Source organism: Microcebus murinus, chromosome 5, assembly GCF_040939455.1.
Source record: "Microcebus murinus isolate Inina chromosome 5, M.murinus_Inina_mat1.0, whole genome shotgun sequence".
NCBI lineage: Eukaryota > Metazoa > Chordata > Mammalia > Primates > Cheirogaleidae > Microcebus > Microcebus murinus.
The window spans coordinates 30,103,951-30,225,846 of record NC_134108.1 but is presented as its reverse complement, the minus strand read 5'-3'; the positions used below and the strand labels follow the sequence as shown (position 1 = coordinate 30,225,846).

At 37.3% G+C, this 121,896-nt stretch overlaps 2 protein-coding genes across 3 annotated transcripts; one reads left to right on the top strand and one right to left on the bottom strand.

Moving 5' to 3' along the window:
• Window positions 1-4,806: 4,806 nt before the first annotated feature.
• Window positions 4,807-67,551, top strand: ENPP1 (ectonucleotide pyrophosphatase/phosphodiesterase 1). Its single transcript, XM_012736624.2, has 25 exons — window positions 4,807-5,058; window positions 31,948-32,020; window positions 34,279-34,395; window positions 35,665-35,790; window positions 36,690-36,750; window positions 38,345-38,442; window positions 40,348-40,427; window positions 41,349-41,468; window positions 42,501-42,610; window positions 44,400-44,465; window positions 44,751-44,823; window positions 47,538-47,646; window positions 48,647-48,778; window positions 51,439-51,470; window positions 52,401-52,528; window positions 53,704-53,773; window positions 54,480-54,567; window positions 55,856-56,025; window positions 57,226-57,277; window positions 58,651-58,805; window positions 59,842-59,971; window positions 61,370-61,450; window positions 62,254-62,386; window positions 64,085-64,247; window positions 67,010-67,551. The coding sequence occupies exons 1-25, from the start codon at window positions 4,819-4,821 to the stop codon at window positions 67,178-67,180; spliced, it is 2,778 nt and encodes a 925-aa protein (XP_012592078.1). The 5' UTR covers window positions 4,807-4,818; the 3' UTR covers window positions 67,181-67,551.
• Window positions 67,552-111,050: 43,499 nt separating this feature from the next.
• On the bottom strand, window positions 111,051-114,271 carry CCN2 (cellular communication network factor 2). Of its 2 annotated transcripts, none has more exons than XM_012736625.3 (5): window positions 113,963-114,271; window positions 113,633-113,849; window positions 113,148-113,399; window positions 112,807-113,018; window positions 111,051-112,419 (listed from the first exon to the last, which is right to left on the bottom strand). In XM_012736625.3, the coding sequence occupies exons 1-5, from the start codon at window positions 114,026-114,028 to the stop codon at window positions 112,123-112,125; spliced, it is 1,044 nt and encodes a 347-aa protein (XP_012592079.1). In that variant the 5' UTR covers window positions 114,029-114,271; the 3' UTR covers window positions 111,051-112,122. The 2 variants fall into 2 exon arrangements, with proteins under 2 accessions (XP_012592079.1, XP_012592080.1); XM_012736626.3 differs by having other exon boundaries at window positions 113,633-113,846.
• Window positions 114,272-121,896: the final 7,625 nt, after the last annotated feature.

The following is a 121,896-nucleotide window of genomic DNA, read 5'->3' as shown; positions in this document are numbered from 1 at the left end:
TTCTCTATTCATTATGCTGATGTTTTCCTCTAACTTTCATAAAACTTGAAGAATACTTATAATATCTATTTTAAAACCTTATCTGCAGTTCCACCATCCCTGTCATTTCTGGGTCTGTTTCTTTGATTGTCAATTCTTTCACTATTCATGAGAGAATTTCTTTGGTTTTTTTTGTTTTGTTTTGTTTTGGGTTTTTTTGGTTATGTGCTTTTCTATTTCTGCTAAGAGGCAATTTAGAAAATTTATTGGGTTGTTTCATTTTTTAAAAAGTTTAAACTATTTTCCTTTTTTGTTTTTTTTTTTCTTTTTCTTTTTTTGAGATGAGCTCTCACTATGTCACTCAGGTGGGTCTTGAACTCCTGGGTTCATGTGATCCTCCTGAGCTTCCTAAAAAGCTGGGATTACAGGCATGCACTACCAGGTCCAATAAATGTTTAAGTTTTAAAAAATGTCATTAACCCTAAATGATTATAAATTTCTTTAGATATTAAGAAAGATAGTACTTTATGTCTTATATTCATTCATTTTGTCAACAAATATTAGTTTGAATGGATTAGGAGCTACAAGGTAATTTTTGATAATCACCCATATTTTCTTCATACACATTTTTAGTGTATGTGTTTACATTTTTATCTGTTAGAAGTTTATTTTGAAATAAAATGTGAGAGAGCTATCTTTTTTTTAAAATTCTATTTTGCCAGTATTTTTGTTTTTGGTGGCTTAAAGTATAGACATGTAGAGAGCTTCCCCTTCCCCGTGCTCCACTTAATGAGAAATAACAAATCTGTCCTATACTGGGCCAGATCTCAAGGCGTGATACCCTGGAGGATGTCACCAGCACAGTTAGGAGGAATACATGCCTTGGAGCCTTCAGCTAAAATGTTCTTCCCTAACTCCTAAGATTTCTGAGTATTCTACAATTATGGCATCTCTATAGGAAATGTTCTCTCAGACAGAGGAGAAGGAAGGCCCTGTACCTAACCATGCCTAAGCCCTCTGCTTCCCATGGTCATACCTAACCAGCTTTGATGACTACATCAGTAGAAAAATAATAGATGTCCCATACTGGCAGATTTAAAAATGTTAGAGTGATGCAAAAATGGAAAGGATAGATTTGAATTTTTATGTAAAGTTGGGGAAATAGAAAACCTTTTGTTGGCATTTAGAGATAGCAGTGTCATTTTATGATATTATTTGTAAGGTCATTCTATAAATGAGGAAACTAAGGCTCAGAGACGTCTTGTCATTTGTTCGAGGTCACATAGTTATCCAAGCTTCTTGCTCCAGAGGGCATATTTTTGTGCTTTCAAAAGAAAACAGAAAAATCAGGATGTCATACAAAATCTTCAAAATAAATTAATGCCATGGAAAAATGTTTTTTTCTAGGCCTCATAAAGATTAAAGAGGCTTGTGGCTTTTTTTCTTTTTAGACTTGGCTAGATGTCTTTCATGTTTTACTGGCAAATTGAATAGAGCTGGAGAAGCCCTGGAGCAGCTGCTAAAATAATTACCCTACAGCAGACTTCGCTTTTTTACAAGCTAAGAAGAGTTGTTTCTCAACTTCAAGAAGTCACAGTTTAAACATAGATAAATTGGTTTTGTTTGATGTTTTGGCCTTATCTACATCTAAAGTTTCAGTCATCAAGGGAGAAATGTTTAAATATTTATGTATTATAGTAAAACTCAAGGAATCTTATAAAATCTTAAACTATCATCTTTACTGCTGTACTAGAGTTCTCAATCACGAAAGCAGTGATTTAGAACTAAGGATGAAACATCCATTGTTCACCTTTGCACTAACTGGAGAAGTTGTGTTGTAATTTTAAGTCTCATGACCTTATTGTACTTTGGAGTGTGAAGCTGCCCCTCAGACATTTTAGAATAAGGAAGACTGAGGCAAGACTTCATGACAAGCATTGCAATGTCCATAGCTAAATCATACCAGTGGCATACTTGACCCATTTTTATTCCTCTGATTTTAGACTTCTAATTGGGTTTTTGTAATCACCCATAAAAGTCCCAGCTGGCACAGGTGAGGCCTGAACTTAAGGCAGAGGCCACATCCTGGTAGCCTGTGTGCCAGGCCCACCCTGCAGATGTGTTACATTTTGTTTGGCTTTTAAAGTGTTTAAAGAAATTGTTTTTCTGAATTTTGTAGACAACATTTTGCAATCTGGAGAATTCACACAAACATCTACATTTCCTGTTTCTCTTGAAAAATCTGATCATCTATCCACAGGAGGCACACAATCCTGTTGAGTAAATGCTGTACCCTTTAACAGGGCAGACACATGGTTTGCCTTTTGCCGTGTCTACAGGGGGCTGCCTCACTAATGTAGGGCTCCTGACAGTCCCTAGATGTTTGAGATGTTTGTGACCCTGAGAGACTACATTGACTTTTCCAAGTGGTGAAGTCTTAAATGCAGTTGGTTGCCTTGAGATGCAGGGAGTATACTTCTTCGGCTTGTTTTGTCAGGTTCAAAGCCACTTTGGAATGTCTCTGCTGAGTTGTTTTCAGAAGTTTTGACGCTCATTTGACCAGTCTCAGTGGAGCAAATCTTTGTCCTTGAATCTAATTTTTGGAAACAGTCAAAGGAAAATTTGGAGCCAAGTTTGGGGTTAAAAATATGTGACTATGAAATAGTCAAAACCTGTTTCTCTTGGGTGGCGTATAAGCTGACTCAAAGGTAACTTTAAAAACAAAAGTTCAATAATGCTTTCAGGGAAGGCTTTTACTTCTTCCAGATGTCAACTGCCCTTGCTATTATACCAAGTTCTCCTAATATCCTATTAGGACTCTATTATGCAGATATGACTTTGGTTTTAATTTTTTGTTTACAAGTTGGTCCTACCCCCCTACTTTTACCAGATTGAGTGTCACTTGAAAGAAAGATGCATTTTGATTCATTTTTTTATATAGTATGCACAGTGGGGACCAAAACATTGGATTCATTACTTAATGAAGGATTCATTACTTAATGAATAAATGAGTCAGTATAAATGGAGAGCATCCCAAGTAGATTATTTTAAGAGGAATAACATCCACTCTCATTTTCTTAATATTTGTATATATTCAACTGTGAACTAAAATACAATTTTAAGTGCCATCCCCACCCCAACTAAATGGATCCCCTCTAGGCCAAGGGGATACCCTAAAACTGAGTTACTGGCCATGAGAAGGGAGATCAGACATGCATCCTCATGCCCCCCTTCTTTCTTGGAGACATCCTTTGCAACCCACTAAGAGGCCCAAGGTTGTGCAAGACCCACCTGCAGGTCCTCAATTTACATAACAAATCACTTGAATCTGGGTATATAGCCTGGGGCTAGTCTCTGAAGACTAACAGGCTTTCTTATCTTAACTTAAAACATTATAAGCCTTAGACAAAGCTTCATTAGTGCAACCAACTACAAATCAGAGTCTTTAAACCCACTTATAACCTTTATGGTCCCCACTCTGAGATGTCCCACCTTTTCGGGTCAAACCTACATATACCTTCCATGTATTGATTTACTTTACCTGTAATTCCTGTTTCCCTAGGATGTATAAGACCAAACTGTAACCCAATCACGGTGTGGCGCTGGGCCATAGTCCTCAACTTCGCCTCAGAATAAACCTCTTTAAATTATGTTACCGAGTTTAGCTTCTTTTCCGTTGATACATGTAATCAAGATACATTGAAAATTAATCGTTTTTGGCTTGCAAAACTTTTCCTGGTTACTGAAGTCCGTCCTGAGAATTGTAAAGCTGTTCAAAGTCCCTAGTTTGCCCTTGACAAGTCAAGACTCACTTCACTAGCACTTGTGGTTTTGCTGATGAGCAAGGAAGTGTAGAAGTTCTAGAAGCAAAGGTGAAACGAAACCCGCCAGGAATTATAGGCTTCCGTTCCTGTCCTAGTTCAAAAATAAGGTTTATCGAAGTCTTTCGGACTGCGTTAACATTTTTTATACTGTTAACCAAGCCTCAGTGCCAATCTCAGGAAAGCGCAACACCAGCACTCTGAAACTTTTAGCTATAGAAAATCTAAAAGAACTAATAACTACATACATTAAAACAACAGCAGCGACAAAACTCAAGAAACCACATAAAACCGTGGGAAAGTAAATATGCCTTGTATGTGTGTGTGTGTACAGTATATGTAAACCTACATATTTTAAGATAGACTCTCAGAGTGGTGTAGGTAGTGGGTGCCCAGACTCTGAGGGAAGTTTTGCTAGTTCTTACGTGGGAGAAACAAAGTCGCCTTCCCCAGGAATCATTTGCATTTCCCCCAGGGGTCATTTGCATTTCCCCCCAGGGATCATTTGCATTTCCCCCCAAGGGGTCATTTGCATTTCTCCCCAGAAACACGCAGGTGGGTGCCGAGACTCCGCCGTCCCGCCCTTGCGACGCCGGAACAGCATCGGCGGCTGCATCCTTCCCCTCCCGCCGGCCCTATTTCGGGGCCCCATGATCTCATGCCCTCTGCAGACCACACGCTGCAATTCCAGCCCGGCCGCGCCGCGAGGCCACGCAGGGCGACTCCTGCGAGCGTTCGGCCGGTGGCGGGGCGCGGGCCGGGGGAGGATGGCGGGGGGCGGGGGGGTTCAAGACACGCCCACGTGAAGGACCCAAAATAACCAACACGCAGAGTGCCCGAAATCAGACAGGAAGCCAAATAATCCGGGGCGTAGAGTCGCTCTGCCCTCACTCGGAGCCCGGGCGCAGGGCCCCGCGCCAAGGGTCTGACCGCGAGGGCGGGCGGGCGGCCGGGGCGGGGCCGGCCGGAGCCTATTAAAGGCGCTGCGGGCGGCGGGGCCGGAGCGCCGGGGGCCACGATGGAGCGCGACGGCTGCGCGGGGGGCGGGAGCCGCGGCGGCGAGGGCGGGCGCGGCCACCGGGAGGGCCCGGCGGGGAACGGCCGGGACCCGGGCCGCGACCGCGGGGCCGAGGCGCCCGGGGACCCGCAGGCGGCCGCGTCCCTGCTGGCCCCCATGGACGTGGGGGAGGAGCCGCTGGACAAGGCGGCGCGCGCCCGCCCGGCCAAGGACCCCAACACCTATAAAGTGCTGTCGCTGGTAGGTCCCGGCCGGCCGCGCGCCGGGGAGGGCGGGAGGGCGGCGCGGGGCTCCCGCGCCCGCAGCCGGGCAGCCTCGGGGTGCTCCCCGCCTGCGCGCTCCCCGCGGGCCTCGCAGGTGCCCCGCGCCGCCGCGCCCGGTCCGGACCCCGGCGGGGTGTTCCCGCCCACGTGTGTCACAAATGCTTGAGCGAACAGGCTGTTAAAAATTGTCATCTTTAGACACACTGCTCCCTCTCCTCCTCCCCGAGAGAGTACCGGGTTCTTAGCGGGGAAAGGTAACCAACCAGAAAGATGTTGGCGTTAGCAACGTGCAGCAGTGTTTCCCCCTCTTTTGGGTGGCCCTGGGTGCAGTTTCGAGGACTACCTGGATTAACTGACTCCGATTGGAAAGATTTAGCGGAGCTCTTTTTATCCGGAACGTTAGAAGACACTTTTTCTGTTTGGCTCTGTTTCGGAATTTCCTTGCAGCTGTTCAGAAATTCCATCAATATTCACATTATGTGACTTGAAGAAACGTTTGTGATTCTTGCAGTACTTTGAGGAACCACATTCCTAGACAAGAGATGGTGTTGTATACTGAGCACTTAAAAAAAGGCTAAGGTTCAAAGAATAAGTGTCCCAACCCACATGATGTTTGCATCTCCAGATATATTTTGCACCATATATTACTGAGTCTATAATAATGCAGTATTGAAGACAATTTGTTTAGTTTTGGTCTGAGTCACCTTTTTTTGTTGTTGTTGTTAATGGAAGACTTTAGCTTTTACAACATGATCACCTAAATTATTTAGTATCAGTACCTTTGGGTGTTTCACACGCTATGACCTCATTCAATTCAATAATTGTACATTGACTCTGCATGTAACTCCGGTGTAAAAGCATTTCTATGTGTTTGGAGGTCTTGAAAGGTTTTCTGTTTGCTAAATTCAGTTTTTATATTTTTCCTACTAGTTTACTTACAGATCCACAATAGGTGTCAGCAAAGGTCTACATTTGGAACAAGCTTTTCAGTCTTTGACACTTGTCAGCTGATCAAACAGCATCCATTGTGCTCTGATGATGCAAATCTGGGTATTTGGCATGGAAGTGTCTTAGAATTTTCACAAGTAGGACTATCATAGATCTTTTCATCCCATTAGTTGGGGTCTTTTGTTGTAACATGAATTGGAAAGAATTCTTACCTTATATCTTTTGATGCAATACTGTGGGACTTTAATATATAAGTATCAACAAACTCATTGCCTTATTGTTGTAACTCTTATTTAATGACTACTGAGAGTGAAACCTCTTCCTCATTCTTTTCTTCCCTAGTTTGATACCTTTCTTCCCCCAGGCATTCTCCAAATGATGGGCTGCCAAAGAGAAAAAGTTCCCAAAAGGAGCTTGACAATTGTCAACAAAGAGCTCAGGAACATGTCTTCTAGAGAGAAGGCTGGAATTATAGAATTCCTTTTTTCAGATTAAACATCATACTTTTTTTTTTTTTTTTTTTTTGAGACAGAGTCTCACTTTGTTGCCCAGGCTAGAGTACCGTGGCGTCAGCCTAGCTCACAGCAACCTCAAACTCCTGGGCTCAAGCTATCCTCCTGCCTCAGCCTCCCAAGTAGCTGGGACTACAGGCACATGCCACCATGCCTGGATAATTTTTTCTATATATTTTTAGTTGGCCAATTTCTTTCTTTCTATTTTTAGTAGAGACAGGGTCTCATTCTTGCTCAGGCTAGTCTCGAACTCCTGAGCTCAAACGATCCGCCTGTCTCGGCCTCCCAGAGTGTTAGGATTACAGGCTTGAGCCTGGCCTAAACATCACATTTTTCATAAAGCTGAAGAAGTGGATTGGACTAATTTCATCCTGGGGGTTGGATTAGGAGAGGTTAACCACTGTGGTCCTCAGCTACATAGTTCTAATCTAGCAGGATAAACACAAGAGTTGCTTTGCAGGGTAATGATTAATCAGTGGACACATGATTGTTAGATTTTTCTGCAGTTTTCTCAGATAAAGTAAAATGCTATAGGTGTGTGAGAGTGGATGAAGAAGGGAAGATCCTGTCCTACCCTTGCTTCCTCATTGGTTTAGTGTTTGGTCTTGGGGCAGACCAGAAAGCTGTGCTATAGAGGCTTTTGGCCCTGAGCCCTGGGAATGCTTATGCCTAGGCACTGAGCCAGACTGAGGAAAACAGCAAAAGGGAAAATCAAGTATTATTCTCTATAGTCTTTGGTATGTATGTTAAATACTAGATGCCTTTCCTTCCAAATCAAGTTTTGAACCAAGTGCAGACTTCCACTGAGGTCAGATTTAGAGATGTGTTAGAAATATCCCTCTTGTTCTCTGGCATAGTTTTAAGGGGCAGGTAATTTTCAACCACATTGCAATACATTTCCCCACTTAGCTCTTCTAAAGCAGTATTTTTGTGCATTTATGACCTGCTATACTTTTTTTTTTTTTTTTTAAGACAGAGTCTTGCTTTGTTGCCCAGGCTAGAGTGAGTGCTGTGGCGTCAGCCTAGCTCACAGCAACCTTAAACTCCTGGGCTTAAGCAATTCCGCTGCCTCAGCCTCCAAAGTAGCTGGGACTACAGGCATGTGCCACCATGCCCGGCTAATTTTTTATATATATATTAGTTGGCCAATTAATTTCTTTCTATTTATAGTAGAGATGGGGTCTCGCTCTTGCTCAGGCTAGTCTTGAACTCCTGACCTTGAGTGATCCGCCTGCCTCGGCCTCCCAGAGTGCTAGGATTACAGGCATGAGCCACAGCGCCCAGCCACCTGCTATACTTATGAATACATATATCTCTCTGTGTATAAAGGGCTTTGTATCTGGGTGGTGGTTATTGAAAACTATATTCATGTTTTGGTAAAATAGTTCTTTATAACAGTCAGAAATTGGCCTTGCTTATCTGAGATTTGGGTGTGAAAATTATCGATTCAGTTAGCTTCCTTTCCCTTCCCTAGCAGCCCATTATCTTATCTCTGGAATACAGCATGAAGAATATTTCAGATAACTCCCTGCTCTTAATCAGACTTGGAATTGACATTGCTGTTTGGTTTATAAAATTTAGTATCTGTCCAGCCATAGTTTAGCATTTTATTTCAAATTAACCAGAGCATCATAGAGGCCAGAGAAGTATCCTGTGTCCCTTACGATATTTGCTTCACATGTTATAATAAAATGCACAAAGGATTTCTAGGAATCCAGCAAGACTGTTGTGTTTACTAGGGCTAAAATAGTACCTAACAATGTCAGCTTTTGGTTGGCTGAAAGAATGCACTGTACTTTTAGTTAGACTGAGTCATATTTTGACTGGGAAAAGGGTGAGATAGGAAGACTGAACACATAACCACAGACCCATAGGGCCTGTGAAGGTCGGGAATCCAGATAGGAAGACACTTGGGTAAGATCAATACTGGGCTATCATTTTATTTGGGCATAGGGAGATGGAAGAAGTACTGAATGAACAAAAGTTCCCAACTAAGGCCTGTGTGTCTAAGAAGAGGCCAGATAGGGCCTCTGACATAACTTGGATTCAGAATCAGAAATCTAGCTACTGGGCATTTTCTCAGGTACAACCCCCCCCCCCCCCAGTGTGGCTGTCTGACATATACAGGTAAGGTCATCCTGCAGGTACAAACGAGAGTCTCCCTCAGGTATACTAAGGCTTCTTTTATTTTGGTGACTTTGATATCATGCCCTGAATTCAGTCTTTTTGACACTTGTGGGCAACTCTCTTCTCCAGCATTGCTTTCTTTTCTTCTGCCTTTAGTCATGTTCTGGTATGTCTCGCACTGGCACTGTTTATGTCTCAGCTGTCTCCACTCCATGTAATCTCTTTCTCAGGGCTCCACCGCTACCCTGTCAGCAGTTTTTTTATTTCCCTTCTGTTCACTTGTTCATTAAATCTGTCATTCATTTTGCCACCTCCTGCTCCCATCATATCCTAATGACGACCCTGAAGAGAATCTCTAGTGGCCGTGTTGAGAGACCTTACATGTTCTGTACAATAAAGGACTGGGTCCATTAACCTTTCTAGAATACTTATAGAAATTTTTATATATCAGGTTTTTCTCTAGCTAACATTTTTCCCTCAGGTATTAATATTTAAGATAAATGAATATAGTTTCATATTCAGATTTTTCTAGTTTGACTAATACAATTGCAAAATATTTGTGTAATTTTTAAGAATTTCATTATGGGCTTTTTTGGACAAACCAGAGGGCTCAATCATTATTCATAGGTTTTTTTTTTTCTTTTTGCTAGAGGAAGAGGCATTTTGAGTTCCAGACAACCTAGGAACAAGTAAGCTTTTGGAATACAAGTTGTAATTAGAGATCTCTGCTTTTGGTTAAAATAAACATGCCTCTATCAACCATGAAATGTCCCCCAAACAAGAGAAAATAAACAAGAAACCTTTTAGCAAATGAGCCCAAGGCAGAACATAGATTACTCTTCTAAGCATAAGTCTTGTGCAACAAGAACTGGTCTTCAGAATGCTGACCCAACACAAAAATCCTTTGGCATCAAATAAAAACTGTTACGTATTTACCAAGGAAAGACAGTATAGTAACACATTTAAGAAGGGTTTTCAAAAGAGTGACCAGAATGTTCAGCTATTATATTAACTACAAGACTCCACTTCCTGAGTCTCTTAGTTATCTGAGGTTTAGTTATAACAATTAAGATAACTTCTATAATATTTTTCATTATGTTCTTGTTCTTTTAGTTTTTAAAAGGACCATTGGTGGAAATGTAGGTGTTATAAAAGTTTAGATGATTATAATCATTTACATGGCACTTCCCAGGTTTTAGAAAGCATTTTCCTGTACATTTTTAATTGCTCTTCAATATGTCAGCAATTCTGAAATAGGAAAGTATGGTGACAGTCACTTCTATTTTATAGATAAGGAAACTGAGGCTCAGAGGGGTTCAGTCAAGTTTCTCAAATATTAATGTGCATAAAAAGTACCTGGGCACTGTTGAAGACAGATTCCTGAGCTCTAATCTCAGAACAGATCCAAGGAATCTGCATTTTTTTCACAAGCACCTCATGTTATTCAGATGTAGGTAGTACACTTATTCCATTTCTAGAAACAATGGGTTCAATTTATAGGCAAAAGCCACACCTTTGGTAAGTAATAGACTATGATAACAAGAAGGACTTTTAATTACAGATTTTTATTATGGAGTAATGGCTAATGCCATCCCATTCATTTGCCTTCTCCATGATTACTAGATGTTATATCTTGTTGATCAAGCTTAGTCTGCCATTGGGTTTCCATCTCTCCTTTGTCCACTTCTATGTATACAATATGTAAGTAGAGCCTGAGAAATTTCTAGTGTGGTAATGTCAAAGATTATGGCTATAGTGAGATATATGTGTTTAGTGACTACATTTTCCTGGGTGGAAAGCAGTATTAGTACACTTTTTAATATTAGCGTTAAGCCAATAATCATGTGTTTTTGTAAGCTTCCAAGTATGCAAACTTTTGGCTTTCTTCTTTTGAGTTTCCTTCTTCATACATTTTTAGAGTAGGAAAATAGAGTCATGATAGAAAGTCATTGTGGAGAGAGTGAATTTTCATATGCTTATCTCATTTATTCATAGATCATTTTCTCATCATATGTTCGGACTTTACACAAATTTAGCTGGTAAACATTCATTCAGTCACAAGTGTGTTTGGGAGCCTTAAGATCACTCTATCTTGGTTTTCAGGAGAATATTCTTGAGAAAGTAGCTTGTTTCTAAAAGCTAGTTTCTTTGCCTTGGAAAGATTTTTGGTATTAGCAAGCATTTGTGGTCTTAATGAACCAACTGGAGCCTGTGGTCTCTCATGGAGAAAGAGAAATGAAGAGAAACTCAGTAGCTTTTTATGATGTTATTGTGACACAAAATAAATAAAACTTGTCATTGTGAGATTTTTTTTCCAAATACAGTCTCATATTACTCTAGATATCTTTATGTGATTTGGGGTAAATATGTTTATAAGTGAAAGACAACACAAGTAGAACAAAGTTTCAGCTAAAATATTTAAGGTTGCAGTTCTCAAGGTGTGGTCTGTTGATCTCTGGAGGCTCCCTAAGGACCTGTCAGGAATACCTCAAAGTCAAAATTCTTTTGACAATAGTAGACATTATTTGCACTTTCCTTGTATTGACTTTACACTGATGGTATTAAAGTAGCAGTGGGTAAAAACTGTTGGTGCCTTAGAAATTAAGGCAGTGCATGGTACCAATTGTGCAAGTAGTCATGCACTTGCAATAAAAAAAGCAATTTAACTAAAAAGAATGTCTTAGGTGAGTCATTAAAAATGTCCTTGATGAAGCAGATTTTGTTAAGTCTCAAACCTAGATCACCTTTTTAGTATTCTGTGTGACAAAACTGGAAGTACCCATATAATATATCTGTTGTATACTGAAGTTCTGTTGTTTTCTTGGGAAAATGCAGTTGTGTGGTTAAGTATGAAGCTGAACTAGCTGCCCCCCACATCCCAAGGAATAGCATTTTTATGAGAAGAAATTGACAAATTGTTGTTATTCAGACTTGGGTATTTGACACGTTTTCTCAAAAATGAATGACGTTAGCTTGTTACTTCAAGGAAAATCAGTGAAGATATCTGTTGTCTATGATAAAATCTAAGTTTCCAAGCAAAAATTAGAGTCTGGAAAAACTTGTATGTGCCATTGAGAACTTCAGAGCTTTCCAGTCCGTAAAGACTTTTCTGATGAACTTGATGATGATAGTAAGGCATGGGATTAAAAAAAAAAGTATTATTTAATGACATGTGTCAACATTTGGAAGAATGATATAACTCAGTGAACCAGTATTTTCCAAAGGATGATGTTACAAAATTATGCATTGGTATAAGTTCTGATCAAAGTACAAGATAGACTAATGGATTTTAATGTAACAGTATGAAAAGTTTGTTAGTATCATTTAAAATTTTATGTTGCAGTTTACTCTTAAGAAATTACCACTTGTAGAATTTGGGTGTAGTTTTAAAGAGGAATGTCCACCATCATCTGAAAAGGCTTCTTAGGGTCAGTAATTTTTAGGAGTATAATGGAATCCTGATACCAAAAGTTTTGTGAATATCTGCTTTTAGAAAAGGTGTACATTCAATAATATTTTAAGAACTAGGGAGAGGAGGAGTGGAGATTAAGCTGGTTAAAATGATTATATCTTTAAGTTCTTTTGTAGATTTTAAAATACTTCTACATTTACTACCTTGTTTGGTCCAAACCACAAGTCTATCATTATCCCAATGTTAGATATGAAAAAAATAATCATGGCTCAATTTGTTTGGGGGATTTTCCAAGATCACAAAATGAATAATTCTGTTAATCTCATCTTGATGAATAGTTTTGGAGTCAGACAGAATTGGGTTTAAATCCTGCTACTGTTATTATCTATTTGAATGTGGACAAATAAGTTTCCTAAATATTAGTTTCCACACTATAAAACAGAGACAAAACCATATTAAATTGTTGTTAGAAATAAATTTTGTAAGGTATATAAATTGGCACATAGTGTACTCTGAATAAATGATAGTTTTTTTTTTATATAATTGAAAAACTTCAGCGTGACTGTGAATTTTTTATTTTTCCTTTTTACATTCTTGTTACCCAAAGGGTGGTCTGCAGACGAGCATATCAGCATCATTTCCTTAGAATTTGTAAGAAATGCAGCATTTTGGGGCCTACCCAAGATCTACCCAACCAAGGTCTGCATTTTCACAAATCCTCAGAGATTTGTGTGCACACTAAAGTTTGAGGAACAGCATTCCAGAGGGCTAGGAGAAGGTATGGAAGGCATGCAACTGGGATTTCTGTAGCTGGAAATTCTTATTAACACTTGCTGTGCCATTGCCTGCATACATGGTGCTGTGATTGAAAAAATAAAACAAAAGAACTAAATGTTTCTCCATTATATCAGCTGTGGTTGCATTGGGTTGAACTGGTTGCATTGGGTTGAACTGGTCGCATGTGGCCCATTTTCCTTCCTTAGACCTTGGCGGGCCACTGATGCAAGTAGCCCCAATGCTCTTGTATGTACAGAACACTGCGTAGTCTCTTACTTCCCTTCACATGCACAGTTTTCATCTTTCATGAACCTACCTGTGCTCTTGTTTGCTGCCTTTGCTTTAATTGCCTTTTCCTTATTCTGCACTGGCTTGTCCTTTAATTGCTTTTTGTTGGTCTCAGCTGTGTCAGTCTTCTGCCTTTGCTGTTACGTGATAACATTCAGATGTTTTTCCAATTTAGCCTTTCATCTATCAGAACATCCTATAGATTTCTCTTTCCAACACATCATACATAGAACTCTCCTATTCAAAGTTTCCACTGCAATAACTTCTCAATAATCAACAACATACTTGACACAAAATCAAAACAAATACCAATACCAGGGCTTTTTCAGGTGATGTTGAATCAGGTTAAATGTCTTTGGCACAGATTTTATTCCATAATACTTAATCATCCAAACATGCTAGCTTCCTATAAAGTGCCACCCAGAATTATCTAGATTGAAATCTCCAGGAGACTAGGAAACAGGTGAATGAAATACCAGAAGAAGGGTGTGGGTTAGGAGTACCATGAATAGGCTCTGGTAGTCTTGTCTATTTTTGGATTAACCAGGGAAATAAGAATGAAACAACTCTACTTGTACATGTTTTTTTTAAAAATACCTTATTAATCAGCTCGAAGGAAATAAATGTGATGAATGTCGACATATGCAAGTATTTATACATTTGTCATCTCTTGGAAACTTTCAAAGAAAAATAACATTAATTTTTTTTAAGGAATGATTCAAGCAAAGGTCTTGAGAGATTGGGATCATGTAAAGAGTCTAAACTCCAGTCACAAGTATTATTTGCCATGTGACCTGTGAACAATTATAATACTTTGCTTCTCTAACTTTCAGTTTCCTTACCCAAAATATGAGGGGTTCGCATTAGGTGCGTTTCTTCTAGTTCTAAAATGCCTGTATAGAGAACTTACAATATTTTTACCTTTCTTATGAAACTAATATATATTGCAGAAAATTCAGAAAATACAAAAAAGTGTAAAGAAGAAAATAAAAATTGTTTTCATCTTGCTATTTGCTGTTTAATATTTTGGATTTCTCCTCCAGGATTTTTCTATATGTATGTAACAAAAATGGGATCATATTGTATTATATATACTGTTCTGTTGCCTTTTTTCACTTATGAGATTTTACCATTGATGGACAGCTTTTTAATGTGCTTTTCACAAGATTTTGAAACTTTTATTTTACTAACCTTAGTTTAATAGAAAGTCTTTGAAACTATCTCTGTTCGTACTTTAGACATAATCAGTCCCCAGGAATTTATTATTATTTTGTATGTGTTTTCTGTTTTATTCATTCCTCAGCTCCATCTCCATTGCCCATGTCTCTTTCTTATGGTTAGATTATTAGTTTTCCTGAAACAATGACTTGCCTACATTATGTTCCCACTCAGAATTTTCCAGGGACTGCCACAACATACATGGGAAGATGTGTACTCCTAAGCCCAACTTCCGTTTTAGGGTTATTTCTCATCACTTGGGTAACACTAGCCTTAATTGTTTGAGTGATTATGAACAGTTTTATCCATTCGTACCAGTCCTGAAGGTCTGTGACTTATACATGTAGTCATTTGAGTTAATATTTGTTAACCACTTAGAGTAGACCCTTGCTCGTAGTAAGTGCATATAAGTGTCTGTTTGTCCCGGCCCGCGGGACCTTCTGTTACTCGCGGAGGCGAGGGGGACCGTGCCTGAAAGAGATGGGCGAGAGAAAGGAATGAGACCAAGCAAAGGGTTGTCAGGGTCTACTTTACTTGGATTTTTAGTAGGTTTTATATACAGAAACAAGGAAGTAGAAACAGAAAAATAGAGTGGGGGGATGATGAGGCTTGGGTGTGGGCCAATCAGCCCCAATCAGCATCCCAATGGCACTGGAAGCTGTTTGTGATGGATCACTCAACCCCAACCTGGCAGGGGGTCGGGAACAATTGCAGGTAGCATGCCCTGGAGCAAGCACGTCATGGAATGCATTCTTCTCAGAACTATAGCTGGAGGGCTGGGTGCTATTTTAGTCTTAGGCTATTTTCCGGGCCGCCCTGTGCGTAGGACAAGTCGTTGGGATGTGGAGGGTCTTAGTCTCCAACATCTGTTACATGCCTTTATCGAGTTTACTGTTTGTCAGACCCTACACTAAGCAGTTTATCTCCTCTAACTGGCATAATTCTTGGAGGTAGGAAGGAGAAAACTTGTTGGCTGGGGAGTGCGTCTTGTCTGGTACCCACACTTCAGTGGGACCCAGTGTCCCATATATGGTATGGGACATGCATATGTTATATGCATAACTTGGAGTTAGGAGTTTGAAGGGCTCAAGTATTTTCAGTCAACTTCTGCTTCTGGTACTTTGCCAGTTTAGAGAGTCAAAAAGGGACTCATGTATATCTCTCTCAAATATTCCAACTCTGCTGAAACACATATGACAGTCAGCTCAGACTTGTTATCAGAACATACTTTATACAGATTATGTCGGTTTTCTATCCCAGGAGTGATTTTTTTTTTACCTCCTTTTTCTCACCTAACACCAGGTACTTCCTAAGATCTAACTCAGTGTATCCTCTTGTATGCAGTATTCCTTAGATGCTCTTTGGCCCCATCTTCCCTGTCTCAGAGCCACTCCATTGCCACTTAATCTCATAGAAGCCATCCAGCGCAGTGGTTAAGGGCCAGACTGCTGAAGTATAAATCCTGTCCCTGCCAGTAACTGCTGTGTGTCCTTGGGCAAGTCCCTTAACTTCTCTCTGTCTTAGTTTCCTTGCCTATAAAAAGGGGATAATAATAATTCCTTGGGTAGGTTTGTTTTTAGTGTTAAACAAATTAACTATAAACTAGAAGAGCGCTTGATAGATAGTAGTTGCTAGATTGGGGTTTGCTGTTGTTATTGTTATGGTTTGTAACTTACTCCGTGTGAGCAGTCCTGTCTAAGAGGCCAGGGGCCAAATGCTCAAAGGGAAGATGTACTCTTTGTTCTCATAGTCCATCTCCAGGGCACCAGATATTTATCAAAGAATTGCACAAGAATATCTCAAGTTGCAGCTGTGATAAGAGCAACCTAGAAGCTGTGCACAGGGCTGAGAGAGATAATAGTGAGAATTGCCCCAGTCGTGAGGTCTGAGAGGGTGTTTCTTAGGAAGTGACAGGCGAATCTTGGGAGATTCTGAGGGGAGACAGTGGCATGGGTAAAGGTCCTGGGGTAGGAGGAAACATGTTGCATCCCAGAACTGGAAGAAGGCCAGGATGGCTGGCATGCAGAGCTGAGTGGTGTGTAATGGGGCACGAGGAGGCAGTGTTGCCAGGGCCACCTCAGGCAGGGCCTTGCAGACCATCTTAGCGATTTTGGGTATTGTTTTAAGAATAATTGGAAATCATTGAAGTCTTTTTCTGTTTATTTTGTTTTTATTTTTGGTCTTAGAGACAAGATAAGATCTGATTTACATCATTTTATAATAGCTTTGGTGGCAGGAACAAAATAAAAGGAGCCCAAAGGGTGGGTGTAGAAGAAGCACAATATCTTATGTTTTTTATTTGACCATTTTATAACTCTGATTTTCTTTTCTACTACATTTTAACTTCTCAAACCTGTTCAGGCCAAGGTGATAACCACTAGCTACTTGTGGCTATTTAAGTTAAAATTTAAACTCATTAAAGTTTTTAATAAAGTTTAAAATTCAGTTTCTTAATCACACTGGCTCCAGTGCTGAGCGGAGCGGAGGCATGTGGCTCATTGCTCCCATATGGGTGGCACAGATACATGGAGCATTTTTATCATCTTAAAAACTTACTGAGGGTCGGGCGCAGTGGCTCATGCCTGTAATCCTAGCACTCTGGGAGGCCGAGGCGGGTGGATTGTTTGAGCTCAGGAGTTTGAGACCGGCCTGAGCAAGAGCGAGACCTTGACTCTACTAAAAAAATAGAAAGAAATTAGCTGGACAACTAAAAAAAAATATATATATATATATATGTATATATATATGTGTGTACACATATATACATATATGTAAAAAAAACAAAAAAAACAAAAAAATTATTGAATAGCACATAAAAATTGTGATATCAGAGTTTTAAAAAAACTTTTATACTTCTTTAGCTTGTAATAATGTAAATGTATAATACAGAGAGCACTTGTTCAAGAAACATTTACTAAAAGAACAAAACAAATTAAAATGGTTAAGTTGTGAATGTTATGACTATTTAAGAGTCCTTACAAATGATTATGCAATCTAATTGACTTAACCCTAAATATACACATGAAGAGGTGATACATTTATAAAATTATGTTCCCTCCCAAACTATAAACCCATGCATCCATTACCAAATTTTAAATTCTGTGTTTAAGTTGCCACTGTAATTGTGATTGATTAACCACTGCACCTTTACAGAAATTAAATGGTTGTTTAATCTCCCTATTATCCCATTTCCTGTGCTCAGTAAGAATTGCTAGAAGGCCTCTGTATAGTTGTCTTTTTGTTTCCACTGAGCCCATTTTTCAAGGATAAACACAAGGTGCTCTAGTGACTGTTCCAAAAATTATTTCAGAAAAAAAAAAATTACGTAAACTTAAACTGCACATGATGTTCTTTCCACCTTTTGTTTTTTTATCTCTGACCCACTTCCTGCATAGGTAAGATACTTGCCTAGCAAGAAACAAAACCATGTCTTTTGGACAAGATTCCTGAGGCTTTACCTGTCCACCGCCAGAGGGTTGGAAGGGCTGTTCTGCACCATGAACAAACAAACTGCTTTCCTCTCTTTTCTGTCTTTTGTGCTGAACTAAACTTTAAAAGTTCTTTTCAAAAATCATTCAGTACTATTTTTATTTAATGAGTCATATCTTTCTGATAGTAGCTTCAAAAGGGAAACCATTTTCAGGATATGGAGGCAATTTTTCTTTCTTGGAAATCCAACTGAAGCAAGGTCTAATTAATTTTTTGTACCTAGGAGATTTGAGAATTATAAAACACGTAAACCCCCCAAATGAAGAGTTCTTTGCCTGTATTAAATTAGATTGTGCCTTGGAATGTGTATCTATCTTTGATTATTTACTGTGTTAGAGTCTAATCAGAAACACAAAGGCCATACCTAATAACTTAATCAAGATAATTTAATATAGGAAACAAATTGCAAAAGTGTTGGATATGCTCACAGCCCAACAGGGGATGGCGGGTCCCTGAGGCAACACAGAGAAGAGTTACTGAAGGAAGCTGCTACCACCTGGAGGGCAGGAAGGGCAAAGGGAAAGGGGAGGAAGCCAGAGCTTGGGAGCTAGAGCTTCCCTGTAGGAGCTGGGACCCTGGGGAGATGCAGTCACTTTAGGGGGCCCTCATGGAGAATGGAGAACAGGGGAGCCAATTCTGATTTTCCCCTTGTTCCCACCCTCCAGTTTTTGTCATTGTTTTCCATTGGCTTATTTTGGCCTGATGCCTGGAGGTAGGGAGCCTGGAAGATGTAGTAGCCAAAGACATTTCACTGATCTAGCCCATCAGGGGAAAGGCAGTGTCACAGTTTGGGTTTCTTGGGAGACAGACTTGCAGATGGAGACAGCATGCCTGGGCTTTTACTGGAGTGTGTGATTGAGGGCAGCACCTGTGGAAGGGACGGCAAGGATGCAGGACTATGCAGAGGGAAAGGTGAGCTGTGGTGCTCACTGGATGCTCAATGCAAGGGATGCTCAGTGGAGGCCTCACCCACTCTATGGGCCATCCTGCTCTGGGAAGGAGTGTGACCTTGGGCAAGGGGGCTCTCTTCAGCTGAGACAGTCCCTGTAGGGGACCACTGCCAGCAGCTGGGGGAGCAACAGCTTCATCCCTGAAGGGGAGTGCAGGCAGCTGACCACAGTGTCTATCAAAGAAAAGAACAGATAAGAAAGCAGTGTTGATTTTAAAAAATTATACATTACTGAAATATATGAAGTGAAAGTTCAGTCTTCACTTATAGACAGATCAACCTAAATTAAAATATATTGAAAAAGATTTATTGATAATATAAGAAAATATTTACAGAATAGTATTACATGCAAAAAGATGAGTCAACATTATATATGGAATAATTTCTCAATTATGTACATATATGAGTTTGATTACACAGCTGCATTTAAAACAATGAAAATAAAATGGACCAAAATTTTAAACAATGGAAGTTTTGTGGTAGAATAATATGGAATCATGCCTATTTCTTTTTCAATAAATGTTCTATTTTAGAATAGTTTTAGATTTACAGAAAAGTTGTGAAGCTAGTACAGAGATTTCCCATGTACCCTACATCCAGTTTCTCTGTCACTAACATCTTACATTAGTATGATACATTTTGTACAACTAATGAAATGATAATGATACATTATGATTAAAAAAAAAGTCCATAGTTTATTCAGAATTACCTAGTTTTCCCCTGGTGTCCTTTTCGGTTTGTTATTTCAGTACCCCATCCAGAAATACCACATTACACTTAGGTGTGACGTCTCCTTAGTCTCCTCTTGGCTAAGTTTCTCAGACTTTCCTTGTTTTTCGATGACCTTAACAGTTTTGAGGAGTATGAGTCATGTATTTTGTGGAATGTCCTTGAATTGGAATTTTTCTGATGTTTTTCTCATGATTAGACTTGAATAATGTATTTTTGGGAGGGAGACCCCAGAGGTTCCATTCTCAGCACATCATATCAAAAGTGTATGCTATTAAAATGATGTATCATTGATGATGTTAACCTTAATTACCTGGCTGAGGTAGTCTTTTTCAGGTTTCTCCATTGTAAAGATACTTTTTTTTTTTGTCCCTTACCACATTGTAACTTTGGAACGAAGTCACTATGCCCAGCCCATACTTACGAGGTAGAGAGTTATGTTCCACCTCCTTGCTGACAGAAATTATTTGGAATTCTCCTGTAGTGGAGATTTGTCTGTTCTCCCCCATATGTCTATTCAGTGTTTTTTAAATCAGTGTGAACTCATTGATCTTTGTTTTATACTTTGGATTATAACCCAGTACTATGTTGCTTATTTTTTTGGGAGTTAGCTTCTGTGACTCTCTGTATATATATGTGTGTGTGTATGTGCTTAGCACTTACTAACTTTATGGCATTGTAAGATGTTTCAGGCTTTCAGGCTCATCTTGTCCTGTTCTTCTTCTTCTTCTTTTTTTTTTTTTCTTACAGGTTTACTAACATTCTTGATACTATAAAAATTAGTGTTCATAATCAAAAGTCCATTTCTCCACCTGCAAATTGGGAATGAACTCACATAAACTTTAGTGCCTGAACTCTATGCCTTTACCAAAGGAAGAAAAGTATACATCACATCGCCTACATCCCCATAGTGCTATGTGTGTGGAGTAGTTTTCAGGTATTTCTCTTCTTCCAATGAAGTGATGAAGAGCCAGGTCATCACCTCTGAATGAGGCTGGCTGGGTGTGTACTTTGGGCAGAGCCAACTCAGATTCCTTCATTGATCATCTTACCTTGGGAATGATTTTGGCATAAAATCTGGGAGAAGGAGAAAGACAAATGTGCTCCCTCAAGGGAGTCATCTTGGTTTGTACTACCACCTTGATAGATTTATGTCTGTTCAGCGTCTGACCATCAACTCTGTGGACTCAAAAATCTCTCATGGTTTTTGGTGGGTCATGAAGTCGGGAAAGGTGTGGCCAGGCAGGTGCAGTTCAGGGTCTCTCATGCAGCTGCAGTCAGAAGGTAACTAGAGTTGGAACATCAGGTGATTGAGTGTCTAGGGGCTGCCCAGGCAGCTCTCTCATTTAGCCTCAGGGTCTCTATGCATGGGATAATTTGGGCTACCTCACAGCGTGGTGGCTATTTACATGGTGGCCATTGACATGGAAGCTTAAGGCTTTTTAAGAGAAAGTATTCCGGAGATGGAGCTACATAATTTTGAAATTGGATAGTATTTTATGTTTGGATTCACCATAGTGTATTATATTTACTCCATTGTTTTAAACTGAAATTTGGGTTATTTCAAGATTTTGGTATAACAGACAATGCTGCAATAAACAAATATGTGTGTGCATATCTTTATGTGCTTAAGTGAATGTTTCTAGTGTATAAATTAATAGAGTTGGACTTGCTGGAGTGGAAAATATGGACAGGTTAATGACCTTTTAGAAAGGGAATTATACTTCTATATGACAGTGTAGAAGTGCCTATTTCTCCTCACATCCTTGCCAACACTTGCAATTATCAGTATTTTTAACATTTGTTAATTTCATTGGGTAGAAAAGGGACTCATTGATTTATAATTCTTTGATTTTTAATGAAGGTGAATGTTTTATTTTTATTTTATTTTAATTTCTTTAAATAGCTGGTTTATTACTTTTGGAATTTAAAAAATTTGGGTTGTTCATCTCTTTCTACTTGATTTTTATACCTTATTCTTTACCATGAATATTAGCTTTTTGTCCTTTATTGAAAATATTTCATGTAGTTCACTAGTTTATCCTACCCAATTTTGCTTGTGGTGGATGTTCTTTTTTTTTTTTTTTTTTGGCTTTACAGAAATTTCCAATTTTTGTGTACTGACTTTTCCAATGTAATTTTTGGATTTTTGTGCCATGCTTGTAAAGGTGTCCACCACTTATAATTATTTCCTCATCTTCTAGTGATTTTATTTTATGTTTAAATATTTACTCCATGTACCATTTTTATTTTTATTATATTATATTTTTTTGCTGTATGAAATACCATGACATTTTATTTTGCTAGAAGGCAAGAGATAGAAATCTCACTTACTAGACACTTTCCTTAAGATGTCTTTTTTCCTCAATAGATTGCTTTTAAGAAGTAAATCAGAAGAATGTATAAAGAAAGGCCACAAAAAAGCCTTTTGCTATAATGGCAGTTCTATTGTAGAGAGAAAACATTTAAATAAACCATCAAACCAAGAACAGAAGTGTTGATATTTAATAATTCAGCGATCCCTCCTAGGTGTTAACTAACTATTTGTGGTTATAAATAGAAGCTCTCGTGGCAGGAGGCTGTATCTGAAGAGAGACCCTCCAGCTTTTTAAAGAGTGATACTGCTTTGTTGTTGAGGTGTTTTCAGTCACTGACCTCCTTGATGAGGTGCTTGTGTCTCAAGGCTCAGTGAAGGTATACAAGTCCTGGAGTGTGGGTTGACATCAAAGCTGAGGAAAACCATTGCTTTACACTATCAAATGGATGTTTTGTTCTTTGACCTTTAACTTCAGAGTCAAATGGTCTGTGAAAGCACTTGGTGAGATCTTGGAGAAGTGATTTGGTCACCAAGGCAGAAATTATAAGCACTGATTGTTCTTTTCTTTGAAAATGCTTGGTATTTACTGAACAAAAAAATAAATGCGCATGATAGGAGAAGAGAATAGCTGCCTTAGATAAATCAGTTCTGTAGAGGACTTGCAGGTATCCAGAAAGGAGTTCAGATATGAAGGGTGTGTTGCAGGTGAGTTCCCGACCCCTTTTCTACTTTACCTGGGGAAGTAAAGCTTCAGAACTGCTGTTCCAGGTGCTTGTTACGTCAGGCTTGATAGTTTATTCCAATGGCCTATGTTCAACCAAGAATCTTAAACCTGTATATATTTAAGATAGTAGTCTTTAAGAGAGGACAGTATAGGATTTAGGGTCAGAAGTAATCCAAATAAAGGTAGAATCAGTTGCCAGGGAGAAGTAGATTTATAGATATTTTAGGGATCACAGAAAATATCCAGTCTAGCCCTATTGTTTTTACCAGCAAAGGGACTTAGATGATGTGACTTTCTTAAGTTCACAAAGCTCCAAAAGTAATGTATTTCTTAATTTAGATAGAAAGGCATGAGGGTTATTGATCCCATTGTGATTATAGCCACAATTTTGCCATACTTATATCTGTACTTGACAGTGGCTGGAATTTTAATATGTAATTGGTACAGTACTAACATTGTTTCTGCTTTCTTAAGCCAGCCTTTTAATATTTCATTTTAACCTGTCTTCTTAAAAAATTATTTTTCAATTGTCATTACCAACTCCCATGGGTTACTGATAGGAGTTTTCTTTGAGTCTTTTCTTCAAATACTTATTTACCAGGATAATTAATTGAAAAGCTGGGAAAAGATTTTTGACTATTTGCTTAAATATTAAAGGTACCAAAATATTTTTTATGGACCACCAATTTTAATATAGAGAAGAATCTGATATTTTTATCTATCCAACAGACGAGTTCAACCAAATCTGTACCGTGTTTATTCAAAATACTTGTTTTGAACTACCCAGGAGCCCCTAAGTGACTTGTGGGGAACAGTTAGGAACACTTGTATTTAAATTAACAATTTAAGGATTTCTATTCTGTGCCTTAATCACAAAACTTCCTCTGACTTCATTTTTCTTCTGTTCTTTTAGAAGAAAGATATGACAAAAAAAAAAACAAACCCAAAAAAGATCCCAAAGAAGAGTATGTGGTTTTTCGATGTTAATATGGTTCTCTTTACTCACAACTATAATCTACTTTGATAAGTCTATTGAACTCAACCTGTTTATTGATTTTCCCTACTCACTAAAAGAAGAGAAGAATTTGGCATTTTAAAAAATGCACCAGGTTCACAGCACTATTTCTGACATAAATTAGAAGCAAAGACTATTTGAAATGATGGCATATATCCAGCACTTCCATTAATCATTATTGTAGAAAATGTGTTATAGTGGATTCTTGGAAAGTCAAATATAATTGCTGTGGTATGTCTTTGAAGCAGGTTTTTGTAGACACCTGTCTTCTTAACATTACTCATTGTAAAGCCAATATTTTCTCTTTTATGTTTGTGAAAAGTGCTGAACTGGCATCCAAAGGGTAGAGATTCTTTTTACCAATAGAAGTAGGAGTCTCTTTTAGGGAAAGTGCTTGTGATTTTAGCTTGCTTGGATCTTGCACAGAGAGGTCCTAAAAGTGGTTTAGCGGCTGAGCCTGAGCAGGTAGTAACAAGTTCTACCTCTACAGATCTGTGCAGAGCCAAAGAAAACCAACAGTGATCTTCTCTGTTATGTTGCCACTAGCCTCTGACTGCTCCTTCTAATCAGTTTTACAAGCAGTGGTTTGGTAATAATGGCTTTGTTGGCCAAGAACAATAGTGAGTTTACTGGCTTATTTTGGGTTTCTATTGTCATTGTGTGTATGTAGTTTAATAAATTGCTTCAAACTTTATAGAATAACTCTTCCCTTACTCTTTTCTTTTACCACTTCCTCTTCTATCATTGTAGTCTTCCGCCTATGCTAACTATAAATTGGTAGATATTCCTATAATTTCTGTGCATACTGACACCTGTTAATGAGATAATAAATATTACTGTTCTCTTAATTGCCAAAGCTGTCATAATTATGAGGAAAAAGAGCATCTTGCTCTAAGACAGTTATTCTCTAGCACTGTAGAGGCAGGCATTAATGTTCTTTAGTATCTTCTGTGTCTCTTCTTCTGTTGAGTCTAAGCATTGAGTTTTGTTCATTTCATTTTTCATTTCTAGAAATTTTATTTGGCTCTTTAAAAAAACTTTCTGGGTCATATTTTCTAGTTTACTATTTTCTGTTAACCATTATCCATCTTGCTTTATTTTGTCTTGGACACTATTTGAAGAGTTGATAATTCTAGAACTGATGAAAGACACCAATCCTCAGATTCAAATAGTTTATTAAATCTTAAGCAGAATAAATAAATATATATTGACAAACAACAGAGTAACATTACAGAACACAAAGGTAAAAATAAAAAAAGTTTAAAGGTATTGGAGAAAATAGACATTTCCAATCTGATGGCTGTATTCTCAATAGCAATGATTAAAGCATAAGACAGTGTAATGATATCATCACTGTGCCAAAAGAAAATAATTGCCAAACTGGAATTATATACCCAGTAGAAATATCTTCCAAGGAGGAGAACAAAACAAAGACATGTACAGACTAACAAGTACAGAGTCTGCCATCAGGAAAACTCTAAAAGGTGTACTTTAGGCAGATGATTTCAGATGAAAGGTGAGAAGGGAAAATGCATAAAGAAAGTGGTAAATATTTGGGTAAATCTAAATGAACTAATAAAATAATAATGTCTTAAATGATTTAAAAGTTAGAATAAAATAATATTAAAAGAGAAGAAAATCTAAAATGTTATAACATAAGCATTCATATCAATAGCTTAGTAAAACAAACAAATAAACAAAACCCCAGAAAATGAAACCTTGGTATGGAAAGAAAGAAAAAATAAGGATAAGATCAGAAATTAACTTTTTTAAAAAAGCATACAAAAGAGTAGATTGACAAAGCAAAAAGTAGAATCTTTGAAAAGGTGATGTTACCCTTGGTGAGCACAATTAAACAAAACAAACAAGAAAAAGAAGGCACAGATAATATTAGGAATGAAAAAAGAACACAAATAGAGTTGATACAGACAAGAAATTATTATAAATAACTTTATACTAACAATTTGAAAATGTAGATGAAATGACAAATTCCAAGAAAAATACAACTTACCAAAACTGACTCAAGAAAAATTAGGAAATATAAGTAATTCTGTAACCCATGAACCAGATCATTCATTGAAGCAGAAATCAATAAACTTCTTACACAGATCTTTCTAGGCCCAGATGGCTTCACCACTGAATTCTACCAAACCTCCAAGGAAAGACTAATTCTTTATTCGTTCTAACAGCCTATTTTAAGAAGTCAGCATAGCCTTTCATTTGATGATTTGTTTTTAATGTTGGTATCTTGGAATTTCATAATGATGTACATAGTATAAGCCTTTGATTGATTATGGATACTTGATATTAGGACATTTTGATTTGAAGACTTGTATATATCTTCTTGAATCTCATTGGATATACTTAATTAGGTGTTTGTTTCTAATATATATTTTTTTCTCTTCTTTCCCCCTTTTTTCCCCTTCTGTGTTTATTTAGACCTTTTTTGTTTGCTGATCTCTGTTGTGGGCTTATCTCAAATGGCTGATGAATCATGGTTGTTCATTTATATTTAAAAATGATGGTGGATTAGGTAGATTAGGAGCTTTGAGTATTCAGTTTGTTGATTGGAGTTTGCTTAAGGTAAATAGGCAGGCAGGGAGTTTACTGTTATACTGAAAACCCCTAAAATGTTAGAGTGGGGAGTCACTCTGGATCACTAACACCTATTCTAGCCCCTGTAGTTGTCTCATTTACTGATTCTAAAAGTATATGGGTCCCTTGTGGAAACTTTGGAAAATAGTCTAAATACTGGAAGATAACAAGAATCACTTGTAAGTGCATTCATCAACCATGGATTATGTATTACTATAGCGATATTTTCTATTCTGTTTTATAATTTGCTATTTGTACTCAGCAATGTGTCATTTTCCCATGTCATTAAATATTATTCTAAGTTGTCACTGTTAATGGCTGTATAATAGTTATATAACTAGTCCATATTTTCTGTTTTTTTGAGACAGAGTCTTGCTTTATTGCCCAGGCTAGAGTGAGTGCCCTGGCATCAGCCTACCTAGCTCACAGCAACCTCAAACTCCTGGGCTCAAGCAATCCTCTTGCCTCAGCCTCTGAAGTGGCTGGGACTACAGGCATGCACCACCATGCCCAGCTAATTTTTTCTATATATATTAGTTGGCCAATTAATTTCTTTCTATTTATGGTAGAGATGGGGTCTTACTCTTGCTCAGGCTGGTTTTGAACTCCTGACCTCGAGCAATCCTCCCGCCTGGGCCTCCCAGAGTGCTAGGATTATAGGCGTGAGCCACCGCGCCCGGCCCATGTTTTCTTTAATCATTTTTCTATTGTTGGACATTGTGTGTCTTTTTTTATTATTACAAATAGTACTGCAACATATATAGTTGCATCTAAACATTTGTACATAATTTTTTAACCTTAGGATAAACTCCTGGAGGTAACATTTTTGAGCCAAAGCTATGGATATTTTAAGACATTTGTTTTAGAGTTTTTTAATAGCTTCTTGTACCCAAAATGCTTGGATCAGTGTAAGGCTATACACTTTATGAAACGTGAGGACCTGAATCTATAGAAATCTCTAATATACAAATTGGTGTTTAAGGGGATTCCCTTTTCAGTAGCATGGGTTGGGGAGTTGCTGATAGATGTAACTAAAATGTCCAGTAGCATCATTTCATGTAAAATAATATGTTACATTTCTTCCCATACTCTATTATATCTTTTGGACCAATTTCTTTACCACTGTATAGTCTTCAACTACTTTTGAATACAGATTACTGTAAAATTTTTAAAAAAGATAGAAAAATGTTAATGCATTGGTTTATGGCATTTCTTTTAATAGGAAATAGAAAGGGTATCCTGCAGTTTGATCAACAGTGGTAAAGTTGTATTGCCCCTTTGGCAGAATCTATAGTGGACTTGGTCCTCTTAGTGAGCTGAATATTCTTAGTAGAAACTGTCATTTACTTAGCAATTCTGTGCCCCCATCACCTATTATTGGAAAATAGAGCTAAGAGACATGGAAAGTTTCAGGAGTTTTTCAGGGCTTTGCCTTAAAGGAATCTGTGGGCGTGTTAGATCACAGACCAGAAGCTATTTAACAAAAAGGGGGGGCATTCCACCAATCAGGGGTGACTGCAAGGCAGTGGTGGATCACAAGGCCTGCAAGCTAGTGCCTGGAGCTTGTGCAAGACAGAGCTTGGCATAGGGCCCAAGGCTAAGAAACTGATTGAAAGATGCCAGCCCAGCAGAGAACTTGCAGGTGGAACTGTCTTAAGCTTCAAGGCTATCCTGCTTCACTCCTGACCACATGTCTCGGCATATAGAGATACAGATTAGATTAGTATGCAGACTCAGTGTTCCTACTTTATACATTTTTATCTTTAATTTGTATGCTCAGCCAGGTCTGTTCTTATCTTAGAGCTTAAAATGTTTATCTTAGAAAAATTTTGTAGCCATTTACTCTTGTAGACAATAATAGGTAAGGGTCCCTTGAAACCTTTGGGGAAGCTTGAAACCTTAACAGATAATCTGTACACATAATTCTATGACCAAGGACAACTCTTGCTGTCACAATAATTACTGATGTGGGACTTCACTCAGTGCCTCCTGGCTCACGAAAATAGTGGAAGACCCCTGACTCCCCCACCACTTTAAACTACACTTTGTCTCTATCTCTATTATTTCCAAATCTCTTATGACAATCCTGCTTGGGACCTGTTTTGCTGGGAGAGTAGCCAACTCCCAGTAACCTATCTAGGTGTTTTCTGTACATTCAGTCCAAGGATCCTGCCAACTTTGTGAGGTGAGTATTATCACTACTTTGTAGATTAAAAATGAGGCTTAGAGAGGGTATGAGACCTTCTTAGGTCTCGCAGTTGGTGGTTGTCTAGGAGTCACAACAATGTAAGCTCCATGAGAGCACTGCACTTGTTTTGTTCATGGGTATATATATGCAGCACTCGGTGAGTGCTTGAGGTGTAGTAGGGTCTCAAGAAATATTTGTTAAATGCTGAATAGACGAATTGCCAGAGATGAGATTTGAACCCAAGTCATTTTGAACCTGAAGCTCATTCTACCAGGCAGATGTGAACTTCTTCAGAGTTTTAGTGTTTCAATGAGAGACCGAGTGTGAGGTTTGCCCCTAAGTGATGTGCTTGTCAGTGCTTGAAGTCTCTTTTCTCCATTTTCATGTAATCAGTTATATAAATGGCTTCACATCAAATTTCACTTGAGGTTAGGAGGGTTGTCTTCAGATTAAGTCGAATGTCACTAAAATGATGTTGAATGCATTGGAAGCCAAGCATGCATGAACAACTGGTGAGTTGACTCAGAAACTTTTTTAAAGAAAAGATTCTGACCTTTGCTTTGAACTTTGTAATGCTTACGGGTTCTTCAAGAATGTGTTATCTTTGCATCTCCCTTTGAATCTCCTGTAGAAGGTTCTTGGATGTACTCATTAGGGATCTAATCCCCATCTTCCAAGAAACAAAATCCCATAAAGACTCACAGCATTGTGCTGGTCTGAGGTCTAACAGTGTTTTTTTCCCCCAGAAAGCATGCAGCTTTAGTCAAAGGTTAGAACTGATAGGCAATTTGGTCAGCTAATTCATTTCAGATGGCATTTTTGTTCCATCTGTCATGTTTGAATACCAAATCCAGCAATCTACCATTTCCTAAAAAAATATATATATATATAGTAGGTATCTTTTATATAAAGCAGACACAAAGTCACTTATTAACAAACTGACTGACTTTGTCAACCCAGATGGGAAAAATTGGAAGATTTATGGGTTTCCCAAAATTATGTTTAATTAAATCACCTCTTGCTGATTTTCAACTTAATGATTATTTGTTGAAGGTCTACTCCTGTGTCTGCTGTGCTAGATGTTGAAAATACAGAAATGAATAAGTAAATCCATGCTTCCTTGGAATTCACAGTCCAGTGAGAGACGGGCAAATAAGCAAATGTCATGGCATGTGGCCAGGGCTGCAGTAACTAAGGGTGAGGAAAGATCTGGAGGAGCATACCTGGCCTCTCCCATGAGAAGAGGCAGAGGGATACAAGCCTTCATCTACCCAAATCTAGAATTTGTAAATCCAGTTGTGTCACTTCCATATTTAAGTGTCTCAGCAGCTCCCCACTGACCCCTCCCAGGACTCAGTCACCTTTTATCCCCTCCCATTCCCCCTCCTGCCCCACTCCCTTTACACCCTAAGTTCAAATCTTGCCACTGATGCTTATCATCTGCACGGTCCTTGGTAAGTTTCTAACCTCTCTGCAGTTCAGCTTCCCTAAACTGGGCTAATCATATTCTATCTTATAACATTATTGTAAGCATTAAATGATCCTGCAAAAGTGCCTGGCATGGAAGTGACAGCCATTATTGACGTTATTGTTTACTCTTTCTTAGACCCACTGTTGTCTTCCATACTTCCGAGGCTTTGCATGAAGCACCATTGCATATATGGTCACTACTGTGTGGTTTAATTCTTAAGTTGCTTCCCTACGAATTAAGCTACCTATTATTTTAATTCATTTTTATCATAAACATATGGCATCATTCCAGAGTTGTTGTTGCCTTTATTAGATTGTATACACTGACATTAAGGTGTCATCACAAGTTCTTGTTTTGTTTTATTTTTATACTTCCCTACAGAATCTAAATACAGGGCATATTGCGGACACTCAAACATTTGTTTATTGATAGAGGGGGAAATCCCTTTTTTTCCATCTCTCTTGGTAAAGCCTTCTCTCCTTTTCTTTTCTTTTCTCCACTGTGTTAAATGTTAGCATGTTAACATTTTTGTTTACATATTTCTATTGTAGTTCTTGACTAGTTCCATTGCAGTCATTCATTTTAATGTCCACTCCCCCACCCTTTGTTTCTCTGTAAGGGTAGGAGTTGTTTTCATTGTATCTCTGGCCAATAGCACCATTTTAGCACAGGGACTATGCACAGTAGACACTCCTATTTGCTACACTTGATCTTAGCCAAAAGGCCGAGAAGCGATTGACACTCCTATTTGAATGAATCTTGATTTAAAAAGTATAATACACATTATATTAATGCCATTATATTTGAGAGAATCAGTCAGAAAACAAATTTTTTTTTAAGTATCTATGTCTTTTGGCTCACTAAAGTCTAAGAAAGACCTAAAGATTTGGGGACTCAAATTAAACAAGCAGGAAACTCCAAACAAGTATTCTTTTAACATAAGGACAAAACATTCCGAAAACTTTGTTTTGACTTTATGTCTCCCAACTTCATGTTTTCTAAGGTAAGATGTTTTTTCTATAGTTTCAAAGAAAATATCAAAAATATCTACATTGTTATGGAGATAAAAATGGATGATAGATTTTGATATTTCTGAATTAAACTACTTTGAGAAGAAAATTTAAACTCAATTTGATTTCACAGCTCTGAAAATTGTTGAAGAGAAATTTTCTACTGAAAACTATTCTGACTGGGTGTTTTGTAATAGAGTAGTAGATAGTCTAAATTTCATTTCTTACAGCTGTGACTTTAAATGAGCAATGATTCTATTGTCATACTTTTGTATCAGTCCCATGCTATACTGTCTTATTAAAGGTAAATCTAAGTAACTTCTTTTTAACAATGAAGAGGTGATTTTTAAAAATCAGCATGTGTCTTCAGCTACTTAACAAGAGGATAAAGAACTATATGAACCATTTGTATTTTAAATAGTGGTGTAGCCAGTTATTTTAAAACACCAAAGGCCAGAGGAGTGGAGAATGGAAGTGGCCTAGTGTGAGCACTGGAAAGATTTTTAGAGATCCACGTAGTCCAACTCTTAACATTTATAGATGAATAAACTGCTGTCTAGAAAGCGTAAGTGATCTGCTGCAAATCACACAACCAGTTTGAGGTAACATTTGGGCCTGGGATGTAGTGAACTCTCTTCTGTGCTTGTTTCCACAAGCTGCCATTGTGCACATGAGGATGTTAGATTATATTTAGCTTTGTGTAGTTGAACTGTTAAAAGAGGCTTATAATATTCTCATTGCCTTTAATGGATTAACGATAGGAGATTGAGTCTCTAAGTAGATTTTTCTCTCTCTTTCCCTTAATTATAATTTTTCTGACTAACTCATTTCTACTAACTGGATAGTTTCTGATTATATTAACTTTGGCTGGCATAGGCTCATTTGCTGACATTTAAGTAAACTTTTTATTAAAGTATAACATACCTGTAAAAATGTATATAAATCATGTGTATAGTTTGAATTTTCAAAAAGTGAAAACATCCAGATCAGGAAAAAGAGTAGCACCAGCAAGTTTAGGAACATTTAAACAAATAAAACATTTTAGAGAAATGAAGGGATTTTGAAACTATATAATTTTCTCTTTTTCCCCCCCACAGGTATTGTCAGTATGTGTGTTAACAACAATCCTTGGTTGTATATTTGGGTTGAAACCAAGCTGTGCCAAAGAAGGTAATTAGTGCTCTGTGTGTGTGTGTGTGTGTGTATTTGGGTTGAAACCAAGCTGTACCAAGAAGGTAATTAGTGCTGTATGTGTGTGTGCCCACATGCAGCCTTGTTCAGAATGTGATTGAGGTTAAATGTTATCTCCTAATCCAAGGGGTTCTTGATACATATTACAAATTTGATGCTTATTTGAGCCTTCTTCTTGAAGCTATTTTATTATTGTAGCCATATAAAATTTTACTTAACTTATTAACTTACAAAACTTATCACAGAACAGGGAAGAGGGCCTATGACTGAAACACAAACAAAAAACCCCCAAATAATAAAAAGTCAACTAAGAACAAAGATACAGACAGACAGGGTTGGGAGGTTCTGGTGCTATGGCCCCAGGAGTCCCCTCTGCTCCAGGGACTCCTAGGAGCTCTCTTTTCCCCTAAGGAGTTTTAGTTGCTGAAGCAGCCGTGGAGGTTACTAGGTTACTGATTAGCATCCCTGGGCAACCAGAAACTTATCAATACATGCTCTCAAGGTTTTTAGAATTATAGACATTGGTGGTTTCAAAGCAATAGTGATATTTTTAAACTTTTGGATACTTCTTTTCTTTATATTAATTGCAGAAATCTCCATAACATTGACAAGATGACTATAAATAAACCGAATCTCAGTAAATTATAGTGGTTATTATTTTGGCTCTGAGGTAGCTTTTTCTCTCCATAAAATTAAATTATTGATGGTCATCCTAGAGAATTCTGTTTTGAAATTGAACAAAATCTCTTGTTCAACCATTATGTAATTGTAAGTTTAGTCACTTAAAAACTTTTAGTGATTATTAAGCTGTCATGTATTGTTGAAATGAATGCAATGTAGTAATTTTATATATTTAGTCAGTAAACTGTTCAGAACAAATGTATTTAAGTTTTAAAAAAGTAAAAAGTTACAAATTTTAGTGTTCACTCATGTAGTCTTTTGACATGAAGTAATTTATCCCGAGTTCAGTATGACACATTAAAAATGAAGGATTGAAAATAGCAATTTTAATCCAAGCCCATTATAGTATGCATCATATTTTAAAAAATGAATAGGAACGTATTATTTTAATAGCCTCTTCTCCCATCCCTGGGGCCAGGAAAGTTAGTATTTCTGACCCTAGAAATTATTATTGTTACTTGATGTTCTTAAAATTGCCTAATTTCCCAGTGTCAAATGAGAGTTCAATTCCATGGCAGTGTCTTATTGGATCAGGAGACTGTAGTCAAGAACTAAGATTTTTTGTTGTTGTTGTTGGATGTCCATTATTTTACATATGTTTTGTTACTTTTTCTCACTATCTTAATTTTCTTATAATCCAATCAAAATCTACCTTATCCAAGGTAACTAGTGAAGAGTTCGAACAGTAAAATTGCTTTTCATGAAAAGTATTTCCCTTCCATATCCACCATTTATCCTTTTAGCAAAAAGTTATTAGTACCAACTACACATCAGACACCTTGCTGGATACTAGGGATGCAGTTTGGGCAAAATCCAGATGTGGTCTGTGTTCTTGGGAAGTTTGTTGTCTAGTATGATATCTAGATATTGACCAAATAACTTAGTTACAAGTGAAATTAAGTGACTGAGGGAAAGTACGAGGTTTTATAAGGGATTAAAAATGGCAATTGGGTCTAGCCTGGGGGAAGCCTCTCTGAGACAGAGCCAGGCTGAATCTGCAGGTGAAATGGGTGTCATGGCGGAAGAGGCTGTGCTGAGGAACGTGTTCTGCACAAACACGCTACTTCTTTATACCAAGCTTGAGGGTTAAGTAAATTAGGTATTCTTTCCCTTTCTACAATATTCCTAATCACTTAAAAACATCTCTCCCCACATTTAAAAATTTAGGGGAACCTAAATTTGGGTTGCTTAAGCCAACAGCCTATGGCTGCTTAAGCCAGAAAAAGTCCTTATTCCGCCTTTTCTTTAATGTATCATAGGTTTTTAAGTCTTATCAGACCCAGTAAGGCTTGTAATAAATAAAAGAAGAGAGTTCTTTTTTTTCTATGGCAAGAGATAAAATCACAAACTCTGTTCTTAAGGTTACCTTCTGTTGTGTATCACTTTTTGCGTATATTTATGAAAAGATCCTTGGGTCATTTTATTATCCCATCTGTATTTTCTAAAGCAGTATTTGAACCTTTTCTATACCTAACTAACTCAGCTATATTAGTTGATGTTTGCTTTGTAATTATGTAATGATTAGAAATATCTAACTCACTGTTCAATATTTTCAGTTAAAAGTTGCAAAGGTCGCTGTTTTGAGAGAACATTTGGGAACTGTCGCTGTGATGCTGCCTGTGTTGATTTTGGAAACTGCTGTCTAGATTACCAGGAGACATGTGTAGAGCCAGGTAAAGATGTGCAGGGAAAAAAGTGGAGTTTATGGGCAGTAGAAAAAGATCAAGGATGGCTGGTCCGAAGGTAGTGAGTTATCTCACGTGATTGTTCACAGTCAGTTACAGATTGAACTCCTTGTTCTACTACTTTCCCCCCTCCTCACTACTGCACTTGACTAGTCTTAAAAAAAAAAAAAAAAAAAAAGAAAAAGATCAAGGAAAGGTCTGCGTCTTTGATTATGTGACCTACCTAACTCATTTGAGTTTTTTAATTAATTTAGCATGCACACACATTTTAACATTAGTCTCATTTTCTTTCCAACACTTCCTTAGAGAAAAAATTTTGCATAATGTGCCTTTGTGAAACATTTTATGGATAGCAAAATTAGGGCTATTTTTAATGTGTGCTGAAAGCCTTTGTAGTCTAATTTGCATTTAAATTAAGTTCTAAAAGGCTGCTTGAAATATGTAAATATTTCCACTATAAATCTTTTACAGTAAGAATTCTTAGATGTCCACTTCCACTTTTTAAAAATAAAATTATCAGAATATGAACATTTTCTGTTTGATTTGGACTTGATCTACATATGAAATGGAATAATATTTAAATGGGAAAGAATCAGATTCAGATTAAATTTTTAGAACCCTGAAAGTAGATGGTGGAAGAAGCCAAGTCTACATGTGAGTTCTATAATCACTATGTGTGTCCAAGTTAGAAAATGACAAAATTCTGGAGTTTTAGTGAAATAATATAAATTGATGCCTGCATGTTTTATCCCTGTTCAGACTGGCCATAGCAGAGGCAGATTCTGTGAGTAACCAAGAGTTATGAAATATTAATAGTTCATTGTTGGCCGGGCGCGGTGGCTCACACCTGCAATCCTAGCACTTTGGGAGGCCGAGGCGGGCAGATTGCTCGAGGTCAGGAGTTCGAAACCAGCCTGAGCAAGAGCGAGACCCCGTCTCTACTATAAGTAGAAAGAAATTAATTGGCCAACTAAAAATATATAGAAAAAATTAGCCGGGCATGGTGGTGCATGCCTGTAGTCCCAGCTACTTGGGAGGCTGAGGCAGGAGGATCGCTTGAGCCCAGGAGTTTGAGCTAGGCTGACGCCATGACACTCACTCTAGCCTGGGCAACAAAGTGAGACTCTGTCTCAAAAAAAAAAAAAAAAAAGTTCATTGTCTCTCATGGATCATACTTCAGAGGACAACAATTCTGTGTTCACTTTGGATGTGTTGAATTTGAACCATAAAACATATTTTGTTGATATTTGTTTCCAGAACATATATGGACTTGCAACAAATTTAGGTGTGGCGAGAAAAGGATGGTTAGAAGCCTCTGTTCCTGTTCGGATGACTGCAAAGACCAGGGCAACTGCTGCATCAACTACAGCTTTGTGTGCCAAGGTCAGGCTTCCGTGATCTTACTGGGTGCTGCAGCAGCCTGGCATCTTCCAGGGGCTTAGCTGGGTTTCGTGCTCTTTGTTATCATTTATATTAATAGTGGGAGTCGTATTTATTGGCCAACTATATTAGCTGAAAAAATACTTTTAAAACTTTTTATTAAAGAAAAATTTCAAACATATACATGAAGAAAGAGTATGTAATCGCCTGGCTTAATAATAATTATCTACACATGACCAATCTTGTTTTATCTCTAGCCACTCACTCTCCCACTAACCCCTCATGTTATTTTGATGATAGCTGCATACTTCATGCTGATTTGTGGAAAGATCATTCTTCCAGTCCTGGCTGACTTTTATGTCCCCGATTCCCTCATAATAAATGAGGACAGTGTCTGCCATGCATTGAGAGTTGATGTGAAATTACCTGAAAAGATTGTAGGGCATTTTGTAAGCTGGTATGATTATAACGTCTTATTCAGGTATTACAGGTTTCCTTGAACTCTCTTGACAGAACCCAGCTCTATATGAGAAAGAACTGAGACATCAAAGTACCAAAGATTTTGATGGGATTTTGATGGGGGAGATAAAGGAGCGTTGTACATTTCGGCTGAAAATATTAAGAATTTGAAAATGGAAAGGATACTTTTAAGTTCTCACAAATACAGTAATATATTTTAGTCTTGCAGTTATACATCCATTTTTCCTTTTGATATAAACTAACTCTTATTTGAAACAGAATCTCTCCCTTTATCGTATTTCTCTAGTGTTATGTCCCATGTTATCTAGATAGCTCTTAACATGCTTTGTTTTTGGAATCTGTCTTAATGTGTCTCGCAAGCATCACAATTATTGTTACTTTTAAGTATGAACAACTCATTTTATTTCTTGAAAATATTTCAGGTGAGACAAGTTGGGTAGAAGAACCATGTGAAAACATTAGTGTGCCAGAGTGCCCAGCAGGGTAAGATTATATTCTGAGATACTCTTTTTTTTTTCTTTTTTGGAAGTATAGTACCCTTTTTTTCTTTTTCCAAATTAAGATAAATATAATAATCATTGGTTTATGAAATGTTTACTAAAGAGGTTGAATATCCTTTATCCGAAATGATTGGGACCAGAAGTCTTTTAGATTTTGGATTAAAAAAAAAAAAAGATTTTGGATTATTTTTGGATTTTGTAATATTTGCATTATACTGGTAGAACATTGCAAACCTGAACATCCACAATCTGAAATGCTCCAATGAGTATTTCCTCTGAGCATCATGTCAATATTCAAAAAGTTTCAGATTTTAAAACATTTCAGATTTTATCCATTCAGATTTGGGATGTTCAACCTGTTTTTTTTAGCCAGATCTTGTGTTTGGCACTAATCGTATAGAGATGATTGTAGAGTGACCTCTATTTTGGAAGCTAATGGAAAAAAGGCCATGAATTTAGTCTTTACTATTCATGAGTGCTAGACAGAAATATGTTTATCTTCTTAGGAAGAAAGGATCTTTACTTTCATTTGGAGTTTTGAGAGGTGAACATGTAGCAAATTATTTTATAGCTTTGTAAAATATTTTAGTATTTTGGTCCATTTATAAATTTTTGGGATAAGGAACATGTCCGTGAGAAGATGTTACATAATTTTTATGATTCATATTTCTTCTTTTTATACTTAAGATATTTTGTACAGGACTTTACATATAGTAGGCCATCAAAAAGCATTTGTGTGGAATTTAAGGGGTGGAGATTTTATAAAAGTGTTGACATATTTATTTTTGTTCCACTTGAGGTCTACTATCTCATATAATTTGAATTATTTGTCTTCAGAAATATATATTTTTACCTCTTTAAAATAATGGGTTTTCCAAACTATTAAAAAATTTAAAGCTGTATTTTAGCTCATTTTGTTCATGTTTTAGTTTTTGTTATGTCTTTTATTTTGCTTTTGGATGGGAGAGTACATTTTTTAGTTTAAAACAGCAGTAATAACAGCAGCAAAAACTAAACCTAAACTAAATAATTTCAACAGAAGAACCTTTTTTCAAGGGAAACATCTTGCATACTCTAAACGTCTTTTAAGGCCAAGGAATACTGGAAATTTTAGACTTAGTGAATTTTGAATCTTTCTTTGCCTTCTAAACATTGATCTTTGTTTTTCAATTGCAATGTTGAATCTTTTAGTGGGAAATGTAACTCTTCCTTTCTTTACAAAGGATCATAATTTAGAACTCTTCTTATTATGCTGGGAATTAGTACAGTATATTTTCCTGGTGGCCCGCTAAACTAATTGTATGTTTTCTGTTGATTAAATAAAAATGGTTTTATACAGATATGGACCATTGAGGCTATGGGCAACTGATTCTGTACTTTCCCAGTGGAGCTATGTCACAGATACTAATTAATTGAAATTGTATAAAAATTTCTTCCTTTTTATGGGCTTTTGTGTGTGTGTGTTTGTGTGTGAGGGTAAGATAGGAGGAGATAGGGTTGAAAAGACAAGGAGAATATCTTCATTGGCTGTGTCTTCTTTTTTGCATTTTTAAACATTTTTTTCCCTCATTACCTAGGTTTGAAAAGCCTCCTACCCTCTTATTTTCTTTGGATGGATTCAGGGCAGAATATTTACACACTTGGGGTGGACTTCTTCCTGTTATTAGCAAACTAAGTGAGTAACTTCAGAGTTTACTACTGGTGTGTCGTGATTTCAGTAAGATAGAGTAGGAGGGCAGACTTTTTGGGAAAAGTACTGGCAGAACCTAACTGTTTTATCAAAAACTTCTCTATGGCAAAGTAGTTGAACCTGGCAACAAGGCACTAGTCTTTAATATTGTGATTACTCTGAAGCTGACTTTTAAATACTTCTAAGTTAATGTAGTTACCTTAGGATTTTGACTTTTGTCCATTTTTATACATATTTATTCTTTCTTAGAATTTTGGATTCCTCTTGTAGAACAATCCCATATTTATAAACATTTCATTTTAAAAATAGAATTTCAAAAACTGAAGGTATTTCTGTTATGATAATAGTAGTACAGACTATAGATACTTGTCTGCTAGTTATCCCGTATTATCCTTTGAATTGAATTAAATCCTTCTATTTTTTAATCTCAGTCAAGGCCTTAATTGAATGATTATTGTATATGTTATTGACGAAATATTAGAATGGTCTTTTCTTAATATTGATGCCAAAGTTTTAAATCACATTAACAGCCAGAAATATGTGTCAGTTGTTTCATCATTGTTATTGAAAGAGGAAAAAAATCATATATGCGTATACAAACTGTAGAACATTGCCAGTCAACAGTCTTCAATATTTAAGTAGATTCAGTGTAATATTGGACTGAAAAGAAAGTAAGTAAATACAACTATTTTAGTGTTCTTCTAAAATTCTAAAATATCATTTACTACAATTGAATACATGAGGTTGCTTTAAACATTAAAATCACTCTCAGTTAATGCACATGGATGTCATTATGCTTGTCTTGTGAAGGGTGAAAATAGTTTTTGGAGAGCCTTGTAAAATTTCAGTTTTTAATTTTTACCTGGAAAATAATAGATTTTTTTTTTTTTTTTTTAATAACTCATCATTCCCCATAAAAAGTCTTTAGCTTTTTACGGACAAAGCTCTGTTCTTACCAGCAGGCCCATGGGCTTTGAAGTTTGAATCCAGCCCTTTGTTACTATTAGGAGGAGAGTTGGTCTCCCTGGTACCAAACATGGCATCCTGAGTTCAATACTAAGGAGCTACAGGTACCTGTATATGAAGTTTAAAAGAAATCAATACACACTGAACCCAAGCCCTAGCTCTGGAGAACTGAGGAATGTAGCCTATAATTCTGAATCATTGGGAAGGCAGTGAAGTATATAGACACATGCCAAATCCAAGGGACATTTTCAGGCATGGAGTATTGACGTGCTAGAATCATTAGTTATGTGTTCCTTCCTTAATAGTAGAGGAAGGCAACGAGGAGAGAGACATCAAGGCTAAATCTGCAGGGCATCAGGAACAATCTGACTTATGTGCTTTCTCTGACTTGAAACCAAAAGATGTCCATTGTCTTTAATGCCACTGAGTTTGTCCAGGGTTGGCTGGATCTGGATCCATAGCCTGGGACACTATCTCCCCTGCCACAGTTTCATTCTTATTTTAATTTGCACATTTAGCTACTAGTGCCCTTTTTTTTTGTTTTTTACTGCCTCTTGTAATTTAGGTATTTGAACACTACTAAGTAGTATCAAAGATCTAGCAAACATCACATTATTATAACTTGTCTATCTTGAACTTAATATATTGATAAGTATGAGATAATTATTTAATTGGCTTATTTTGTTTAATGATTTTCTGACTAAGAGAAAAAATAATTCTTATCTTTAGCACTGAATTTGTATCCCCAGTGTTGCTTTATAATTTATCCTGAATTTTTATCTGGTTATAAGTCTCTCCTGGGCTCTTTTTTTTTTTTTTTTTTTTTTTTTTTACATAATTTAGACTGCTGTGGTTCCAAAGCTAAGTAAGGTAAATGGATTGTCAGATGTGTTTAATAACGCTGTTTATTTTTTTTCTTTCTAGAAAACTGTGGAACGTATACTAAAAACTTGAGACCGGTATATCCGACAAAAACTTTTCCCAATCACTACAGCATTGTCACAGTAAGCTCTACATTTCAACTGTTATATATATGGTCACAGAAGTGAAATGGAATTGTAACATTTTTCGAGGGACTAATTGGGTTCAGATTAAAAAAGAATAACTTCTTTTTTAAGAGATAGTCAACCAAGGAAACCTAGGTACTGGTCTTTGCCACTAACTAGATCTTGGGAAGGTCTCTTTACCTTCTCCATTTTCTCATCTGTGAAAAGAGGTGTCTAAAGACTCAGAGAAATGATTTTTTTTAGTTTCCTTTCAGTTTTAAGAGTCTCTGATTCTTGTATCCTGTTTTTTCTCATTAGTTTTGTAGCTTGCTTTATTTAAGCCAAAAACACTGGCCCATACTCCTGTGTTCTCACCCTGTCTTTCCAATCATCTTGATGAGGAATGTAAGCAAGCCACTCTGCCTGACTGCAGATAGGATTACAGTCCCGTTTTTGTTTCTACCAAAGTTTCCGAATTAAATTTGAATCAAGAAAAGAAGTAGAATTCATTAACCTTTAGAATTGAACCCAGAAAATTAGTATGATAGCTTGTATTGATACAAGCTACTCTGGTACCTAGCCAAAAAGGAGTTTGTTCTGCAGAAATGATTTACTCAGGAAGCCAAAAAGACAACAGAGTGTTTTTTTTTTTTTTTTCAAAATTTGGGAGGTTGCCTATTTATTTAGGTTGTCATCTATGGCATTACTGACTTATTTTCTCTTGTTACATAACTTAAAACACAAATACTACATAAAATCTTAAGTGGTTGATTGTGTTTTGCCATTACTCAATTTTTGGTTCTTCCCTCCTTAAACTTTATTATAATTCTTTGTAGCTTTCGTCATCAGTTTCTCTTTGATAGTTTTATTATTCTGTGACTTTATTTAACATTAAATAAACTCATAACTTGCATAAAATGTGTATTTTATCTTTTTTAGGGACTTTATCCAGAATCCCATGGCATAATTGACAATAAAATGTATGATCCCCAAATGAATGCTTCCTTTTCACTTAAGAGTAAAGAAAAATTTAATCCTGAATGGTACAAAGGAGAACCAGTGAGTTCTTTGTTTATTTTAACCACTGAAATAGTTTGCAATGCTCATCAATCAGAGTAAAATAAGCAGATTCCCTGGAATATTTTAGAATTTATTTAATTTACTATGTCTATGCCAACCTTTCATAAATGAAAATGAATATTGATAATCCTAACTAATATAACTTATATGATTGCATAAAATGAAAGTAGTTTGCCCCAGAGATGGATTGGTCTGTGCTGGGCCATTTTTCTTTTTTGATTGATTCTTCCTTCTTGTAATAGTAGCATATAGCAGTAGTCTGGGGGTAATAGTTTTGATCTACACAAAGCTACTTTGTTTTTGAAAGAGGTAAGCATTGGCTTCATTTGCATGTGCTCATATAGGAGGTTCTTTCTGTGATTTAGATGTGTTCTTCTTTTTATTTTATTTTTTTAAATTGCCACAATAATTACATAGGATCTATTTGAATAATTTTGATATTCTTCTTAGAAGGAAAAAGATCATATGTTTAATTTGCAGGTTATGAATTAAAATTTTAGTTCTGACATTTAAAACTGTGTGACTGAGGGTAAATCATTCTTTCTGTGACTCAGTTTTCTCATATCTGTACTGTAGATAATATTGTTTACTACCTTGTAAAGTTATTGTGAGGATTATGTAAGTTAGTAATATAGGATGCTTATAGGAATACTATTTAGTACCATGATTGGCAGTAATAAGTGCTTAATAAATATTAGTTACAAAAGCAAAGGTGTCATCAAATTAAAGACATATATGTTTGTGAATTTTTCTTCTTTCAAGAGAAACCTATTATATTAATTAGGGATATAGCTCTAAAAGTTGCAGGAGTTAATCTCTGATTATTTAATATATTTTTGCTGTGCTTAAGAATCATATTATGTGATTATTATAGTCTAATTGCTGGAGCTTGTTGACCTTAGAGACATTCTAGCACTAGAGAGGAATGCATTGGTGCTGCATGAACATGTATTTTCCTGAGAGATGAATGGTTTGCATGATTTCCTAATTTTCCTTCATTATCTCCTCCAGATTTGGCTCACAGCTAAGCTTCAAGGCATCAAGTCTGGCACATATTTTTGGCCAGGATCAGATGTGGGAATTAATGGAATTTTCCCAGACATCTATAAAGTCTATAATGGGTATGTGTAGCTGAACTTTTTCTAGGATCTGTAATGCAAAACTGCTTATTTTTATGTCATCTTTTCCTTTCTACTGAGTCCTAAGCTTTAACATTTGAGTGGTATGTTGGTTAAAAAAGGAGAACTGGCATAAGAACTCTAAGAACTCTATCTCAAAGAATTTTAGATGGATGATAAATAGACAGTAAAACTAGACAAGTGTTTTCTAGAGCTTTTCTAGAAATACTGATAACATGTTGAGTTCAGACCTTTGGGTTAGGAATAAAAAATGAAGTCCTGGTAAAAGCAGAGATCTGAGATTGGAGGCACTGCATATTTTCTTAATAACTCTAGAAAGAAAAAGAACTAGGAGAAGGAAAAGATGAATGAATCAAAGAGGACAAAAAGGAGGACACAGGTAGGAGTTACCCTCTGGTGTCTGGAAATATTATATAAAAGGAAATATTAATGGCATTTCTGGATTTATAATTCCAAATTACTTTAATATATCAGCTTTCTAAGGTAAGAATCTAATTAGAATAACTTAACAGTGACATTCAAAATCCATGATGTATTGAGAAAAAAAAAAACACCTTTTTTTGTGGGGGAAAGAATCTCTTTTGCTAATTTTAGCAAGACTACCAAATAAATTTTATTTATTTTATAAGTATGAAATTTCTATCACAAAATCAACACAACAATGTATTTGGAAGGGCAAACAGAAAAGATCATAAATCCCAGACAAGAAATGCATAACAATTTTCCTTGGTAATAATATGCTGGTTTGTGTTCTTCATGGTCCATATGAGCACAGTGCGGTACCTCTTCTCCTCATTATTTGCAATGATTTTTATTTTATGGATAGTAATATGTGTCTTGGGGGATTCAAAAATTAGTAGTATATGGTCTGTGGCTTTTCAAGGTCTAATAGAGAACACAACTAACTGTACTTGGGGTTGGGCAAGCGCTCTGATGGAGGTGTAGAAACAAAACCTTGTGTTCAGGATGGCAGAGTTAATTCTGCTCAGGAAATGTTGCCTGGAGGACTGTTATCTGCTCCTCAGGTGCCTACTTCCCAAGTATAGTAACAGTTCTCAATGAGTGAGTTCTTCATGAGGTACCCTTTGTAGAATGTGTGAACACATGGGTTACCCATGTGGTAAGCGCGTGACTGTTCTCAGGTGCATGCATAACACCCTCAGGGAGAGGATAGGCAGCAAATTTTTAACCACCTTGGTACGAGCGTCGACTACAGTCGATAGCCACAGATGAACGCGCACAGCCGAGCGTCAACTTTAGCGTTAATAATAAAACTTGACTTTTCTAATTTTTCATTTATCAAAATAAAATTGCGAACATTTAAAAATAACGCAATGAAAACATATATGTATATGTTACCTATTCTGATTTACATTACAAGTAAAGCTGCCTGTAAAGTAAAACAAGCTTTCAGTGCTTTAAAGCTTTCCTCATCACACAAGAGCAAAACGGATTCGTTGTCATTGCACAGCACAAACTGTCGTGTGGACTATGAGTGCTGGCTGTGGGCAAGGGTTCGTGGCTGGTGAGCGCCTTACCGAAGTAGTTAAGCCCAATTACAACTTTTATTTGTGTAAAACTTAACTTTTGTTCCTTCATTGGGAAAACAAATTTAAGGTTTTAAATAAAACTCTTATATGAATTCAAGCACAATAGATGCATTGGATTGCTTTAGTGCCTCTTAATGCTATTTTTGATGAAATAAATTTATATTTTAAATCCATACAGTTGTCACAGATTTGTTTCATTTTGTTTTTTTTTTTAATTTTAGTTCAGTGCCATTTGAAGAAAGAATTTTAGCTGTTCTTCAGTGGCTACAGCTTCCTGCAGATGAAAGGTATGTGGACAACTGATTGCTATTGTAAATATGCCTTTGTCTAGTAGAGATGACATTATTTAAAAATAGACTACAGTAAAACTTTGCTATTGGCTATGATGCTTTTATCCAAATAAACTCTTGAGTGAACTACTACAGACACATTTTGAAGAATTTTAAACCTGTAAATTATTTGTTACCCCAGTGTTATGGAATTTTTAGTCACTATCAATTGCTGAATTATATTTTCCATTCTGTTTTTCAATGTGTTCGTAAAATATTACATTTTGATACTGTTTGATTTAGACCACACTTTTACACTCTGTATTTAGAAGAACCAGATTCTTCAGGTCATTCATATGGACCAGTCAGCAGTGAAGTAAGTACATATTTACCAGTGATTACTTCATTAAATCTAGTCCGCTAACTGACCCTGGCTTTGGAGCAGATTTGTAGGCCATTCTGTAAAATTCTGTGATTTCTAGAAAGAGTGAGTTTTGTGCACTAAACCAAAGGATGTACTTTAAACAAAATAAGAGTTGGGAGAATTGTTTTGCATGTATTTTCCACATTGCTAAATTGGAATTAATGATGAATTAAGTCCTTTGTTTTCAATTCCAAAGTTTTTATCCACTCTATAGCCCTCTCCAATGGCCTAAAAACTAAATGCTTTTTGAGAATTTCATAAACAGGTAAGACTCCAGATTGCTATGCAAATATAAGTCAAATAGCAGAAGAAACTTCATATGAACGGTCCTTAGAATGTCTTTGTCCACTAGATAACCATGCTTATAACAGAGCTTGGGCATCAAAGGATGAGAGATTTTTATCGAAAGTATAGAGATATTCAAATGATTATTCTTTATCGAGTAGTTCCTAGGAAACTAGCAATAGGAAGATAAGCTCATGGACTAACGGTCTCAGTGCAACATCTTGTCTGACCTGACAGCCTTTCAGGAACTTAGCCAGCCCCTGGCTATGTTGGTGATCTGCATAGTGCTTTAAAACAACAAGTATTGTTTTTACTTTTCCTGTGGCCATATTATTTTTGCATCTTGGAGCACAGGAAGTCTTAGAACAGAAAATGATTTGAGCATTTTTTTTCGTGCCTCTAAGTTGACTTTCCTTCTGATATGTATTTTGTCTGTGACCTAAGATGTAAAAAGAAACAGCAAGTGAGGATCTGTGAATATTGTTGGTCATGATAAAAGGGAGAAGAGATATTGCCAGGATCCCTCATGTCAGAATCCTTATCTGGTTATCTTTTGCCCCATGTGATTCCAGGGGTAATAGACTACAAACACACAGGATTCCTTAATAGCAAGGGCTTCACCCCCAAATTTCTATCAGTTCTCCTGCCCAGGTATCCCAAACTGGATAGTTTATGAGCCTCAAGGACTCCTCAGACCAATGCCTTGCCTGACATGTCTATAGTGAGCCCTGATTTTGGGATGCTACTTGGTCTAAATGCTTACTTCAGTAATATCAGAGGAAAGAAGAGAGAAAAAAAGCAGACTCATTTTTCTCTCTTGAATTTAAAACACCTGCCTAAACCATCTTCCCTTGGTTTTCCTTACCCTGGATCTGCCATAGATTTGCCCCTCTTAAAGAGTAGATACTGCCTGGATTGCAATCACCTCAGATAAAAGAGCGAAGGGAGAAGGAAGTTGATCTTCCCCTTTGTCTGTTATTTCCCTTTGCATTCTTTCCATCAAAATCCATCTCCACCAACCCCACTGAAGTTAGTAACCCATTGTTCCTTGCTTTCATTCTGTCCTTCCACTAAGCAGAGATGCTCCTTCTTAGAGGTGGGGTAAATAAGATGTGTGGCCAACAAAGTGGCCATGTCCTAATTGGTCAAAGAGAAAAGTTTCTTGTAGCTGTTGTCTTGGTTTGAACAATTGGCCAGATGCTAGTGTGATTTTTTTTTACTCTTTCACTAAAGTCACTGACACCTAAGACCTGTGTCGAGGTCAGTTTGACTACAAATAAGTCTTAAGATCATTTTGTAATTGATTATCAAGTTATATACATTTTAAAATTGGCACTGAGTTTTTTAATTCCTAACAGTTTGCCAAATCATCTGCTTTTCTGACTCATCTTCATTTAAGATTGAGACCATTACTTTTCAAATCATATTCATCCATTTTGAAACTTTGTTAAACTCTAACATTGCTGGCACATCAAGCCTACTTTATTTTATTTTATTTTTTTTAAGGCTGGTCAAGTGGAGCAGTGGAAGTAGAGTAGCCCACTTTATTTTAATACTTAAAAATTGCAATTCATGTTGCATAGATATCTTTGAGTGAATGGAAGACCTTTTCTCATATTACAGTGAAATATACTGACCAAGAATGAGGATTAAACTGATTTGATACATTGCAGAAAATACACAGAAAATGGAACAAGAATTTTCCTCACGTGGTTTTGTGAGGAAAGAAGAAAAGATAAATGCCAGAAAGTAATTTGCCAAAAGCACTTGTCATTGTTTATTCTTATGATATTCATATGCAAATGTATGCAGTTTTAAGGAAATGATGGTTTGTGTTCCTATGAGTTCTAGTTTAAAAAGTTAAGTACATAGATTTATAAGAAGCATTTTATAAATAATTTTAACATTTTTGAAAATTAGGAAACATTATATTTACATAGTGACCATTTAAATAATCAGAAAGTACAAGAAGAAATTGATTGTAGAAACTGAAGTGGTAATTAAGAATACATTGGTTTCTGGCTGAACACTGGAGTTGAGCTAATATTATAATATTTTGGTGTAAATTGGGTCTAGTCTAAATAGCAGCATGCTAACCTCAGGAAGGGAGAGCTAATCAGATTAGCTAATATCATTTTCAAAACTTAAGATTGAGCATGTTTAGAGTTTGGGCCCTTCCATTGTTAATGATCTGCAATTATTTACTGCTTTTTATGTTTTTGAACTTGACCTCTCCTAATCTAACCTGAATCAGCTCTTCATAGTTAAATCCGTTGAACTCTTTTTTTTTTTTTTTTTTTTTTTTTTTTAACAGAGATAGCTTTATATAGAGATAGCTGTTAGTATGGACTGTATCACATGAGATTGCTTCCCTTTCTCAGGTCATCAAAGCCTTGCAGAGGGTTGACAACATGGTTGGCATGCTGATGGATGGTCTGAAAGAGCTCAACTTGCATAAATGCCTGAACCTCATCCTTATTTCAGATCATGGTACTCTGAATTTGCATCATTTACTCTCCAGGTTAAATGGTGCCAAAAAAAAGCTTGCTTGCTTGATTTTTGTTTCCTGATTTCCTCTGAATGTTACAGTTAATTCTTTTTTTAAAATGTAGTTTCTTGTGAAAAGTCTTTAGGAAAAAATTATATTAAATATAAAATATTAGTGAAACATAGAATTCACAGAAACCTAAGAGTCCGCCAACCACAGTGCATCTATCTTCTGATTTGGAAAAGGCCTACAGCAGGAATTTGAATAGTCAAAAAAAATTTTTTTTCAATATTAAATTTTGATAACTTTACAGTTTTAGATTTAATTGGAATAGATTATTACATCTTCAACTCTCTTTAGCATGGTAAATCTGACTTTAGAGGCAGTATATATTAATTTTGATAATATTTTAATTTCGCTTTTACTTGTTATGATCTTTGTGACACATTTGTGTACAGTTTGGGGACTATAGCAGCAGTATGCATACAAAGAAGTAGAAAGTAGGTTCTTGTTTGTTTTTGTTCTTGTTGTTTGATTCAGAAATAATTATAGAAAGCTGTTTTTAGAAATAGTCTATGAAGTTACATGCTAAAGAAGTTCCAGTCCTAGAACGAGACTGAGTCAGTCATACACTCCCAGTTAATATCCTCAATGATTTTGGGCAAATAACTGGGCTTTTTATATTCAGTCTAAAACTGTGAAAAGACATTCCCCTTCACTCACATAATGATATTTTAATATCATAAATATTTTAATATTTTAATACATAAATAAGAATAAATATCAAACTAATTTTGGGTGAAAGAAAGGGAAAAGATTTTGAAAAAAGTGAAATGGTAGATATAGCTGAAATTCTGTTTCTTACCTACTAGGTGTTTAACTAATATGAATGCTAAGCTTGTGTTTAATAAATTAAATTCTGGAAGTGCAAGAAATTCTACTTCTACGTATTAAATTTTTCATTAAAGTTCTAACATATTTTGGGATTTTTTTTTCTCTTAGGCATGGAACAAGGCAGTTGTAAGAAATATATATATCTGAATAAGTATTTGGGGGATGTCAAAAATATTAAGGTTATTTATGGACCTGCAGCTCGATTGAGACCCTCCGATGTCCCAGATAAATACTATTCATGTAAGTATATCTCTATGATAACTTTGAATATGGTCATATTAAGAATATATTTCTCAGGCCGGGCGCTGTGGCTCACGCCTGTAATCCTAGCTCTTGGGAGGCCGAGGCGGGCGGATTGCTCAAGGTCAGGAGTTCAATACCAGCCTGAGCAAGAGTGAGACCCCGTCTCTACTATAAATAGAAAGAAATTAATTGGCCAACTGATATATATATAAAAAATTAGCCGGGCATGGTGGCGCATGCCTGTAGTCCCAGCTACTCGGGAGGCTGAGGCAGGAGGATCGCTTGAGCCCAGGAGTTTGAGGTTGCTGTGAGCTAGGCTGACGCCATGGCACTCACTCTAGCCTGGACAACAAAGTGAGACTCTGTCTAAAAAAAAAAAAAAAAAAAAAAGAATATATTTCTCTAATGTATTCTTATACATGATATAGATAGAGATGCATTATAGAGATACATTATATTTCTAAACTAAAAGCAATCAGTTAAAGTTAATTTCCTTTTCATGATCAAATTATCAGCGCAGACCTTTTGTGCCCAAAGGGATTTTATGGGACTGGATGTGAGGACACAAGACTAACCTTGTAACAAATAATCTATTTGTTATTCATGGGCTAAACGTATTATTTGATGAGCTTAGTGCTATCTTATGTTGTAGTGTTTGTTTTACTTGTATCAGCTTAAAGATTATACTAGAAAAAAGTTAAAGAGAAAAACTCAACTGCATTTATTCAAGTTTAATTCATGACACTCCATTAAAATAATTTAGTTTTAGAATAATATTCTATTATAAGGAGGAATGCTGGAAGTAGTGATTAATTCTATAAGCAATTGATTCCTGTTCCCAGAAATGCCTTCTTTAAACCATTCCAATAAATAAATAAATAATCTTTTTTTTTTTTTTTTTTTTTGAGACAGAGTCTCACTTTGTTGCTCAGGCTACAGTGAGTGCCGTGGCCTCAGCCTAGCTCACAGCAACCTCAAACTCCTGGGCTCAAGGAATCCTTCTGCCTCAGCCTCCCGAGTAGCTGGGACTACAGGCATGCACCACCATGCCCGGCTAATTTTTTGTGTATATATTAGTTGGCCAATTAATTTCATTCTATTTATAGTAGAGATGGGGTCTTGTTCTTGCTCCGGATGGTTTCCAACTCCTGACCTGGAGCAATCCGCCCACCTTGGCCTCCCAGAGTGCTAGGATTACAGACGTGAGCCATGGCGCCTGGCCAGAATAATAATCTTTTAAGGAAGAAGTCACACATTTTCTCGACCACATGTGGAACACAAACTGTTAAGAAATGTTTAAAAATATTCATTGTTTTGTTTCCATCTTAGTGTTTAAGAAAAAAAAATTATTCTTTTGCAAGTCAAGACTGTTTCATACCCATTTCTACCTCTGTTACCTATCTCTCTTTTTGATTACCATCTTTGATAGGTTTCAGATATGTAAGCAAATTTTGTTTATTTTTTTGTTACAGTTAACTTTATAAGAAAAATAAAAATAAGCTTTTCCAACAGACACCAAAATTGGGTTTGAAGACTGCCATAAGATATATTTCAATAGATACTAGTGAATATTAATGAGGAAAAATAGATTTCACTGTAGGAAAATAATTATGCAAATATATTAACATAGTGGCACAAAGTATAGGCTCTGTAAACATAATGATTAGTTTTAAGTAGTGTTTTTCTTTTAAATTTGGAAAAGCAGCACATGATTGTTGTAAAACCTGTTAGAAAACTGTACAGGCAATGGCAGTCCCCAGAGTTGTTTGATATAGGATAGCTAAGCTTTAGTCCCACTCTTATCTCATTTAAGGCCCCCAAATTTCCCAAATTATAGCAAAAACTATAAGAATATCAATTTATTTATATATGTACATAAAATATATATCATATATTCTTTTATCTGAATAACTTTCTCAAACTTACATGAAATATTACTAAAAGAAAATTTAGAAAGATAGACGGTTACTGATTTGTAGCCCAACGTGTACCCTAAGTAAATGCATGGGCTTACTTTGCAAATTCAGTTTTAAAACTAGTCTACTTGCCCTTTCTTCTAAGTTTCCCTATACCCTTCTTATTCAAAAATTTTGGAATTATCATTGAATATTGAAGTATACAAATTAAAAAGTAATAGTTTCCCACCCTAAGTCTTTCTACTTCCCAACTCAGTTCTCCTCTCTGGAAACAACCACTGTAAAGTTTGGAATGTGTCTTCTCAGATATTTACTATACAGATTAATACATAAAAACATTTTTATTTTTACACAGGAAATCATACTAGCTTTAGATGGATATATTTAAAGATGAATAGATATTTGGATGGATGGGTTGATAACAGATGGATGGACAGACAGATGAATAGATAGATGGATGAATGAACAGACATGGATGAACAGATGGGTAGATAGATGTTCTGTAACTTCTTTTCACTTAATAACATTACATTATATCATGGGTGTCATTATAGGGTGGTAACTATAAATCTGTCTTATCCCTTTCCATGACTAATATGTAATGACTTAAATGAACTATTTGAAACCTGCTTTGGCATTTAAACATAGAATTTGAGACTGATATTGTATATTTTTGTATTATTTTTATTTTGAATTATAGCATGCCATCAACGATTAATTCTTATGTTTGTACCTCTACAGTTAATTATGAAGGCATTGCCAGAAATCTTTCTGTGAGTATCTTTATTTTTCTATTATCTAGTTATTGTTAGTTTTGTATAATATATATTTAGAGAAAAGTTTAGTATCTGTTCTTGAAATTGAAGGATTAGAATTTTGGAGTATCTGGGTAAAGATGTACATTTTTTTTAAAGATCTTTAAGGCTATGTCCCAACAACCTACATTTGAAAGTTTTTAAGAATTTATTTATTAGCTTTGTTAAATTCATATGATAGTATAAGAGATAATTTTTAAAAATGGAAGGAAAAAAGCCTATAACTGTATCACCATAAATGCTGTTATTATGATGTATTTTTTTCCAGTCTTCTTTATGCAGATTTTTTTAAACATAGACTTTTGTTCTAGTGCTGAGTTATCCATACTACATTTTATACGTGATACATTTTAAGTCAGGTGTCCTCAAACTACAGCCCCCCGAGGACATTTATCCGGCACACTGAGTGTTTTTGCCACTGCTGCCTGTCCTGCTTAGCAGCCGACTGGTCCCGGGCCCACAGTGCGCATGTGTGGAATGTGCGCCACACTCTCCAACGGCCCTCCAACAGTCTGAGGGACAGTGAACTGGCCCCCTGTTTAAAAAGTTTGAGGACCCCTGTTTAAGTCATGAAGAAAATTCTTACAATTGTAATTATAAGGGTGTTTGAAAATAGGATCCTCAGTGGTAATGTGAATATAATCTAGTGACAGTCTGAGACTCCTGGGGCCTCTATGCAATAATAATTATGATTTCCTGTAAAAATCTGAACTGGCTTGGAACATTCACCTTGTACATTATACAAGTAAAGAACTCTTAGTTTTCCATCTGTGACTTATTAAGCAGGCTGGTAAAATGTTTGTGAAAAAAAAATTCATGTGTTAGAAAGCAATTTTAAGAAAGGTTTATACTCTCAATAATAGTTTTCATTGCCTTTTACAATTTCAGTGCCTGGAACCAAACCAGCATTTCAAACCTTACTTGAAACATTTCTTACCTAAGCGTTTCCACTTTGCCAAAAATGAGAGGATCGAGCCCTTGACATTCTATCTGGACCCTCAGTGGCAACTTGCATTGTAAGTTTTGACAGTCTCCCAGGTAAACTTAGCCTGATCTATTAGTAATTCAAGGTAACCATTGGGCCCTTTTAAATAACGTTGTTATGTGAAAACTGTGCAAATATGATTCTTTTCACCTTAACCCAGATTTTTCAACCTTGGCATAAAGATACTTGAGTTGAACAATTCTTTGTAATCCTGTACTTTGTGGGATATTGGACTTCTCTCTGATTAGATGAAAGTAGCACCCCTCTCTAATTGTGACAACAAAAAATGTCATAGCCATAGCCAGAAGTCCCAGGAGAAGGGAGGTTACCTAATGGCTAATAACCATTGCTCTGGCCTTTCATACCCATATTGATTACTTCTTATGATCTGTTCCTTCTTAAATGTTACCACTTGATGTCACCTCTCTTCTACACGTTACAGTTATGTCTAACCGTATTATCAAAGCTCAGCACGCTTTGGTAAAAAAGCACTTTACTTTATAATAATGAGCAACTATCTTAATTATACACAGTTGTTTTTTTCATTCTCCTCATACCAATACATTCAATAAGCCTTAATTAATTGGTGTGTTTGGCAAATTAGTTGGATGGTTAATGTTAATATCTCAAAACTTATTCATTAACTTTTTTGATGATTACCAAGAAGCTGGTCATGATAAATATTCCTGTCAAGCAAAACTTATGCAGTAAATCAGAATCTAGTCAACAGAATTCCACCGTCTCCATGCTTATTAGAACACTAGGTTTTTAGTGTTTAGGAAAAGAATATGAAAGGAAGAACGGTTCTTACTCTCATGGGAGAACTAATATTTAGTAAATATCTAAATACTGTGTTCCAAGTATATCATGGAATTTTTACAAATAAGTAATATGAGAAATTGAAACCAAGAGAAGATAATTAAATGTTCTAAAGTCACAGCTAGTTTATAGCATAGTCAGGATTTAAAACCACTTCTGTCTCAGCTAGTGGTTTTTCTCTCCTCTACAATGTTACTTATAGTTGATCTGTCCATGAAATAAAAGACAGAGGTGACCCCTTACTGCGTTTCAAAGCCAAGCAGTTTTAGTTACCTGTATGTTTAACATAATCATTATTTATTCTTTATTAATGAAAGTAATGTTATGATTATCAATTATGTGTTATGAATGGACTTTACATTATTAATTTGTATATGTCAAAATTAGGAATCCCTCAGAAAGGAAATCTTGTACAAGTGGATTTCATGGCTCTGATAATACATTTTCAAATATGCAAGTGAGTAAACCTATTATACTTTAAAAAAAAAACTGATACATAAAGTTTTAGGCTTACAAACAGACTATGATTATATGTCTTGAATGGGAATTTATGGAGCATATACTTTCACAGAGATGTTTTTCTTTGGACATGAAAGTAAAGAACTTTGTTAAAATTTTATATTCATGTTTCATGAACATGTGACTTATACCTCCTATAAATTTCTAATAATTATTTTGCATTTATTTGTGTTCCATTGAGAATATCGCTCTACAGTAAAAGAAAGCAGTGATTTAATAGACAAGAAGGTATCATGCTTATGTTCTGAAAGGAGATAATATCTTATATGTACCTAGTACTTTAAAATTTTCAAAATACAGTCAAAATAGTTACTTAATTTGATCCCTGCAGCACTGCGTGAGGTGGGCAGGGTGAGGTTTATATTCCATGTCATAAATGAAAAAGAATTTTATCAACCATTGTTTCCTGATTGTCAAGTCAAGAATTGTAGTAAAACTATGAGAAATATCCCAGATGTTCTTAGGTTATATGTGCACTGGGGGTTAAAACAATATCCCTAAAGAGGCATTGGGCATGGTAATTTTCTCTTTATCTTAACATAACCAGTTTATAGATGTACAATATGGATAATATAATTTTTTGACCAACTATATACATAACTGAAATGCACTGATATACTCTTTAACTTTTCTGGCCAACCTAGGCCCTTTTTATTGGCTACGGACCTGGATTCAAGCATGGCATTGAGGTTGACACCTTTGAAAATATTGAAGTCTATAACTTAATGTGTGGTAAGTGTGAACAGGTAGCTTCCTTCCCTTCTGAAAACAGAGCTGGAATAGGATTGTCAAAAGTAGGTCTTAAAGTGGGCACTTTTGTGGAGATGATGGTAAGGCAAGACATATTCTCACCTTTCTTCTTCCTGACCCAGAGTCACTGAAGAAATGTGGGCAACATACTGTCCTGTGACTTACCTGTGTTTTCCCCGAGGCTGCACACTGGTGAAACACAACATTCACAGCGGGGTGGTGTGTACAGCCCCAGTGTCTCACACTGCGTTAGGCCCTGGGCTTAATCATATGACTCCTGAGTCAGAGTAGTGATAGAAGCCAGGGAAAAGAGATGGGGGCAGTGAAAGGTGGACAGAACAGGTAGAACCTCTGGTAGCGATAGTGGAATGGATGTCAATGTCAAGGTTATAGAAATGAAGGCAGACCCATTAGGGATCTTCTTGGCTTACTCAGTACCTTCTGATTTAGTACTTTTATGGTGAGGTATTGAGTTTTAGATATTATTTCCTTTTTCAGATACTGATACTGAGCATTTACAAACCTTAAATATGTCTTAAGTGTAATTCTTTTAGTGAGAGCCTATATACTTTAAATAAGTTAATATTATCCTAAAATGCTTAAAACAGCACCTAGCATATAGTAAGTGCTTTACTGTATAAGTATTTGCTGTTATTATTATTAAGAGCAAAAATTAGCTGGGCATGGTGGTATGCACCTGTAGTTTCAGTTACTTGCGAGACTGAGGCAGAAAGATCACTCGGAGCCCAGGAGTTTGAAGTTGCTTTGAGCTATGATGACACCACTGCACTCTAGCTTGAGAGACAGAGCAAGACCCCATCAAAAAAAAAAAAAAAAAAAAAAAAAAAGCAAGAGTTGTAGACTCAGAGATGGTTTTGAATCCTAGGTCTACTACATTAATCATTTGAAACCTTGGGCAAAGTGCTTCCATTCCTTATCTGCCAAATGTTGATTATAACATATTAAATTATTTTGGGAATTAAATAAGAAAAATATTAACCCAGTTATTGGCATACAATACACGTTCAGCAGATAGTAACCGTACTTATTATATACTTTAAAATTCAGAAATTTCATAGTGAAGTAAAACATATCAGTATTTCTATTGAGAATAGCACAGTCATAAATGATTTTAAACCTGAGAGTTTTATAGTTTTATTTTATAAAGGAATCATATATATTTAAAAAAATAAAGATCATAGTACAAGTCTACTATTTATTTGGTTTTGAAACTTCTAAGTAACTCTTTATCATTCTTGAAATTATGCAGATTTACTGAATTTGACACCAGCTCCTAATAATGGAACTCATGGAAGTCTTAACCACCTTCTGAAGAATCCTGTTTATACCCCAAAACATCCCAAAGAAGCGTATCCCCTCACACACTGCCCCTATGCAACAAACCCTGGAGATAACCTTGGTTGTTCATGTAACCCATTGGTAAGTATCATGGAGAAGTTTAGTCCGGTATGTATGGTTTTATAGAACCTCCTGTATAGCATATGCTGTGGAAATACTTAATAATCAAATTAAAATTTATGAGTGGGGGGTAAACATACATTTTTAATTCTAGGGACGCATGTAGATCTTTTATAATTTATTTTTTTCTTCCTAGTTTTTGCATTTTTCAACTCTATTTTTGTCCCTTGGTGCCATGGCTTGACTTGGGTGCACATGGGAAGTCTAGTTGAGTCCTTAAGCATCCTGAATTATGGAATCTGTGCTGTTATCCTAGCAGTGAGGTCTTGAGTTCAAAGTAAAACAATCACAATGTTCCTTCTTTAAAGTACAGTTCAACGTATTTTAAATTTAGGGGGAAGGGTGGGTCTGGTGGCCCACACCTGTAATCCTAGCAATTTGGGAGGCTAAAGCATGAGAATCGCTTGAGGTGAGGAGTTTGAGACTAGCCTGAGCAATAGTGAGACCCCATCTCTACAAAAAATAAAAACAATTAACCTGGCTTGGTAGTGAGCACCTGTAGTCTCAGCTACTTGGGAGGCCGAAACAAGAGGGGAGGATCACTTGAGCCCAGTAGTTTGAGGTTGCAGTAAGCTATGGTGACACGACTGCACACCAGGCAACAAAGTGAGACCCTGTCTCAGTCAATCACTCCCTCCCTCATGCACTCAATCGATAAAATTGATTTAGGGAGAAAAACCCATTTAGGGTTGGTTTAACCAATTTAGGGTACAAAATAGATATGTACACTGTTTTTTTAAACTTCCATTTTAATATATAGTAGTTGTAAGAAGATAAAAATACCAGACAAGTTAGGGACAAAATTGATAGCATCCATAAAGCTAGCAATTTGGAGAGTAGTTTATTTTATGCTTTCCATTTTGTTTTAAACTTAACTTAGGCTTGATGAAAGACTGTTAGAGTATAAATAAAAATTACAAAGCAGCAATTGTATTTTTATATTTTAATTACTGGTGTCAGACTTGTGCTAACAATTCTGTCTTTTTGTAGCTGTCATTCCTCTCCTTTTATCCTCATCAAAAAAAAAAACTTTTAATAATACAAGACTATTGTAAATTTGATCTTGGTCCTATGTTCGCTTGATTAATCTATAGGAGTTGTATGTTACAATATTAAAACATGTCTCTTGATCTTTAAAAATATTTTTATAAACTTTTATAGATTTCGTCAACTGAGGATTTTCAGAAACAGTTTGAACTGACCAAGGAAGAAGGTAAGGCATGTTACTCTCAAGCTGGGAAAGTGAAAGCAGGCTTTTTCTGAACAGTGTGAGCCACAGAGAATTGGTTTGGGGCATCACTTGAGAGTAACCATAACATAAGGGGAGTAATAGATCTCCTGATGAAATGTAGAGATCTCTTTGCTTGATAGTCTAGGCTGTTAGTCATAAGGAAAGAAAAGGTATTTTACAATGTAAATAATATGTAATATATTTAGTGGAAGCTGAATCACACTTTATGAACATGATGGAGGTGTTTTGAAATTTTGAAGGCTTTTATAGGTTTGTAGTAGAGAATCATTTCCATTTAAAATTCCTATGTTCCTATCTCACCTGGTTCTTTTGTATGTTTAATTTTAAAATATTAAGGGGATACTAATGTTTTTGTGGTTCTTAATTATAAAAGATTATAAATTGATTTGTTTATCTAAAATAATTTCTTCCTAACTTTTGAATAATAATTAAGAATATTCAATTGATGAAATTTTTCAGTTGTGCGTTGAATGTTTAGAGCCACTTTGATACACTCTGGTCCTTAAGTTCCTTGGCTCACATTGTTTTCCTGCTGGAATAAAGAAGTAAATTTTGCATTAATCCTGACTTGTACTTGTCTATATAAAGTTCCTACTCTAAATATTGGAATTAGAAAAATCTTTGACAGCCCGGTGGTAGCAAAGTACTGTGGTAAAGGATAACAGAATTATTGTGTTTCAGAATTATGTAAATCTGAGTTTGAATATGAATTTAGAAACTATATCTTCATGGAAAAGGTATTTCCTATACCTGGAAAAGGTATAGGAAAAGGTATTTCCTGTTGTTTCCTCATCTGTAAAATTCCTATAACTTTAATTCATAGGGAGATATAAAAATTAATTAGATAATGTATACAAAGCACTCTACAAAGCACTTGACACTTGGAAAAAAGGCAATAAACAGTATCTATATTGTTATTGTTTCATTCAGTTTAATCTCATAATTTTGGTTCTGAACTTTTTTGCTTTCTAAGTACACATAGCATCCAGAAAATTTGCTTTCTGGAACATGTCCTTAAGAATTAGTAATTAAAATAATGCTAAAGAATGTAAGTTCTAATTAACTGTAATATCTAGCAATTTCATGTAGTGTTGTCCTGTGATATCTTGATATTACATTAACCTTTCAGTATCTTTATAGGTAAAACTTACAGTGAACCTCATTTGTTTTGTCGTTTATGATTCTGCTCCTTATAATTAGTTTTGTTACTAGTTAAAAATTTTCAGTATGGTTAAGTAGAGGAAAGGGTTAGATGAGTGTATCATTATATATTATCACTTAATGCACACTAACTGCATTTAAATGGTGGTTTCATTTTCTCCCTACGACCCAAGAGAAGACTATTGAGCATGAAGTTTTACCCTATGGAAGACCTAGAGTTCTCCAGAAGAGACACACCGTCTGCCTCCTTTACCAGCACCAGTTTGTGAGTGGCTACAGCCAGGACATCCATATGCCCCTTTGGACATCCTACACTGTCAACAGAAATGCAAGTATTTGTCACCTCTTTAGCTATGTGCAGCTATTTCAGATTATCATTAAGCAAAACACTGAAAGCATAGTTTCTCACTGTTAATCTTGACTCTGTAATCAGTTTCCAAATTGGAGAAATACCGAACCAGGGAGTTAAAAAATTCAGTTCTAGCTCTAGATTTTTTGTGGAATTGAAATTTTAAACTAGACTGACCAGACTTTCAGAAACTGAAAGTGAGTGGCAAGCTATTTTCTCTTAAGGAAGGGTAAAAGAGATTTGAGAGAGCATGGTTGAGGGTACCACTTGGATTTAAAAAAATTACTATGGTTAATACTCAGTGAGATTGCTAAATAAAAAAAGACAGAGACGTGTATATGTACATAATTTCTATGTTAAAAAACATATATACACATTCATATATTTCTATGAAGTTTCTTGAACTTTGATTTTAATTTTTGAAGACGGCCTTCAAACGCTTCAAATGATTTTTTTAAACTTTATAATATATAGCAATCTACATAATGTTTTATAAGCACCACATCCTATTTATTATTGTTTGATACCTGAATTATTGTGTTCTTTGATTTCGTTGGAATTTTCAGTTTTCTTATATCATTAAAGCTACATGAATTCACAGTCATCGCCATTCTTGAGGTTTTTACGTCACTGTTCAGTGGCTTTCCTTCCTTCCCCCAGCAACTTTTGGTTTTGTGTTTGGGGTTGGAAGATAGACTCAAATGTCTAAAAGTCAGCATTTTATAATATGAAAGTTTAAGATTGTACATATAAAAACATGATAAACAAAATTATCACAGCAGAATACAAAATTCTTTGCACACATATAACTAACAATTAATATTGTAAAGAATTTTTACAGTTCAGTTAGAAAAAAGATGAGTATACTAGTAAAAAAGTGGAAAATGGGTGAGAAAGACATGAACAGACAACTAGAGCTTCATAATGTGATGATTTAGCTCATCTTTATTTATAAAGCAATTTCCTTCTCTTCTCTATGCCTGACAACTGATGGTTTTTTAATTTTGTTCTTCAGGACAATTTCTCTACAGAAGACTTTTCCAATTGTGTCTACCAGGACTTCCGAATTTCTCTTAGTCCTGTCCATAAATGTTCATTTTATAAAAATAACGCCAAAGTGAGTTATGGATTCCTCTGTCCACCACGTAAGTGTTTCCTTCCCCCAACCTCCACTTTCCTTATCCTCTTCTTCTTTTTTGGTTTTCTCTCTTGTTTGTAAATCCATCATACTTTATGGGGCCATATACATAACCTTGTTTATGTATTGGTGACAATTGTGAAGTAGAAATAAAACTATCAGGGAGAAATTTTAATCATCTAAAAAGTGAATTTTATAGAACTTTTTACTTTTGTTTAGAGGGTAGTTGATACAGTATAGATACTGTAGGTAGAACACTCTTTACCTTTATTGCATTTCTTTTGAACAGAATTTGAGAAAACTGCGTAAAATTGGAAGGATATGTCAGGGTTCTTAGGAAGTAGATATAACTTTGTTGTTTAAAAAGACAATGTGGGCCCCGGCGAAGGTGGCTCACGCCTGTAATCCTAGCACTCTGGGAGGCCGAGGCGGGCGGATTGCTCGAGGTCAGGAGTTCGAAACCAGCCTGAGCAAGAGCGAGACCAGTCTCTACTATAAATAGAAAGAAATTAATTGGCCGACTAACATATACAGAAAAAATTAGCCAGGCATGGTGGCACATGCCTGTAGTCCCAGCTACTCGGGAGACTGAGGCAGCAGGATTGCTTGAGCCCAGGAGATTGAGGTTGCTGTGAGTTAGGCTGATGGGCAACAAAGTGAGACTCTGTCTCAGAAAAAAAAAAAAAAAAAAGACAATGTGATTTGTCAGAGAATTAGGTTAAGGTAGAGGCTAAAGTGTGCTGGCTTTCTCACTGTTACAGAGCATCTAGGGAATGACCTTTTTGAAGCTAATTGTTCTGTTTTTCTAAGTGGCAAATTTGTATGTTAATGAGAACACATTTTGGGGCCAGCCTTAAAAGGCAAAAATCAGAAGGCTCCAGGTGCTCAGATGCCCCCAGCATCCAGTTCAGTCCCCCAGTAAGAGTCTGAAGTCAGAACTTGGCTATCGCATTGTAAAAATAGACCAGGTCCAAGACTCAAATTCATACAAAGAAGCCTTGTGCGTCATTTTGAGGCAGACATCCCGTGATGTTTTTTCTGGGTAGTAGGTGTTGTTCTGAAGCCAGATACTCTCTTTTTTCTTTTCACTATGAAAAAGTTTAAGGGAAGGAGATTGTCAACATTATTCACTCTAGTTGAAATAAGGCACATAAGGTAAAATTTGAATATGCTTAATTTGGGGCTCTTCTTATTAAAGTTTTTGTTTCTTTGATGAATTCAGCTTGAAATAAAAAGATTTAATATTTTATTTTTTTAAGAACTTGACCAAACACGTTACATTTTCCCTTGACTCAGTACCTGGGGTAGTTTTGCAGGTTTAAGATGATACTCAGCTAATTTTTTAAAATTTCTTCCCCCCACACCATGAGAAACTATAAAGTTTTCCTTTTTGTGTTCTTTGTAGAACTAAGTAAAAATTCAAGTCAAATATATTCTGAAGCCTTGCTTTCTACTAATATAGTACCAATGTACCAGAGTTTTCAAGGTAAAAAATTTTAACTCTATATTTTATGATTTTAATGAGTTTCTATAAATGTAGGTATAATTTACATGGAATAGACTTAATGGTCTAAATTAAATGAATAAATACAAATACATTCTTAAAGATTTGTTTAACTTGGCCAATACTAGCACACAAAAAAATTCTACAAATATTAGAATTATTATATATTCTAATATTTACTCTGCTTTGTATTTAAATGTTTATAAATATTTTTGGTGAAAAAGTATATGATTTTCTTCCAAAAGTTATCTAGCTAATACAGTCTACTAACACTTACAGTAATTTTCAGTCTGTTTCCCTATTTAACTATTTGGAAGTTCTTGATAATTGTTTTTGTTTTTAAAATGAATAGATTTTACATCATCGTTAACTATTGTAGCATTTGACTCTTAGAAGAATAAATATACATTTATGTTTAAATTGATGTTTAGAATATCAAAATATGAGCATATAAGGAGATTTTTACTCTACATTTAGAATAGTTTTGAATATTTTAAAGGGACTATTCAGATATTAACAGTAAATCTGAATAACATATCTTGTTTGTGATGTTGTTATACTTAGTGATGATATGTGAACACATGTTCATCATGATGGATTTGTTCAGGGATGTCTGAAATAGAGTTAGATTCAACATTTGCCTATTAGTCTTTCCAAAGGCCAAAGTTGAACAATGGAATTTTGGCCTCACACAAAAACTAAAGCCAAACTTGACTCTATCTCTAGTACATGACAACATGGTACTTTGTTCTTTTGAGACTATGCTATTGTCCTTCTTGTTTCAGTTATATGGCGCTATTTTCATGACACCCTACTGCGAAGGTACGCGGAAGAAAGAAATGGTGTCAATGTCGTCAGCGGTCCTGTGTTTGACTCTGATTATGATGGACATTATGATTCTCTGGAGACACTGAGGCAGTAAGAACATATTTCATTACTCTTAAAAATAGCTATTGAACTAGGCATGGGAGTGTGCACCTGCAATCCCAGCTCAGGAGATCTGAGGTGAGAGGATTGCTTGAACCGAGGAGTTCGAGGACAGCCTGGGCAATATAGCAAGACCCCCATCTCAAAAAAAAAAAAAAAAAAAGCTACCAAAGGGAATCACCATCCAGTTGAGTCAGCAGAACTTTTTTTTATCTGGTACTATTCATATTTATGTATATGACATTTCTGACTACAATGGGAGCCTTTTGAGATATCTGATTAATTTTGATGTTTTGCTGAATGTTCAGTAAAATATTTTTTTAGGTAAAAGAAGTGGTGTTTCACCCCCATTCAGTTTAGTTGAGTAATGCTTGAGCTCAGTTTCAGTGCTGGAACTCAGTGTTTAAGATCTCTGTGTGGCTAATTGTTAAGATGCAGTCTTCTTCATATACTGTCAGTGAGATGAAGGACTATATGGTGTGGCTACAGGTAACCCTGAGCCTAGGAATGAATAGGGTTTAAACACTGTAGTGCTTCAAGTCTGGTAGACTGTGGGCGAATGTCATGGCTTTTACTCAACTCTGGCTGGAGGGGAATGACAGGGCGACCGTCTTGCAGAAACTGTCAGTGGTGCTGTTTTCATAAAAGGAGAAAGGGAGGAAGGGAAAACATTTTAGAAACCGGTTGATCTTTATGAAAACAATATTTACAAAATGTTTTTGAAGCAGTTTTGCTATTAAAGCTATAAGAAAAAGACCTTAGACTCTACTGAGATTCAGCCCTTCTCTTGAGAACCTTCCTACTCTCCCAAGCTGACATAGGTATTTGTGACTTACACGTATATATCTGGGAGCACATCAGTTTGTAAGTTGCAATTTTTTTATTATAGCCCTTGAGGCATAAAGGTGCCTCACAGGGTATAGCACTAGACTGGGTAAAAGAGATTTTCATATGCATCGTACTTACAGCTTCAACTAGTACTCTCTGTTTAAATCCATTTTATATATTATGATTCCACATAAGATCATAGTTGAAAACAATGATTCCACTACCTTAAATTTTGAAAGATGGTGAAAAAACAAACATGGCTTTAAAACCAAAGAAAATAGGAGAATGATAGTGAGGTAAAGATGCTTAGGAAGTCTTTGATAATATGCTACAATTAGAAAAAATTAAGTCATTACGATAGGAGAGAGTATGCAGTTATATAAAAGGGGAATTCACAACATGTCCTCTCTGAAGGAACAGGAATAAAACATTCCTAACCAGTTCACTCCCTGCGCATTATTTGTTCATAATGGCACAGAATTTAAAAGACTAATAATAATGGTTTAGACTCTTGGTTGTAAGTGTTCAAAAAATGATAGTTTCTTTAGTGTCTCGATTCCAATGTCTTTAGGTAAAACTAAAAAAAAAAATTCAAAATCCAGTATATTTCTACATAAAATAAAAATTGTTTGGATTCTGGTTTTCTGTCTTCTAATTATTACTGTCAATCTGGCAGAATATGTTGAAGCATTAATCAACTAAGCATTATGTTAGTTGATTACTAGCTTCTTATAATAAATTGAAGTATTTGTCTGAATTTGATTTTTAGATGTCTTGTATTAAAAACTTACTCTGCTGAAATAGTCATTAAAAGGGTGATAGTTATTCCTTTTTAAAAGCGAATATTGATGTATTTTTCAGAAATGTCAGACTTATCCGTAATCAAGAAATTCTGATTCCAACTCACTTCTTCATTGTGCTAACAAGTTGTAAAAGTAAATCCGAGATTCCCTTGCACTGTGGAAACTTAGATACCTTAGCTTTCATTTTGCCTCACAGGACTGATAACAGTGAGAACTGTGGGGTAAGTAGCCTTTGTATGTTCGTTTTATAAATTGAAAATATAAACATATGTATATTTGTGTATATGTCTTACATCTGACATTACTGTGGGAGAAAACACAACTTTTGAATACACATGGACTTTGGGATTACAAGATAGTTTTATACTGATCTTTTAAGATGACATCTTTGGAAAAGACTACCCTTGTCTATTAAAGACACTAAAAATCAGATCAGAATCAAACTTTGTACAGCCCAGCCACTGAATTCTAGACTTATGTGAAGGGTGAATTTTCTCCTGTTTCAAAACTGGATTTATAATTCCAAAAGTATCAGCATTGTTATAAATTAGTCTTAAAGTTATAGTTAGACAGCATTTAAAATAAATTTTCTATATCATTTTATTATAAAAATCTTATCTTTTCTTATTCTATTGTCATTCTATGATTGGAAACAATTGTTTTATATCATCTTATTTGCTCAGAATTTTAAAATTATAGATTTAAACATCAAAACTATATAAAACTTGAGCAATTTTTACATTTTTTCTTATTGTGAGCCAAAATGTTTTTCTTTCTGAGTCCTTCCCACATTTCCTATTTTTTTTTTTCCATTGAAGTTACACAAAGTAAGTCTAGACCTGAGTTGGCAAAAGATTTAGCTTTCATACCAGTCCCAGTGGATGGGTGGATGCCTGGAGTTCTGTGGTCAAAAGGATCTTGAGAGTCAGTCTGAGCCCAGCAGGAAAGAGTGTTGGCATTTATTCATTGATTCATCACTTCCTTGAGCCAGCCATTCATTCCTTTCTAAACATTTGTTCTCAGATCCTCTCTAGGTAGTGAGGACACAGCCGTGAACAAAACAGTAATCTCTGCTATGGGCTCAGGCGTGGAATACAACAACCCATTTGCCATCCTGGATGTAATATTGTTTCTGTGTAGTGGTCATTAAAATTCATGAAGCTATGTCTTTCCTTTATTGCTTCTGTGATAACCTTTCAGAATTATTTGACTGTGTACCTCATAGAACACATTTCTCATTAAGAAAGACATTTTCCTTATTCTTCAGACTCAAATACAGAATAGCAGGGGTTTAACTGGTTAGATGCCTGATGAGTATCTAACTCTGCTAAAAGGTCAATACTGGGGCAATGTTGGCCACATACCAACTACTCCTTTCTAATTGCCATTAGGTGTATTAGTTAATAGTTGGGTTCTGCAGCAAATAACAGAAACCCCATTGTAGTGACTTAAGCAAGTCAGGGGTTCCTCCTGGAACAGGAAGTCCAGCAGTATGGAGTCTTGGGTCAGTGGTACCATAAGGGACCCAGACCTTTCCTCTCTTTCTGCTCTACTGCTTTTGGCAGTGGCTTTCGCCTACATGGGCTAAAGATGATGCCTGTTTCTTTATGTATCATGTATTAATTCTATCCTCTCCCCCAAAATAAAAAAGGCAGCCATAGGCTTGTGCTTATGTCTCATTGACCAAAATGATGTTAAGTGTTATGAGTTAGGCACTGAGTTCCTTTTCCAACTCTACTATTCCCAAAACTATTATATTGTTACCTTAAATGAAAACATTATATCAAATTCTACAATGGCAATGTGCCTAGAAGATACTAAATACTGGACTTGAACCAGAGAGAGGATTATTTTAAGGTATATTGTACATATTTATTGATGCCTTCTGTTTCAGCTCTGAAGTAGTGAAGGGTTAGTTGGGTATTGGCCTGACAGAACAGATTGCTTGCATGTACTTTTTATATGCTCCTGTGAATGTTGGAAGAGATGGTCATTACCCACTGGTCAAGTAGTCCATTGAGTCAGGGCTGTCCCTCTTAGAGCCGAAGGATTGTCTCTAAGGGTTGCTGCAAAGAGGAAGACTGAGTATTGGATAGTGGGTGGTTGGAGGCAAAGAGGAAAATGGAGGTTGTCGGTCTGTGTTTTTATGTGACGTCTGTATTTATGAGTTTCAACTCATAATGTCCCAAGGGCACATGAACTTTTATTGAAGGGCGTCTTTAAAGTACAATCATAGCCCATCAACTGGTAGATACTTTCTTCATCTCGTCTTCTCCAATGGCCATTTTCAGAAAAACTTACACTGACACATGGGTGTATGATTTCCACCTTTATTACCTGCTTCGAGTACCATCTCTGCTTCCATTTGCCAAATATCTACCTTTCATTCTTTTCTTATATCATCTAAGACTTACCCTGTCACCTGAAATGAAATTCCCCCAACCCATTGTTCATGCAACTATGTAGATAATGTATTCTCATAAGAACTAGTGTTTGTGTAGTACATTTGCACTCATCATTACATTTGATCCTCAAAATAACCCCATAAAGAGAATACAAGTAAGGAAAGCAAGACTCATATGTTAAATGACTTGCCTTAGTTTACCTGATAGACTAGTCATAGAACCAGGACTGAGATCCAACTTTCTTTATGTTGATTCCCATATTCTTTCTACCATGCCATTTGGTTTCTGTTTTCCAATATTTATTTTAACCCTGCACTTTTGAAGTTTCTTGCACCTATGCAATGCATGAATGGGTATAATTTCTTTTTCCCCAATTTGTTTAATTTCCCACTTAAACAGTCATGCATGGTATATATTAGAGGGTGAACTTCTCAAGAGTGGGGATTATATCTAATAGGTCATGCAGCCTCTGCCACTTCAGAGCCAAAATGTCATAAATGATTGGGGAGATGGAGAGCTTATATATGTGAAGTGACTATTCTCTGGTGACTTTTCTTTTTTATTTCCCATCCTCATAGCACAAGAAGCATGAATCTTCATGGGTTGAAGAGTTGCTTATATTGCACAGAGCACGGATCACAGATGTTGAGCATATCACTGGACTCAGCTTCTATCAACAAAGAAAAGAGCCAGTTTCAGACATTTTAAAGTTGAAAACACATTTACCAACATTTAGCCAAGAAGACTAATTATTTTTATTCCCAAAACACCATGAATCTTTTTGAGAGAACCTTATATTTTATACAGTCCTCTATCTACACTATTGCATTGTTTGGGAAACTGTCTACCAGCGTTAGAATGGAATCCTCTGTGATACAGACATCTCAGGGAAACTTGTGGACTCGGCACAGCCGTAGGAGGGTGTTCCTATTGAGTCTTGCACATATGTGAATGTGTAAGAATTGTACATATTCAAGTTTTGAGGAATAAAGACAGACCGTACCCAAAACTGCTTTTCTGCTTCTCTTAAGGGAGAAGCGGCTGTGAAAAAATTGTCTGGACACCAGATTTTTGAATCTTCTTATTGGTAATAAACCTTGATGGCATTGGCAAACACTAACTAGACTATCCATGTTACGTTACTATCTTTATAAGATTTAAAAGTGGTTCTGTATTCCTTTTAACTGGGAGTTTCATTTCTTACAGTTTTAATCAAAAAGTAGACATTAATGGAAGCCAAAATATTTATGAGACCTTATTTCTACCTTTTCTGTATACCCCCTCAAAAGCCAAATTATTAATCTTGTGGGTTTTTAAAAATTGTGATTGGAGGCCGGGCGCGGTGGCTCACTTCTGTAATCCTAGCACTCTAGGAGGTCGAGGCGGGCGGATTGCTCGAGGTCAGGAGTTCAAAACCAGCCTGAGCAAGAGCGAGACCCCTCTCTACTATAAATAGAAAGAAATTAATTGGCCAACTAATATATATACAAAAAATTGTCTTGGTGAAACCTCAGAGAACTTGTCAGCACACAGGAGGCATTTTTCATTGGCATGATAGGAATGTTTCTCTCTGTGCACAAGAATGACCCTACCAGCAGCAGAGCTGTTTTGTATTGAGTAGTTTATTTGTATTTTGAAGTTTCATAGATTTGAAGAGAATATGTTACCAGTATCTTCATATCTTCAAGGTGGACATGATAAACGATGCAATGAACTTGATTTCACCACTGTGTTGACTATAGCTTTTTGTGCTTACCTGTGAACCTTTTAAGACTACATTAACTTTTAGGCTATCTGGGTCCTACTGAGGTATAATATTAGTTCACTAAAGGTGTTTACACGTCCTTCATATGATCACTCTTTGACAACCTAAGGGCCAGCCAACAAAGACCTTCAAATAATATAATTTGTAACTGAAAATTATTTAATAGCTAAAAAGTTTCATTGGTTTTTGGTTTAGTCCCACGGTTTCTTAGAGGCTCTGTATAAGTATTTTTTCAGTCTTTTTTTTCTCTTGTTCAGATTGGGTAATTTCTATTGTTCTGTCTTCACTGGTTTTTCTCTCTGTTAAATCTGTTCTGTTGTTAAGTTCATTCATTGATTTTTATATTTTAGTTATTGTCTTTTTTATTTCTAAAATTTCATTCACTTCTTTATATCTTCTATTAGCTGTGAATTTTTATCTCTTTTCTGAGAGTTTCTGTTTTTCATTTCTTTCAAGTATATTTGTAATTGCTTGCTGAAGCATTTTTATGATGGCTGCTGTAAAGTCAGATAATTCCAACATCTGTCATCTCAGTGTTTGCATCTATTGATGATATTTTTCTCATTCAAAAAAGATTTTCCTGCTTCTTAATATGATGAATGATTTTTAATTGAAAGCCGTATATTTTAGGTATTATGTTATGAGATTGTGAATCTTATTGAAACATTTGCTTTAGCTGACTTTCTCTGACACCACCCTAGCAGGGAAACTGGGGGAACTGCCTAATTATTTCCAGGTGTGGCTAGGAGTCCAGGTTCCCCACTCGGTCTCCATTGACACTTGGGGTGTGAGGGGCCCCTTGTTACTGCTGGGCAGGGTGGGAATTCACCTCCTTATTAGGCCTCCATTGCTGCCTCCATGGCTAGGATGTGGGGTCCCTTTTCATACTCCCTATGGTCTCCACTGATGCTATGGGACAGGGTTGACCCAAAAGGCATCATTATCACCAGCTGAGGATGAAATTCCCAGTTCCCTACTCAGCCTTCTCTGACACCACTCTGGCCGGGGAGTTGGGGTACCTCTTTATAGCCTGGTAAGAGTGGAGGGCTGGGCTCCCCACTGAGCCTTTGCTGGGGTAGGTGGAGCCATGTTTTTTTCCCATGGTGTTTTCTTAGGATAAAGGAGTGTTCTTGCTAGTCTACCCATTTTTTGGACCTTTGTCTAGTGAGAGACTAGGCCTCTCTTGGGGCTTTTTTGTTTTATCTGCACTTGTTGGCATTTCTAGGTTGCCGACTTTTTCAGTGCCAACTCTGAGATATATGAGCTGAAAAGAAAACTCAGGGAACTCATCACAGTGTTGTTCCTCAGTTTCCAAGGTTCCTAGCCTATCTACCTTCTCCACCATTCAGAGTCTTCTTATGTTTGTTCTATACATTATATCCAGGATCTTTATCTGTACATAGCAGAAGGATATATACACTCTCTTTGTTGAAGTGTCTCACAGATTTTTATGTATTCTCCAAAACATGTAGATACATCATTGACTCTACTTAAAGCATCTTAGCATAGGATAGATAGATGCCTGTTCCCTTTGCTAGACACCGAGAATACAAAAAAAAAAAAAAAAAAAAAAAAAAAAAACAAGTTACAATCCTGACAGTCTTGGAGAGGAGGCAATTGAAGTATAAATGACCCTTAAAGAATGGTTGATGTTATAATGAAGCCATGGGCAGGAGCACGGAGGAGACACTGGGTGCTTGTCTATATCAGCTGGGCTTACTCAGTTTTTGGGCTAAGACTTGAAGGATAAATCAAAGCTCTTTAGCAAGATAAAGAAGGGGCATTCTGACATTTCTTGTATGGATACATTTTTGGCATTTTCCCATTTACAGCAACTTCTGATATTTTCTATCAGTGTCACTGTGACCAACTTATGATGTACAACTGCTTTATTTTTCTTGCTATATTATGATAATCTGTTCTGAAAGGAAATGCCAGATTGTAAATGTTATGCTGACTTTTGAAAGAGCATCCACATCTCCTACTTAGCTTTCTTTCTGTTGTTCTCACACAGTATTCCTTTTTTCTTTTCTTGAAAGAGACTCCTCCTTTCACCATTTCAGCAGTTTAAAACATGTGACTGAACTCCACTCCCCCAATTTGAATGGTAAATTCACATGACCGTATATGGAAATGTCTTTATCCTACTTTTTCCAGTAAAGGCTATTCTTTGCTTTTCAAATGCAAAGTGAACCTTTATTTACTCTGAATTTTCCTGCCATACCTTACTTGAGGTATGTAACTGAGTATGTACTTCTTAAGTGAGGTAAGTAACTTCCATGGGAAATTTCGTAGCTAGTTAGTTCATTCATGGCAGAACAAAGAACCTGGCAGAATTTTAAAATATTTCTAAGAACCAGAGAAAAGAGGACAAACCTTAGGGGGGAGAAAGCAAATGTTCATTCTCCAGCAGACTAAGTAGTTCTGTAGAGTTCAATGACTGTTACCAGTTGGCCAGGTTCTGTTTAAAAACATAAGATGTGTATAAAGCAGGCCGGACGCAGTGGCTCATGCCTGTAATCCTAGCACTCTGGGAGGCCAAGGCAGGAGGATAGCTCAATGTCAGGAGTTCAAGACCAACCTGAGCAAGAGTGAGACCCCGTCTCTACTGAAAATAGAAAGAAATTAGCTGGACAACTAAAAATATATAGAAAAAAGTAGTCAGGCATGGTGGCGCATGCCTGTAGTCCCAGCTATCTTGAAGGCTGAGGCAGGAGGATCACTGGAGCCCAGGAGTTTGAGGTTGCTGTGAGCTAGGCTGACACCACAGCACTCTAGTCCTGGCAACAGAGTGAGACTCTGTCTCAAAAAAAAAAAAAAGGTGTATAAAGCAGACACGACCCTCTCCTCTGCACCGTGACTTTTTTCTTTCATGAGCCACAGTAACTGTCCTGCCCTATGCTGTGATATGTGCTTATCTATCATAGGAATGGGCATTTGAACTTTGAAACTTTGTGCTGAAGTTTATCACGGGAATTTGGTGAGTGAGTCCTTTCATAAGTGTTAAGGAAAATTTTACTATGGCTACAGCCCAAGGACATTTCCCCTGGTTTTTGGCCAGTCTAAATATTGTAAGAGAGAGAAACTTCTGCAGAATATACCTGACTGTCAGCTAAGAAATGTGGATTTACAAATGAAACTTACATATATATAGAATCTTGGTTGCTTTCCTATGTGGTTTGTTGGGGGTGGAGCAGAGGGGTGAGAGGTAGCTCTAAGGATATGGTAATGGGTTCAAGGGAGTCCAAGGGTTGTTGACAATTAACCACGGCTGTATTGCTGGAGGGACAAAAAAGATCCAAAGTTCACTTTAGGTTCACAGAGTAAACATTTCTGATCCATAACTCGAATCCTTGCTTTTGATGTTTTTAATTTAATCATACTTCCTGGTAACAACAAGTAACAGGTACATATATTCTTCTAGTGTTTAGAATGATCTGAAACCAGAACTTGTAACTTCCACAGAGATTCTTTCAATGTCAAATTTTTGTATTTATCCTTTCCATTATAGATAGTGATTGAAGAAAAAAAAAATGTTTACTGGAAATCATGTCCAAACCAGAACCCACAGATGCAGACACTATGTCTTAGCAAGGTAGAAATGGAAGCATCTCTGGAATAGGTATATAGAGAGCCAGAGATCACCTCTGACGTCTCCCACCATAAGCTGTGAGTGGGCTCTTTGTGCATTTGTAGAAACCAAATTGACAGCAGGCAGATTAACAAGTGAAGTGAAAAGCATACAGATTTTGTTAGTTTTACATGTATATGGGGATCTTCACAAGCACGAGAGACTGAAGTCCCAAGATGTGGCCAAAGCAAGATGACTTTATACTTTTTAGACAAAGAACTATAAATTTGAGAAGAAATGACAGGATAAAGATGATCTGGCTAGGGGCAGTACATTTCTACAGGAGTCACCAGGAGATTTATGGGGAGGTATGAAACTTGTGGAAGATGAGGGTTACTTTGCCAAATAGATTCGGGTCCATTGCAGTCACTGCTTCTCAGGCTTTGGTGATAGGCCTCTTTTCTCGTCCTGGTACAGGGAGAGTACCCCTTCCAGAAGGATCTTTATGGCTTACTGCATGCAGGAAGGGATAGGTCAGCAAGCCCTTTCTAAAACTAAAATTTCTTCAATGTTTTCAACTTGCAATAATATACCAATCTGGCATATTTTGAGGTAGCATGTCCTTCACTCCTTCGGGTATTATACCCATGGGATGCTAAAAGGAAGCAACATAAAAGAAACCCTTTTCATACCATCTCAATGCTGTTGTTTTATATTATTTATTTATTTCAAGATGGAGTCTCACTCTGTTGCCCCAGCTAGAGTGCAGTGACATTATCATAGTTCACTGTAACCTCAACTCCTGGGCTCAAGTGATCCTCCTATCTCAGCCTCCAAAATAGCTGAGACTACAGGCGTACACTACTGTGCCAAACTAATTTTTCTATTTTTTGTAGAAATAGGGTTTTGGAGGATCACTCAAGGTCAGGAGTTCAAGACCAGCCTGAGCAAGAGCGAGACCACCTGTCAAAAAAAAAAAAGAAAGAAAAGAAAAAAGAAATGGGATTTTACTCTTGCTCAGGCTGGTCTTGAACTCCTGAGCTCAAAAGTGATCCTCCCACCTCAACCTCCCAGAATGCTTGGATTACAGGTGTGAGCCACCATGCCCAGCCTAATGAATGCTGTTGTTTTAAATTTGATTTTACACTTGTCCATAACTTACCAATTCAAGGGACAATTGTATTTTAATAAAAACTAATGCTTTCATTTATAATGTATTTTTAATTTCATTATATATTTCATTATATATCAGAAATTTGGAATGTACCTCAGTTTTCACATAGTAGAGATACAAAGCAATTTAATAAATATACAGGAAATAAGATTTTTACATTCCTTGATAATTTTGTCCCACAATGTCCAGGTAATTTTTACTCTCAAAAAACTTTTATGCACATACTCGGGTGGCATTGTGCTGGGTATGACATAAAGGAAATAAAACAGAGATTTCAGAACTGAAAGTTTATAAGTTACTAAAAACTTGAAAGAATTGTGAGACTAAAATTTTCTCGGTCCAGTTATTGGATCTCGTTGTTCAAATTTTCAGTTTTTAAAATGTCAGAGGACATGTACATTTTTGAGTTCTCTATTATAAAGTATTCTATACCTTGAAACAATTTCACTGTTTTGAAAAATTACTTCCTGGTATTAAGGTCCAAACAGAAACAAGGGGGTAAATGTGTGTGGCTTTTTTTTTTCCCTGCAGTTGTTTTAAAGATACCACTGGAGTCTCACTCAGTAGCACACTTTAAAACACTGGCAATAGAATGGATTTGACCAGATCGGGGTTGAAAATAGGTTTCAAAGCTGTGCGGACTCTGTGTCAGGGTGCTAAGCATTAGGGGTAAAATGGGGAACAGGACAGGTGGGATGTGTGCCCCCTTGATGTTCACTTATCAACATTTTACCTTTATTTCAAGGTCTAGCCCAGGGCTAAGTCTTCATGAGCCCAGTCCCGTTCTTTACCACTGAGGCATTTGCCATGGGAGGAGGCCCTCTCCTACATTGTAGATAAGACTGCACATGCCCTCAGGCTAGTTCTTACGTAGTTGTGATACTAGTCCAGATATGTAACTCAATTTACTGCTCCATAACCTGTACACAATGTTCTTAGATGGCATTGTGACCTACTAAGAAATTGTACCCAGACCCCAGGCTCTAAATCCAAATACATGGCTTGCTAAAGGCAGTCTTTGCAATCGTACAATGAAATAAATTCAGGGTAGTGTGGTTATAGATAACAAGGGAATTGTTAGCTTCCACTCTGGGCATCCAGGGACCTGGCAGAATCTCATCCTAAAGAGAACACAGACCTCATAAGGAAATAAGAAAGTCCAAAGAAGCTGCGCTGTCTAAACATCTCCCAGCCTGTGGTCCTCTTGTGAGAAGGGAAAAATAGCTCTGAGCAGTCTGAGCTATGTGAGGTATGCAAAATGTATGTGGCCAGAGAAACGAGTGTGGGACATCCTCCTCCCCAAATGTCCAGGGGCAATCGTTTAAAGGCATTTTGTTCCTGATTTGCTGCCTCACCCATGATCTTCATGTTCCTGGAATTTGTGATAACAAAGGACAATGTATGACCAATCAGTAACTTCTGTTATTTTAATGTAACTTCTTGGTAAACAACTTATGAACTGCCTCTTCTTTTTTCCTTTAAAAACCCACTTGTAACTGCTGCTAATGGGAGCAACATATCCATGGCAACTTGAATCTATGCTCCCAGGTCACAGCCCTCAAACTTGGCCCAAATAAACTCTCTGCTTAAATTAATTTTGCCTCAGTTTCTTTTTTTAGATAGATACCTGTTGTATTTCCTAGACTATGTCATTTGAGCTTATTTCTGAAAACCACAACCATGATGAGATTTATGCATCCAGAGTGTGCTAGTTTACAAGCTCTACAGATCAGTACTGTGGGATTTTTTTTCAGTGGCTATAACTCACATTCAGCATTTAGCATATATTTCCTATATTGATAGATTTCCTTTCATATATTGATGGTCATGTCTCCAAAGTCATCTATTACTGAGGACAGAAAACATCTTTATAGCCACCATTTCTAGCATAGTGTTTGGCACAGAAGAATTGCTTAATAAAAAATGTCCAGATGAATGTAAACCAATGGGACAATTTAAGATAGCTAAGGAATTATAGATTATAGACATGAAGCCAGAGGACAATCACATAGCAATTAATAATTTTTACCTCCCTAGATTTTAAGTGCCAGGTGATATTTTCAATGGGATTTTTAAAAATGAGTTCATTTGTAGATACCTTCCCAATGCACACCGCAGAAATTTTAAAAATAAGAAAAAATCAAGAATGGTTTTCAAGAGTCATTCACAATTGTCTCAGTGACTCCATCCAGCTCTGCCTTGTGAGCTGAAGAGGAAAGAATGAACTTTTCAGAGTTTTGACATCTCAAATGAAAACCTCTCTAGAAATCACACAGTGTTTCTCCAGCAACGAGCTGCTGTCATAAATATTCACTGGCCAAGGTGGAGATGCATGGAAGTGTCTCTTGGTTCTCACATCCATCAAGTCCAGGTAATCCCTGGAGTTTTCAGGAAATTTCCATGTATTTTACCTAAGAGGAAAGACATTTTCCCACCCTTTCTTCTATTTTTGAGATTCAGAACAATGGATTGGCATTGACTAAGACAGTAGTGAAGTAAGAAGTGTTAGAGGTAACTAAAATCCTATCTACCAGGTGTCTAGAAGAAAGTTGATAGTGAAACTAAAATATGGAACATCAATTTTCATAGACCCAAGGAATCAGTAATATTGTCAGACATCTCTGAAAATAGATAAAATATGATAATTGTAGCTACTGTTCACGGGGTGCTTTGCTTATTTTGTTCCAGACATTGTGCTAAATGATTTACATATATTTTCTCAACAATTCTGTGGTGTGAAAATATTAATCCTAACCCAAGCAAGAATTTAACCCAGGTCTTGGCAAAGCTAATGCATTTAAACAGTATGTCATATGGCCTCCTTACAATTGCAAAGTTGTGGAAACAACCCAAGTGCCCATCAATACATGAGTGGATTAATAAAATGTGGTATATGTATACCATGGAGTACTACTCAGCTTTAAGAAACAACGGTGATATAGTACCTCTTGTATTTTCCTGGATAGAGCTGGAACCTATTCTAAGTGAAGTATCTCAAGAATGGAAAAACAAGCACCACATGTACTCACCAGCAAATTGGTATTAACGGATCAACACCTCAGTGGACATTATAGGAATAACATTTATCGGGTGTTGGGCAGGTGGGAGGGGGGAGGAAGAGATGGGTATCTACAAACACAATGAGTGAGATGTGCAGCGTTTGGGGGATGGTCATGCTTGAGGCTCTGACTTGAGGGGGGAGGGGGGCATGGGCAATATATATAACCTTAACACTTGTACCTCCATAATACACTAAAAAAAAAGCACATTGAAAATGTTCAAGTTCCTTCATGAATTCTTCTCCATCAAGAGTTGCATTCTAAACCAGTTATTTAGATAAATTGATTAATGGTATATTAATAACACAAAATACCACTAATGAAAGAGTGCACTTAAAAACAAAACCAAGAAAAGTTAAGTTTCAACTAAAAAATGAGCAAAAGTGTGGATTAAGACATTCATAGGAAACAAATACAAAGAGCTAATAAAATAATAAAATATAATGAAAGTAATAAATATGTTTTAGCTTATTAATAAATATATGATATGCAAATGACATATTTTGGGAGAATATTAAAAAGATTCAGATGCCCAGTGCTGCAAAGATGGAATTATAGGATGATGTATATAGAGGCAATTTTATACTTGTGTTCCAAAAGTCTAAAATTTGTTCATAAACTATGATTCATATATCAGTTCTTAAAATTTATTCTGAAAAAAACCATTGTACAATTTTATGAAAATGCAAAGTGATGTTTAATCTAAATTGTTGACTCTTAGAGAAATGGTAATAATATAGTATGTTTACATAACAAAATCCTTTAAAAAAATTTGATGTTTATCTAAATTTACTGAAGTGGAAAACTTCACAATATAGTAATTGGAAACAATAGCTTTTAAAGTAGTATAAGATAATATATGCATTTTGGTGAGTGAAAAAATAGAGTCCCTTTTCCTCCTCTCTTCCCTCCTCTCTCGTCTCTTTCTCTGCTTCCTTATCTGTCCTCGTTCTCTCTGTAAGTTCATGTTCTAAAATGTTAACAGTGGTTATATTTGAGTGGTGGGGTTTGGAGTGACTGTCACTTTCTTATTCTTCTATAATGCATTACTTTTATGTTCTGGAAAGAAAACATCAGTAAAATTCATTTAGGCAAAAAAAAAATCTTTAAATCACTTAAAGTATTTGAAGTGTCTTTACCCATATCTATATATGTAATAATAAATGTTCAAACAGCAGAAAATAGCCAGTACCTAAGAATATTGCTTAGGTGCAGTTTAAGAATGCATAAGTGATATTCCCTTATTATATTGCTGTTTGCCTTAGCGATGTTAACACACTTCCAAAAGGCTTCTTTTGGCTTGAATTCTGCTAGACTGCACAAGACAGTTGTTTTTTATCATCTTCCTTTCCACTTTCAAGTGTTTCTGTGTTCACACCTGCCCACCTTCCTTCCAGTTCCTCACAGAGGAAGTGTGTCTCTTTCTCTCAGACGTGACTTCTCACTTCCTGAAGGGCTTTGTTTTCCTAATTATTAACTCTCTCTCACACATTCATCTGTGATTTCTACCTCTGTACTGTTTCCATCTCTCTGCTTGAATATACACTTGCCCCTCCATATTTTTAAGTCTTTGCCCTGTTCCCTCTGCCTCTCTCTCAGCTTCTCCCTTCACTGTGGGACTGGACACATAAGTGGTTTACATTTCCTGACTTTATTTCCTAATCCTTTTGGGGTGAAAACTTTAACAAGTTGGCTTCTTTTTTGTTTTTTGTTTTTGTTTTTGTTTTCTGAGCAGGGTCTCTCTCTGTTGCTCAGGCCAGAGTGCAGTGGTATCATCATATCTCACTGCAACCCAAATTCCTGGGCTCAAGTGAAACTGCTTTCTCAACCTCCCAAGTAGCTGAGACTACAGTATCACACCACCATGCCTGGCTAATTTTTTTAGCTTTTGTAGAGATGGGATCTCGCTGTTTTGTCCAGGTTGGTGTCCAACTCCTGGCCTCAGGTGATCTTTCTGCCTCAGCCTCCTGAAATGCTGGGATTACAGACATGAGCCACCATGCACCCCGCCTAATAAGTTGGTTTCTGACCACCTCCCATAACCTCCCTTTCAAAAAATAACAATGACTTCCTAATTGACAGATTTTATTTTTATTTGGGAAATTAAGATAAATACTATAAACTATAAGGAGGAAAATTACAGTCATCCCCACAGCCTACCACTGTTAACGTTCTTTCTTCTTCATTAGCTTCTTGATTATTGCATTCATCTTTTTTCTTTTATATTTTCAATCACTGGGATTATCTCAAAAGTTCTTCTATGTCCCTGATTCCATATTTCGGCAATGCTTATTCTATTTTCTGCTATTTGTAATTTACTATTTCTACATTATTATTTCTTAGAGCTTGCCATACCTACTCTCTTTTTAAATCTCCTTCTATTGTTTTATCATATCTTTTTTTTTTTTTTTTGAGACAGAGTCTCGCTTTGTTGCCCAGGCTAGAGTGAGTGCCGTGGCGTCAGCCTAGCTCACAGCAACCTCAAACTCCTGGGCTCGAGTGATCCTTCTGCCTCAGCCTCCCGGGTAGCTGGGACTACAGGCATGCGCCACCATGCCCGGCTAATTTTTTATATATATATCAGTTGGCCAATTAATTTCTTTCTATTTATAGTAGAGACGGGGTCTCGCTCTTGCTCAGGCTGGTTTCGAACTCCTGACCTTGAGCAATCCGCCCGCCTCGGCCTCCCAAGAGCTAGGATTACAGGCGTGAGCCACAGCGCCCGGCCTATTGTTTTATCATATCTTAATTGAAATTATTTGACTCATGTTCCTATTAACCTATCCTATAATGTGAAACATTTCTTTGGAGTTTCTTCTCATTCTTTGACCATTCTTTGATATTTTCTTCTAGGTAGAGTAGATGGAATGAGCCTTTCCTCCTTCTCTTCTTCTTCCCTTTTCCCTTCCTCTCCTCTTCCCTTCATTGCTGTTGGAGACTAAGACCCTCCACATTCCAGCGACTTGTCCTGACTTGTCCTGACTGGTCCTACACACGGAAAATAGCCTAAAAACCGAAAATAGCACCCAGCCCTCCAGCTATAGTGCAGAGAAGAATGCATTCCATGACGTGCTTGCTCCAGGGCATGCTACCTGCAATTGTTCCTGACCCCCTGCCAGGTTGGGGTTGAGTGATCCATCACAAACAGCTTTCGGTGCCATTGAGATGTTGATTGGGGCTGATTAGCCTACACCCAAGCTTCATCATCCCCCCACTCTATTTTTCTGTTTCTACTTCCTTGTTTTCTGTATATAAAACCTACTAAAAATCCAAGTAAAGTAGACCTTGACAACCCTTTGCTTGGTCTCGTTCCTTTCTCTCGCCCATCTCTTTCAGGCACGGTCCCCCTTGCCCCCGCGAGTAACAGAAGGTCCTGCGGGGCCGGGACACATTGCTTTCTCCCATCCTTTCCTATATCCTCTCTCCCTTTCTTCTTTGTTTCTTCCTTTCTTTTTAATCTTGTAATATATTTGCTGAGTTTAATAGCATTCCTTTTTATCTCATTAATGACTGACATTCTATTTTATTCTAGGTACACAGATGACCATCTTCCAACTGTGTCTTTGTTTGTTTCTTCCTTTAAATCACCATGTCAGGGAGGAACATTTTGTGCCCTGCCCACTTTTCTGAAGCCCCAAGGAAGGGTAGGGGTAGGAGAAAAGATGGATTGAGGTTGTCTTCAGACTTTCCATGATATTTGTTCCCTTTATCTTTTCTGAGATGGTCTCATATAAAGTTTCTTTTCATCTGAGGTATAAGTAATTCCTGTGGTGGATACTCTTGGACTTTGGTTCATTTCCCCAATTCGTTGCAGACCCAGAAGATGTACCATCTCTGTCAATCCTATTTTCTGGTTCCCTCTTTCCCTAGTTTTTTTCCCAAAGTGGTTTCCATTATGTTCCCCATTGCACCATTGTAGTGGATTTTTTGCTTTTTCCATCCTGCATGTCCCCTTGCAATGTGACTTTGCTGTTTCCCCCATCAACAGGTGAAATCTATTTCCCCATTCCTTGAATGTGGGCTAGACTTGTGGCTTGCTTTGGCCAATAGAACTGTTAGAAGTGACGTTTTGCAACTTACGAGGCTATCCATAAGAGGCCTTGCAGCTTCTGCGTTAGGCTCCGAAAATGCTGCTACCACCGTGTAAGGGAGCCCAGGTTAAACTACTGAATGATGAGAGACTATGTAGTAGAGAGGCTCAAGCTCACATTCAGCACCATGGCCCCATATGAAGAGGTAAGGTCATCTTATGTCCTCCATGCCCAACAGAGCTGCCAGATGACCACAACTGAATGCATGGTCCCAGCTGAGACCACCAGAAGAACCTTCCAGCTGAGTGAGCACAGTCATGGAATCATGAGAAATAATAAATCATTCCCTTGAGTGACTCAGTGTGGTTTTTATGCAACACTATTTAATGGGACAAATATGGGCATCTATCTGAAAGCAGGTGGTACTATAAGCACAACTGAAAACGTGTATCATTGGCTTTGGTACCAAGCCATTGGCAGAGGCTGAAAAATGGTAAAGAGACTTTTGAAGACTGAAGAAAGCACATGTGTTGTGTAGTGTTGGAATTATTCATAATCCAACTCCATTAGTAACTTGGAAAATAGATACCTAATGAGCCAGGGGCTCTCACTAAGGAGATTTTCAGGTAGAAGTTGTAGGTGCCAGTTGGCTTTTGTTATTTGTATATAATAAAGTATTGAAAGAGAGTGATGAGCTAAAGAGAGAACCAGAATTGAAAAAATATAGACACCTTAGTACTTTATACATCCTAAGTGAGATATTGGCATCTAAAAGACTTATGGGTGGATATGGCTTTCAAGGCTTAGAGTGAACCCCAATAAGATTCATAGAAAACCCAAAGTTTTAGAGAGAATTGTATCAGATTGGACGGAAAGATATAGAGACAGTTAAAAAGAGGCCTCTGGAACCTCAAATTTCTATGAGTAGTAAGCTCAGAAAGCTTTTCAGCTGCAAAGATGGGTCATGTTTTATTAAAAGGAAAAAAACAGGCAAGTGTGTCTGAGAGGGCAGGGCCAAGAGCTGAGGATAAAATGCATCAGGACCTCACTCCCAGGAAGCCCATCAGAGTCTCATCAAGGAACTATTCCTGCCCCTGAATGAGCAGGAAAGAGCAACTAGTCCCAGCCAGATTTTATAATCACTATGAACCAGTGACTGCTCTGACATGCCCATTCTTCCTCTGCAAGCAGAAGCATCTATGGCAGTGATCTCGTCCTAATCTCACCATTGTATGTGGGGAGCATGGAAGGAAGAGGACTTGTTTTTTAGTTAACGGATCTTTATATTGAGAGATGCCACACCTGAGGACCTGCACCTACAGAGCCTTATTTGCATTCAGACCTTATGCAGGTTGTCGGCCTCCAGGCTGATGCAAGATGGGGTAAGACTTTGGGGATTTGGTGAAGGGAGTGAATGTATTTTGCCTGTGAGAGGAATGTAAAGTATTGTGGCCGGAGAGCAGATTGTGGAAGATTGTTTGCAAAGATTCCCATATGAGCCCCTGTGCAATGTGATTTTGCCACTTAATCCATTAAGAGATGGAGTCTATGTCTCCACCCTTTGAATTTGGACTCATCTTATGCCTCAGTTTTGTTTTGTTTTTAGTATATGGTACTAGTGTAATAAATGCTAATGGTCAAAATATCTGTCACACTATATATAGTTCCTTGCAAGTTTTTTTTTATGACAAGAGCACTTAATATGAGATCCACCCTCTTAACAAATATTTATGGGTATAATAGAAAATTGTTAATTGTAAGTGCAATGCTGTACAGCAGGTCTCCAGGACTTAATCATCTTGCATGATAGAACATGGTGGAAGGGACATTGTGTACTCCCATGGAACTTCCCTACAGTCATGTAAGGAAGTACAGGCTAGACTACTGGATAATGAGAGACCATGTGGAGAGACTGGCCCTGCTGACACCTGGCACCAATAAGGCCAACTTAGGCCCTCTAGCACTAGTGGAGCTGCCAGATGACTGCTGTTATACTATTTACCTCACAGAAGCCCATAAGAACCACCCAGCTGAGCTCAGACAACCTACAGAATTGTAAAAAAAAAATAGAAAATTGTGTGAAACCAATTGGGGTATAATTTGTTATGTAGCACTAGCTAAATAAGCTAACTGGCTTCTATCCCAAAGTAGTCACAAAAAGAAAAAGGTAAAGATACACAGTCAATTTGTTCTTCTTTGTATTTAAGAGAATTAGTGAGAACAATCAGGATTCTGAAGGGTTAAGTGGCAGAGTTAGAGCCAATTCTGGCTTTGTTTCTCTCATTCAGAAGAATCTTCTGTATATTTCAGAAGCATTAGCTCTGTTTCTCCAGTTAAGTGGGGCATAAACCAGTCTTCTTCTATGCTCATTCTTATAATACAATTTGTCATTTTTAACCAGCTTTGGCATCCGTCCCTGGATTGTGTGGATGAACCTGATTGTGGTTCATAGCAGTGCTATTCACAAAAGCCAAAGGGTGAAAACAACCTAAATATCCATCGATGTATGAATGGATAAATGAAATGTTGTGTATACATAGTGCTGCTATGAACACGGGATTGCATCAGCATGTACAAATGGGAGGAAGGGCAGGGAGGAGGAAAAAGACATGTTGACAAGATAAATGCTAAATCCTGCTGGGATGGGCAATTGGCAAGTTTGTTATGAGTCTGTTCCACAGCAATAATAAATATAACAGCAGTAAATACAATTGTCACTTTAGAAACATCATTAGCACCACAAATGAAGACATCACAAGCCGGAAGTAGTTAGAATCCAACTCTAAACTGTTTTATTTCTCCCCCTGCTGGCCAGTCCCGGAATTGTTCAATTTTGTGACGTAACCAGGACAGCTAGACTGAAAATATTCTGTTAAAATTGCTCTTTTCCTTAAAATGTAGGTGCTTTTGTTCACCAAAATATTTCCTTTAAAAATACCAAACTTCCATAACTGTTCTCTTAAATTATTCTCTCATGAATTCTTTCATTTCTTTTTTAAATTTTTAATTGACAAATGACAAATTGTATGTTACAGTGTATGATGTAATGTTTTGAAATATGTATACATTGTGGAATGATTAAATAACATTCCTCCATTTCTTAAAATGAATGTAAAATTTATCTGGATATAGCTCACTCATTCACCAACCTTTATTTAACCTGTAATATACACTGATGTGCTAGACACTGGGGTTTCACAGATGACATTGGGTGTGGTCCCAGGTTTGATATCTAATAAACACAGACATGTAAATAATTACATAAAATTCAGTAAAGACTTGTAAGTGTGACAGAAACCATTTATATACTAGATCACAAGAACTGAGGCATGAAGGAAGCAGTAAAGAGATTCAGCAGGAGTATAATTAATAAATCAGATCCCTGCCTTTAGAAATCCCCAAGAAGAGGTAATTTGATCATAAGTAGGCACGCAAATACATTAATTGTCAAAGAGCATTGTCTCTCTATTTTTGCTAGTTGGATTTTTTAAAAACATCTTTTTATTTGGAAATAATTATGGATTCACAGGAAGTTGCAGAGATAGACAGTACAGAGAGGTCCCATGTATGCTTCACCCAGTTTCCCCAGTGATTACATCATCAAAACTAGGGAGTTTTTTTTGTTTTTGTAGAGACAGGGTCTTGCTCTTTTTCAGGCTGGTCTCGGACTCCTGACCTCAAGTGATCCTCCTGCCTTGGTCTCCCAGAGTGCTAAGATTACAGGTGTGAGCCACCCACCATGCCTGGCCATGAAACCAGGGAGTTGGCAATGGTATGAAATGTGTGCATAGTCTATGTAATTTTACCATATGTTTAGATTTGGTAAGTATCACTATAATCAAGATACAGAACTATTCCATCATCAGAGATCTCCCCGTGCTACCCTTTCACAATACTATCCACCATCCCTAAACCCTGGCAACTATTATTAATCTGTTAAAAGATGATGTTGGCACCAGAGATGACATAGGGAGACATAGACATGTAAATCATATAAATCAAATGCAGAAAATAAGCAGGTAGGCTGTCATCTCAAGAATGTTATATAAACGGAATCACATAGTATGTGATCTTTTGAGATTGGAATTTTTTTTCCAATTAGCACGTTTTCCTTATGATCAATCCAAGTTGTTGCATGTCCTAGGTTTGTTGCTTTTTTTTGCTGAGTAGTATTCTTAGTATGGATGTACACAGTTTGTTTAATCATTCCCTTTAGCGCAGGACATTTTGAGTTATTTCCAATTTTTATCTATTACATACAAAACTACTATGAACAAGTGTGTTCAGGTTTTTGTGTGGACTTAAATTTTTATTTCTCTGGGCTAAATGCCCAGGAGGATCATTGCTAAGTTGTGTAATAAGTGAATGTGTATTTATTTCTGAGGAACTGCCAAACTATTTATCAGAGTGGGCATAACATTTTACATCACCACCACCAGTGTATGAAAGATCTAGTTTTTCCACATTCTTTCCCGCATTCTGTGTTTCATTATTTTTTGTTTTTGTTGTTTTGATAGATCTGCAGTGGTATCTCATAGTAATCTTAATATGAATTTTCTTATATGCTGATGATGTTCACTATGTTTTCATGTGCTTATTTGCCATTTGTATATCCTCTTTTGTGAAATATCTCATCATATCTTTGACTATTTTCTAAGTGAGTGGCTTAATTTTTTACTGTTACATTTTGAGAATTCTCATAAACCCTAGATATGAGTCTTTTATCAGATATGTGGTTTGCAAACATTTCCTCTTAGTCTGTAGCTTGTCTTTTCACTTCTTTACAAGGACTTTTGTAAGGCAAACTTTTTTAATTTTGATGTAGTCTAATTTATTACTTTTTTTTCTTTTGTAAATCATGGTTTTGGTGTCAGGTCTAAGAACTCTTCACCAAACCCCAAGTCCTAAAGACTTTTGCCTATAATTTCTTCTAAAATTTTATAGTTTTACATTTTACTTTTAAATTTATGATCCAAATATTTGCTTCAATGTTTGAATGATGTGTGAGATTTAGGTCAAGACTCACATTTTTGCTTATGAATAACCAATAGTCAGCACTTTATGTGGAAAAGGCTATCCTTCCTCCATTGCAATGCTTTTGGACCTTTGTCAAAAATCAGTTGGGTGTATTTTTATAGGTCTATTTCTGCGTTCTCTATTCTTTCCCCTTGCTCTGTTATCTGTCCCTCCACCAAAAAGTTAATCTGTTCGCTGTGTCTATACAGTAAGTATTGAAATTGAGTAGAGTGAATCTTCCCACTTTATTCGTCTTTTTCAGAACTGTTTTAGATAGTCTAGTTCATTTGCCTTCTATATAAATTATAGGATAATCTTGTCTTTATCAATAAAATATATTGCTGGGATTTTTTTTTTTTTAGACAGAGTCTCGCTTTGTTGCCCAGGCTAGAGTGAGTGCCATGGCATCAGCCTAGCTCACAGCAACCTCAAACTCCAAGCAATCCTACTGCCTCAGCCTCCCAAGTAGCTGGGACTATAGGCATGCGCCATCATGCCCGGCTAATTTTTTGTATATATTTTTTAGTTGGTCAATTAATTTCTTTCTATTTTTAGTAGAGACAAGGTCTCGCTCAGGCTGGTTTCGAACTCCTGACCTCGAGCAATCAGCCCGCCTCAACCTCCCAGAGTGCTAGGATTACAGGCATGAGCCGCTAGGCCCGGCCGATTGCTAGGATTTTGATAGGAATTGCAATAAACCTATTTATCAACTTGGAGACAATTGACATCTTTACTATGTTGAATTGTCTAATCTACCACAATATGTTTCTCTGTTTATTTAGATCTTTGGTTTCTTTCATTGATGTTTTGTAGTTTCAGCATTTTTCATTAGATTTATACCTAAGCAGTTTTTTTAGTGGTTGTAAATGACATTGTATTTTAAATTTTAGTTTCTAAGTGTCTATTGCTAGTATATAGAAATGCAAATAATTTCTGTTCTAGAGGGGTTTTTTTTGGTAGATTCATTGTGATTTTTGTACATGTACAACCATGCCATTTACAAATAGGAACAGTTTTAGTTTTTCCGTTCTAATATGTATCCCATTTATTTTCTCGTTTTATTTCACTGGCTAGAACTTTCAGTACCATGTGGAATGGCAGTGCATACCTTTGCCTTGTTCCTGATTCCAGCAGGGAAACATTGTCTTTCACCCTGAAGAATGATGTTAGCTATGGGGGTTTTGTTTTTGTTTTTGTTTTTTTTTTGATGTTAGTATTCTCTGTTGATAGGAATGAATGTAACATTTATTTTTTTATTTTTTTTGAGACAGAGTCTCGCTTTGTTGCCCAGGCTAGAGTGAGTGCCATGGCATTAGCCTAGCTCACAGCAACCTCAAACTCCTGGGCTCAAGCAATCCTTCTGCCTCAGCCTCCCAAGTGGCTGGGACTACAGGCATGTGCCACCATGCCCGGCTAATTTTTTCTATATATATTAGTTGGCCAATTAATTTCTTTCTATTTATAGTAGGGACAGGGTCTCACTCTTGCCCAGGCTGGTTTTGAACTCCTGACCGCAAGCAATCTGCCCGCCTCGGCCTCCCAGAGAGCTAGGACTACAGGCGTGAGCCACCGTGCCTGGCGGAATGTAACATTTTAATTTATTTACTACTCAAAGGTGCAAGAAATACAACTTTATCTTGATTTTTTAAATCAAATTAAATCTGAATATTAGTTGCTATGCATATGAGCTTCTATTTTTTGTATAAAATAGTTATTTTTCAAAAAAACACTTAGAAAATGTAATAGGTAATGCAAAGAAAAAATGTGCATGTCTGATAAAATTTTATAATAATCATATTAGTATATTCATAAATAATTTTGAATTCCACCTTGCAGTGATTACATGAAAATAAGTGATCACATTAATAATTAACCCATCAATAACTTTAAAATATCTTTTGTGTCTTTTCTTGTTTTTTTTCCTTCTCATAATGAAGTCCTTATTCTTGTGAATAAATAAATAAGTTGGCAACTGTAATTGTCCCTTGCAATGAAGTTTTATTAGACTAGATAAGCATAATCACTCTGCCAAAAAATTGAGCTGACTTTCATCTTAATGACAGGGTAAACTAGATAATACAAAACTTTAAGAATATTATTAGATCTCAGTGAAGTATCACCCTTGGATATTTTTAGTTTAGGGAATATTAGGGGCATTTGATGCAAGAGTGCTTGTGAACTAGGTACACAGATACCATAGGAATTCCTTAGGAACTAAGGCCTGGGGCTGTCTCTTTTGAGTATTCATTGAGAACTCTGAACACTGAGCAGAACGTCATATGAGAAGGAACATACATTCCCTTGTATCTCAAGGGCCACTGAAATTTGGACTAATCAGTGGGATCTTTACCAGGCTTGTGGAAGCTCTCAGAATGACTGTCAAAGCCTGCATCTGCCACTGGGAACATTTCTCTGAACTGTCTAGATTTTTCAACTGGATTCTGTTTTAACAACTGTAGTGACACCAGAGGATCAAGAGCTGGAAGTTATAGCTGCTTAGAGTAAAAGTTGGATCTTGAGATACAGTTTGTCCTTGAGTGCTACATCTCTTCCCCCAGCAGGTGGCAGTAAGCGATTATGAGAAATCCTGTGACAGGCATAAGTGTAAGGGACCTTGGCATTTACTCAGGGCTACCTGGAAACGGTAATTCTTGTACATCCTGAAAATATGAAGTGAACTATTAATTTGGATATAGACTGAAATACTGTATTATTTGGTGCCTCTAAGCTGGCGAAGCGATGCACACTGTGTGAGTATAAGCAGATTGGAAGCAGAGCTGTTTCAGTTGAATAGGGGAATGAGGCGTGGATCCTACCTATTTGGTGTCATCATCCCTAAATACAGCAGAAGGCGGGGACTTTGAAGACCCTGCTCTGGCTCAGTTTCTCAGTGGAACAAAAGGCCTGTAATTCTTACTTGTCATCTCAGACTCAGCATGTTCAAACCAAGCAGTAGTATACTTGAGCCAACCTCTACCTGCTTGCAAGAGCCAATTGATACATTGTCCGGGATTTTGCAAGCTGGCTGACTTCACATTGGTGTTTGAAATTGGCCATGGTGGAAGCATTTGCAATAGAATCCTCTAAAGTTACCAACCAAGACCTTCCCCAATTCTTCAGCAGCTTATTTACCAATATTCTACCCATCCAAACACACTTGGCTGCTCCCTTAACAACACCCCTTTTCCTGTCCACACATCCCATCAATCCCCAAACCTTTTCACTGTCTCACTCTACAAAGCCCAGTCCAAATTCACCTCCTCCTGCAGTGACACTGAACTTGGCTGTCCTCCTACCATTGCCTCTTCCTCCTTTGCCTGGGCTTCCTGAATGTGTTTCTCAAGAGTCTAGTGATAGACCCTAGACTAAGCATCTCCAGGGGGCTTTGAGGCTGCATCTGAGACTTTGTGGTAACCTCAGTGGCTGCGGTAGATCTTGGCACACAGGAGACAGATGCTCATTAAATGGTTGTGGTTTTGATTATCACCACAGAGTAATTTTCCAGTTCTTTTACATTCCACTATCTGACCCCAACAAACCTATTAACATTATTTTTTATTTCTCATCTTCATTCCTCCTGTTATATTTGCTCCATTTTGCTCCACCCATGGCCCTTGGTGTGCCCCGTATCTACCACACATCTCCATGTCTGGGTGTGCCCTTCCCTCCCCAGGGACTGCCTTTCCCGCTTCCTTAAGGTCTGCTCAAATGCCATTTTCTCTATGAAGCTCTTTTCTCCTTGTCCTTTCAATTCTGCCACTCTAAGTAATCTGATCTCTCAACAGCATGAGTCTTTAAATTTGTCCACTGACTTCTACAATTCTGTTAAAAGGGGAAACTGAACTAATCCACTGTGGTTGACTAGACCACAAAGTGGAATGTCGGAGTTCTTGAAGAATATTCTGAGAGCCTTGCCAAAGTCGCTCCCTTGTCCAGACCAAACAGAAGAGTGTGGGTGATGGATAGAGATTTCGGATGTAGGCTATGAAGAGAGGGAGGAAGGCAAGGTTGGCAGGGGCAGAGTCTATCTATTTATAGTGGTCGCCTGTTTGGCAGCACCCCTGGAGGTGAGAGGGCTGTTTGTGCTCTGGTTCATATCAAAGGTGCCCTGTTGTCCAGATCTGTTAGCTTTCCTCATAAAACCATGTTTGCAGAGATACCTCTTGGGAGGGCATTTTGGTTTGAAACTGGAAGAAAGAAAGCCCGAAACTTAATTGGGAAGTAGGAGATATATCAAGGGGGGAAAGGCAACAATTTTGAAGTAGAAAATATCTTGTGAGGAGTAAAAATAGTAGCTTTTAGGTGGCTTATGAGGAGGTTCGGCTGCTAACCCTTTCATTAACTGACTGCCCGGGCCCCATGGGGACTGTCCTTTGAGGGCTGGTTGCTGCCTTTGATGCTTCTAACCAGCTGTTGTCATTACTCAGGCCGAAGGTTCTAGGAAGACAGGTAGCTTAGCACAGAGTAAGAGCAGCTTTGTTTTGGGAAAGCTGATATGTCTATCACTTATCAAGAATTGGTTGAGCACCATCTATGTGCCAAGAAGAGTGACAGGTACTAGAATGGGAGTGGGGGGTGTTAGAGGAGAGATACAAAGATAAATATGTGATGTTAATTTTTTTTTGGTACTTTGAGTAAAGTAGATGGTTTTCATTTGTCTGGGAAGACAGACATATAAAATAAACAAAGACAGAGAAAATAAAGACACTTTTCCAATAGGAAAAAAACACTGTATATGACAATTAAGCTTTTTCACCGAACCTGGAACTGACTTCAGAATACTCTCAACACAGAGCTTGGGGGAGACACTACCAGGAAATTCCCATTTGTATACAGCAGAAAACTAGTTTTCATCCCATTCCCATCCCTAACTGATGTTCTGCTTCTCCTTACTGTTAACTCTTGGGTTGAGGATCTAATATTCCTGTTTTTGTGCCTTACCATTCTCTCTTGAAGGATTATTTTGATATATGTTTCATAATTTTGAATCGTGAACTCATCCTAGGCTTTATCTGTGGAAATCCTCCACAGCCTGGCTTGGAAATATACCTGTCCAAAGACATTTCCAGTTTGCTTTAGTTGGACACCCTGGAGATGTTAGCATATTGGGCCTTTTATATTAATCTCCTGGCTTGGGGGTTCCTGGACTATGTAGGTGGTGCTATTTCAAACCCCAAGCTGTTTAGTGAGAAGACTCGCAGATACATATGTGCCAGGAGAAAATTTGTTTCTGTCTAGAAAGACCAAACTGTTTTTCTTTGTGCTAGTGAGTGGATTTTTTTCTAGTCCATCTCTTCAACCAACAAGGCTCTGGCTCACTAAGGGTTTGGCTTTATTAGGGGGATGGCCATGGGTTGGTGGTTGTAGTTTCAGCTTCACCTGCTGGTTCAGGGTTTCATATTCTGTGCTCATGTGAATGCTAAGACACAAGACTCTTGATTACTGGAATTGGAAACACTCTTTACTTCTAGGAGGGCCTCAGTGTTATTTGGCACTCATACCAATAGTTTAAAATTTCTTATTATTTGAAGGCCCTATAGAATTTTCCTTTTTTCTTGAGAACTCAAAAATGGATTTTAAAGAACATTGGATATATTTTACTCAGCATTTGTAGGTTAGTGATGGGAGAATGTTAATTTATCTACAGCGCAGAAACAGAAATTCATCCAGCAAATCCTTAACCACTTTGGTACCAGTGTTTACTATAGTCGATAGCCACAGATGAACGTGCACAGTGACTTTAGCCAACAGCCATGGTATGACTTTTCTAATTTTTCATTTATCAAAATAAAATTGTGAACATTTAAAAATAATGTAATGAAAACATACATGAATATGTTACCTATTCTGATTTACAAGTAAAGCTGCCTGTAAAGTAAAACAAGCTTTCAGTGCTTTAAAGCTTTCCTCATCACACAAGAGCAAAACGGATTCATCATCAATGCACAGCACAAACTATCGTGCGGACTATGAGTGCCGGCTGTGGGCAAGGTTTTGCGGTGGCTGGTGAGTGCCTACCGAAGTGGTTAATACCTAAGGTCATTGAAGCAGTCCTTAGCACCCATGGGCACATAACGACAGAGTGAAACCAGTGACAGCTATTCCTTCTCTGGTTATTTGAACCCTTTACAATCTAGATACAGAAGACTGAGTCCTGCTTGACTCTCCCCAAGACATAAAAAGACATTATGTTATAGGCATGAGCCACATCACCAATTTTTAGTGTATAATTATCATCACAATTTTTCTGTGTAATTTTTAAAAACACAACTGCCTTTACCAAAAGAATCCATTGTCTTTGCTTTGAGGCCTTACTCTCTCCTACAAATTATTCAAGAACTCCTAGGGATCATTCAATACAAAGAGAATCATCAGTACTCTTCTAAGCCCCAGAGAGAACTGAGTCTGCTGTCCCTCAGTGTGGCTATGCCAGTCATTGCCATGTGGTGTCACCGTTGAACATGGGTCTTGCTGGGTCAGGAGGCCAGTAGTGAGCTGCTACAATTTCATCCTTGTTGGTAGCCTCGTTTGGACAAGATTGCAGTTCTTTGGTTCACTCCAGATTTTCAGCAATTGTATTGTAAAGTATGACAGAGTAGCCAGTCCTGAGGGCCCTTTGGCCCGAGCCAAACTGGCTCTTTCTCACTCAAATTTTCCTGCCCTCTTGAATTGCAATCTGTTTAGATTGTATATATTTCTTTCAAGGATATCGAGGTTTCCACATTCTTTTAAGTTCTTACTTAATACTAATAAAGATAATAACTTTCACTGATACAGTGTCTTACCATTTCATAATTTATTGATCCTTAAAACCCACTCTATGCAGGTAGCTCTGAAGCCCAGAGAGGGGAAGTGGCTTTACCCAGGGAATTCTACAAATTAATGTAAGAGCTAGAATGTTCCTGCTCACTGTATCACCAACATGTCTTTTGGACACTTGGTAAGGAGTCAGAGATAAAAAAACAACAACAGCAACAATAAAAAAAAAAAACCAGACATCTCCTATATGTCAGCACATACCCATGCTCATTTAAATGTAATTCCCCTCTCTAATGGTCTGCAGCTCTGAGCTAATTCATCTTGAGCTTCTAGATTCCAGCAGTTGCAAACACAACACTAATGGATGTCAAGTGTGGCCCTTGCACAGGGAGTATCGACATCACCAGGCAACTTGTAGGAAATGCAAATTCTCAGATTCCACCTTAGACCTATAGGGTCCACAACTCTGGGGATGTAGATCAGCAGTCTTTGTTTTAATAAGCCCTGCCCTGTGGATTCTAATGATTCTGATTAAAGTCTAACACATAAAACATTTTGTCTGTTAGGAACTCTAGATAGAGCGCCTATGGACATAAGGTTTTGAAGGCATACAAAAATATTTATAATTTGAAAAACAAAGTTTTTCTCCACATCACAAGATAAAAATACTAAACTGTAAATTAAGAGTAATAAATATTTCGTTAAATATAGATAGCACAAAACAATATGTCAAATTAATTAAACTGAATTCTTACATATATAGTATGTTTAAAGCCTCCAAAAGTAAGTGTGTAAATGAGCCTTGTTTTGTTATTTAATTCTTGAATATAGAGACTCAACTACTTACATGGAGTCTCTGCAGATTAAGGTTAAAAATTTGGGAATGAGGCCGGGTGCGGTGGCTCACGCCTGTAATCCTAGCATTCTGGGAGGCCGAGGCGGGAGGATTGCTAGAGGTCATGAGTTCGAAACCAGCCTGAGCAAGAGTGAGACCCCTGTCTCTACTATAAATAGAAAGAAATTAATTGGCCAACTAATATAGATAGAAAAAATTAGCTGGGCATGGTGGCGCATGCCTGTAGTCCCAGCTACTCAGGAGGCTGAGGCAGTAGAATTGCTTGAGCCCAGGAGTTTGAGGTTGCCGTGAGATAGGCTGACGCCATGGCACTCATTCTAGCCTGGGCAACAAAGTGAGACTGTGTCTCAAAAAAAAAAAAAAAAAAAAAAAAAAAAAAAAAAAATTGGGAATGAAATGACAATTGTCGATTTCCAGAGATGTCTTTGGATGACCACAAGATGTCAGTGTAACACAAAAGAAAGAACAAATGACAATTGCCATAGACTCCCATTAAAATGTCCTTTAATACTAAAGCATTATAGGGAAGTAAAAATTAAGAAACGACAACAACAACAACAACAAAAACCCCAAAACAACAACAACAACAAAACTGCACCAAAGCTATATATAATTCTATTAGTCTGTTGTGGCAGGGTGTCATATTTTTCTTCTATTTTCTTCTTCTCCCTTCTCTTTTATCTGTGTATTCTCTAATGAACCAGCTTAGATGTTAAATAACATAAGGTGGAAAAGAAAAATAATTTTTACTGAGTTCTTGTTATATATCAGCTACTATGTGCCTAGCACATAATACATGCTTAAAAGGGTCCATTGAATGAAATACTAAATTTGATATTCACATTGACGTACAAGGCATCTATTATTGCTTCCTTTTACAGACGGGAAACCTAGGTTTAGGAAGGTTGAATTACATTCTAAGGTCACAAACTGGTAAATGTATATACAAGATTTAAATGCTGGTCTTTGAAACACTAGAAACCCATGGGTTTTTCCCACAATACTCTGCTGCCTCTCTGAGAAGTAGCGTCAACAGTGAATATTGTCTCTAGATAATTTTTACTGTGCAAGAAGTATTGGTGATGTCAACTATTCCTTTGGGACTTGAAAATTTGTGAAATAATTTAACCTTTCTATGCCAGTATAAGTAGGCACATGTACAAAATAATTATTCATTAAGTAGGAGAAGTCCAGATTTGCTATATTTGAGTTGAAATTCAAAAGTTGACATTTAAGGGAAAAATTTCATTTAAGAACATCTATTTTGAAACTTTATTACTCCCTGCTCTCTTATAAGACTTTAAGTGCAGCAAGTCCCATCAATCTGTTTTGTATTGGTTGCTTAGAGGTAGTCCGTGGCTACTGCATGATTTGTCAACTATATAGTCACCTCCTAAAAATAGTATTTATGGCTTGATCATAAGCTTGTATGACAGAATAGCCCATTGACACTATTGACAGATGATTGTCTGTTATTGTTACTGCAACTAGGGCAAACGTAATATGAAAGGTTTAGCTCACAAACACTCTTTTCATCCAAGTCCCTACTCAGATTCTTGGAAAAACATCCCACTTAATGGCCCAGGGCTCCCCTACCTTCTACCTCTCTGCCCTTAGTATTTTAGGAGGAAGTCTAATTAAGGAATGAAGATCCAATACATAAAATTTGCTCAGCAATAAGTTCATCCCAGCAAATAAGCAGCTCTCATTTGTTTTGACCCTTATGAAGTTATAGAAGAGTATCTATGGATATGGCAAGATGTTCTTGATATGTTGAGCAGTAGAACTATCATCAAATAGGTTGTACTGTATTTAACCATTGAAAATTATATTTATGTTATATTTATTAAACAATTTAGATGGATGTACACTCTAACATGTAATAGAGCAATGCTATTCAGAAAATATGTACCACATATATAATTTAAAATTTTCCAGGAGTCTTATTAAAAAATAAAATGAAACAAGTAAAATTAGTTTCAATAATACATTAATATATTCTTAGGTATATTAATTTATACATTAATAGTTATATAATTATATTTTATATCAAATTTATAAATGTCTAACATTTATATTTAAGTATATATTAAGTTAATCTATGAATAATATATTTTAATAATATATTAATAATATGCTAATACTATGTAATACTATATTAGTAGCATATTTTATTTAACCCAATATAACATTATTTCAAAATGTAAGGAACATAAAATTATTGATATAGTCTACATTTTTCATACTTAGACTTTGAAATCTGGTATTTATACCTATAGCACATCTCAATTTGGACACAATATTCTTTGGAAATAGCTGATCTTTACATAGATTTTGTAAAATTTATGGCTGAAAAAACAGACTCATATACCTAAGTTATTCTAGTCGTATAAAAAACATTTTATAAAAAGTGAATTGAGTATCACTTCTTAAACTTAAATGAATAAAAATTAAATAAAGTTTAAAAATTAGTTCCCTAGTTGCACTAGCTACATTTCAAGTGGTCTGTAACTACTTGTGGCCAGTGGCTACCATTCTGGACAGTGCAGTGGTGAAATATTTCCATGGAGTCTCAAATTCTATTTCCACTCACAGACTTCAGAGGATGGCTTTTACTGTTCCTGCTAGCTTATCCTGCTCCCAGGCTCTGTTCTCTGTGTCAGGCTCCCAATGTGCAATGACACAGGTGTCACACTGCATAATTCCATGAGACACCACGCACACTGTCAAGCACTGCTAGTGGCCTCCAGCTGATACCATCGGGCCAGGCAGCCTCCTTACCTAAAGCCTGGCCTGGTGTCTCAGGCCATCCAGCACCTCTGCCTCCTCCATGATGCACTTCGCTTGATCACCTCAACCCCCTTCCAAACCTGCCCCTGGCTGGGAAGAGTAGCCATGGTTCCTTTGCTGGCACTCTCTCTAGACGAGCTCTTTGCCACTGGGCAGACTATTTGCTTTAGACAAATCAAATCAAGAAGAGAGAAACACATGAGAAAGAATATGGGCTTTTCTGGGAAGACAATCAGAGACCCTTCATTGAAAGATCAGTTCAGGACAGCTAAATGTCCAAGGAAGGAACCCTTAGGGCCACTCCAGGAAGAAAATACTTTATGCAAGGAGCCTGGAACAGGAGCTAAGAGGCCTCTTGGAAGACTGGAGATGGTAGGAACAGGTGTCAAGGCAGGAATTCTGGAGTCTAGGGGAGCTGTTCTTTGGAGCCAGAAAGTGAAAGGTGTAAAAACACGTACTTAAAGCAAGCTCTTCAACAGGTTCCACCTCTAGGAGGCCACAGAGATGCTAATGTCTGTTTCTTCACTACTCCCACCCCTTCACCTCTATTTCCTTTTTTTATTTTTTCAATTGACTTTTTTTTCCAGGGTATTATGGGGGTACAAACATTTTGGTTACAAATTCTGACTTTACCTCACCCAAGCCGGGGCTAGAGGTGTGCCCTTCCCCCATACAATGCTCGCAGCATCCATTAGTTTTCACCTCTGTTTCTCAGTTTTAATCTCAAGTTTCTAGCTTGTGTCCTGGTGTCTCACACGTGGATTCTATTCTTTGACTTTTGGGCAATACTTGACTTTTCAGTGCAGTTTCTTCTCAAGGCTCTATTTCTGAGCTCCATTTTGAGAATGTGTTCTTCCTCACCCAGAATAGTTCTGGGTAAAGCATCCACAGGGCTGTTTTATTCATTGGCCCACATATGCACAGAACCTGGAGCCTATGGGCTTTTCAGAGGCCCATGAGAATGTCCAAGTCCTAAAAAAAAATATATATATATATATATATATATATATATATATATATATGCTTAAAATAATGTCATAAAACTGGAAAATTGAAAGTAATACATATTTAATTAAAATCTACAAATATAACACTATGCCAACTGTATTAATTGTCAAATTTAGGATTTGTACAAATCTCATTGCATTCAAAAATAATTTTGAAAGATGAAATTTCTTACTTTGAAAGATTTCCTAAGTATACATGATGAGAGCTAACAAATCATAACCAACCGTAAATCAAATGCTACTTGTAGCCAAATAACTTCAAAAGCAAAATTATAAACATCCTTTCAAAAAATTTACAGCCAAAAATTATATTTAATGTGGAATGAGGGTTTGTTTTGATATGTTTTGTAGGATGTAGAGTGGAACCTCCATAGTAAGGGTTCTTAGGTTCTCTACCACGGCCTTAAAATGACCCTGAAACCCCCTGTCTATCCATCCTATACCTGGCCTTCCCCTATCTTGGGTAAAGCCAGTTCACATAGTAGGCAACATGCTGTGTTGGAAAGAGCCAGTGGAACATATCTATTTCCAGCAGCAAGAATTTTGGCAACTTCATTAGGCCCTCCATCCTTTCATTTATTTGAATAGATAATCCTGGGAGGGTTTCAGAAGATGTGACCTAGTAGATCGGTAGTATAGTCTGGAAAAGAGAGAAGATGGGTTAAAGGAGAATAGATTTGAACAGAATAGGAATGAACTTAGGATCAAGCACTTAACTCAGGAGTTAAAAACTACAGGAAGCTTCAGAACCTCAAACCTTATAACATTTGATGTAACCTAATGGGGGAAGGATACATTTAAGATGATTGGACAAATTTTGTCCTGTGATAGATTCCGTTACTGGTCCCAAGGATTCTTTCCTGGCCCTGTAAGATAATCATGCACTTCCCAACCATTGGCATGTGATCTGCAGTGCCTTCTTTGGCAGAATACACTTCCTGCACCATGTCATGTTGGCCACGTGACTTGCTTCAGCCAATGGAAGTGTATGATGCCACATCTAAGTGGCAGCTTTAAGGACAATTGTGAGATTGGTCTCTGCCTTTTGCTCTCTCCCCTCTGCCTCAAGAATGATGTTATGTCCCAAATAGGCTACTCTTTTAGCCTGGTTCCTAGGATAACAAGACACATGGAGCGAAGCCACAGCTAGAAGTCCTGTAATTGTCCTAGAAACAAATGTTTGTTGTTACAAGCCACTGAGATTGGAGGATTTTGCTACTCAGGAAAGCTGATTAATATTGGTGTTCAGGAGGAAAACTCCCCAATAGCTCTTTTATTGATCTAATTTGAAAAAGAGCGTTTTTGTATTCATCAGCAGTAAAGAAAACCAGTGTGTTCCACTCTCCAAGAATAGTGCTGCACGTACTTTATAGTAACTAACACTTTAACGGAATTAGAGAGTTAATATAAAGTTAATCCTTGTGCTGCACATGTCACAGTGTCCGGGGTTCCACAGCAGAATGCTTGAAGTGAAGTCATGGAGACATATGAGTGGCCAATAAAGTTATTTACTTGTCCCTAATGACATCTTCTAGGATTTACCAATGTAGACATTTTGCATTTGACAATTACAAGTATGACATAGTCTTGTCAATTTTGCTAGTGTCAGGAATTCTTTGCAAGGTAATTTCTGCACTTCATGGAAAAGCAACATTAAATAAACCAATTCCTTTCCCAATGGCTTCATTTAGCACACTGCTTATTTCCGCAGGGTGCGAAACTGTTCATTCTTCTCTGAGCTCTAAATAAATGAAGTACCTTGACTCAGAAGAACATAATCTTTTATTAATTAAAGTAGCAATTACGAAGTTTTTTTGTTGTTGTTGTCTCTGGTTTATTTTTATTGATGGGTTGAATGCTAATTTTAAATTTTCTAATTTTAAATTTTAAACAAAGCAATTGTCTTTCTTTTGGAGGCTTGGGGTTATTGCGCGATTCTGAACATTTCTGCACTACCCCATTGTCTGTGTACGTGCTCTTATTTGTCTTGCCAAATGGGCTTCATCCCTTCATTCAGCATTGCCCACTACACGGCAAAGCACTGCACATTTAGTGGAAAACGAGGGAAAAACCCTGCTCTCTTGGATTTAATATTCTTAGAAATTCTCAGGAAAAGATTTACCTAGGTAGAGGAAATTGAAAGTCCAAAAGCCATGAGACAGGGCTGAGCTGAGAGCACTCAAGGAACGGCCAGAGGGCAACCTTGCTGGGAGGAAGTTTAAAAGGGGAGAGAGTGTTAGGAGATGAGGCTGTGGAGGTTGAGAAAGTCTAGGTCACAGAGGCCTTGTGAACTACTCTAAAGACTTTAGATTTTGTTCTAATATTAATGAAAAGCCACGGGAGGATTTAGATATTAGAAAGATTACTCTAGCGGCTGACTTGAGAAAATATAGTAGAAGAACAGAGGAGAGGAGGGAAAGTGGGGAGGCTATTGGAGGAATCCAGGGCAGGGACATGCTGATGGGGACAGGAGCTGATGGGGACAGGAGCTGATGGGGACAGGAGCTGTGCTGGTGGGGTAGGGAGCAGTAGTCAGGTTCAGGATGTATTCTCCACTGGGACTTGCTGACAGGTTGGCTGTGGTATGTGAGCAGGAAAAACAAATCAAGGATATCACCTCTGCTTCTGGCCTAAATGACTGGATAAACCATGCTGCTGCTGCTACCTGGCATGGGAATGACTGGGGAAGAAGTGGAGTATTTTTTGTGTGTGTGTGGAGGGGGAGGGAGAATACATATTTTGGCATATGAAAATTATTGGTTGCTGGGGTTGCCACTGTCCATAGGTTTCCTGCCATGGAGGCTGTCACCTTTCCTCCTGGTTCCAAGCATTTGCAAGAGCCACTTAGACACTCCATAGACCATTTCTATTGGAAGCCAGGGAAATTTCGAAGGAAAAAGAGGCTCCTAAAAGTCATCTGTTATGGCTCTAATTGGAGAGAGGGAGAAAGGTTAAAGGCCCAGAGAAGTAGGTATATCTATATTACACCATGCATGTAGCAGACATTTGTCATTTGTTTTTACTGCCTCACTTCCATTCTGATAACTGTACTCAATTTCTCTCTAGTGCAGGGGTTGGCAAACTATGGCTTATTGTCCAATTATGGCCTGCCTTTGGATTTTGTAAATAAAGTTTTATTTTATTGAATTCAGTCCATTCTATAAGCTATTTACATATGCTATAGCTGATTATTTGTCTTGCATTTTTTGACTTTGGAATTTAAATGCAAAGTATCAATTCTTTAAAAAGATAATTAAATTCTTTAAATGGTGTACTAATGACATTGGACCTGATAAAGTTATTTTTTAAGAGACTACCCATATGTTCATGTGATAATATAATTACATAACTTACTTAACAAATTTATTGAGAATCTTCCATGTCTAAGATGAGTTTTGAGCTTAAAAGCTCTGGCACCGAAAGGGGGAGGACTAACATAAATTCATAAGCAACTAAAACAATGCTTTCAAGTATAACTTCCTGTGATGATGAGAATGTTCCAAATCTGTACCATCCAATATGGAAGGCTTTAGCCACATGTCCCTACTGAGCATTGAAAATATTGCTAGTGTGACAGAGAAGCTGACTTTTACATTTTATTTAACTTTAATTTATTTAAATTTAATATCCACATTTGTTTATTGACTACCATGGACAGCAAAAAACTAGAGTATAGGTAAAACTGACAGTAGTGATAAAATAAAGTTATAAACACTGTTAGAATATTTAAAAAGAAAGAGGGCTGTTAGAAGATTAGGAGATTCAGGAGAAGATGCAAAGATTCATGGAAATGACTTCTGGGATGTCATTTAAAGGATGGGTATGGTTGATTTTTATATAAATGTGTGTATGTTTGTATACACACATACAAACACATACATTATGGAAAAAGCAGGAGAAGAATTTTTCAGGCAGAAGGACTAGATTGAGTAAAGGTAAAATGTGGAAACTATTTGGAAAATATGAGTAAGTCTAGTTTGGCTTTTGTATAAAAATTATGTACAAGAGTAATTTGAGATTCTTCTGAGTAAGTCCTTTGAGGTCATGGGTAGATCTTTAATACCCATGCTGAAAAGATAGATTTACCTTGATAACAGTTAAGGAGCCATTAACTTTTATTTTTTTGAGCAATAAGCCTAGATATTAATCTGGTGGCAGTAAATAAGAATGAGAATTGGGGTGGAACAGGAAAACAAACCAGCAGGCTCATACACATATTGCAGTCAAAAATAGTGAGACTTGTAATGAGAATTACGGAAATGGAAAGTTGGAGATGCTTTAAAGAGATTTCCTAAGTTTGAAGGCATGTGAATATGGGAATAGAGATTGGTAGTTGCTTCTCCAAATCTAGAAATGTCTGAAGACAGGATGGCTTGCAGTAATAAATTCAACCCCCATCAGGGTGAGAGGGGACTTAGGCACCTGGGAATAAGATGGGAGAAACCCTGACTTCATTTCAGTTTTATGAAGCCTTCTGAGAAAAAGGAAAGAAAACTTCAGAATTTCTATTGCTTACTGAAGCGTGTGAAAGGCTCAAGGAAGGGCAGAAGTGATACGACTATCTAGGGACTGCTTGGTTCCCTTAGGAAGCCACACTGAGGCAGATGTGGGCTGTCTGTATAGATAATGTGGCTAAAGAGAGGCATAATTGTCCCTCTCTGAAGAGTTTGACAAAAGAGGCTGGAATAAAGTGGATCACCAAGCCACAGAAGCTGGGCCCAACACTTACACAGTCTTGACACAGTCTTGTCAATAGCAGCCCGGGTGATCCCAGGTGAAACCTTCCTTTTCACTGACAAGTGACCAGATACATAAGATAAACCTGCTTCTGTCATCTCTCCAGGACCTCCTTTCAATCCTTAGGAACTAGACGTAGAAAAGGAAGAAGGTGAGATGTGGATCAAGGGTGTCTTCCTCCAGAGACATTTTCCTTTTTTCCTACCAGCTGCCTTGTTGGTACCACAGTCCAGGACCACATTTTTTAAAAAATTTAATAAGCTCTATTTTTTACACCAGTTATGTATGCTTATCTATACATATGCTTATGCATGTTTATGTATAAGTGAAATGAGTGATAGCAGTGATACCAGGGACAGGAGGGAGGAACTAGGATTATTTTGCTATTGTAAGGTACTTGCACTACCTTACAGAGTGGACTTGGATTAGCTGTAAATGTACACATCGCAAATTCTAGGGCAACCACACACACACACACACAAAAAGTAAAGAAAAAACAAGTATAATTGATATGCTAAGAAAGGAGAAAAAATGGAATAATATCAAATGATCAATTAATACCACAAAAGACAAAAAAAGTATGGAAGACAAAAGTAGGAATAAAGAACAAGGACAACAAACAAAAACAGTAACAAATATGGTAGATATTAATTTAACTATATTAATAATCGCTTTAGACATTAGTGGTCTAAATACACCAATTAAAAGACAGAGCTTGTCAGAGTAGAAACAGAAACAAGACCCAAATGACTTTGTCCATAAGAAAGCCACTGATAAAACATCAATAAGTTAGACTCTGGCAAAATAGTTTCTCCTGATGGCAGGCCTTGTGGAAACAATACTCTTTCATGTTTCAAAATGGTTGCTTCTCCCTCCCACTGCCAGAAGCATTAAGGGATTTTTCTCCAATATTTTGGAAGGTAAAACTCCCCAAAGTGCATTCCCCCATGGCTGGATCTGGGGCCACTTTTTATAGAAATGAATCTCTAAATTGAAGTTAAAATATTTAAATGTGGGTGAAAGATATGGAGTATTCAATGATAATGCAATATTTCCACCTGGGTAACAAGTATATTAATACTGCTATTAATAGAAATGCAGCACCACATGGACAAGCTGGTTTTGAGGGAAATTATGAAGCTGTCTTAGTGTGGAGGGTAATAAGACCAATAGTCTTTCTCTTTTTCTCCAAAATCAAAGATGATTCACTTCAGCGTGTTTAAACAGAACCAAAACAACACCCTCCACCCAAAAACTCTTCAAGTAGTCCCCAGATCTAGCTGTCTATGAGATACACCCAATGGTGCTTCCAGACATTTCCCAGTAGAAGCTCTTGGCTGTTGCTCCTGGCAAGGGCAGCTTCCAACAGTGGTTCGCGTGGGTTTCCATAGCAGCAGCTTCCAGGGGCCACTCCTATTGGCCTGGGTCCCTACCACGGCAACACCTCCCGCTGATCTTCCTGCTGGTGAATGCCGCTCTAAGTGATTACCTGCAGCTCCTGACTTCTTTTCTCCTGGAATCTCATTCAATTATAAAAGGTTCAACTTTAAAGGACCTCGATCCCAAACATCTTCTCAAAAAAGCTTCTGGACTCCCTTAATGGCTAGAGGGAGCATTATTGAGACTTTTAGCTGCACCCCTTACAAAGCCTTTTAGGAGCAATTACTTACAATGCCGCATTGTTCTTTCAAGGTCCTTTGCATCTCCCTCAGCTACTAAGCATACCTCTGGTAGAAAAGTCCCATGGACATAGATGCTGGGCTTCTGGCTTGAAAGAATGATGAGTGTTTTCTCATCAGGAGGATGCTGTGTGTATTCTGGTTAGCTGAGCAATTTGTGCATACCCAAGGTCACTAAAACAACCATGCTTGGAATGGTGCAACAGAAAGACTACCACCATAGATAGAAAATAGATAAAGACTTGTACCAAAAAAGGATGAAAGCCACCAAGAACTGTATGAGTGAATCATGAATGTGTGTAATATTACTTAGGGTTCTATTCCCAGTTGCTTTTTTCACTTTCTTGTTGGCTCTTCACTTCTTGGCTGATCACCAAGGCTGAACATACGGACTGACTCTCTCAGTGCTCAAGCAGAGCTCCTGTCCTCTCCAGCAGTTGTCTTCCAAAGGTCACAGTAGGAAGTCCATAACTCCTTCCCCCAAATATCCAAATCTAGAAGACTATAGCGTTGGCTAATGCCTTCCATGCCTCCCTTCTCTTGCCATATCCCGATATTGATATTGAGACGTTTATGCAAATGAAGTCCTGGGAATTGGCCAGACCTTCCAGAGCTCCTTATGATAAATATGCAAACTTGCCTAATAACACTAAGATTAAAATTATGAATGATGTGGAATGATCTTCATACTGGGATTCATCAGACCACACTATGGGCAAAGTTTAAAAGCATATAAATAAAATAGCAGCAGTCATGTTGCAGAAAATATTTCCTAAACCCTTGAAGTTAATGTAATTTTCAGTGCTTGATGATACCTCCCTAGAGAGGATATAACAAAGACTGAACCAGGATGACATAGCTCAGAAAGAATTTAGTGAGGGAGGAATTCAGATTGGGGAGAAAAATAAAGAGTTGGGCCTATTTTCATTTAAAAAAAATCCTTCTGGAATGACATAAAAAAACACTTTTGAAAAGACTAACAGAATAACAATTTATCTTTTATTTTTTAATGCAAAGTGTTTCAATTTTGAAGGACTTTAATCCCAAATATTGAATAAATCAGTGTAAATTGGATTGAAAAATGGAGAACAGTCAACGTTGTCAACAGCGAATGAAGATTTGTAAATTCAAAATGTGGATCAAAATTTCTCAATTCAAATTGCTTTTCTGAATCTTGGGTTACATCTGGTTTGTGTTAAATTTGTCTTTATTTTCTAAATTTGAACTTCTTTATATAGCACCCATCACATCAGCAGTTTAATTGGGGAACTTTATGTGTTTTTGTATATTGTTTTTATAAAGATGATGACAGACTGGAGGTCACTTGAAAATACAAGATAATGAATATAAGATGGTCCTCAAACAATTAGATTCATGGACCTTATTATAATTCTCTTTGTCTTTATTATTAATACATCTTGGCTAGAAACATATTTGCTATAGTATTAATACTATAGTACTAATACTATAGTATTAATATGTATTTGTAGCCTAGCCTTTGTAGGGCACCGACCTAGATGTCCTATGTGACATTTATCAAGCCTAGTTTCTTATATTAAAGTGAGTTTTTGCAGAGTAACTTGTAAAAAAAACAAACTCAAAACAAAACCCAAACATCTGGGTTTGGTTTAAAATATGTATTTATTCACAAGTGAGTAAAAATGACAAAGTATCACCTCCTCCCTTCTTTGGGCTTCTCCCACCCTGCTCCGGGATGCTTCATAAATGAGTGTCTCTAGTTGCTGGTTTTTCTGGTTTTTGTAATTGTTTTTCTTAATTAGGTAAAGGCAGAGTAGATAAGAGCAATTCTTGTTTTTCATAAAAGTGGTATTTTCTATCCATTTGCCTGTCAGTATCCTGTTGAAACAAAATGCACATACAATATAATATGTTGATAACCATTATTACTGAAGTGGAACATACAGAGTGGGACGTTGTTTTCTACATGAACTCTAGAAACTTTAATATCTTGCCATGCTGTATAATTAAATAATGTTTATTGTGTCCCATTAAATACACATCAAATAAATAGTTCATAGTTTCTATTCATTAGTTTCATTTTGGAATTATGTTTTAATGAATGAGCCTGCTGATATGTTAATAAAATAAATGTCAAAAGAGGTCAACCTGTCCTCTGAAATTTAAATAAAATTGGAATGAGTCCATCTGACATTAAAAGGGACATCTAATGCTGCCTTAAGATACTTGTGCACTTCGAGGGACTTTCTTCTTAGCGGTACTTCTACCTTTGAGTTTCTACCCTCATTAAATGGTTCATCTCATCTTGCATGCATATGGTGCTGTAGTAGTTTAATTATGAAATGAAACTTGGTATATGCACTATGTGTTATCTTTCTGGAACTCATCATCTGAGATACTAAAAATAAGTTTATTTTTTCAGACTATAAGGTAATAACTACTCTTTGTAAATGCTTTGGAAAATATAAAATATTATAAAGATGAAAGAAATAACTCCCTGATAATCCCTTTTAATGTTTTGGTAAAATTCTTTATAAAAAGTACCTGAATGCATTTATTTAATTCTTAAACTTTTAATTGAAATATAATATACTTTAATAAGGTGTGCCAGATTTTCTTATGCCCCCACCTCCAAAGTAACCACTAGCTTGACTTCTATCACTGTTGATTAGTTTTGCTTATTCTTCAATTTCATATAGATGGCATTATTCAGTATATATGCTCCTTTCACTCAGAAATTGCATTGCATAAATACTCTACACTCTATCCATTTTCATGTTGATAGAATTTAGATTGTTTTAAGTTTTTGGATAGATAAAACTGCTTTGAGAATTTTATATATGTCTTTTGCTTATTTCTCTTCAATTTATACACCAAAGAGTAAAAGTTTGCTATGTCATAGACAGGTATATTTAGCTTTAGTAAATGCTACTGTATACTTTTTTTAAAAAGTTATTCTATTTATCTAAATTATACATGTTAACTGTGCTGACAAAAATTGTGCTAGAATTTGTTGACCTAATGCAAGTCTTAACATGTTTTATGTTCTTGAGATATAAATTCTAATTAATCAGTGATACTCTACATTTCTTAGTAGCTCTTCTTTGATTATCTTTTAAACATCTAATATAGAAGATTGGTCTACCTGTCTATTTGGATCCTGTATTTAGATTTTGAATCTAACTTAGTATTTTAAGAATATATTTTACTTCGTTTAGTTTATTCTTAGTGTTACAGTCTACATATAATAAGTATGATTCATGAGACAAAGAATAGTCATAAACGACAGAGGATAATCTTCCATGATTTTATTTATGGCATGGCAAAATGGGGTAAAAGAATATACTTAATATACAATGAATATGAATTCCCTAGAGGTTGTATGTGTGTTCACATACTCCTAGGCACATGGCTAATTAAGATACAGTGGTCTGAATAGCTAAGCCATTTATTTATTTATTATTATAAATTGTTTAAATCCAAAACCATGAAAAACTCTAACATTTTTTGGCATATTCTTTGCTATTTTTAATAGCAAAGAATAGGTGGAATATTTATTTTAAAAAATCTCTTATGATAAAATAATGCATGTTCATTTCAGAAAATTTAGAAAAGTACAAAAAACTATTTAAAAAGAATATAAAATTACTTTAAACTAACCATCATGAGATGAATACTATTGACCAATGATTTATTTTTTTTTAAAAAGCATCTCTAGATTATGCCTGGGATTGGTACAGATTGGACCAATATCTTCTGCGGAACTCTGAGATGTGAAGTGTACAAAAAAATGACACCAAAGTCATCATTAAAAATTTTTATTTTGTGTATGCTGAATTGGTTCCCTAAATCATCCCTAGAAAGTAACCAATTAGATTTTTTTCTTTATTATTATGAACTAATGATATGTAAGCATGGTGGACAAACTTTGTGCACTGTTATTGCCATCCGTATTGAAGCTTAATTGCCTCAGATTGCCTTATCTCTAGTAGGAATCTCTTCCATTTATCTTCTGAGTCCTTTCAATATGCTCCTAAGGGCACTTGTCAACTTCTTTATTACCTAATATGAAAAGATGTTCTGAACATTAATGTATTTATCATACACATTTCTTGTTCCAGACTTGGAATCAGCCTTTCTCCAAGAAACTAGTTTCTTCAGAGGAAAGTAACATTTCAAGAGTACAATCTGGTCCTAGGGATGTTCATTGTTCTTGAATTGTCATTCTAAGTCTCTTCAGGGGGCAGATGTAGGAAATAAATATGTATATATGTCTGTGTGTGCACGTGTGTGTGCATTTTAAAAGATAAAATACCTCGTGAGTATATGCTGATATTTCCAGTTCAAATTCAGGTCTACAGAATTTTACTTACTGCGTTTATATTATATCTATATTTTTTGACTTGCTCACTGGGAATCCCAGTACTTATGAACACTGGGGATAGGATGAGAATACCCACAGTGGCTAATTTGCTTTATTCCAAATCCCACACCCAACAGTCTCAAAATAACAATATTAATATCACCACTATCAATAAAAGCAGTTAAATTTTTGAGGGAGTAAGGCATATGCTATCTCCATTCTCTCCCCTACTTTCTATGGTTGTACTTTACCCCGTCAGAACATATAGCCACAGTAAACTATACTTCCTCCTTTTCAACCTTAATTTAGTCTTAGTTCTAAAGATAAGTTATATTCAATTCTCACCACCAGTACTTATGTTATTAATAATATCCCTCAGTCATTTTCATTGTTTGAGCATGTTTGCTGGTAGGTTCCTCAGGAAGGGCTCACGGGAACAGTATGCCCTGAGTTCTTGCATGTTTTTAATAGTTTATTTGTGTCCTTCAGTCTGGAGTGTCAGTTTTGAAGGAAAAAAATTCTTTGGCTCACATTTTTTCCCTTAAATATGTTATTTATTTATTTCTGGCATAAAGTATTGCTGTCAAAAAATCTAATGATGAGCTAATTTTCTTTTTACTTAAAAGGCTTGTGTTCTTTCTGCCTTCATGTCCAGACAGTTTTACCTTTTTCTTTAAATCCCAGCAATTTTACTAGAATGTGTCTTGGTGTTGGTTGATTTTATTAAGTACGTGGCATGCTACATTGTTTCCTCATTATCATTTATGTTTGACGTCATTTCCTTAATGTTCTTTTGAAACAGTATGTTACTGTTTTGCTATGCTTTGTATACATGTATATCTCACATGCTTTTATTATCTGGACAGATGTCATTCTGTCCTTTATCTTCTATTTTATATGGTAACTTTGCAAGTGATTTGGCTTCAAGTAATTTTCTTTTCCTAATTCATGTAAAATTACTTTTCCTAAACTTTGTTGAAGAAGGAGGCTTGGTTTAGATAGCTTTTCTAAATTCACAGAGCTTCCTCTTTGTTTTCTTGCAGTATTAAAAATATGGCAGTTTACTTCCTGAGATTTTGAGCCTCTGTTCCCCTCCTCATTTTAATCTGGGTCTTCTCTTAATGTCTTTGTTATTCCTGACCTTCTCAAGTTTTATTGTATCATATTATCTTCTTATATTTACAGATAAAGTCATAACTCACCATGTACATCATGATGTTTTGAAGCATGTATACATGTGTGATGACTAAATCTAGCTAATTAGCATATGTGTTACCTCACATAATTATCATTTTTGTGTTGATGATACTTTATATCTACTCTCTCAGCATTTTTCAAGAATGCAATGTATTATTAACTAGGGTCACTGGTTGTACAATACATCTTTTAAACTTATTCCTCCTAACTGAAATTTTGTATCCTTTGACCAACACCTTCCCAACCCCTTTCTCCCACCACCCAAGCCCCTGGTAACCACCATTTTACTCTCTACTTCTATGAGATCAACTTTTTTAGATTCCACATATGAGTGAAATCATGCAGCATTTGTCTTTTTGTACCTGGCTTATTTCACTTAACATAATGTCCTCCAGGTTCATTAATGTCACAAATGACAGGGTTTCCTTCTTTTTTCTGCCTGAATAGTATTCCGTCATGCATATATATTACATTTTCTTTATCCATTCAGATAAAGAATGTTGATAGACTCCTAGGTTGATTCCATAACTTGGCTATTGTGAATAGTGCTGCAATGAACATGGGGGTAAAGATACCTCTTTGACATACTGACTTCATTTTTTTTAGATATATACATAGTACTGGTCTTGTTGGATCATATGGTAATTCTGTTTTTAATTTTTTGTGGAACCTTCATTGTGTTTTCTATAATTTTCTATAATAGCTGGACTAATTTACATTCTCAATAGCATTGTGCAGGGTTCATTTTTCTCCACATCCTCACCAATACTTGTTATCTTTCATATTTTTGATAATCACCATTCTAACAATGAAGTGATATCTCATTGTGGTTTTGATTTGCATGTCCTGAATGATTAGTGAGCTTTTTTTTTTTTTCCATGTACCTGTTGACCATTTGTGTGCCTTCTTTTGAGAAATATTTATTTAGTGACCTGCTCAATTTTGATTCCACTCCCAACAGTGTGGTGGTCCTCTCTTGGAAAGGTGCCCTGGCGTTTAAGTTTTGTTGGAATGGTCAGCCAAAACCCCTACTAGTTTCAGCAGTTGTTCTCAAATCAGTTTCCTATATTTCCCGCGGATATTTGCTGGCTGTTTTTGAGGTCTCCTGTTCTCAGAAGCATCTGATACTCTGTTGTTTCTCTGCTTTCTTCACATACACGCTGACACAGAACAGTCCTTACGGTGGTTGATGATTTGTCCCCACTCATATTTTAGGGGCCAAGGGGTATCTTGTCACCTTATTTTGTTATAAATATTGCTTATGGTGTTTGATTTTGCAATCTAGTTATTCTGTTTTTATGTGGGGATTTGGAAAATCTGAAATCTATGCTTTTACTACTACTTTTGTCTTTCCAGAATTCTCTGATTCTTTTCAGAGCAGTCAAGCTCATTTACCATGGCCTTTCTTCTTTATACTTGGCAATTGACAGAAAATAAATGTGAACCAACAATGCACTCTATGTGTATGTGTGTGTGTATGCATGTGTGTTTATTTGGGGAAGAGGGGGGCTGCTGCTGACAGCGTTGCTATGTACATATGTGGGCGGATTCTAAAAGCCAAATGTTTTGACCAGAAATACTCTTCACATTTTCAACATGGGAAATTTTCCCTTGGGTTTGTGGTGTGGACACTGTTTGTAGAACAAGTCTTTATTTTCAGGTGTATTTTTGTCTCAGAATGACACTGGCACTACAACATTGCTAATTAACCTGGGAACGGTTAGTCTGTCTGCAATTTTCCCCCCTATAATCCACAGCTATTCTCATCTGGAAAAAATGGGCTTCTAGTTGCCCTGGGAGTTTTTCTTTTGTTTTCCATTCACTTCAGTTCACTTTTCTATAGATTAAAAACCTACCTGGGTAGGTAGAATATCATTTCCACACCAGGGCTTCTTGAACAATTTCATTTGTCACTTATAAACCACTTGGTAAGGTGGGACTTATTTATCTAGAGGTCAGAGAAAGCCAAAGACTTGGGAACATGGAAGAATTTCTTTTAAGACATTTCTATTAATGTTAATGAATGGAAGATTTGCCTATCCTTTATTTCCTATTTATGCCATAATTTGTCACTGGTTGTTATGGTAACTGAAAACAGAATTATACAAAATAAGACTTATTAAATGGCTCCCTTTTAATGTAGATTTCATTTCATACATTTCAGATTTAACAGTAGGATACTGAAGTTCAGAAATAGACCTATAGTAGAGCATATAATTTAAGAAAATATTTAAACATTTTCCATGTGCAAGGCAGGTAGACTAATTTGAGATGTGAAGGGTTGGAAATTAACTTGCAATGGCTAGAGAGGTCCTAAATGTAAAGAGGACCATGTGTAATATAGCAGGGGTTAGTCGAGATTGAAGTAACTAGAGAGAATTGACTTTAAAGTGTCTATAAATTACTATGAAGGTAACAAAAAATACCTGTGCACTCAATATGGGATGTACATCTACAAATCTGTACACTTGATTCAGTGTGAAGTATGTTTATGTAAAAAATGCTATAGATAACCAATTTATTAATATATAGAATAAAAATTTAGAATATTATTGAATTATTTTAAGATAAATATTTCCTATTTATGTGCAAGAAAACTCAGAAACGTGTAGAAGAATAAATGAATAATCAAGCCCTTTTTAGAAAAAATATATACTTTATTTTCAACTAGAAAGGTGCAAACATGTAACTTTTGGTCACACTCTCAACAAATAAACTGTCCATAAAACAGTCATAGTCAAAGTAGAAACAAATGCTTCCAGGTGAAAAATCTGACCAGCTATATAGAGTCACTCATTTTTTTTAAAGGCCATTTGTTTATTAAAAGTGAGGCTACCACACTTCCTACCTAGAATTCAGACTTCCAAGGACATTGCTGCCTCACCTTTAGTAAACAATCTGTTTTGATGGACTGTCACTCTAACTGAGCAGAATTTCCATTTACGTATCCATTTCATGCTTTGAATTATCAGACAAGCTTTACATTCTACCTATGGTGTTCAGAAGTTGAGGCTAACATTGAAATATCAAAGCATTAAAAACAAAAACAAAAAGGCACAAACAACTTTAAATTAACTTAGATACCTGTACAAATATATATATATACACACACACACAATATTTACAATATTAATAAAAAAATCTGGCTTGTTACAGGCAAATTAACTTGCCACAAGCTGTCCAGTCTAATAGACAGGATTCTGATTCCTGAATACTGTCATTTGAATCAGAATGTCAGAGCTGAATCTGCTGTTCTGACTTAAGGAACAACTTGACTCAGCCTCATGATGGCTGGCACATCTTAGCTGTCGCTGGAGCTACGGGCAGGTCAGCGAGCATACTAAAATCTTCCTTCTCAATTACATTCCAAATAGCAGGCAGATAGCTACTTTAAGATGACATGTGATGGTACCAGCCTTTCTACTAGTGCCCTCCCACTGCTCCTAAAGCCACACCTTAGTATACATTCTGGCACAGAGTGCTCATGTAGTCCCACAGTCAAGTCTTAACTTTCTTCAAACCAGTGTCTGGGGTTGATAGGCTATTTGTTTGACATGGCACAATGTTCTGAATTGGGTGGGAATTTCTCCCCCAGTTAGAAAAACAGATTTAAATAACTTGTGCTACTGAAATCATCTTTACATAAAAATGAGATGGGAATCAGTTCAAGTTCCAGTCCAATGAGTTCATGTCTCTCACTCTTTGGCTTCACGCCATGTCTCCATACATCTTCCTGTAGTACAGTGACTCAAAGATGTCATTGTCTCCGGGACAATTGTAATGGCAGGCACAGGTCTTGATGAACATCATGCTCTTTTTCATGACCTCACCGTCAGGGCACTTGAACTCCACAGGCAGGGTGGTGGTTCTGTGGGGAGTGCAGCAGCGGCCGTCGGTGCACACTCCGCAGAATTTAGCCCGGTATGTCTTCACGCTGGTGCAGCCAGAAAGCTCGAACTTGACAGGCTTGGAGATTTTGGGGGTACGGATGCACTTTTTGCCTTTCTAAGGGAAGCAAGGGAGAAGAGAGAGAGAGAGAAAAATCAATAACTTTACAAGGGGAGTGGCTTTCTTCAACCCTCTGTTCTAGTCTTCTGTTGTCTGACTTCTGTTTATATTTTGAGGAGAGGAAGTTTGAGTCTCATTTGCCAGTTTTCCAAAAATAGACATGGCCTCTTTTGGAATGTCTTGAATTAACTAACACTGCGGAGGATTTTGTAGTGGAAAACTGGTGGACCCTGTTACACAACATCTCACTGAAGCAAAACAGCCCAATGGTTAGATATGTTTGGATATAATGGGGGTATAACAACAAGGGTGACAAGAGACCTAACTTCGGTGCTATCTGCTGTCAATTCGGTGAAACTTAGTGCATAGGAGCAGAACTCGTACCTTAATGTTCTCTTCCAGGTCAGCTTCGCAAGGCCTGACCATGCAGAGGCGGCTCTGCTTCTCCAGCCTGCAGAAGGCGTTGTCATTGGTAACCCGGGTGGAGATGCCCATCCCGCAGGTCTTGGAACAGGCGCTCCACTCTGTGGTCTGGACCAGGCAGTTGGCTCGGAGCATAGTTGGGTCTGGGCCAAACGTGTCTTCCAGTCGGTAAGCTGTGAGAGCGGAGCGCACAAACACACGGTAAAACGCCTGGATAGGAGATCTCTCCCCTTTGCTTGGCACAGTTAGGACTCACTCCCTGGGGAGAGTCACAACACTGCCTTAAACGAGATGCAACTCACCCGCCAGCGCAGGGCCAACCACGGTTTGGTCCTTAGGCTCGTCACACACCCACTCCTCGCAGCATTTTCCAGGCAGTTTGACCCTCTTCGGGAAGGGGCAGTCAGGGCTGGGCAGGCGAACGTCCATGCTGCACAGGGGCACGCAGCCCACCGCGCCGTCCAGGCAGGTGCACTGGTATTTGCAGCTGCTCTGGAAGGACTCTCCGCTCCGGTACACCGTCCCGCCGAAGACGCAGGGCGCACCATCCTTGGCTGAAGGGGAGGAAGGAAGGGAAAAAGGGGGGATGCGGAGGTCAGGCATGGGTTCCCCGCGCTCTCACCGTAAGCGCGTCGTTGGGGATGTGAGTTGGGGCCGGGGCTGCAGGGGGCGGGCTGGACGCGGCTGGAGGAAGAAACTCCGCCGGAGCGCTTCCTTTTTGTAGCGGGCGGGTGGGCGACAGGGAGGAAGTGGCCGTTCGCCGGGCGGCGGGGGCTGCGGGTCTTACCGGTGCACACGCCGATCTTGCGGTTGGCCGGGGAGCCGAAGTCGCAGAAGAGGCCCTTGTGCGGGTCGCAGGGGTCGCGCTCGGTGCACAGCTCGCCCAGCTGCTTGGCGCAGACGCGGCAGCAGCCGCAGCCGTCCAGCACGAGGCTCACGCCGGCGGGGCAGCGCGGCGCGGCGGGACACTGGCACTGGCCGCCGCAGTCCTGGCCGGCGGCCTGCTGCGGGGAGGAAGGGGCGGTGAGCAGGCGCTCGGGCGGCGCGCACGCCCTCCCGGCCAGCCCCGAGTCCCTCCCGGCACCCGCCGGCCGCGGCGGGGGCTCCCGGCGCTTACCCGGCTGCAGAGGGCGAGGAGGAGCACGAAGGCGAAGCGGACGGGGCCCACGCCGGCGGCGGACATGGTCGGGGCGCTGCGGGCGTCGGGGAGCAGGGCGCGGCGACGGCGGCGGCGAGGGGGCGCGGCGCGGCGGCGGGACCGGGCGCTGGCTCTGGCCGGAGGCGGGTGCCTGGACGCGCCGGCTGTCGTCGCTGGGGCTGTCGGTCCGGGGCGGCTGCTGTCAGGCTGGAGGCGGTCGGATGTCGCCTGAGGTTGCAGTGGCGCTGGCTGCCTCCTCTCGGCGGGGAAGAGTTGTGTGAGGCTGGGCGGGCGGCCCGGCTTTTATACGCTCCGGGCGGCCGCGCTCGCCAATGAGCTGAATGGAGTCCTACACAAACAGGGACATTCCTCGCATTCCTCCCCACCTTCCTGCCTCATCAACTCACACCGGATTGATCCTGACCCCTTGACACTCAGCATTCCTCCGTCTGAAAAAGCTGGCACACTCCAGCTCACCAGAAAAAAAAAGACACAGTATTTCCAGCATCAAATAGGATTTTTCCCCCTGTCCTCTTCGCACCACTCCTGATTTATATCATTTAAAAACACACCGGCAATGATTATGTTTTAAATACCATTTCGGTTTCTAATAACTTTTCCCTATTCTATCCACTGACACAAATCCTCTTTTTAGGAGGTAGGTAGCTGAAGAGGCAGCTCCCAGGAATTCCTAAAAATTCAAAAGGGTTTCCTTTTTTATTGATTTTGTAATGATTTGCTATAGGCTCTTGAAACTTTCCAGAGAGCAGAAAAGGAGTGAGTTGCTTTTAACCATTTGAAATCTCCAAGACGACCCACCTGCAAAAACCCCTGAACTATGTATGTGAAATGTAAGAATTTGATCCTTTGTCGTTTGAGATAACGGTTTGGTTGCCCATTGCCAGACAAAAAAAAAAAAAGAGAACAAAGCCAAGGGTCTGAGTCTGGGTGCAGTTTCCTGGGGGACATTTCTAATACTCTTGCTTTGCTTTAATACATGTAGGAGTTTTATTGTTGGAGGTATAGGGAAGGAAAGAAGACGAGTTGCCGTCACCATTTCCTGAAAAGTGAGTCAGTTGTTATGTCAGAGCGAATGATCTGTTGGGTAGGTAGAGGCTCTGGGTGTCAGGATGGGAGCACAGGGATGAGAAGAGGAGATAAGGCAGAAGGAGGACAGCAAATGGCTTGGCGATTACTTGGGGCACTTTAAACACGGTGCGCTACAGTCTTTGAGAAATGAGTGAATTTTCTTATATTGAAATCTGTAATCTTCAAATGTGGATTGGATTCGGTTTGTCTTGAAGTAAAAAAATTTGCTTCGATAACAAGAGTAGTGTACCCTGTTGTATCTGATTATTAAACTAAGATTGTCAGTGAATAATATATTTTCAGTGATTCCCCACACATCTGTGACGCGTGAATGCTGCTTACTACCCAAGGGGCATACGGCCTAATGGAGGGAGGTCAAGTCAAGGAAAGAATAGGTTTTCTTCTTCCTGCTTGTCTGCATATGTCAAGCATGACCAATAAACCTAAGCATATCTCCATAGCTTCACTAAGGACCTAATTAATTCACTGTGCTTTCATTTAGAATAAGTTGTTGAGTGGCTTTTGGGGGTTAGTAACGCCAGTTATTATATATTTTGTGTAAAGAGAGTGATTCTAGGGCCGTGCCATTTCTTTTTTCTGTAATGCCATATCATTTGACACTGATGTTACCTATGAGTAGATTCCTTTAAGTTCCTGATGCTTCAGAGTATAAGTTTAAGATAAGCATATCTGTTTCTGATTCAAAAGGCCAGCTTTAGAAACAACACATTATAGATTTATCACTTGAAAACAGCCTATTTAAACTGGCCAAATTTTTAAAGTTTCAATTCATTCAATTGAAAAATAGCCAAGAAAAGAATAACCACTCCAACTTCAGCATTGGCCACATCATCTGTGCACAATTACCTCGTTAAGCAAGCCACATGTTGTACAGTGTAGTTGCATGTCAGTAGTGTGAAGGGCCAGCAAAGGGAGCCTCTGAAGCTCAGGAAGAATTTTCCTCATTGTTATTTAATGTTCTTTCCAAGCATTCCTCAAAGAGAAGAGTCCTAAGAGTTCCTATTTAAAGAAGGAACATTCCAAGTTAATAGCCACATGTGTATTAAAGGCAACTTGGCCCCCAACGTTTTCTTCCCTTGTGGATGATTTTAAAAGTCCAAAATATGTGGGAAGCCACAGTGAAATCTTTCAAGACCTAAACCCCCAATTACATCCACCACTAATGGTTGGAAAGGTGTGGTGGATGGGGAAGGGGAGGGATGTGAAGTGCGAGCCTCACCTAGGGTGGGATGTGGGATTGGTGGTGAGCCCTTGTAGCTTGCAGCTGAGGTAGATGGGCCAATAATCCGGGAATTTTTGAATCCTCAGGAGAGTCTGAGAGCTACCACCAATAGCTTCATGCAGGCAGCAGGAGGATTCATTCATGGAGGGGAAAAATTGCTGTACTGGGTGACCTAGGTTGTATTCTTGGAACTGCCTTTCATAAATCTCAGAGAAGTCACAAGCAAGAGCCATATTCCCAAGTTTCCATTTATAGAATTTTTTATTGCGTGGGGTTCCTGAAGGTTAAATAGATGAAAATTCTCAGGGACTTGTTGCTTTTTTTTTTTTAATTTATCTTTGTTGATTTTCTTTCTGTCCATATATAACAGGTATATTACCATTCTACTCTCTTGTTAAAAATGTTAAGACATTTTTAACAAGAGAGTTTGATTATATTATAAAAGAGTTTGATTATATTATAAAATTCACGTGGTCCCTTGAAGTCTCAAAAAGTCTATAGTCAGTTTTAAATAGATGATTTTAATATTAGTGAAGAGAAAATAAGTATATTGAAATATATAGAATATATGAAATCTCAGAATAGAAAAAGATTATGTGCATTTTAAGGTTAGGTTGAGGCTTTATAATCAAAACTTCTTTTGAAGGTGTTAATATAAAAGATTATTATTAAGAGAGTGATATAGAGACAGAGAGAGAAAGACACATATATACATATACCCAGAGAGAGAGAGAGAAAGAGAAAGAGAGAGAGAATAAGACGAGACACCCAAGACATTCACAGACTCAAAAGTATGTTTTCATTGTGATACAGACCATTAAGTGCCAGGAAATTTAAAGGGAAAGGCTGACACTCCATCCTTAATTCATGCTGTGGAATCTGAATTCTTGCACTACTATAAATGACTCAGCAAATGTTTGTGTGTGCCTGGGTGGAAAAGTGGAAATAGTGGCTTCTTATAACTTCATCCAACTCTGACTTATCCCAACTCTTGTGATTAACAGCAGGCCAGAAGTGGGAGAAAAAGGTCTTTGAATTTGTGTGCAAAATGGTTAAAATGCACTAATTTTGACTTGTAAGCAAGTGTTTATCTAGCAAATGCTTTTTAGAGAGCATTTTTTCCCCTTGGTAAAATGAGGAATGCACTAAGCTGGCCACTGAGTCCTGTTTACCGAGCTATATGAGGTATGCGTGTGTGTGTCTACTAGGGCATCATTTGTACTGGTCGTTTGGTTAAGTCTTGTAAGATATTCAGCTGTGGATGTACTACATTCCTTCCCTTATGTTTTTTGTTGTTTTTCCCCCCCTAAAAAAAAAAGTTACTTGATCAGGTATCAGACACAGAGAAAACCTGGCAGGACTACAGAAAAGTGGCCAGACTTGGAGTGTTTGTGTACTTAAAGAAGGAATCTTGCACATTTTCAACTTTTAGTTGTAGACATTTTCTTATAAGAGCAAGTAGGAGTCAGTGCCAGCCCTCAAAGCGGAAATCAAAGCTCCCAAGGAAACATACGGGAGGAATGTGCCTCAGAGCCAAGACCCATACGCAATGCATACACTGAGCTGTCAGAGTTAAAGGAAGTCTGGCCGTATATGGGCATCTGGACAGTGGACAGTGAGCGACTTGTCCTTTTGATGGGTTAGGAGTGGGCTTCTGATGTTTCTAGTGAGCCTCAAATTCAATCATGTAAATTAATTCCACCGAAAAAAAAAAAAAAAGGTATGCCAGAGGCTTTTGAGAAATAGTAATAAATATTATTCTAAAATCTTCAGGGACCCTGGCTTGGCTTCTGTGACCTTCTGTTTGCTTCAGATGAAGGTCGAGGAGAGGGCGTATTCGCTGGGCATTCAGAAGTGGGGACAAGCACGGATGTTTACTATCTAAATTACATGCATTACCTTCATGCTTTTCCCTCCTTATAATTAGTTCTCTGACTTTCTTGGGGTATTTTCTGATGCAAAGGTATTTGTCAAGGCTGTTGCATGTGGTTTGTGTTTTATGTTTGCTTGTTCCTTGCTTGTTGGTGGAGTTGGGGGCATGAGAAAGGGAAGAAAGTTTCAGTTTTTAATAAGATATTCTTTCAGCATACCATTCGTTTCACTGATTTTGTTCATTTAGACTCCTGCTTTACTAGTTTACTTAGAATCCTGTGCTGCCTGTACTCAGCTTTTGTTAATCTAGGGTGGTGACTCAGAAAGTGGATGCCACTAGGGGTGAGCCACTGTGGCCTCTAACACTTTTCCTGCCAGGTTAGAATCTGAAATTCATTCCAGTTTAGCAGCCAGGAGTATTTACAACTCCTTGTTTTATCAAGTTGAATGTGAAGAGTCCCCTTGGTGATACTAAAGGTATATTTAAGTGAGCGGGAAGGAAAAAGAGGGGAGGGGACTTTGAAAGTGTGATTTGGGGAGACCAAATCAATAGGTTTAGTGGGAAGAGGGAATTGGGACTAGCTAACTTATTTCAAAGAATAGGAGTAAGTGAAAGGACAAATGTTTTGAAGGGACTGGTATGAAATATACACGAATGTTTCTCTAGGGATTTTGGGGGGCTTGAGGGAAGGAGAGGGAGGGGAGTGAACTAGGCCAGGACCCATCATGCATCCTTAGAAATGTACTCCTACTTCTGGCCAAGAGGCTTGAGGACCCCTCTCACAACTTTTGGGCTCCCTGGGATACTTTTAGAAAACCATTAGATATAGCCAGGAGGACTGGTCAGGAGGTGAAGGTGTGAGTTCTGTACCATTTACCAGTACCTTCCAGGTGAACTCAAGGGAAGGCACTTACCCTCTCTGAGCCTAAACTTTCCCACCTATTCATAGTTGCTGTGCAGCTCAAGGAAATAATATTTATGAAATCACTTTCATAGAAGGTATTAGAGTTTTAAAATTGCCATTCTCTTCCATTCTTCAATGGCTCCTCCTTGCCCTTAAAACTAAGTCTAACTCAGAATGTCTTTAAAAGCCCAACAGAGTTTGACTTTATAACACTGTCCAACTACACAGGGATTTTCAAGAGTTACCACTAGGTGAGAACTCAGAGAAAATCAAATCCTACTTCTGTATTTTTTAGATTAGATGTTCAGGATCGATAGAGATATTTAACAAATGTCACTTTTTTATTTCTTATACCTCTCACATCTCTTATATGTCACCTGTATGTCAGGAATATGGCAGTGTGTTTCTGTTTTAATCATAGATTTCAGGATGCATAAAAAGACATTCTATACCTGCCTTATTTTCATTACCTGATAGCATCTAATCCTTTAATTTCCATTATATGTATGTAGTTTTCGTTCATTTTTGGGGGGAGGTTAGGGAGTTCCAAATAGTCCACTTTTCTTCAATGAAAAATGTGTAACTACCACTAATAAGAATAAATAATAAAGAAACAACTAAATATTTATTATTGCTTGTGTACATGATGTTTTGTTTAGATTTGAATTTCTTGGGACCAAGGTTGTATCCTTTTATTTAACATGATGCCATAGACCTTTACACTCTACATGTATTGGAGTTGACAGTTTTCTGAAACTTCTGGCCTCAAGGCCTCAAGGCCTTCTTCTGCCTCAGGCTTCTGAGCTACTGGGATTACAGGCTTGAGCCACCGCAAGGGCTGGGTTGACAGTTTTCTTTCATTTCATTTGTAATGTGAATTTACACAGCCATGACAGTGACAAGTAAGTTTTCAAATGAAAAGCAAACTAGTAGCTCTGGGACTAGTGTGTCCCAGAATGCTGAAAACTAGGTTGTTCAAATTGTCCAAAGAGTTGCTAAACTATTTTTGTATGCGTACCTTTTAAAATAACTATGCCTGTGGGAATCATAAAATCTTAACAGATAGATAAGGCTTTATGAGAAAGTATCTTATCTGCTAAATTAGAACTTTTACCATACATAAAGAAGAAAATCACATTGTTTAAACTCTTGACAGTATTATATTTGAAGTAAAAGTGAACTAATGCATTGTTTAATTTGCCATTAGAATGCATAATGCTGATTTTGTCTGATCAATTTAACAAGAATGCTTCTTAGAGCTCTGTCTGGGTACATGAAATGGATATCCAATTTTGACTATATAACCTTCCATTTACATACATAGATTTTACATTTACAAAGCCCTTTCACAGATAGTATCTTACTTTAGTTTTATAACAACCCCATGAGGTATTATTCTCCTCATTTTGCAAATGAGGAAATTGAGGTCCAAGGATGCTAACATAACACAAGCTTGGTTAGAGGTAGAGAAGGGATGTGTGAACTTTAATTCATTTCTTCTAAAGAAAACAAATGGGCAATCAATATTATTCTGTGTTCTAAGAGAAACACAAAGTAGAAAGATAGTGTTTACTAAACTATATTAGTAGAGAAAGCTGAGCTTAGATTATTTTTTAGCAATAAAGATTTTTGTGATTTTGCTATGTAGACAGATGTGTTGCTTCTTATCCACTAATGAACTGATGCAGCTAAAAAAGGAAAAATGAATCGACATGATAGGTATGCTTGGGAGGCTGAATATCAGGGCGTGCACTGCTGTGACATCAGCTTCAGCCCACACGGCAAGTGTCTTCTCTCATGCTGTGAAGTCTTGTTTAGGCTGAGACCAGGACCAACCACAGGCATCATAAAATTCTTCTTGAATAATTGCACCACTCACTGATAAGCTACCCTAATGAGTAAATATCCATGACAGAGTATGGGACAGGCCATCAGCACTGAAGCAATATCTACTACAAACATAGGGTTTTCACAAGTATCCCTTAATAAACATGTCCCGGCGTGTTATTGACTTAGTGTTTATTTTATGAACTTGCCTTTATTGCAAATGCATTTCCCTCAAGCTGTGTACACTTTGTGTTTCAAGCTTACAGTTTTCCCCTTCTCCCCTTTAGCTGTACAAGGATTTGATTTGAATCATGACTAGTTTCATGTTGTTAATGGAAAGAAATTTATGTCATAACTACACATGGCAGAGATTGAGAGTGTTGTCTAGGAATGACAGGTTTATAATGAGGGAATTTTCTTATTTACCCATGCATGTGTGTGAAAGTTAACGACAATAGGATAAAGTTTCATATAACCATTGACTTGCTAATGTCTGGAAATATTTCACCATTAAGCTATTTTTCACATGTAGATGATGAAACCTTATTTTGTCCCAATGAATTTTTTGCAGCATTTTCATCATTTCTAACATCTCTGTGTTGGTTCTTGATGTGGTTTGCCCTGTTGGTTCCATGTATGGCTGATTTCCTGAAGCTCCAAGTGTTGGCTTTCAGCTCAGTAGGTAAGCAAGCAAACTTCCGGCCCAGCTTCAGATAGACTTTGAACCAATTTTGTTTTGCAGTGGGGCTGGACACAGCCACAGCCAAACGAATCCCTTGTTAGCTTTGACCCCTTTCCAGGCAGGCCCATCCCTCATGGGTCAAACAAATTTTTTTCTAGCCAACTTTCGAAGCAGCTCTCACGGGAGGTGGCGGGAAGGACCCCTGGATGGGGTGGAGAGAGTGGCCCAGCATGGCGGTAGCACTTCTGTCTCTCATATGTTCTCATTGTACACACTGAAGCTTCGCCTTAATCTG

Bases quoted from the DNA above. Each gene is read 5' to 3' on its own strand.
- ENPP1 (XM_012736624.2), top strand. From the start codon at position 4,819: ATGGAGCGCGACGGCTGCGCGGGGGGCGGGAGCCGCGGCGGCGAGGGC. The intron at 5,059-31,947 runs GTAGGTCCCGGC...TCCCCCCCACAG, and splicing joins CCTATAAAGTGCTGTCGCTG to GTATTGTCAGTATGTGTGTT. The intron at 47,647-48,646 runs GTACTCTGAATT...TTTTTCTCTTAG, and splicing joins CATCCTTATTTCAGATCATG to GCATGGAACAAGGCAGTTGT.
- CCN2 (XM_012736625.3), bottom strand. From the start codon at position 114,028: ATGTCCGCCGCCGGCGTGGGCCCCGTCCGCTTCGCCTTCGTGCTCCTC. The intron at 113,850-113,962 runs GTAAGCGCCGGG...TCCTCCCCGCAG, and splicing joins TCCTCGCCCTCTGCAGCCGG to CAGGCCGCCGGCCAGGACTG. The intron at 113,400-113,632 runs GTAAGACCCGCA...CCTCCCCTTCAG, and splicing joins CAAGATCGGCGTGTGCACCG to CCAAGGATGGTGCGCCCTGC.